This window comes from Parambassis ranga, chromosome 9, assembly GCF_900634625.1.
Source record: "Parambassis ranga chromosome 9, fParRan2.1, whole genome shotgun sequence".
NCBI lineage: Eukaryota > Metazoa > Chordata > Actinopteri > Ambassidae > Parambassis > Parambassis ranga.
This window is the reverse complement of record NC_041030.1, coordinates 11,122,179-11,266,357: the sequence shown is the minus strand read 5'-3', so window position 1 is coordinate 11,266,357 and position 144,179 is coordinate 11,122,179. Positions and strand designations below refer to the sequence as shown.

Sequence of the window (144,179 nt, the reverse complement as noted above, 5' to 3'; positions counted from 1 at the left end):
CACAACACAGACTTGGAGCATGCTTTTAATTGCATTAGTATGTTAAAATCAATATAATGAGTTTATCCACATTTATAAGAAGCAGTTGTAAAACAACAGTTATAAAACAACAACAAAAAAAGAAGATTAACAATGTTCAGGTGTCCAGAGAAAAAAAGTTCTTGGTAATAGAAGTTGCTGTTTCTATCCACAATATTGATTAATCCCCATCAAAGTTTTAACTTGAGTGTTAAAATAACTAAGAGTAAATGTGTCTTGCTTGCCTCAAATAGCAGAAACAGGACATTTAATCAAGTTGCTAACATGGCCCTGGCAGTATCTGACCAGTTTAAATTTCCCCAGACCTCTGCTGTTCGAGCTGAAGGTGTTAGATTGGATGTTGCGGATACTTTTACACAAAAGCCAAGATTTGCAATTCTTTCAACATGTGAGGAGAATGTGTCTTGATCATTGGCAGAGAAGATGAGCAGGGCATGCTGCCACATGGCCAAAGACTGTGAGCCCACTATTGGCAGCCTCGGAGGGAGATGGCTACCTTCCAGTCGACACTGAGGGCTGAGTGGCTCAGAAATCTTAAAGCAATGTGAATTAGGAAATGTGAACGTGAACTTGGTTAAACTGATTTTTAACAATAATTGCATCAAATTTCAAGACACAGCATTTCATTTTATGTGGTGCCATAAAAGGAACACTGTTGTGCTGCACTCTGTGGTTCAGAAACTCACTGAAAATTTGCATAGTTTTGTTGTTACTCATCTTATTTACATTTATACTGAAGAAGACAGTAAAGAAGGGTCATATTTGCTGTGTTGTATTAGTCTTAACAATGTCAAAATGGAAGGCGAAACCATCATTGAACAAAAGGATAAATCATGTTGCATAAAGTATTATAATATAAAGTTTAAAACTTTACATATAATTAAAAGCCAACACAGTTTGTTTTATTCCCTTTGACAAGGCCTCTTATCTAAGCATAACACTTGCTTTGCCCTTCACGTCAAAGTTTAAAAGTAGTGGCTGTGACCCTAAAACTACTACAGTACATGATGAACCACAAGTGTATATAAAAATTATTCAGCTTCCCAATGGAGTTGTTCAGATATTTAACCGTGCAATCTGAAATGGCAAAACAAGACATGGCCCAATCATATTTGTTAAAGGCTGGGAGTTGTTATCCTTACTTCCTAAATATTTGAATTTTCCATTTGGGAAACTCCCTGGACTCTCTGTGACTGGGGAAGATATAGTACATGGTGATTTATTCTTGTCTGGGGTCAGATGTTAACGACTGCACAAACTTCCTGGTTTATGAGTGAACCAGAAAAAAATTAAGAACAACGCTCACAAACCTGTGAATGAAATGAAAGGACTGATAAAAAGTTGATCAACAATATATATATACAATATGGAGCACTGTTTAGTGATAGTCTATATTTATACATGAGCTGTGTTTTTAAAGTCTGTGAGTATGTGTGTGTGTGTGTGTGTGTGTGAGAGAGAGAGAGAGAGAGAGAGAGAGCAGCCGAGCTCTAATGGCTCTGCGTGTGAGATAGGCTTGACTGTACTGCTCTGACAGTGAATAGAGGATAACAGGGAGATGAGGGGCAGAGAGAGAAAAAGAAACAGAGGGAGTGAGAGGGAAAGAGAGAGAGGCACTCAGACACTCATTAGCTACCAGACGCTATCTGGAGTGTGTCAATAGAGTCATGTTAGTGGGGTGTTAAAGCATTGACCAAGATACGCTGAGAGAGGCAGAGAAGACAGGGGTGGGGTGAGGTGGGGGGGGGGAGGAGGCAGGGATAGGGAGAGCTCCCCCACCATTGCAGCACCTGTCACACCTTGAGATAATCATCCATCATGTCTCGCCAGTGACTGGAGAGTGTGTGGTCCTTTTTAATGGTTGCCATTGACATGATTCGTCTTCCCCGCCACCCACAGCCTGTCACCAAATTGCTACTGTTGCAGCGGGGATACATTTTATTGCACCTGTGCTGAGATGAGATGTGTGCGTTCGTGCTTCTAAGAAGTTGGTGTGATTTCTATGCATTGATATGAGTTAAAGAAAGCAGTGATTTTTATTGTCAAAACTGAGGAAACCTGGGCATTCCTCAACCGATCAACTCAAGTATGAATGAAAAAAAAGTCTTTAAAGTTCCATCTACTTTGTAAGAGAAACTGATGGTAGTCCTTAAAACACATTATCTTTGATTTTACAGCCCACACGGAACAAGCTTGTCCTTTTTCCTGAATTATCACTTCACAGTTAAGAACAAGAGATGCATTTGATGACAGAAGCTGGGCAGACAAGTTGTAAACCCATCCAGATAATAATACATAGATGACATACAGACTCCAAAACTGCACACATGGATGATAGGACAAAGCAACATCAAGACAGACAAAGGAGGTGGAGTAGAAAGTTGACATTATGCCAATATAGAATATTAATGAAGAAGACCAAGGTTTGTGCCTGATGTCAGACTATTACTTAAATTTACTTTTTGAATTTGAATTATGTTTAAATGCTGTTTAGTTCACTTTATGACATCTAAACTACTTGGTTAGGTTTTAGGAACGTTAAATAAAAAAGTTCTGGGCTACTATGAATAAAGGTTCATGTGTGGATGTGTGCTGTAAATCTGTAAATTTGTAGCATACATGCAAAGGTATGTAACTCACCAGGATCTCAGCAGGTCTCTTTACCCTGAAATTGTGGTAAGGTGGGCTCAGACATTGGAACAGGCGTTAATAGCGCATCTAACACGACTAGGTGTCCCATGGTGCAGCTGGGCACGCGAACGGAAGGAGCCAAGCTAATGGGAGGACCTCAGTGGGAGGGTGGCATACACCCAGGGCCTCTGGCGGCCCTTTAATAGAGGGCCGCGTAGATGCCTGCCTGCTGTGGTTTCTGGGTTTCAGATGATTCTAGTTTCAGGTGACATGCCTCATGCTCTATTAGCAGACTCTTCCGACCACAGTTTTCTTTGGCAGCCGCACAGGTTCAGCCTGCAGCAGCTCTGAGCGAACTAGTTTTCCACACGCCACCTTTCTCCTCCTCAATCATATATACACATATACATAAATAAACGTATGCTGAAACACATATGTGGGCATTCTGGCACATCCAAATCGAAATCTATATTTTATTCAGATATATACACACATCGAGACGCATAATCAAACATAATCATGGAGAGACACTGACAGACAAGTCCTGCCGTCAGCCTCATTGGTAAATAGTGTCTGTTGATGTACATATGGGGGAGTACAGCACACAGACGTCCATATATTTTGTCTGGACCAATACTGCAGGTCAGTCTTGACATGGTGGCAGTGGAAGATTTAGGCTCCAGCGGTGTTTGTTAAGTACAGAGCTGTGTCCAAACATCCTGCTCATTCCAGTGAAGTGGTCGGATGCTTGGTCCCTCTCTCCCTCTCTGCCCTTTTTCAGCACGCTGGCACACACTCTGGGTGGCATCAGGTCTCAGTCAAAGGGCCGTTCCTTGACTCATGCTAGTCTTTCTGTCCTTTTCGCCCCCTTTGACCATCTCTCTGTCTGCCTTTTAAAGACGTGCAGACTGTGTATAATGTGCAAATGTGTCATCTTCTCCTTCACTTGCATGGAAATCTACAGAGAAATGTAAAATTGAGTTTTCCCTTCTGTTAGAGTGCTGACTTTTGTCTTTTGTCAGCATGACAAGTGTGTTATAGCACCATATTTTACATGCACAAAGGCAGGCTTTGTGCTGTTCAAATCATGGCTCCTAAAGTTATTGTTCAGTGATAGTAGAGTTTTCCACCAGTGATATCTCAGTTATCATCTCGGTTGGATATTGGCAGTGGAGTGACTGTTAAACAACTGTATTGTCTTAAATTATTCAAATCATTCTCAATTTTAATTTGTAAAACACTTTTCCAGTTATTTAAATTCTAAAGAGCAATGTTAAAGAGGAAATCAAAGTCATGGAGTGACATTTGCACAGCATTTGCTTTGTGCTGAGTGCTATGAGTCTTGACCTCGAGATGTTTGGCTGGTACACCTAATTAAACCAAGATGCTGCATCTTGAAATGAATAAAACTTTTCTTTTTTTTAGTAACATAAGTGTAACCTCTTTTTGTATGTTTTCCACTGAAAATGTTGGGTCAGTGAGTAAGACATGTAGTGTCAAAAAGCAATAAATTCTCAAAAAAGCTCAAGAGAAACTCCTCTAATTCTCAGTTTAAATACATTTTATGTTCTAGTGCCAATGTGCCAATGTGCACTTAATTCTGAAGTATGAACATAATTCAGCTTCTATGGACGCATTTTGCCAAAGCAATCAACTCATGTTAAGTTCTCAACCTGTGAATAAAATCCATGTCACTTCTAAAGGCATTCATAATGGATCCTGGCATGCTGCGTATTGAAAACATTGGTGTCAAAATCTGACAAGAGTGTAGGTTTTTCAATGTAAAGAGAGATCATTCTGACAATGATGAGTGTATTCATGAATCACTGCACAGATACGTTTCTGTTTATGTCTGCTTTCTGTATATTTGCAATATAATCCGCATGGAATCAGATTTTCAACAGAGGATATTTTCATGCGGGATGATCTGATTTTAATGAAAGCTTCTGTCACTCACGGGGCTAACCTGCGTAATTTTCTGCATACACTGTGACTTGAGGGAAAATGGCAGGCAAACAAGCCCATAATGTTCAGGTGAGACCAAGCATTGAGACGAAGGACACACACACACAGACACGCACGCCACTTTTACTTCTATCTTTCTGAGGGCCCTCATTGACATAATGCATAGCTTCCCTGCTAAACCTTGAAGGGAAAATTGCCACTTTTTGTGTTTGTCCATGTCCATGTATTCTGTTTTCTTTGACCCCAATGTACTATAATGTTAGAACACTTAAGTGCATCTGGGAAACAACAATGCAATACAGCATATCCAAGCAAAGCCTTCACCAACATCTCCAATATTTGCCCACAGACTGAGTTTATTAACACTTCAGCTCAAGTTAGTACGTTTGAATGCTGCCTTCCTCAGCTGGCTGGTTGGAGTGGAGGCCAGGCCAACCAGCCAGGTCACGTGACCAACATTAGTGATGTTATTTACATTCAGCTCATGGTGAGCTGTTTGCTGAGAGGGATAATTTGACAGTCAGATAAACAGACAGACAGACAGACGGATAAACAGAGTGTTGGCTATGGACAGAGATCTCACTGTCAGTCTCACTGCCACTCTGTTCCTCTCTCAAGCCCAACAGCCATGGGGCAATATTTGAGCAGACAGTCAGCAAGTCTTCCAAATATTGAACAACATGGAGTATCTGTTTTTTTTCCAAGTGATTTTTGGACTGGCTTTCTGTCTTCTTCTCCTTCTACTTCTTCTTCTGTGGTACATCATTGGCTATAGGTAGCTTGACTGAACTTCTTACCTTCTGTCTTCCCTCATTCTAATCTCATGTGTCTAGCCTTGCTTAACTTCTTTGCTTTACATTGAGTGTTTTATAGACAGATTAGACTCTGATTTACACGTTGGAGAAAAATGTACTGTACTGACAGAAGCTATACAGGTTTACTGGTTGAAAAATTGGGAAAGACATATATTTCAGCTTTGATATAGACCAGTTTAGAAGTATTGTTTTTCCAAGTAACTTTAATTAATGTCCATATATATGGGATCACAGATATGTGTCTTGCAGTATTTCTAGCGTCTGTTTTGCGTAGGCGTGACAGTTTTGCAATATCAGATGGTGTCAGTTCTTGTCTTTGTGTCTGCCTTCGAAGTGTGTCTGTACGTGCGCATGAATATGTGCATGTGTATCTATTGTGCGGCCTTGCGCGCACTGTAAGTATCAGTGTGTGTGCACATGCACATGTGTGTTGAGCGTTGTACGTCTGCTGTATCCAGTGACGTTGTCACACCTCTCTCGGTGTCCTGCTGTGTTTCCCGCAGCGTCCTGAGGTCCTGGATGCTGTCTTGGTATCGCTGCTGAGGATGGTGGGCGTCTGGCACAGATAACACTCTGATAGATCAGTGATGGACAGCCGGGAAACTTTTTTTTTTTCCTTTTGCTCTCCTTTCCCCACCCCCCACTGAACACTATGACAACCTGCTGCAAATGGAGCGCAGAGGTGCGCATGTTTGCATTTGCTTTTATTATTGGAACGAACAAAACACTTTCACTGAAACTCAAAGTAGCAGAGAAAAGAAGAAAAAAAGTCACACATTAAACAAAGGAACTTTTACTAGATATGAAAATGAGTTTTAATTCTTCTCTGTTTTCCTTTGAATTAACAGCTTTTCCTCCTTTTGCAATTATATCACAACTTTAAGTGCTGCTGGATAACTTGAAACACAAGTTTCCAGCGCCTGTTTGGTTATACGCAGATGTCATTGGCATTCTTTTATTCTCCCCTCATGGTGGCCTGTGGGGGAAAGGCTAATATCTTGTGTGTCAATTCACAGCATGAAACTTTTAGATCTATATAAGGTTACTCATTGCAGAACTTATTTTCTAAGAGAAAAAAGAAATCCATTATTTATGAACATATTCCCAGTCCATGGCTAATTGTTTATTTTCTTCACAATTGCTTTGATGTAACCAGCTAGACACTTATAGAAGTCTGTCGAAAGCTGAATATTTTCCATTACACTCTTTTAATATATAATTATTGTGTGTCATTTCACTAAAGTTTATTTTAGTTCACAGTTTCCCACATGTGAATTTGAGTAGATTAAATTGAGATTGTCCTTCTCTGAAAGATGTCCTGCTCTGGTTTCCTTTTAAGCATTTTTCAAAAATTTTATTACCCCTGACAAATGCGTTCATATTTCTTTCAACAGCATAAGTGGACAGTTTTTTTTTTTCTTTCTACATAGCACCCATTTACTTCCTTTGGTTGTGCTTGTAAAACAAAAAAAAAACAAAAAAAGAGAAAAATTGGCACAGAGTGAAATAACAGAAACTGCTTTTTGAGTGAGCTGGGCAGAAGGTGCTATGATCTTCGCTGGGGTTTCTGTAATTAAGGAGGCGGAACATTCCTCGGTTAACATTACGCCCCCAAACTGCCTGATCAGCATTCTTTTAGGTGGGAAACGAACGCCCAGGCTGCTGAAGAAATCAAACAGTCATAAAATCAGATTAAACTACTACAAAGAATATGGCAACCTATAATTAGATTAAGGAAACATAAAACATAAAAGGGAAGCTAGGCTGTTTATGCACGCCCTGACACTCTTGAACGTCCATATGATGCCCTGCAGTCGAGCCTTTGGACAGTTGAGGGAACGGTTAGTAGCCATCCCAGAGTGGTTCTTCTATGGCTTGTTTTATTTTGAATCACACTAAACATCTGCTGGATAACTTGCAAAGAGGGCTATTATATATAACCCAGTTGTCTGTTTACATAGTCTCCCCGATGCTATTTTTACTAAATATATGGTGGTGTCTTTTACTTCAGTGTGAATGTGAATTCACTGTGGTGAAAAGGAAGTTTATGTTTTGACTTGAACAAGAAAATGAGCATTCTATGAAAGATTACAACAATTTTGTCAGCGCAAACATTTTTTCTTCTGTGGTTTTGATATTTGTAAACATTCATTACAGGCATTACGCAGCATCGTACACTTATATGTACAGAGCATTTCAGGTGATGCCAACCTCCATGTATGATCGTATGATCAGCTTCATACCAGCAAGCTCCACCTGTCTAGACTTAAAGTTCCCAGCTGGCAGGCTATAGGCGAACGGCCTTCTCACTGAGGCTTTACACAGAGCCATGTCGTTCAAATGCCAGGGTGCCCAGTGGCAGGATCTGTAGCTCTGTTCTGGATATCAGCTTTCATAGGATCAAAGCACTGGCAGCGATATCCTCCCCCTCATCAGCCGAGCAGCAGTGCACATACCCAAGGGATATGATCGGCGGATGGGAGTGAAAAGAGGGAGTGAAGGAGTGAGAGAGAGAGACAGACAGATAGACAGAGGGGGAGGGTTTAAGGAATAGGGAGATGCGAGCTAGGTTAAGGGCCTGCAGGGCTGGGGAGGACGGGAGTGGGTGAGAGAGGGTAGGAGGATGGAGAAAGATGGTTGTTATGTTTGAAGACAGCGGGGGGAAGTGCTGATGGGAGGATGGGTATGAGGGAATGTGTGTGTAAACGAGACAGATACGGCAGTCTCATCAACATATAGGGCCTAAGTCTCTAGATGCAGCCCTAACAGCTGAGTTTCCCCCAGCACAACAGCATCTGTGTAACCCCCCCAACCCCTCAACCCCTTACCCAACCCCTTGCCTCACCTACCTTCACCACTCTTTGCGCCCATGAGTCTATTTACTCACCCGTTTGTTTGCCGAGAGCGACAGCATTCCACCCCTCCTCCACCAACACTGCCAACCCAGACACCCTCAGCTCCAGCTCTCTCTACCCCCCCCCACCACCACCACCACCACCACCCACCCCCACCCCCTTCCTATCCCCTCTATCATCTTCCTTAGAGATATGAGGAGCGAGGTGCAACACTTTCCTCTTCCTGCTCTCCTCCCTCTCTCCAGGCGCTTTTTGATTTCTCCTCTCACCTCCTCTTTTTCTCTCTCCCTCTTTCATATCCCAGAGTGCTTCTTTTCTTCTGTTCATCTCTTCCGATCGCAAGTTCTCCTCAAGGTATCAGTGTGTGGTATAGAGTTGTGGCGGAGTCTTTTCTTAAAAGTGCTAGCTCATTAAGGAGTGAGAGTGTTTGGATATGCGTAGTTTGTATTTTTAGTGTGTTTGTTTGTGCCGCTGTGCCGAGGCTGTGTTCTCAGTTCACCGTGTGTGTGTCTGTGTGTTTGTGTGTGTGTGTGTGGCATGTGTGCGTGTCTGGTGTAAAGCAGAGGTAGGAACAGTGCTGAGTCTGATTCTTTCTGTTCCACTGTGGCATTTGGGAAGCAGAAACTTTATTCCTGTATAACAATAACATCTGTTTACAGTGTTGAACATAGTACATAGCACTAGGCGAGGTGAAACAACAAGATGTTAAAAAATCTTACTGCATAATGTAAGGATGTGATGGTACAGTAGATGGTGTTGATTCAAACTTTGTTGTAAGCCCGCTTTCTTATTATAGACATAGGCAACAGTGTTAGTGCGGACAAACATGGTGTTTTTGACAGAACAATAAGAGACAGCCTAATTATAATTAAAAATAAAAACCTAATATTGATTGTGAACAGTCAGATTTAAGGTTTGAACTACGTCAAAACTTTGTGTGGCATGCAGGTGTTTTTATGCTAAAAAAGTTTTAAAGAATAAAAAATAAACTAAATGACAATGATCCATTGTTATTTTGCAACCTAACCAACACGTCTTGGACTGTAGTACCATGTAATAACACTTTTTTTCACAATATGTAAGAAAAAAAATGAATAAAGATGATGACCTAACCCTCTTACCCTGTTTTTAATGCTTAACCAAGTAGTTTTTATGTCCAGCCATGATTAATGCAGGGGACTCAAATCTTGAACTCCAGAGTGAAAGTCCACCATGTTGCATATGCCACCACCATCCCCAACCTTCTCCACCTCCTAACAAAGACTTTTGCGGCTGTATTGCTTCCATGATTGTATGACATTGGACAATATGATCATTATGTTCAATAAGCATAAATGTAACACAATGCCGTATGTCTAACAACACATTTGCATGTTCCATAAGTCATTATATTTTCGTAAGGATGTGTTGACTATGATCTACATTCCAACATGACAGGCAGTCAGTAGTCCTCCACAGAGGGATATTTAAAGGGATCACACCAGTTAAGATGCTCCCTACCTCAGCCACTGGCATCAGGCAATGCAGATGGTCAGTTACCTGGTCATTGCTGCCAAAATGATATAACCGCTTGTACAGTAATTGGTTGCGGAATGAATCGATGTTTCTCAGAAATGAAAGAAAATGTCACAAGAAAAACATACATGTAGCACAGCAGAAGCCACCGCCGATGCAGAAGTGAGCTTTGTTCATCCTTTGTTCATTAGCATCACATAGTTGCAGTCAGTTTTGGGGGAACAAATACTGTAAAAACTCTAATAATTCTGAAAATTATTTCATAAATTATGGTCTCAGAACAGAACATCTTGGCTGCTGCCATTAAATTATAGATATATATTCTGTATATTGTAATAAGACAGCAGCTTTGACAGTTTAGACAGTAGGCGTCTTCCACATAAATACATTTTAATTACAACTGATTGACATGCTGTAAGAGGGGTTCAAACAGAGGCCGTAAAATGTGTGGGAGAAACAACTGTAGTCTCATTAAAATGTGTTACAGTTACAGCTCATATGTATGTCTTGTGTGTATGAGTATTTCTTGTGAAAGTTACCACTCACTTTAGATACTGCAAAGTTTTTCTTGTTATTACACTCCATGTTATTTTCTCTACATTAAAATTAAATCTTTTTTTTCTTTCATTTTACTTCATCACATTTAACAGTTTACCCATGGCCCTCCTCCCTTCCCACCCTGAAAATTGCTTGCACAGTATACTGTGTGTCTTCAACAAAATAACACACAGTGACAATTGGAAGGTATTTCTGTGTACATGGTGTCTTACTCCAGGCAGGGACTCTGAGACAAGTTGAGCCTACATGCAGAGTTCTCCCTTTTGAAGAGCCATGTTTGCTCTTGCTTAGGAGAGACGCTGTCTAAAATTGGATCCAGATAGAAAGTGAATGTATATGTTTGAATGTTATGGAACATATTATAGGGAGAAGTCTGTAATGCTGGTAATGTTTTTCACTGAGGCCTTCCACAATGTTATTCATATTTTGACATGTATTAACCCTCCCCTTTAATATTTCAAAATACTAAAACCACAGAAGTGACTTAACATCAATAGTAACTTTTGATGTTTAGTAAAAATATTTATGTTTAAGGCTTAAAACTGACCCAGGCCCTGACTATGCACATGAAAATGGACCTGAACTGGCACAGACTTATAAATAGCCTCAGGGTCTGTGGGTTTGGGCCCAGTTTGTAACCATACATTAGCAAGCAGGCTCAAAATGGACACATCTGTGCACCAAGTTGCTGTCACCTAGGTCCTGACAACAAATTACATTGCATATGCGTGCACACACACACGCACACAAGCCAAAAAGCTAAACTGCTGCACAGCTCAATTCAAGCAATATACAGCTCCAAGTACTGTCCCACTATGATTATGTGTGTGTGTGTGTGTGTGTGTGTGTGTGTGTGATTGTGTTTGGTGAGTGTGTGTGTGTGTGATAGTGTCTCCAATATGAATATTTCAGCCTTGACCCAGTTCCCCAATGCTAGGGATGTCCTGTCTTCACCAGAGGAGACGTGGTGTCATATATTCCAGGTGGTTAACTGAGTCACTGTGTGTGCTGCGACATTTCAACCCACTTCCCACTTAATTCAGACACAGGACCAGGATTATACTGTGTGTCAACCAGGCCAGCCAAATGATGGACAGTCATTGTGGACAAGAAATGTGACTTTTGCATACACATAAGATTGTCCATTTGAGATATCAAATGTCCTGACCTGCATTTAGTTTACAGACTGAGGTCAATACAAGATGTTTGCACCTTGGTTTATATGTGATATCATATTTTTACATACATTCTTTAACTTTTCAAAACAACCCCCCCCACCAGCACAAACACACACACCGACAGGGTACAAGGAGATGCCTTAAGGTCTATCCTGTATGTGCAGAGTCTTCCTGGAAAGAGGAAGGTAGCAGTAGCTGGCAGGCTCACTGCTCCAGATCGATACAGGACTGCTTTTACTGCTGTTTGTGGACGCCTCCTCTCCACTGTGTTATTTTATCCTTCACTGAGCTCTGTTCATTTGTTGTTCATTTGCTCTGCTGTGTTGGTTCAATAAATCTTATATCATCTTTGTTTCCCCCATTACAAATAGCCAGCTCCTTCTTTGCCAGGTCCTCCACAGTATGTCGGCTCATCCCGAGCAGTTATTGTCTTTCCAGCATTATCCGGCAGGCCCATCTGTGAGCTGGGAGAACAGATTTGATGAAAGCATGTGATCTACAAAGGAAATCAAATTTACATACACACAATATACATGCAAACATACAGCGGTGCTTTAAAAACAATACATGGCTGCGCAGTAATGTAAAGATGACCCCACCCCCCCATACACCATACTCACAAAGACATTACACCGACTTACATTAATTTCCAGGACAATTACAATAAGAGCTTCTTCCCTGCTGTAAGCCCAACCTAAGCCTTAATCTAAACCTGATAAACCAGATTTATGTCCTCACAACATAAATAATACATTTACACACACACGTGCAAACTGATGGTCCATGAGATCCATTTAGGTCACAGTCTGCCTGGCCATAGGTGGTCTTTCTGTCATGACCAGTGGACCATGACTATGGAGGATTAGTTCAGCAAGGTACAGTCAGCTACCACAACACTCACTTCATATTAGCCATGGAGACAGAGAAGCTTAAGTTTCAATGAAAACATAAGGGGAAGGTTGGTGTGATCTGTGACTGTACTGCAGGAAGAGGGGGGAAGAGACTGAGTTCCTGTGTCCTCCAGACTTCTCCAATAGAGTGTGCCATACATGCCAGGGAAGCTGTCACTGCTCTCACTGCTGTCAACCCTGGTGCCACCCGCCTCTGTTTGTGTTTTAGTCCCTTGCTTCCTCGTCATGGCAACCTGCTAAGTTTCTTCTTCTTCTCACCATCCTTCTTCTCCTTTAGTCTCCTTTTCTCCACCTCATCACCTATTTTTCACCACGTAAAGTGATTCTCCAGGTGGAGGTTGGCCATTTAGAGGCTTGTGGACTGGCAGTTGACTGGTTCGCGGTTTCTCCCTGAACCCATGCTCACCCCAGGGACTGAAGCCCAGGGGGCTCTTGAAGCTCGGCATGGCAGACGTCCAGTGTCTCCTCATCGCGAAGGACTGCCGCCTGGCCACACTTAGTGCTTCCAGATCCAGACAAAGACTGCCATGTCCTATAAATACTGTCAGAAGCAGTTAGGATTTACACTGATGGCTGATTAATTTGTGCAGGTTATTTCCTTCCAAATTTGGGCGCAAACCAGATTTGCCTATGGAAAGAAATAATATGGCTCTTATTCGCTGCCATTCAGCAATTTTGAGTGTTTGGATGTGTGTAGTGTGAACGAAGTAGTGCATGACAATTTGATTTGCCTCATATACATCAGTATGTATGTGACATTTCAATCTTTCTGTATGATGTTATAATATGTCTACACCATTACATTGTCTGTGCATGAGTATGTACCTGTGGAGGTGTGTGTTGGAGAACAGAAGATCACCTTGACTGTGGCCAGTCAGAGAGAGCCGTGGGCACTGAAATTGAGAAGGCGGGGTTGAAGTGGCTCCCAGAAGGCCGTTCTGTTCAGCACAGCGTCTGCAGCTCCCCTTTAGACTCTCACTCCCTCTTTCTTTTTCTCTCTCTCACTCTCACTGATTTTCTCTCACACACACACACTCACACACATACACACTATCACAGCCCTCCAGCTGGGAGGTCCCAGGAGGTAGTGAGGCTCACTGACTGATTAGGTCCCAGGTAAAGCACTGCCCGGGAGCCTGCTATAAAGCCAAAGTCAATGACGATGCTCACAAGCACACGTACAGCTACTGTACTCCTCTCCGCCTTTCTACAGCACATGCACACACACACGCACACAGGCACACAGGGGTGCGCACGCCTACTGTCTCTACCAGACAGCTGCTCATGCAGTCTGCTCACCACTGGGATTTCCCTGCATTGTATGTGATATAATGATATTATTCCCTCTATTTGCTGGGTAGTTAGGCACCATGCCAGGCGGCTCGCTGATAAAATAGGGGTACAAGCATGATATTATTTCAGGATATGAAATTGCTGTGGAGCAGGACGTAGATGAAGAGTGTTATTTGGACTCCCTACATTTTGTTTCTACCCTTCTTTTAATTGTCTCCTTTTCGCAGTGCCCTTTTATCTTGTTTACTTTTCTGTTTTTTCTCGCCTCTTTACAATAGTCTTGCCTTTAACAATAGCTTTCATAGTACTGTACCCACATTTATAAACCATGCACCACAGTGCAAATCAGGAAGTTAGTGGACAATGGCGGCAGGCCCCCTCCAATCCACAGGCAGTAAAACGATAGCAGTCTCGGATTCTATTCTCTGCTCTCTGCCATTTTACAGTCTGTCAGCCTGTTAGTAGCTCTGTAGTTTGAAGCTCAGACCGGAACCCTCCAAAGCTATTTCCAGCCCTTTTCTGAAAACCCGCTATTGTGGAGGTATAATTACAGGCCTATACGCTGTGCTTAATTCTCAAACAATAGGGTATACTTTTACACAAGGACACGAAATTACTCTCCATTCAGAATGTACTTGACTAGACAACAGTGCTCTTCATGTTCAGGGGACATTTATGCTGCCGTAACGATGCTGTGCAAAAGCCAGACTGCAAGTCTCTTCCTGTTGTTCCCTGTCATTACAACGATGTTCCCAACAACATAATGAGGCCAGTGAAAGAAATAATCTATCTATCTATCTATCTATCTATCTATCTATCTATCTATCTATCTATCTATCTATCTATCTATCTATCTATCTATCTATCTATCTATCTATCTATCTATCTCATTTTTTCCTTTCTTGTTTCTCTTCATGCAGAATGGTGCCCAAATAATACTAGCCACTGGTAACTGTCATCCCAGAGATTCATTTTCACTTCTGTTAATTCCCTTCTTTCTTTACTGTTTTTCCTTCCACCGCACCTCTGTTGTTCCTCAGTGGTCAAAGCCACATGTCTGACAGTGATGGTGTTGTTCCGTCATTCTCTGTTGGCCTTCTGCGACAGGCACCCACCTCCTGACTCTTAATTGGTGGAAACGCTAGCAGCATCTGGTTCTGGCGAGCGTCTTCGTCCACCATGGCGCTTATCCAGCTATTTGACAGCTGGGTGCCATAACATCATCACCTTGGCGACAGACTGGACCCCGGCACTGTTCTAGAGTACCTGCCACTCAGCATTACCAGCCGGCCTCACAGAGTAGACAGGGCATTTCATGCATCCAAGAAAATACAGCAGTTTGAGTGTCAAATTTGATAATAAGCTTATTTGAGCTCCCACCAGAAAACACCACAACAAACAGTCCTTCCCGCTCACCATGACTAACCCGGTCTGTGGGAAAGGGACTAATATTTTAGTGGATGAATTATATGGCCTGTGAACTTTAAAAGATGCTGCCAGCAGTGCATGGTGTCAGTGTGCCGTTTTATATAATGTCATTTCAAGTCAACTGCTCACTGTATGCTTCCAACAGCAATAAAATTAGAGAAAGCAGAGCACTGGTTGGTCATGAATAAGTTCTTTAAGGACTTGACCAGGAATGGTCAAGATCAATCATTTCTATACATTTAATGCAAGGTTGACAGTTGATAAAGCCATTGTTATCTGGAAAGACTGAAATAGCAATCAAAGCTAAGCATTCTATATTTGAGTGTTTTTTAATAATGTGTAAGACAAAGAGTCTTACACATTAGCCCTCATTGTTTTAATAATACTCAGTCTTTAATAATAAATCATTTTTTGGACACACATCTTTAAAATCAGAGTTGTCAGGAGTTAGCCAAGGTACCCACATAAGAAACAAACTTCATAAAATAAAGTAAACATGAGAGCCATCCTGGTTCCTGCAGGATGGCTCTCAGTCCACACATCACATCATATTTACTGCTTTTTCTTGTCCACGCATAAGAAAACACAGTGGTGGCCATACAGGAGAGGAGGCAGCAGAGGAGCAAACAGCATCAGGGCACCATTTTCAAACTGTGGTGACCAGTGGCTCCTGTCTGTCCGTGGCCTCACAGCCGTGCCTCAGCCCCACTGGTTCAATGAAGGTATTCACATACTGGATTCCAGTGGCCACAAAAACATCTACCCCTGACGGACACGGTGGCTCTTCTAGGTAAACAATGACCTGTGCCAAAATTTGAGCCATATGAACTGTCTCTGTCTTAGTTTTTGGTTGCTCTCTGGCTTTGTTTCCCTCTGCAGCTTTTACCAGCCTCAAAATGAAAATCAGCATGCAGTTTAACAGACCTCAGAACTCACGTCCTGAAATTAAATGCTCCCAGTCAGTAATAAATGTAAATGCTGCGTCTGCACGATTTTCTTTTTAGAAAAGGAAGTAATGATGATTTGGGGGGAGGTTTACTTAAAATCTACATTTATAAAAAGATTAATGACATTAAGCTGTAAAAAACAAGACACAATGAGCAAGGAGATCTTTTTCCAGCCTTTATTGTTAAATTGTCTAATTATTGTTCAGTTTTTAGTATCTCACCAGAGTAGTTGTGTAAGCTGGGGGGAAACTTGATGAACTCTTGGGTTTACCAAAGAGGCAGTGAACTCGTGGGAGAACAAACCACACCACAGAGAGGAATCAAACCTAAAATCAGATTCACTGGCTATTAGGTTTCGAGCATTCTTAGAGTACTTAGAAGTTTGTTTTAATGCAGCACTAACATGTATTTATTAATCTCAGTAAAGTCGTATTCAGCACTTATTACACTGCAGACAGGCAAACACCTTTATTTACTTTGCAGCTCAGCCAGGTTTGAATGACTCCACTAGTTTGCATATCAGTACCTACAGTAAGCATCAGGCTCGACTCTCTGAGTCAAGAAAGTACAATTGATTCATTGTAGTGTTTACCTCTGATATTGTATTTTATGGTTATAAATGGTGTTAGTGAACGCATGTATAATCAAAGAAGATATTTTGTTGAAAGGCTGAACCATGAAAGAGGTTAAAAACATAATGAGTCTTATTAAACATTCAGGATTGGTATTACAGACGTAGAAATGTGCTGTAATTATCCACATTCTAAGGGTCTACATTCAGAGGTCCCAAACAGTGTGATTTTTGCAAAAGATTTTAAAAACTTAAAAAGTCATCACTTTAAATTTTAGTTCCAGCAATTTTCACAAAAATAACACTGAACTGTGAACTTTATTACAAATTGTAATTAACTGAATAGGTGTTCCCAACATCTATTAAGAATAAATTCATACATTCCTACTTTAAATTTAAGAGCAGATTATGGGATTGTACTTGATATTATGTTTTTTTCTCATTAACCCTTTTTTGCATGATTTATTGGCTATGACATAAGTAGCGAGTGGTGTATTTTTGCAGGAACCTATAGGCACCGTCTGGCTACAGCAAGCAGTGGTCTACAGGCTTTCCACATTTATCAAGCATAATTGCTGCTTAAAGTCTTAAATTATTTATTATTGTGAGATCTGACAGTGCTGCTCAGAAGCAAATTGGGATCATCTTCCATGACCACCAAGGATTTGCAGATTGGAGGCAGAACTAAGTTTATTTCCTCAGCTCTGCTTTTATCCCTGCAAACGAAGCGTTTAAAAGGATCACCCGCGACAGATAACCACGTTACTGTACAGACGAATAACGCCGCTGCTCTTAAGATCCTGATTTTGTCTGTGAATTTTTTTTCTCTCTTTTCCTTCACCCTAGTCTAATTGTGCTGATGCTCTCCCTGTGGGTTTTAATGTTTGACACGGCGAAACGCTCTTAAATCCTCCACACTGCTCCCTCCCTTATGAGGCCCCAGTATCTTAAAAGGAAAAAGGATGTATGTCTAATTCACAAATTTATCACTTTGCAAAATGATGCATTAAATGAGAGGGGACACGCTCTGATTTGAAATGCTGACTTTAGAAAAGAAGTTCTGATTTTCAAAATTAGTTTAGATGGGCTCCCTTTCACCCCTCACCCACCCGCTTGCCTCCCACGTCCTCTTGCTTTCGCAGTTATATCACTCTCCCTCCTTGAGATGAGAGGCCATGCAGCTCTGTCTTTGTCTGCCTCTTTCTTTCACTCATACATGCACATGCAAAAAAACATACGTTTTATAGCTTTGCTATGTATGCACAGTGCATATGTGTGTTTATAGTCTTCTACATTGTTCTCACAGTTTTGTTTTTAAAGATTGCACTTATTGCCTTCATGCAATCATCTTTGCTTTTGAGGACAAGACTGTCGGGATGCTCCTTTTTTTTTTACAAACCATGGCTGATTGTTAGTTTGGCCTTGAGATATTCTGAGTTTCCAGTAGATTCATCTTAAGACCAATTTTATATTTTATATGTTCATAAAGGACTTCCATATAAGTGCTATATGTATTGGCCCTTCCCCATTATTATTATATTTTTCATAGAAAGCATACAATTCAAGTTGATGAAGCAAAAGTACTCAATCTCAAGTGGAAGTAGTAACTCATTTTTAAGGTTATATTTCATACTCTGACCGCCCTTATATTATGGAAATGTTATCAGCATTTTGTTTACTCACATGTATATCTTTCTCAGGGGCATTCAAACTTTTTTTAAAAAACGTTTATTTTTATTACTACACTCTGTATTGGCTGTTCCCAAGAGTATATTGAGCTCCCCAGAAGTTGAAACCAGAGAAGACATTTTTGAACACAGTTCTAACAGCTTTGAACGCAGCTCAACTGGCTGTGAGGCACCTTGGGATTCCTCTCGACAGGTCAACCTGCCAAGAAACAAGTTTAAAGGCAGGGGGGGGGACTCAGTGTAAATGTAAATGTCTGCTCACGAAGCAGTGATTCCTAGAGGTGTGTTAAAACAAGGGCGAGGACTAAACTGATGACAACTCCATCCGCACAGCCTTACACCATGGCGGGGGGAAAAAAAGCAAGACATGCTAAGTTTTAAGAGCTGTTCTCTTGACAGATATGTTCTCAGTTATGTTATGTTCTCAGAGAAGCAGTTGTAATCGGACAAAAAGATAACATTGACTTTTTGTGTTAAGGACTTGTGTTCACACTCATACAATCAAAATTGAAACAGAGGAGCAAAATCGAAACAGAGGAGCTCATACTGTCGTCAGATAAAAGTAACTTAAAATTCATAAATACAAAATGTTTTGAGGAAAAATATCTGAAATATAAGGCTGCTATTTCCACTTAGTTCCACATCATTTGGGAGACACCTGCATGTGTAAAATCCATAAAATACTACATGCACACTACTACTTGTCTGTAGAGGCATCTTTAGTTAGGGAAGTGATCAGGGGCCCAGTCATCTGCAAGAACACTATTCCAGCAGCACATGATCAGAATGACCTTTATAGTAAAGCTGGGGGAGTCAGTCTGTGTGAAAGACAGGTGACAGCTTTCTGAATTCATCAAACTGCCTTTAAAAGCATAAAAATGATTCTCTCATCTGACAAGTCAAAAAACGGAGGTGGTCTGCTCATCACTTGGCTAATACCTGTGAAGCACGGCGGTATGACACCTCAGGGATGCTTCTCAGAGGGCAGGGACAGGGAGTCTAATCAGAACGGAGAACGACCGCAGCCAAATACAAAGAAGTCCTTTAAATTCGGTTCCAGAGTGCAGCGGTCTGAACTCGGGCGACAGTTCCCCCATCAACGCAACATAAAACTAGAGAGAGCCAAGGCAACACTGGAAAGGCTACAGGACTCCAGTAAACCTGAAGATGATGGTTCACCCACAGACCCTTTCTATCCAATCTAAAGGAGTTTGACATGGTCTGCCAAAAATGAGTCAAATATATACAAATACATACTGTTGATATGCATGTGTATATGTAGTGATAGCATTTTGCTGTGTTCCTGTCATTAAATCACACATTCAACAACTTCAACCCAGTCATTGCACAAGCTGTTTGCTGCCATCCTTTTGGTATGCTCTGCAGTGTAGGCGAGCAGGTCTAATAAATAGTGTTCAGTGTAAAGTTACCAGGCAGTCAGAGTTCTTTGGCTACTCACCAGACATAAAGCTGTAAATCAGAGGGAGTCAGCAGATTACTGAAGCATGGCGCGTGGTTAGAGTCTGACTGCAGGTGTGTGTTCTCAACACGAGAGACAGAGGGCGAGAGGAATGGAAGGAAAACCAGAGCAGAACTGAGAATGTATTCGGTTGATAGGGTCACTTTCCTCAGGTCTCCAGGTGCAGGATCATATTGTGCACAAGGTCCTCCAGCTTCCCCGTCTCTGTTTTATTTTCCATAATGCATGTAGAGTATATCCATACACATGCATTGTTCATTAAAAGGTGGCAGCTATTGGTTTGTGTTCCTCCACCCAGTTGAGTATAATGCAAGGATGTACAGTCTACATGTGTGTGTGTGTGTGTTTATGACTAAATCCCTGAGGGTACATCACACTCCGTGTTACTCATTGTGTTATCCTACATTGTGTATGATTCAAAGACTGCTGTTCTCTCCCGCTTGATGGAAACAAACACAGCCTCATTAGGTACACACACATACACATACACACACACACATGGATAGAAACATGTAAACAGCACACATAATGAACACAAGAGCATTAGAGCAGGATGACATCCACTACCCTAGAAGGTGAGGTACAACCTCACTCTGCCACTAGTATTAAAGGCTACATGTAATTAAAAGGAAAAAACAGCCTGAACAACCTAGCTGTTATCTTATGAGCTTATTTGCATTACATGGAGTGTACTTATGAGTGTGCTATTTATTTTACACATATACATAAAAGTACACAGACACATTCATGCATCCATGGGAATTTCACCTGTACCAGGCATTAGCACATCTGCTTGTGTCTTATAGATTTTCAAGTATACAGACAGCTGCTGTTGTCTCAACTTCATCTGAGACAAGATGAAGTGCAATGAAAAAAAAAGAAATAGAAAACTACACCACCACCACCACCACTCACTGTGAACCTACTGGGTATAAAGAACGGGTGGGGGAGAGTTTGAAGAGACTGTAAAGGTGAACAGGTGAAAGAGAAAAGCAGAAGTGTGTAGCTTTGCCTGCCACCTCTCTGCCCTTCATTGCTCCCCCCATCCCTGCATCACCTTGCCTCGGGGGGTTGAACAACTGCTTTTGATGGGGGGGCAAGTGTTCTCTCTGTTCTTTCTCTGTGCCTCTGGGTGTACTACCGACTCTCACTACCCTGGCGATCTCCTGCCGCCTCACTCTCTCAGAGTTTCACAAACACGGAAACACAAACACACGTACGAACACACAAGCACTGTGCAACATCTGAACCCTCTTCACTCTCTGCTCCCTCTCATCTTCCTATGTGGGGCTCTTTGTAGCTGCGATGCCTGAGCTTCGTGAGGAGAACAGGAAGAACAAAGCCAGAAAACAGAAGGATGGAGAAAAGAGAACCGAGGTGGTGTTGGAGAGGAGAAGAAGGGAGGGGATGGATGAGAAAGAGAGGGAAGCAGCTAATGTTCACATCTTATTGAGAGTGTTGCCTGTTGTTTCTTGCAGAACATCGGTCGGAGAGCGTTTGTGCACCACAGCTTGATTTGGGGGTTGTCCCCAGCTGTGCATGGAGACAGCAGTAAGGAGATGTGGCAGAGACTCTAATTAGACGGGCCTAAGTGTGCTGAACTGAGGGAGAACCCTGGAGCGCAAGCAAACGCTGCTCAGCCCCCCTGCAAACAGAGCGGGAGGAGACCCCCAGCAGTAATTACAACGTTTCACAAACCAAGCAAGACATCTCCAGGAAGTTTTCAATCAGAAAAATCCTCTTCCACTCACTGGGGAGCTGGGAAGGAGCTGTATTTCATTAGCCCTCACCATAGGGTCCTCTAGAAGGGGGGGTTTAAGCTTTGACTGGGGGAGGTCATCCTGTTGCTTCTGCTGTAATGTGATTGTGATTCAGCATTGTTAGTGAAATTAAACTTGACACTGCATCTTCAGGGGAAAGTGCAAAATCTCAGTAATGCTCAGATGGATATGAAGTATTTTTATTTAAATTGAACATTTTGAATGAGTGTTTTAGTGGGAGAGTGTTCACCACACGGAATTCTACAACTAAGATCCTTTCATATAGTTGCACTTTAAATGAGAGCGAAAACAATGAGGCTGTTTTCATGTTATATTTTGCATAGGTGTTTGACTCAATGCAGAGTCACTGCATGATGATGTAAAATTCTACACTTTCCAAAAACATGTTATTTGTTTTCTCCCCCGTGTAAACAGGGATAAAATGTAACATAGTGTAAATGCAACAACAGTATATATGCTATAGGAGCGAAAGATGGAGAGCTGAATGTTGCTGTGTGTAGGATCGCTTTTTGTGCGTGTAGTCAGTGAGTTAGTGTGCGTGACAAAAAAAACAACCACAGCAAAGGTGTGAAGGCACTCTCACCTGTCTCAAGCTGGAAGCATGCCAAGCCTGCACACACACACACACACACACACACACACTTACACACACTGTTACATGTGTCACGGAAAACAGATGTGCGAGCAACAACGCTGCATCAATTATCTCACCAACTTTGCTTCAGTAAATTAGAAAGGGATAATTATGTCGTACCTATTTTTCTACCATGTCTATCTTTTTCACTTTTTTTTGTTTTGGCATGGGTAGTGGCAGTTGTCATGGAGTGCATGTAAAATCATCTGCGCAGGTACAAAATGTCTAATCTATGCTTTTCCTGTTGGGATTAGCTAAGGATGCTGTGGTATGGCTGTCACAAAGTATTAGGGAGGGAAAATGAGGAACAGGAGCAATATGGGACACCTACAACTTTCCTGCCAGACCAAAATGAGTATATATATACAGACATATAAAATGCACAACACCAGCAGTGGAAAATACTGAAGAAAACACATCTTGGATTGTGGAATTTGTTTTATATATATATATATACAAGTAACCTTCTTTTCACATATGTTTTTTTTCTGTATATTATTTGCTAACATAAATATGCATTAGCTTTATCTTCTCTTCTTACTAAAATCCACATGCCTTTAGTTCAGTGCAGAGATGGTAATTACAATCACACTAAATAGGCTTGAACCGTATCAAAAATTAATTAATATCAAATTTATTTGGGTTATCCATTGCTAAAACACATGGTTCTTGCATGCTAATGCCACATATTTTGAAACATTCTTGCAATTCAATTACTTGGGAATATCATTAAAGGCAACAAATTTACAGTTTAATTTGTGTAGACTATTTAAGTCGCTCCAGAGCTACAGAATCCCCTTCCTCACTAAGTGGATTAATTAATTTGAATCAATAAAGTCTCTTAGTCTGGTTGTACTACTCCCTCCCCTCCCTCTAAAAAAAATAACTAACTCCACACAAAGCCTTATCAGCTGCAGTGAAGGTCCAAACCCTGGCTTCTGCTGAGACATTACTGGCAGATGATTTCTGCCCTGTTGTCTGCTCTCTTTCTTTCTTTCCTCTTTTCAAAGTTTGTGCAGTCAGTTAATTTGTTGCAGTGTTTGTTGTCTTTTATATCAAAAGTGTAAATAAACACACACATTTTCTATACATTTTGCATAAATATAAATAACTACAGAAACAAATGGAGCCTGTTGCAATTTTAGACACTAAGTCAACGTTTAGCATTGATGAACCCCATCATTCTCAACTATAGAGGTAGCCTACTGTTCAAACATACCCTACAATCTGTACTTGATCATTTTCACAGCTTTTTAAAGGCTGTTCAAAACGTCTTGCAAAATTCAAAAGTTTTGTTTTGACTGAATGTGGAAACAGATCCTCATTTTGCTCTGGAGTAGAAAAGCAAGTTAAGCTTAAGAATCTGTGGATTAAAACAACTCTCCTTTTGACAGGTTTTGTACAAAAACAGCAGGAGACTGAGTTGCTTGATGAGTCACTGTGACTACCCTGCAATGTAAAATTCATGTGAAGAACAATATTCAGCCTCCACATGTCAGTGTTAAACATTGGTTTTGCTGTTTTAGTGTCATTTTACATTATTGGTAAAAAGCATAAAAGTGCCTCGCTATGTGCCTTAACACATAAAACAGCTCTAGTGGATTTACTTCACATTTCTGTGTGCCCCCATAAACTTGTAAAGGAGATCATTCATGGTACATTTGATTCCTACTTTCAATTAAGGATTAAGTACAGCTGTCTTCAGACATAAAGATTATATTGTGTGATAGGTGTCGACTTTCTCTCCTGGTTTCTAAGAGGAAAGACCAGTTTAGTTTTGATACCCAAAGAGGAAGGAGTCTGAAAATAGTGTTGACAGATGACTCTTTATTCATAGCCAGTTGAGTAGGGTGTCTTGTTTTGAAGGGGTTGAGAACAAAATGTTCATCAGTGACAGACAGGTAACAACATCATCTACTCATATTATCTTGTGTTAGTTATATATATACCATGTGTGTGTGTGTGTGCGTCTGTTTTCGTTCCCTCACTCACTTTCACTCGCACGCCTTCCTTCAGCCGTGGTGAGGAATCTGATGCAGAGGTGTTGCATTTCTGTTTGTGTAAGTGTCTGTCAGAAGTCCAGTTTGGAAAGTCTGAACAGCTACACTTGTCCTCTTTAACATGGAAAGCTCAAGCAGTATTTATCAGATAACACAGGTTTGCACGTGTGTAGTGTCAGGATTTCTCTGAGTAGGAGATCACTGAAGTGACTGGATTGTATCCTGAACGTATACACAGTTGTTTACTTCCCTCCTGTGTCAGTGTTTTACTGCTGTGGTTCAAAATCCTTGTTAATAAATTACTGCCTACATTTATTCATTTCTGTTATTTCATTTTTTTTTCTTTTTTTTTGCAATTCTGTTTAGTATTCAGCCAAAAGTATCCTGAGTTGTTTTGTTTATTTTTCACTCAGACCTTGGTAAAATTACACTCATCACTCAGCAATATCAAACTGCCTGTGAGAAACGAGGAACAATGAATGGAACATTGGTTTAAACCACTTTAAGCAGATGGTTACAAAAGAAGGGCTGTTCTCTATTTTTTTATTTATTTTTTTATTTTATTTTTTTTTTTGCCTTATTAAATTGTCACATCTGTGTTGTAAAAGCTGCAACCAACACTGCTCCTTGGAATTTAATCAAACTCACAAAGAAATAGAGATCAGAAGGAAGAAAAAAAACAGATATGAGAATATCAGCGGATGTCCTCTGCTTTCAGAAGAATACACAGACTCCAATGAATACAAAGAAATAAAAAAAACATGTTTACAAGAAGCGGATACTCACTCTAAGATGTCAGTAGCCTGCACTGTGCCTCTCTGATATTAAATACTGAGGAGAACATCAACCAAATGGTGAGAATCATTTCTCACAAACGGATTAAATGTACATAATAAATAATAACCATTTTTTAATATTTCAGTCTGACAAGACAGATGGAATTTGTAAATTTTTACTTAAAAGGCACTCAGTTTTTGCTAAAGTCTTCTCATCAATGCAGAAGAACACAATCATTTTGTCTATTTTTTATATTTGGTGTATTTTATACCAGGTACAGACAGAGCGCAATCAGTCAGCTTAAAGGTAATGTTTTTTCACTTTAACCTTTTTTTTTACTCTAATGCAGAAGACAATTGACAAAACAGGCACATACCCACACCGACTTGTGTTTGTGAAATATTGGCAATACTGCAAGCAGAACTTGCAGACATCTCTTTAACATCCTCCTGCTGTCATATGACTACAATGAGTCTACAGCTAAATGTAAGTCTGAACTGTAGAGACAACCTGTCTTCACAGTAATGGTAGAAATTGAAACAACTGTTTATGAGACCTCATGTGAATAAAATGTGGAATAAAATGTAAATTATCACCGGAGAAAATGTAAACATAAACCTAATCTAAACTTCTGCGAGCAAATATGAAAGTAAAATGAAAAAGGTGTTTTTCTGCCCTATAAATCAACCTTTCGATATGGTTCTCTATGCACACTTTTGAAGCAAATGGATGCGTCTGGATGTGCAGGTCTTGGCTCAGACTCACTCCAAGCTGATGGATTGGTTCAGGTATTTGAGTCAAAACCAAAGACACATGTTCCATTTTAACAGATCTCAGATCTTTGCTAATGAGTCTGAAACCACAAGCCAAAGCTGTTTGATTTGCCAGCAGAGCTGAAGCATCACATTTGTTCCTAGCAAGCTGTATTAACTAATCAGAGTGTGTGTGTGTGTCACTGATATCCTATTTCTGTTCTCCGAGAAGCATTTAAAAATGTTATTTACATTGTCTTTGCCAGGCAATCACACTGATTACATTTTCATTCATCCTAATGACGCTTCTGAAACTTTGCACATACCTGAGGACATATTCCTACAAAAAAAATATATCCTGTATGTTTAAATTTAGATGCTGTTATAGGTGAAAAAGAGTGAGAGAGAAAAACATGGACATAAAGTATCTGGTCATGCGGTATATTTTGCAGTTCCATAATTCCATAATTTCAGTTCAAGAAAGAAAGCAGCGGGTGCCCTGCTCCATTCACTGTCCTTTTAGGTGCTTTTTTCAGTTAGGAGAGTGGTGGGCAGTTGGGCACTTTAACCTAAAACACTGTAATGGGTGACGACTCAGGGTTATACTCGCACTCCACATCCATCTACTCAGAGCAGCACTACCAGAAACTAAGCTCAACCAAGAGCTGCCCTTTCAAAAATGCTTTTACCCCTTAGTGGCTCTACACAAAGGAAGTAAGTTCTGGACTTGTGAAATGACAGAAAATCAATACTGAGTAGAACCAGCGCTACTGAAAGCTCAGATAATAAGTTGGATCAGAATAACTGCCTGTGTGACGCCTAAACCTGGAAACGAATTAGCCGTCATCATTTGCGGTGCATACTGATACTATGCAATTTTCATCCAGAGCTTTGTTTCTGCAGAAATCTGCTTTGCTTTTATTATAAAAGAAAGAAAATACATAGTTGTTAACAACCAGAAACTAAACACTAGTACCTCCCATAATAACAGTGGATGTGGCCGTAATCCACCAGCAGTGCCATGGCATATGGATGATCCAGAGACATGCCTCTCCATCTTGGTGGATCCATCTGTCAGTCTTTGCTGGTGCTTTGCTGCTTTCTCTGGCACATTTGACAGCCCCACGCCTCAGCTAGATTAGAAAATTATACAAATGTGAGGTTGGAAAGGTGTAATTGAAGATGGCAAAAGGGCTGATTGGGAGACATTTAAATGATTATTCTTCAGTGTTCAACACGGAGGGCGTGTGGCAGAGGCCGCAGACAGAAACACTTTGAAATTATTGCTGCTCCTGACAGGTGGATGACAAGTCTCGCTCTCCTTCTCTCCCTCTGCAAACCTGTAGTGTGTCAGTGGTGATTGTGCTCGTGTACGGGTGTCTGTGGTCCGTACGAGCTTGTAAGAGTGTTGTATAAATGTCTTCCTGCGCATTTGCTCGCATGCTCTCGTCAGTATGTGCGGACTTGCATGAGATATATGGCTGACAGGCATGCCTACAAGCCCTGCGGAGTTTCTTACTCAGTGCCACCACAAAGCAGAGAGGATTTACATCAGACACTACAATGACAGTATCTAAGGGAAGAAACAACACACCATTTAATGAAGAGGCTATATTAAGAAATATCACACTGCTCTCTGAAATATAAATCACAAATACAAATATAAATCAGACAAGGAAGGAAGGAAGGACAGTGGGTGCAAAGCATGGCATGACACTGGGATGGTCCACCTTGGTTAGTTGTATTAAAGTTATCATATTTATCCCCCTTTTGGAGCAGCCCTTTGTTTCTGTATGGAAGGAAAACATCCTTAATTCTGTGCAGTAACTTCCACATAAAGCCCACAACTGTATTTTAAATAATGGCCACTTGAGACACCTGAAATAAACACGTTTAGAGCTTGCAAAAAGAAAAGAAAAGAAATAAAAAGAATAAGATTTTTTTCTTGATCAGATCTGGATCTGGTTGCTGCTATGAGTGACAGGTGGATGCAACCTCAGAACAAAAGCTGCTGCTTGCCTCCCTCATCTTGACTGCTTTGCCCATATCTGGACTTAACAGGAGTAAAGTAGAGTTGACTACTTTCAAAACTGCTTAACAAAACATTATGTTTGTCCAACTTTGCTTTCAGATAATTTTGACTTATCACTTGCATTGGTGGGCTTCAACAATGACTTGAACTTCTGTATTTTCTGACCAAGTTACGACTTCCCCTCCTTTGCATGCGTGGCAGACAATCATACATTATACTGCGTGCCACAATGAAACAACTGACATATCACTTTTTCCCCTGACATAGTCAGATGTTTTGTATCTATGCGGTCTGTGTCAGAGTTGTGTTCTGTCATGCTAAATGCAGTTGACAGAAGAGCCAGGCAACACCCTAAACCTCTGGCCTGAGACTTTGTTTTCCCTGGGCACCAAAGCACTGTACTCCCTCAGGGTTTTGGTCTGCAAGCTGCAGACTGTGGCTGTTTAACTGTACTCTCTCATGTTATACATTTGACATGACCTCAAAGGGTGTAGCAAAGTATGGAGCTATACCCCAGCCAGAGGACTGCAATGACTACCAAGACTGACAGCAGTTAAATGAAGTTTACTAAAAGGAGAGCTGTAATTTTAAATAATCGATATTTTAAATAATCATATTTATTTACATCACATTTTATCCCAAGTTTTTGTATTAGCTTCAAGGGACATGTAGACTCATCTGAATCTCTCACATATACAGAAGATTTGCTACTAAGCAGCAAGACAATAATTGGCTGTTGATTGTGGAAAATGCATCTGATGGTGTATTTTTTACTAACTGAACTCATACTTAAACATGAGCTATGAAAGTGATATCAGGCAAATCAGGAAATGACAGGTTGGAGGAGTTGAAGGAATGCAAATTTCTTGAAAGGTGTGTAATGTATAATGATATCTGGTGGAGGAAGTCAATAACTGTGAAGTAATGACTGACACAGTTCAGCGTACACAGATTAGCATCTTCTCACTTACACACATAAAATAAAATAAATAATTAGAAAATATTTAATGTTTTTTTTAATTATCATTGAAAAAAAGGTTTTAGTGTTTTAAAAAATAAATATGTTTTTGGCAGAAAGAGCAAATGATAAGCACTAAATGTTTTTTTTAGATGTTACCGTTTAACTGAGAGTTGACTGGCTGGACTAGAACGTCATTTAATGTGCCCCTTCACCCACCAAATATTGGATGTGAAAGTGTTAATAAAAATGTTAATGAATGATTTTGCATTATATACACAATGTACATTCAGTTCAGTGAATATGTACATTATATGAATGTAACAAACACTAGAAACCTTTCATCATATGACTTTATGAAGTCAAATGCTTTGCAACATATCATAGTAGACTACGTTCTGCTCTGATTTAATAACTAAAGGATCTACTTGTGTGCACTGATGCTAAATATAGCCTATCTTTGAAAAATACACTAATAGGCAATTTCTTGCTTGGCATGTTTTCAAAGCAAGTCTCGATCATATACTGAGTTAATATGGCATTATTAAATGTGGTGCAGTATGTAGTTAAGATGAGTTCAAATGGCATCAGAAGTTCATCACTGTCTCCGTTAATAATGGTTTTCAAGTCAAAACATCTACCACAGAGATTTACTCAGGGGTGAAAACACTCAAAGAGCAACACGAGGAGTAAATGAGACTTAAAGCCTTCAGTTTTAATTGAATGATGTGGCTGCTCAGTATCAATGTCAGTGATTAAAACTTAACGCTTGACTATTAATCAAGTGCTCATTTCTGATACTGTGAGTTTGGTCCAATGTACTTGTGAGAGAAAGAGATGTGGCTAATCAAGAAGTCATCCTATTTTTTTACCCTTTCTTACTCTTTTGCTAATGCCTTTCCTGTGTCTGACTGTTTCCCCCAAATTGCAGATATGGGGCTGATGTTTCAATTGGACAGCACATCACTTTAAAGATGGTGCCTGAGGCTAATTTGACTCACTGTAAAAGAAAAGAGAGAGAGAGAGAGAGAGGAGTGAAGATCGTCTGCTGCCGCTCGCCATCAAGTTGAAGAAGCACCACACTTTACTACATGTGTCATTACATATATATACATATATGTATATACAGTAAATATTCTTTATATTTATATATATATTATATATTTATAAGTCTTTCTTCCCTATTTGGACTCAACCCCCCTGGAAACTGTGTGAGAGAAATGTGAGTGAGATTTATGTGGAAGTTAAGGCAAGTACAGAGCAGTAAGTGCAAGGGAAATTGCTTCGCTTTGTTACCATGGCCACCAGAAAATGCTTTCTGTTTTTCTCCAGCAAGAAAGGCTGAACAGACAAAGGAAGTAGGTGGAAAAGAAGGATCCTAAGGATCTAGATGTTTTACTTTATTTAAGGATACACAGGTTGTACATTCAAATATTCTTGTTACATCTTGAGCATATATATTTGAAATTTGAAATTTTTATTATCTGTATTTATTTCAGTCATTAAATTAAAAATTATGCACAGAGCGTGTGTGATATATATTTCATATTCCCTACAGTAGTAACAGGACTCACATTTATTTCCTGTACATCAAGCCTTTTGGAAAAATGTCAGACTGGATATACAGAAGGAACAGTGTGGGCTAAAGAGTTAGCCATGGCACTAGTCATAATCCACCCTTCAAAAGAGCCAGATGGAAAGGGTAAGGTTTCAGTCAAAATATTGTTTTTGGATTGAGGTGCGCGCTTGCTCTCTCACTCTTGCTCTCTCTCAATCTCTCCACGTCCTTGTCTCTCTCAGACTTTCTCTCTTGTACTCTCCAGGTCTCTTTCAAACCCTCCTGCTGTGCTTTATCAGATCCTGTCATAAGGGGCCTCCTATAAAACTAACAAGCTCATCAGAACAGAGCTCTAGAGGGCCGGTTTGGTCAACCCTTGTTAATCTACCAAGGTCCTGGTTGGGTTAGGTCTTCAGCTGGTATTTATCAAAAATATCAGATCTGGAGAGCTGATTCAAAGTCAGCACTTCAAATCGTTTTCATTGAGAGTGATTTGTGATGAAAACTACGGTGAAAGGCACCTGAGCAGTGGTCCTAAATCAGCGGTTTCACCCTGAGACGCTTGATAAACATACAGCCCATAGGGTTGTGTCTGGGCTGCTGGTGGGGCTGTGGGGCAGAAAGGTATGTGCTTAGTGGTGATTGTGCACTGCGGCCTCCCCTCATTCTCCGAAGCACAGAGCGCACACAGAGCAACCTTGTGTGGAGCAGAGGGGCGGGTGGACACACTAAAGTCAGCTCACGCCATGCAGTGTACTGTTGGTAAAAGACAGACTTACATTGCACACACTTAGATGACATTATATTCTCATGCTGCTTATCTGATACTTAACTTTCCTAATTCATCTCTTCACTGTAATGCTGAATGATTTACAGTTTACATTATGGTGACTTGCTTTTTGTCCCCAAAAAGTGGGTCCCTGCACTATGTGTAAACATTAACAGTATGTCCCAACACTTATACTCACATTAGTTCTACTACGGTGCTTCACATTATTATCATTTAACAAGAAATTTAGAAAACTAACAATCATGTATTCTCATAATCATCACCTCTTAGCCAGACTGTAGGGTTGCCCCAGACGACTGTAGAGTTATTATACAAGCCCTCATAAATCCACCCAGTGTTACATAAACCTGTCACTGGGTTCATTACAATAATTATTTTAATTTTCTGTTGATGATTTAATGATAAAGCAACAGAGAAAATAAAACAGAGTGAAAGCAGTTTTCAGAGGAGACGCTGTGCCATGTTTCCTGTTGAGTGCTTGTCACCTTTTAGCTGACAGAACACTTTGTGTTTCACCACTGGCATAGCCCACAGTGTAGTGAGCCACAGCACAGCTTCACCCTCCGTGACACACACACACTTGTAAGGACAAAAGCACACATATGTACTGTGATGAGCGAATACCACACACATGCACACGCATCAGCACACTTTAATACTCCGGCTGCACAAAATTCCTACACCAAAGGCCAGGATTATCCACCAACAGGCAGCAGGGGAACCGACAGCTGCAGATAACCCTTCCTGCTAGTTGATTCTATACATCAATAGGAATATACAATGTGCATTAAACAGCTCATCTGGCACCAGTCTTTAAGGTGAATAAGACAACAGACATGGTTAACGTCATAACTTCTCTTTTATCATCAAATCCTCACATTCACTACATGTGCAGAAATGTACTTTGAATAGCAAGTTTGCTCTGAAATCACAAATCATTCACATTTCTAAAAGCCTTCAACAACAAGCATCACTTATTATACAACCACTTTTCTACAATTTTGCTTGAATTAATCAGAAAACAACAAAAAATAGCCAAGAATACTTTTGGGTTCCTTATATTTAACTGTATATATTTATATTATTCTGTTTAATTAACAACAAAATGGAACTTATTCCACTTATCTTTAGTATGTAAATAATGTGTATAATGCTGATTGACTAAACTGAACAGTCTGCCGTGTTATTCATCTTAAAATGCGTAGACACTCAAATGCATGAGTTGGCATAGTATATATTTGGGAGTTTAAGGAACCGTGTAGTCGGGACAGGATGTACTCTCATTAACGTATAGTGACTGTACCGCAGCACTGACTGGTCCTTGTGGTCGGCAGACTGTTGCTGTTCTGTTTTGTTCCTCTTTGACCCCAGAACAGACACAGCACAGTCTGCTGTGTCTGTCTACTAGATGATGCGTCCCTGCATCATCTAGTAGGTATGTCACAATTAAATGAACTCTTATCAGCGTCACTTCATCCACTCTCCAAACCTATTCCCACACTAAGACATTACTGAATTCCTGTTTGTGAGGTCATTGCAAAAACCAGACACTGATCCCTGAATGTAAAGGCACAAAGGTAGTCACGGTGGCAGAAATCCCCCCCCCCCCCAAAAAAAAAAAAAAAATAAAATAAAATAAACAGATTAGTTGATTACCTGTGCCCAGAAACATGTAAACAATACAGCCAGATCAATACAAAATATATTTCACTGTCAGAAGTGCAAAACACCTATCATCCAGGGAACACCACTGTTTTATCTCCTCTTGCAGTAGATCCACTCTTTTGGATGTATTCTGGGAAAACAGCAATCTATATTCTACTCATCTTTCCTTTCTATCACCAATCTCCACATTAGCAACTGGGCTGATTTAAGAGGGATATATAAAACACTAATTTGGGTGTATCATTCTGTGTCATTATCTACATTAGATTTTGGCGTCAGGTACAAGAGCGTGACTGGAAAATATTTAATAAAATTACAATTACCTCTGTGCCACCCCCACAAAACAGTCACAGGGGATATTATGATTTAAGCTTGTTGATTCTTACACTCCTCTGAATGTATCATTTAGAAAATGGCTTACAGTCAGCATGCCAGCAGCTCAGCCAAACTCAGAAGTTTTCTTTTGGATGGAGATGTATGATTTTTATCAGGTAATGAAAAAGCGACATTTCCTGAGCATTATGGTTCTTTGAAAAAACAAGACTGTAGGCGTAGTTAGTCATAGATATACTCAGTTAAATGAGCTTATAATTACCAAATTATAGGTGTATACCACTGCACCTGGTATTTTGACATTTGACAAGATGCTATCAATACTGGCTAATTTCTTCCAGTGGCTTAATTTATTTATGATTTACATAGATTACAGTGACTCCTGTTATGAAAGAGGTAGTAAGGCCATTTGTTACAGCAAAGTTTAGAGTTTTATTTTTTGTATTTATCTTAGCTCAAGTTATTATATGTTTGTGTGTCAAATTAGAGAAACAAACACGCTCTCAGACAGGGATCGCCCAGTCCTGCTTAATATCGTAGCATGACACGTCTTCTGTAAAAATGTTTACAGGCCGATTAAAAAACGACACTGGAAGTTTCTGCAAAGTACTGATGTCCAGTTCGGTTTGAACAGGGCACAACTAACAACAGGATGTTGTAGTCTGGAAGTGTGGATGTGTGAAGGGGGCAAAAAGCAGAGGGCAGTCTTTTTTTGCCACCATAAAGATGGCAGAATTCTTTGGGGGCTGGAGTGGTTGTGTATGCCAGTGCTGACAAAGGTCTAGAGTTTGTGCATGTGTGTCTGTGTGTGTGTGTGTGTGTGTGCAAAAAGAGATGGGGGGTGACACTGATCCCTCAGAAGGCTAAATTTACTCATGAGTGATGGGGGCAGGTGGATTCGGGTTGGGACAGAGGGGGTGGGGGTAGTGGTGGTGGCTGGAAAGAACCGGACCTGGTTTCAGTTCAGGCAGAGATCGGGGGGCAAACACACAACCCAAAACGGGGGTTTCTATTCAAAGCCAGCTGGTCTGGCTTTATTACATGCAGGACATTTATTTTAGGCAGTTTGTTGATCTTTTTTTGTTGTTTTCTTCTTATTTTTTCTTTATATATCTCTTTTGTTGTTTTGTCTTTTTAAAACATTTTTCAAGTGATTTTTGATTGAGCTGGGCCTCAGCTGGTGCTGCAGGGTGTAACTTCCTGGGGAAGCAAAAGAAAAAGGCACGGGTGAGTTTTCACAGTACACCTATTCCCTTCCTTTCCCCCCCTTCTCCACCTCCACCTCTTGTTTGAATCTCATTCTGTCAGTGGAAAACCCGTCTCCATCAGGATTTCAAACCATACGCCGCACAGCGGGTCATGACATGTTTAACAGATTAAGCCATAATTTTGATATTTGAGCTGCTCAATTTGAAATGCTCTGAAATTTATTTTGAAGCACCGTCGCCTAATTGTTTCATTATAGCTTTGCGGCATTGGGTGAATGATGTCTTTGTCATGTAGCGCAACACAGTCAGGCTATACCAGTATGAACAAGGCCAAAAGATACACTTAACTGGTGTTTACTTTGAGTATTTCCTGCTCTTGACAAAGCAGAAAGACACCAGAGAAAGTGTAGCAGCGCTGAAGGAGGAGTCAGCTCCCAGCTGTTGCCAATCACCTCTGTGGAACACTTGGGGAATAACCAACTGCGGCTCCTGAAACTGTGTGTGTTTAGTTTTAAGAGTCTACGCTTTTATTTCTCTAAGGCTAGACAAATGGTTTAAGTCACTAAAGTGGAACGTTATATGGTGTTGTTTTTTTCTGTTTCTAATTCTTCACAGTCAGTTTAGGTTACTGGTACTTTTAAGGGTAATTGCTTAGAACATCTCTTTGCACAATCTGGAATTATCAGAGAGAGAAAAGAGCACGGCCTTAGCGTGCTGTTTGCTTTAGAAATGACTCACTCCCTCAAGGTAGCTACCTAAGTGGCAAATGCACACTGCATCACACTGCGTATTACGCATGTCAGTGGAAAAACTTTTAAAACAAAGGCAAAACTTTCCTTTGTTATATTACATGAACAGAGAGCAGCTTATTCTGAACCAGATGTAAAACAAAAAGGTCTCTACTGCAGGGCACATGTCCTAAAACAACTACATGGAATGTCATTCCACAGCAAAGGCCTTATTTTTATTTTAATGAGTGGTAAATTACTCTTTTCCTTCAACATTTGATTTAACTGATTTGTTTGCATAAAATTAGTAGTCCATGTGTTTTCTGATTTGACAGTATCATTGAATCATTTCTCATTCTTTCAGACATTTTTCACTATGTGAACAGATCATACAAATGTATTGAACTGTGCATAGACATGAAAACTGTGCCCGCTGTTTGTACCTATATTATAGGTTATGGATATTTGCTGTTCTTTTGCCATTAACCCTGAAAGGCAGGACCTTAGAAACTTTGACCCAGTTTACAGGAACAGTTCAGTCCTCACTTATTAGCTTTTCTGCCCCTGAATTCCACAGCTTTGATGGTCAGCGGAGTTGAGGAAACTCATTGTTTTCTTTCTCTGTAGGGCGGTGAATGCTCTTACGCAGATGCCTTTCTGCCTTTCATACTCACCTCATCCTGCACCATCCACCTCTGCTATTAGTTTCATTGTTGTTTTCTGTTGATTTTTTTGTAGCTATGAATAGTCAGGGAATAATTGTATAGGTTTGGCGGTAACGTCTGGAACGTGAATATCAAATTTTATTCAAAGTTGGGACAGACAAACAAAATGTAGCTTTTTGAAAAGATCTGAGGTTCTTTCCACTTGTTTGGTGGAGTATAATTCAGTGCAGATATACTGAGGTTTCCACTGGGGTTTTGTTCTGTAAATTAAGTGGAAGGTTAAGACACGGTGTAGAAGTAATTTGCTGATTTGTTGTTATTCTGTCGTGGCTGCTGACAGACAGCATGGTAGCAGTTAGCTTCAATGGTTATTTGGTGGGCACCACTGATCCAGATGCTCTTGATGTACCGAATGTTACTGCAGAAAGTGCATTTCATTTTTTAAACAAATTATAACTGAACCAAGACCAATTACACATATGGGAGCACTTTGAAATGTGATGGCATGGAAAGCACAAGTATCTTTGTTCTGTAATGGGTTACAGTAACTGCATAGTAATTTTGCTCTTAGTTTTCTTTTTCATTCCCCTCTGTTATCTTTATAATTTAATTCTGGAAGATTTCCAGCAGTGGTCCGTCCTCCTGTATGAAAACTCTTTTTCCTTCTTACCCCCCTGAGCACTGTCGAGGCCAGAAAACAGTATGACGCTCCGCCGCCACGATGCAATGCTTGTGCGCCGGGGCCGCCTAAATCTACAAAACACGAGCGCTGGCGCTAGGCAGCTCTTTTGATCTGCAGCTAATCTCAGTTGCCTGCCTCCCCTCTGATCATGTCTGAATAAGAATGAGTCGGGGGGTGATCCTGGAGGCACAAAGAGCTTTAGACGTTGCCGCTCGTCTGCCAAGCTCCACTGTGTGTAGCACGGGCCTGCGCTGATGGTCGCTAGGCCTCGCTATCATACATCTGAGCTGGGGAATCCTCATTTAGACACACATTATATTCCGCTCCACTTGCTTTTCTTCACAGTGAGATGCTATCAGCTGCTTGTTGAGAGTGTGGCAGAAGTTGCACTGCCATGCTGAGTGATCTTTAATTGTCAAGAGAATTGGTTGAGGTCAGCAGCTGCAGGAGGGACTTGTGCTGCACAATGGTTACTATGGGAATGATGACTGTAGACTTTTAATGCTATAGCGAAGTTTGTTGTGGGTTACAAAACTACTTTATCAGTAAGACAGTGAGTGAATAGTAGAATAATAAAACTGTGATCTTGTGTTGTGACATTTTCCTAATTTACACAGATTAAGAGTTATGTATCCTCAGATTAGGGTTTCTAAAGAATCCAATGTTCAAAGGCAAGACTGCAGGTATAACCATCAGCTGCAGTAGCTTTTAGGTATGTAAAATCAATCCCGTCATATTCCTGGTGAATATAACTGTAGGTAACAAATGTGAGTTTGGGGTAATTTGAGCCAGCATTTATTCTCTTACATGTTGATCATGGAACTGGCTCAGATGTGGGACCTCTTCCACAGGCTGCATATTTAACACTAATAATGTTGTTTCAGACACAGCTTTTGCACCACTTCAGGAAACACCGGCTGGCACCCCATGAACTGAGGCTTAAAATGAAAAAAAGTAACACTGGCATCTCCCCTTTATGGCACAATTAGAGAAAGGGCAGTGAGAACAATGAAATAACTGTGCCTGTGCTGGAGCAATTCATAGGGAATTACTTTCCAACCATTCAAAAGGAGGAAAAATCATTAGCAGAAAGCGAGTTTCTTTTTTTTGTCTCTCTCTCATTTTTCTTCTTCTCTTGAAGCAATCAAATGGAGACAAAGAGAACCCTGATAGACACACAGACAAAAAGCATGGCAGTTACACTTGAAAAGACACAGGCGGCCAGTGTCAAGGATTAGAATGACAAAAAAAAAATCATAATTAATTGGTTATTGATATTTAATTATGTTATATTTAGATTTTAAAATGGAGAGAAATGTAAATGTTATATTGCTATCCACCTAATTAAAAGGACATAGGAATAAAAAGAATACCTGTTAATGGGAATACCCCCAGTTAACCAATGTGCTTAACCACCTCACTCTGTGCTGAGAAGGGTGCAGACCTCCCCTGCAGGCAGCGCACTTAATTGCAACAGTGCCTGTGTGCAATATGTTTTTCATATATAGCAGATGGCACACTGATGGCACCTGTCATGGATGAATGTATGATACATGCTACATTTTGGTTATGTCAAGCCTGGATAATCAAATATGTAAGCTCTTACATACTTATATGTATATGTGTGTCTGTGTGTGTGTGTATCTACAAGTGCACATGATAAGTGAAGAAGCAACAAGTCTGATCAACAGCTCGCCCAGCAGCGCTGGGTCTCAGTCAGGCAGTGAAGTCACAGGACCATGGGGCTTTTCCAGTGATGTAACTGGAGCATCACACAGAACAAAGGCAGAGCTTGTTGTTCAGCTTGTGCCTCATTCATAATGCAGAAAAGGTGTACAGACAGAATACTGTTGGTTAAACACAGCACATGCAAATCACCTGTGCTGTCTCTCATTTGACACGTGCTTGGTGTCACGGTGTTTTTGTGCTGCAAATTCAAGGTAGTGAATGATGCCGACCCAGCATTGTTAATGTTTTAACCACATTAAGACAGAATTATCACTAGACTAGAAATATTACAGATGCCTTGATGCATTTAACCTTTAGGTTAAAGAACAGTTTTGTTTGCTAAAATGAGAAACAACACTGATGCATATGTGTTTAAATATTAATATTAGTGCTTCTTTGCTTTGTTTCTGAGGTAATATTATGAGGATTATTGCCTGAATTTAGGAATAATAACACTGTCATATTATAGAAACTCATTTGAATGTACAAATAAATACCTCCCAGAATATGAATTTCTGTGTTTTATACATTTCACAACACAAAGACTATATGATCTGATTCAATTAATTAAAATCAATTCTCTCACCTTTGCTCCTCTAATTACAATGTACAGTGGCACGATTTCTGTGACTGTAATTACTGATGATATTTCCCTCTGAGTTTCATTATAAACTTTATTAATACGGAGCTCCAAATCGTGCCTAATATGAAGCTGTGGATGGCTTACACAAAGACCAAGCGCAGATCAGCGGGGAAATATCTGTCATCTCTCCCACTAAGTGTGAGATGACTTCAAAAAGAAGCAGGTATGAGAACAAAACCCAGATGTTCAGTCTGAGGAAGTCCTGCATGGTGCAGATATCAGCTGTTGATGTAAAAAGGAAAATGGTGAGGTGTAAACGGCCATGACACATGGATTGTTTTTTCCAAGCTACATGTTTTAACTGCTATATATTATTGTCGATATTTGTTCATACGTAAATGTTATTTTTTTTAAGAATTTTGTATTATTTGTATACCTAAGTCAAAAATGCACTGGGACTGCCCTTCAAATAGTATCACACATGTACAAACATACACATGTGCAAAAGAGAAATCGATAAGACTCCCCGCTGAGCCTGTGTGATAAATTGGCCCGCAGGTCTTCCAGTACCCCTCTGGCCGTCAGATCACGTAGCATCAATCTCACGTCAAAACACAAAATGTCTCACAAATTCATTAGGGGACCAATGCGGGAAGAGCGACGGAGAGCGGTAAATACCACATAAAGCTGGAAGCATCTTCAGACATATCTGACATGCAAGAAATACTCCATGTGTCTCGTAGTGCTTCTGTAATGCTAGCTAATTCTCAGGAGCAGTGAGGCAGAGTGCTTGACAACATCATCAACTGTGACAGGCAGATTGTGTTTTCACGTGGAGCATGATCGACAACAGATTGCACTGAGCCCGAGCTGTTCCTGTTTGCCCTGGAAATGTGCTTGTGTTTATCTCTTTCCTTTACAGAGTTGTTCCTTTTCTTTCTCCCTCTGTTACCAAAAACACACAGACACTCATATTCAGATGAACTGCGCTGCATGTGTCACATTCTGTGAAGTGAATGCCAAGAGAGGCTTAAGGAACAATCCGAGCAAGATCAATATCAGTAAAACCGCACTTATGTGTTTGACTTAACATCCAGTCGCAGTTTCCCCCTCTTCTTCTTCTTCTCTCTTTTTATGCTAGGATGATGCCAAACCTCACAAAATTGCATCTACCCAAAAGCCTGAAGTGTGTTTATACAGTGTGACATTTTTTTTTTTTTTTTTTTAAATTACATAATTGTTTTTGGCAAACTAATTTTTTCTCCTCCGGGCTTTGATGAGACTGTCAACCCACACTAGAACACGTCCCACAAATACACTCCATACGAGAACACAAGTTCAGGATCGCATGTTCTAAGAGTAGGAGGGAGGGACAGTGGCTAATGAGTCGGGTTGGAGAAAGTTTCAGAAGGCAAGAAACTAATAATTCAGTTCATTTTGATTAATGAGAGAATAGTTTGTTTTAGGAAAACACAAATGCCACAACATGCTTGTTTACACACGCTGACTCTGTGACAGAATCTGAATTTATTACTTTTAAATCCCATGAAGTGACACACCTTGAACTACATAATCCACTGCAATAATGCTTTGAGGGGTTTCTGCTGTATTTAGTTTAATCTGTAGACCCCTACTCAGTAGTCCCAAGAGCAAAATATACAGTAGGTCTTTCCTATTTTGCATTAAATGTATGAGCATTGAATGAGGCTGTTAGTATGCCTTCACCATAGGTTTATCCCCTTAGACAAGTCAGACAGTTATTTATGAATATGCATGAGCCAGTGTTTGCCTCGTTTAATGATTTTTCACAATTCAAATGTATTCAATCCACATCCCCCATTTATTTCTCTGTGTTTTATGTGACCATCACACACACAAACACACACACAGATTATATCATGGAGCACAGTAACCAGATTCCTCTCCTCATGTCTCCATACGTTACGTTTTCTTTCAGGTGCCAACCGAAGACAACCTCAAGCGTTTAAAGGACCTCTTCGATGACCTGCTGACACACAGCATAGAAAGCTACAAGAGCGAAGAAGACGCAAGACGTCAGGCGATCGAAGGAACAGTGAATGTGGTATGTGCGATCACATAGGATGTCTGGTTTTTAGTGCAGCTGCCAGCTCAGAGGTCGTGTCTTTTGAAGGTGTGAAATCTGTGCACCCGGTGTTTCGTACATGCTGATATATGTAACGCTACTGATTATGTGCCATGTTGCACATATATGAACCCCAGTGTTTCTAACAGACTGTATTGATTATAGTGGAGGCCCATGGAGCAAAGGAAGGAGGAAATGCTATTAAAGATTAAAGGGTCAGGTGATGTGAAGGTGGTATCCAGAGTCATCAGACACCACCGGCTTCAGTTACAGGCAGTAATGTCCGCCCGTCAAGAAGATTAGCCAGCTTGATTTATTTATTAACTGATGTCCCACCATTTCCTACCCTGACTGGCTGACTGACTGACTTACTGAATGGGTGGCTGCCTGCATCCATAGCATATACTTCACAGGTGAAGGAAGGGAAAGATTAAGGAGCTGCTCGGTGTCCACTTACAGTACACTCAAGCCGAATTGCTGCATGTATCATGCAAAACAAAAAGTGTTCAACTAATAGAGTTTAATCAGTTGAGTATTTAAAAACATCAAATGCCCAAACTCTAAATGACACATTGTGTTTTATGAGGGTATGCTGATGGAAAATGAAGGCTTGATGGTGTATTAAAGAATCTAACAGCCTTCATTTGTGGCAGTCATTAAAAATCTGATGCAGCAGCCATATAATGTGACTTTAATAGAACTCTGGTATTACAAGGCCTAATCTGTGATACATCTCTGCGGGGAAAGCCACTGCACCGCCTGTCTGTGTCTTATCTGAAGTGGCAAACTTGCTGTTCTAATTGTTATCTTCACACTAATAGAGTGGATGTTTTGAAATCATTTGGTTGGATGGATAAAGGCTTGGTAATTCCCCCATGCTTACTGTCTGTGTCAGGGCTTATCTGCTGGAGATAGCTGGGTCCTGGAGAATGATTGGCGGCGTGCAGGAGGTGGAAAGTGAAGAGTGTGAGAAAAGAGGCTGCATTCAAGGAATTTTAGAGCCATGAACAAGATACACTGCTTGGAAATCGCATTGTCATTCAGTTCTATAACGAATTTTAAAATCTAATTTGCTTTAATATAAGAGTGGAGTGGGAAGATGTATCCTTGTAGCAAGGTGTTTCATGCTTTTCATTTAATTTACCAGGCAGGAAGATTTGTCTTTTTCTTTCTAAATATTGCCTGAAACAAGTGAACCTGTATAAGGAAATAAGAGATTTTTTTCAACATTTTGACAGCTTTATGGCTCAAGCTGGCTAAAGTTAAAGCATCCCTGATATTTGATGTGACATGCATGAAACGACGGGAAAAAAATCTGAACCTGCCACAACAAAAACTTCAACAGGGATTTGGACTGAGAAGTCGGCAGCAGGCGCGTAAAAGCTGCTCTCTGTTGGTTCATTAGTTTAAGTACACACATCTCTCCCTTCATCTTCCTCTAGTGGTCCTCTCTGAGCAGTTAATTGTGTGTCCACTCTATCGAGGCTGGCGCGATAATAAAGCATTAAGAGCCGTGCCTCGTTCATTAAAGTAGAGTTGGGAAATGTGAGACCGCCCCCTTTCAGGAGTCAAAAAAGGAGAGAGGAAAAAAATCGATTATTTCTCCTCGCACCGGGAGAGTAGAGGTTTAGGGAAAGACTGGATTGTGGGGACTGTGCTGTGGGGGAAAGGAACTGAAACAGCGTCTCAACATCACTATCAAGCTCCAGACGTCCAGCACCGTACGAGCACCAACCTCCACCTTCACCACAGCCGCTCCACCGAGTCCCTCGTCGCTCACGGGCACCTAGTAGAAAGACCAGGCGACGCGTCCTCGCCGCCTCCTGAGCAGCACTGTCCGATCAGAGAGGGAGAGAGAGAGAGAGAGAGAGAGGGAGAGAGAGAGAGAGAGAGAGAGAGAGGGAGAGAGAGAGAGAGAGAGAGAGTAGTTGCTCTGACATTATAGAGACTCCTACCACGTACTGTAGGGTACTTTTTTTCCTCCCGGCGCCGTCCTCTGTTAAGTTGCGCTTCTGGATTTTAAGTGCGTCTCGGCGAACTCCGTCTCCATCAAGCTGCGGCTTCAACCTTCCTGTCAAACGGCCGGGCCAAACAACCGGCGGACCGCTTGTTGTTCCTCTCGCTTCACTCGGACAAGATTTCACGCGAAATAAAGTAAGTACCGCACTCACAGCACTTGCCACTCACTCGCAAACATCCCTGAAGACACATTGCACCATGTGTCCTTCATTTTTAATCTTCCAGAGGGAAACTTTAGGCTCTATTTTGATTCGCGCTGCCTTCTCAACAAAGTACAGTAACTGCGTGTATTGATTTGTTGTGACCTCTTTCGACTTAGGCCGGTGACAGCTGTGTAATATAATTACAGGGTGACATCAAATAGTCGTTTATGGTCTATTAGACGAGTCTCGTGTTTTTAGGTAGTGTTACAGCTGTGACGACCTTGTGCAGCTTTCACATGTCCACATGCAGGCGCACGGTCCCTAAAGCCACAGACACTGAATAGGCTGTCCTGCTTTAACACTATGTCCTGTTTTGCGCCCTGGGATGACACAAAGTTACACCAGTATACTGTCAAATGTTTTTTTTTCTTTTTTCTTATTTGCCAGATTTACAAACATTAGGATAAGACATTTTAAAACACATTTAAAGGCAAGAGAGAAAAAAAAACACATGCAAAGTTTCAAAATTGCAGAAAATGAGTTTCATTAAAACAACAGATTAGGAAATCCAGCATAGGTCTTTAAGGGTAGTTTAATCTGAGGTGCTCTAATAGTCACAATTACCCCCTTCTAATATGAATTAAATGTGTGCATAGGCAGCTTTCATAATTATATTAGACACAATTAGATTGTAATAATCATTTTCAAACTGCAATAAAGCAGCACACAGACTCATTTAAGTGGCTAAACAAACAAGAGACACAGTGTACAATCCTGTAAATCAGAGAAGCTTTCAGGCTCAGCTATAATTTCATCCTTGTGACTTTGTGACTGAGATTAACTTAACACTTAACAACAGTGAGTATGAGACATTCAGAAGGTGAGTTTAGTTCTGGCTCGTGTTGCTCAGTTTGAACCTGTTGCAGTGAGAGGATTAATAATGACACCATAATTAACTTGTGGCAACGTTCACAGGTTGCAGCTTCTGAATTAAAATTGATTGATTAGTTTTGTGCAGATATGAAGGGCCCACCCAAGTAAGGACGGTTATAGAATTAAAAAATTACTACAGCACACTTCATTTTAAATTAGACCGACTGTAGCTGTGGGCATTTAACTCATGCTCATTAATGTGAGCATAAAAGTGTATCTCTGCACTCATATACATGAGAATTTGTTATTAACTTAAATAACTTTTCACTCATTAAATTCAATTTTAAAAGTTTAAAAACAGGCTGTTGATGTAAAGATAGCAGCAGTTTCTGAAAAAGGATTAAAACAAAGACAATGCTCACAGAACATTTGGATATTTATATTAGCTATTAAATTTTAAATACAGATGTGTGAATGAAATATTTTCAAGGGACTCCAGACCTATTATTTTTAATAGGTTGCTGTCTGTTACAGTATATCAACCTAATTTGTGTCTCCGTGTAAAGCGGACTGCACACATTCAGACATGTATTGCTGGAATGGTTTTCTCTTCAATTTGAGAAAATCAACATTGGACAAATAAAAGTAAATACAGCATTTAGTTACAGGTTTTTTTGTTCTTTTACGTGTGAATGAAGTGTCCTGTTCATGGATTCATTTGTCTTCGTGATCATTTTATGCTAAACTGTTGTGTTCATGTAAAACTGTTAGTGTATTAGTCTATAAAAAGATTTTATACATGGCCTTTCCTCACCTGTCCATCGTCAATGAAGTTGTTCTGTGTGGCCTGTCTGGCCTGTTGCTCTCTTGGGATTTAGCGATAGGTTAATCCTCTCAGAGGAAGGTGAGCACTCGCATGTGGACCCACGATTACACACAGACGACTCTGTCAGCCAAGCTCTGTAATCCCAGAGACCCTTCACAAACACACACACACATGCACATGCACATATGCATGTATGCAGGTGTGCACAAATGCACAAGCCTGTCCTGTCTCCTTTCTCTTTCTTTCTCACCGATACACACTTTTATATACATATGTACGCATCAACACCCACACTATCTGGCCTGCGCTGCTTTTGTTTCTCTTATTCTCTTAGGACCTCTCTCCCTCTTGACAAATCATTTGGGATTTTGGGCGCTGATTCACAAAACCAACAGTGACAACACACTCTTACCCTTCTCACAGAGAGGGATTAGAAGGTCACGTGTCCCTGTGATTGGCCAGGGCATTGAGCCGATTGTCAGGGCACTTTGCTGTACACTGGGGGCTCAGTAAGGCTTTAGTTAAGTGAAGGGAAAGGGAAGGAGGACGCATTTCATGGCATGGTGAGGGTTTTTACCATGTGCTCTATAAGCCAAAATAAGTAATGGGCAGACAGTTTTTAATGTTTCATGATGAGATGTCTACATGTGTTATACAATGCATTTAAATTACAGAGATAGGCGAGAGTGCAGTAAGTAATATAGGGTTAACTATACCTCTGTGCTACCTCAGAGCACAGACATTTAATACCGTTCAAAAGGCACATTTTAAGATTCCCTCCTTATGGAAAACCAGATCTATGAAAACATTATTCTTAATAGAAACCTCCAATGTATTTATGTTTAAGCAAATAGTTTAATAGCCCCTTTTTGCGATGCTTTAAAGTTTTTTTTTTCCACTAATGGTTTCAAATATTTTGGAAGGAGTTTGCAGAGTTTGCTCAGTTAAACATCAGTAAAACATTCATTTGCAGATTGTAGGTTGGCAAGATCTGGAGGTAGATATTGAAGAACTGTAATTGGACTTCATGCCCTTTGGCTCAAAACAAGAAGGGTAATATAAGAGTCAACTGTAGACAATTATATTTACCTCAGATATAAGGCTTCACATATAAGGAGAACAATATCTCAGTGAGTTGAGAGACATCCCTGTATATCCTGTATGTATATTTTACTTTACGTGATAGAATAAAGTCTAAATGTTTTGACACAAATCATGTTGAAATATTAATAATTTTAATTAATTTGTCATTTACTCAAAATGATTTTTTTTCTTATATGCAAATGAAAATTTTTAGGTTTTATAATAACTCTAGGGCTTGTTGTGTTCTTGTTTATTGCACAAAGCAGGTGTTCTCTACGTTTTATATACATTTTATAGTGCCAATGAAAAGTGTAGGGCTTAACCTCACCATGTGTATATTTACTCATTTTAAACAGATCTCACTGTGCTAACTGTTGTGCATGTTAGAAATGTTTATCCAAGTGTGTGTGTTTTGTTGTTGCCTCAGGAGCACTCTCTGTGTATCTTCATAAGAGCTGCCATTACTCATAAAACTTAAAAAAATAATAATCTCAAGTAAATACCACAGTCCTTGAGTGGTTTATGGTGGATCGAATGCATATATTTGAATATGTCCTGGTTTTTGCATAATGATGCAAACTATTCTTCTGTCTCTATCTAGTAATTAGCAGTGACGTTCAGCAACTTTCTCAGTATGCTTGTAAGTGGATGGGGGTGTGTGGGGTTTGTTCACTGGGGTGTTAAAGATCACAGAGGAATATATCAGCCTTTGATGTTTAATTGTATTGTAAAACACACTTTAGAATATTTCTGCATAAAGTAGACTTCTGGCTGTGCTGTGCTTTGTGTTTGCTGTTTCTTTGTGTGTTTGTCTGTCAGTATGTGCCGTTTGTCTGGGAGGTGTGTGTGTGCGCGCATGCATGTTCAAGTTTATGTTTTGTCTTTGTGTATCTGTGCGTTGGGATGTTTGTGCTTCTGTATGTGTGTGTTTTTTTTTTGGTCAGAGTTTTGTGAGGTTGTTGCTGGTGTATATTGAAATGAAAATGCATGTTTTTCTTTTTCTCCTTTATTCTCACACTGAAGAGGGTAGGATTTGATGTCTGGGATGATGGAGCAGTCTGGAAAACAGTGTCAGTGTGAAGGCTGAAAAGACAAACTGAGAAGACAGATGCGCACGAAAACAGTGAAAGACACACACGGAGAAAAACGCAGATAGAAATGTATTTGAGCTGAGGTTAGTTAGAGCAGGGTGGGTAAAATAATTCGGCCTCTGATCAGGTAAAGAGTGATGCTTTTTGTGATGTCATGCCTAAACACAGTGATCTAGATGAACAGGATGTCCTGCCTTGTCTTCATCCTGTTTCCTGTTTCCTGCCTGGCCTGTTGGTCATTATTACTGCAGCTGCCTGCTGGGTGGTCTGTGCTCAGCAGTGCTGACCACACAATCATATCGTCAGCTGCAGCCCACCTAAAGAGACACCCAAAACACCTCACCATACTTGAGGCTTGCTCTGTGAAATATTTGGATATGGAGAGAGTCTTGGGAGGCGAGCACACCAGAGTGCAGGGAGAGGAGGACTTTGAATGATAAGACAAAGAGAAACATTTAGAGTAGAACAGAGGTTGGATGCCTTGGTCTAAACACTGGATGGTTCAGATCAGGCTCAGCAGGACTTAAATGTTAAAATGAGAGTTACAAGCTTATAAATTAGTTCATTAACTTCCCCACTTGACACTTATAGCAGCTTCCTTCCATATTTTATTAACATGTGATTGACTGAATATTAGTCAGTGAGATCTGGAGCACCTATAGTGTGTCATTAACTCCTGTTCTATAGGTGAAAAGACATGTTTTCTTTCCATGTAAGGACAGAAGTCAGATTCTCTGATAAAACAATTTAAATGCTGAGAGGTAACTTCTTACACTCTGATATATTTTCAGTGAGAGAGAGAGACACTGCTCCTCCCCTCCCCTCTCCTACCTGCCTTCACCATCTCCCTTTGGTGTGGGACACCATTTGGAATATACCCAATGCCAACAAAAAAAAAAGAAAAAAATGCTGTGGAGAAGGGGGGCGAGTGAGAAAAAAATGTAGAAATGTTTTCCAGTGGCTGTAATTTATCTTTGTCACAACTGCAACATAGCCGAGTCATTCTGCAACAGAGTCCAGTGAGACGCACAGAGGTAGCTCTGTGCCTTGGCCTCACACAAGCTCACATCCATCTGAAACCGCTGCTCGCTCGGCTGCCACAATCTGTGTTGCTGCTGCCGCCGTCACTGCTCCTCATCCACGCCGCTGCTGAGCTTCACTATTGGGTATTTTTAGCAGAGCTTGTGTTCACACAGAATTCAGAAGAATTGAATTTTACTCAGTCAGGCTTTTGTGTGATGTTGCTTTTGTAATGAAACAATATAACACAAAATTTCCAATAATAGGCAGCACGATTGATATCTTTGTTTTTTCCCCTATGCCAAGGAAGAATATTACAGTTTTAAATATGACACTTATTTTTCAGTAGATATTTGGGCTGCGTCTGTAACTGTTCAACTCCAAGGGGAGCGTGCTGTTGAAAATGCTGTTAACACTGTCAAAGTCGTGAAAAAACTATATAAGAATCTATGCTCAGTGCTCTCTGCAGAGCACACAGCTTAACCAGGGGGTGTCCTGCCAAAGTCCACACAACTGTTCCTTTTCCACTGTCATCTGTGCCATTCCCACACCAGAGGCCAGCCTATAAAATAATGTACAGCACGGGACTGACATGACCTGACTATTTCTCCGCTGATAAAAACAAAGAAAAATAATAAGAAGAAAAACAGAAAGAAATGTATTAAAACAAATTTTAAGGAAAAACATGAATTAAGCTAAAACTTTTCAGCTAAAGTGTATTTGAAATCAAACTTAATAACACATACAGGGTGGAGAAGAGTAAAGCAACGCCCACCACACACACCCCTTTTGTCTCTCTGTCATTTTTTTCTTAATTTTTTTTTTTTCATCCCAGCTCCCTTCTGCGCAGTGATGTATGGCTTTTTTCCTACAGTGGCTCTTCCAAAGTGCAGCTCGTGATGTCATTAATTTTATTCATACTTTATGGATGCTCTGTCTGGGAAAAAAAAGGAGAGAAAACGAAGAGGGACGATGTGAGAAGAGAGGGAGGAAGATAGAGAGAAAGAGAGAGAGAGAAGCAGAGTGAGAGAGGAGAAGAGATGGTGTTGCGGAAGGAGATTTTCAGTGCAGTTGCATGTATAATGAATGAGGGGGCACTTTGTTTGAAACTCCAGCCCGGCGCTTCACTTCAAGGTTTGCTGGGCAGAGTGGGGCCTTGTGATCTCACACCAGCCACTCTCTTTATCCTGCCAATAGATGCTTTCACCTGGCACTGTGGTTCGACCCAGTGGAAAAACAAATAACCTTGTGTGTGTGTATAAGAGAAAGAGAGGGAGGAAAGGGGGGGAGGGAGTGACAATGGAATAAGGGATTGGGTGGAAGGGGTGAGGAGTGGGTGAGAGAGAGGAAAGAGGTGAGTTTGTGTAACAGCACCATTGCAATGACGGCCAGACGATACTGAGGAGAATACTGGCACCTAGCCCACACTTCCTAAATAGTGCTCTCTACAGAAATAGCTCAGCCTTGATATTGACTTTTGTCTGCTGTGTGTGTGGATGTGTATGTTTGAGCATGCTCAATAGGAGGATTTAGATGCTTTCATTGTCTAGTAAAGACTTTTTTTCCATTTTGGATATTGTTCTTTTTCTCATAAATGTGTGTGTTAAAGTACGTGAGACAGGGAGTCTTTATTTGTCTTTATTGTTATGGATAAAAATGGCCTCTGTCTTATTTTTGGCCTAGTGCTGGACTCATGGCTTTATAAATAGCTAAGGAAGTGCGGGGGATACCTGTCGTGGCTCAGGCCTCCCTCCAGCAGAGTCCCAGTTCCTCCACGTCACATCCATCCACCGCCGGCCCACTCCAGGCTACGACGGAGCAGCCCCCTTGGGGGCTGAGCAAAACAGGATGGGACTCAGAGTGAGGGTGTGAGAAAAATCAGTCTCTGGAGTGTAACACTAAAGAGCTCGCAGTTTAGCATGAGAAGCCTGAGCCGACACTGTCAGATTTAGTAAAGAACAGATGAAAAACTACAAGCTAATTTCTCTTTACACATACTGAGCAGAGTATGAGGCTTTAATAAGAGAGTCAAGATGGCAACACAGTAGAATGAGAACTGTGTTTTTCAGCATTCAGTCTGAATCTGAGGTCACATGGTTTTCTCTCCTCTCTGACATCTATAAGCAGAGGTGCCTTGTTAATTTCAGTCAGCACTGACTGTTAACTTGCTGTCAGTGTCAGGGCGGCTTTCTTTACTGGCAAAAGGTTTAGATTATCCGGGGTCATTTTTAATGTCTTAATTATGTGGGCAGATAAGACTCATGTTGAGTTAACCCTATTTTCCTTCACTGAACGTCACACTTCTCAATCACACATCTAACTGTTTGGTTTTAAAGCTGCATTTACCACCCTGAGATGCTCTTTGATCATAAATATGAGCACCACCCCTGCTACATAACCCACTCTGTAAATGAATGACACTCTGTATCTTGGCCCTTTCATAATCATATTATGAGTAGAAAAAGAGAGAGGGAGAGAAATCATTGAAAAGCTTTACTGCCCTTGGTGGACTGTCTCCTTATACAGCGAATGAGAAATTCTTTCTCTTTTTTTTTTTTTTTTTTTGCTTTTCCCTCCCCCTCTTTCTGTGAAGGGAATTGTGCTGCCTGTTATTAATGTGCTTTTGACAGCTTAATTTGATAAGCGGGCTACTTGTTAAAGAAACCTTGGATTGTTCTCATAGCAAGAACATGCTTTTTTTTTTCCCTTCCCGTGTTCTTCAAAATGCTGCCGCACAATCTGTCGATGACCCAGTTCTGAGAGATGGTCGAAAACAAGGAAGAGCAATGCAAAATCCACAGGGAGAAGAAAGGAGAGAAGGCAAGAGGGTAGTGGGAGAGAGAAAGATGGAGCGAGAAAGATACTATAAGTAAGAAAGGCACTTGTGGGAAGTTAACTCAAATGATTTTTTTTCTTTCTTCCATCTCCCTCCTGCATCCTTCTCACTCTTCCTCCTCCTGCACTGAACAGCCTACCTTCTTGGGCTCCTTTTCCCTCTAGCCTAATCGGAAGAGAAACGCTGGGAACGATAGCAGGGATTAGCTTCCACTGCTCGCCAGCTCCCCTCGGTTAAGTACACGTGTAATGAGTTGTTTATTTGGGATAATGCACAGTAGGAGAAGCAGAAGCCCAGAGCTGCCCTCACCTCCCTCCTCCTCCTGCTGCTTACATAGATACACCACAGACCTAAAAGTAAATGTATAACAGCCAGTAATGCAGTAATGTACATACAGCATACGTGGTGTGAACACTGACGTGTGCAGGTGTGTGAGCAGATATATACGTTCACACACTCAAACACATCCTCCCATACATTTTTTCCCACACACAGCTGTGATGCAGGTCACTTGCTGTGGTAAGTTGCACAGAGGGAGGAAAACGGGTAGTTTGTGTTTAAAGTATTCAGCGAAGTGTGTGTTTGTGTGTGTGTGTGTGCGTGTACATTCTCAGGCCTTCTTGGGTCATGAGGCTAGGGGATTTTTCTCAGGGTGAACAGAAGGGGAAGAAATTGAATGATATGAGAAAAAATGAAGGGAAGGAACTGAAAGGAGGAAAAAAGGGGATATGTTGTGCCCACTAGTCTGTGCATGTGTCCACTGCTGTCTGCGTCTTGCGTGTGCGCTAAGTTTGTGTGTATGTACATGAAGTGGAAAAAGCTGTTGCCTTGTTGGAGGGGACGTGCTCTGCTATCATTAGCAGAAGGGGGGGTTAGGGTGGGAGGGGGGGCAGGCGAGGTTATGTGAACGGTGCAGCTGTGCTCGCAGCAGAGGGATTTGAGTGGAGGGGTGGGGTGGAGAAGGAGAAGGGTGGTGGTGGTGGTGGTGGGGGGACTCCAGGCAGCCAGGTCCTTCACTGAACCACCAGCTTGCAAAGCAGACGAGAAGGGAGAGAGAGAGAGAGAGAAAACAACCAAGTAGCGAGCCTTGCGAAGAAAACACAACTCACCGCCGCCCCCTCTGTCCGCCACCCCCCCACACACTCCTTCACTCCTCCACTTAAGCCCTTTATTTCCCATAAAAAAAAATAAATAACAACTGATGCTTGATGGAAAGGATAAGAGTGCAATAGAGAGAAAGAGTAGGGGAAAAAAGAAACTTCATGTATATACAGTTCAACATCAGCTCTTGCAGACATTTGTCATCGTATCTTCCATTTGCCTCTTTTAATGATAAAACTAACCACAATTATCTTTAGGTAACTGTAACACAAAACTGTTCGCTGCCTTTTTTCATTCAGGGGGATTTCCCAACGACTTGACTTACTGAAATCATTCAAATTTGTTTAAAGCTTCCTCCTCGCCTCTCTATTTTCCTTCCGCTGAAAAAGTTGGAGCCCACGTAGAGAAAGGATGGCAGACGGAGACCCAAACTCGCTTGTCAACCCGTGTGATCTGTCGCTGTAGAGAGACAAGGCAGAGGTGGCTGAGAGACGACACAACACAGAATGGTAACGGCGTGCACTGCTAATGCATTCAGCCTGCCACCGTATCCAACAACAAGGCAAAATATCACACAACTCACTTCACAAGATGTTCCTACAACAACATCAACAATAACAGACGTATAAATGCACGAGGCTCGCGCAGACAGGCATTCAGTCATACAGTCGCGCACACACATGCATAAATAACTATACGCAGCATGTTAAAAACCAACCATGAGGAACAAGAATTTGAAAGCAAACAAACAAGTAAGAATGTAAGCAACTTGTCTGAGACTTTGTGACAGAAAAAATAAATGAAAAATGAAATAAAGCACCTTTTTGTTTTAGGAGAAAGAAGCTAAAATGCTGTGGTGAACCATGCGTTTATATTTTAGAATATGAAAAAAGTTGATAGAAAAAAAAAACGAGGCTTCCTGGCAGTCTTTAGCATAAGTGTGAGCTACGTCAAAAGCACAATGGTGAGCGCTGAGCTAAAAATAGAGTGTGGTCAAACAGCAGTGGTGCTTTGGCAGGAGGGTCATCTCTGTGTGATACAGCGGCCTTCGCTGTAGTCACATATTGAGAGCAGAGGCACACCGCCAAAGCTTGTAGATTCTCAGCAGTAATTCAATATTTGTTTGTCTCTATTATTTCATTCTTCCCCTTTCTCCTTTCCCCCTCTCTCTCCCTCTCTCTTGCTTATGGGGGTTAAGTAACAGTACGCTTTATCAGATTACTGGGTCTGAGGTCTCTTTCAAACCTCTCTTTGCCATCTTGATGTTATGCAGCTGTGCAGACTCTTTAATCACACGCTATCTTTTTTCACTCACCCTCTCCTCCTCTCCTCCCTTCTTCTCGTCCTCCCTCCTCCCTTAACATATGTTAATTGGCTGCTTTCTGTGACAAATTACGAGCGCTCACTTTGATGAGGTCGGGTTGTGATGGTGCTGGGAGTGGAGTACAGTGGAACTGCCAGACCCTCACCAGTTCCCCCCTTAACCACTCCAAAAAAGAGCGCGGCACCCAGCCGATGACTAATGAGAGGCTTGGGCTCGGTCTGGCCTTACTTGAGCCTTGGTGGGGCCACTCCCCTAAACAGAGGCTGATCTGTAGGTACCGTATGCTGCCGCACGCCCTACACACTCCATACAACCTTTCGCCTCATGCACCCCACCACCTCTTGCTCTGGGAACTGTAACACACTGTGAGAGTAGAAGAGTTCAGGCTCTGTACTGGAAAAGACTTCTATTTTTTTATTTTGATTTAATCCCTTTCTTTATGTTTTAAGGCACGTAAATTGGACTTGAAACAAAGCACAGGAATAACATAAATTATAAATGCAGCGCATGCAACTTGTGTCTCAAGTTACAGTGAGTGTGTGTCTGTGTGTGTGTGTTTGTGTGTGTGTGTGTGTGCGTGTGTGCCTGTGGCAAAGAGACAGTGCCTGGAAACATTAAACCAGCCTTGCTTAAACAAACACTAACAGTGGAACAATTTCTGTTTAATGATGCTCAGCGTCAACAGGGAAACAATGCACACCAATAATCAGCACAATCAGCTTGTGGTCACAAAAAAAAGAGCAAAACCTGACATCATCCGAGTAGATTTTTTTTTTGTCTGTAAGTGTTAGTGTTGGCGTTGAGGTGTCAAAATGTGACTCTGTCTTGCTTAAATCTGTCCTGCTGTATCTTTTGCTTCATCTCTTTTTATCTGCCACCATCTCTCTCTCTCTCTCTCTCTCTCTCTCTCTCTCTCTCTGTCACCATCTTTCTCTCTCTTCCTACTCTATGATCTAGGTTACTTGGTTTCCTAGCAGAGCACAGGGACCGGAGAAAGAAAAAAAAAAAGAAAAAAACAGAAGGTCGAATCTATGAAGGACATCCTTGTTGAAGTGTGCAACCTTCTACTTCTCTGCAAATTACCCACACACTGTGCATAGGCTCAAAGCAGAGCATTGGCTCTAATGTCAGCCAAGCAAGGCTGCGACCATGACATGTAACGCTGTTTGGATGTCACAGCAACAGGGAGAGGTACCAAGTAGTTGCCTATATAAAAAAAAATCATCACTTCACGTAATAGTATCATTGTGGTATCCAAATTTGCTGATGAAGCGAGATGAGGAAAAATAGTAAATTCCACAACTTCCTCGTTGTTATATGCTGACTTAAGTTACAACAAACAAACCCGAAATGGGAAATCAGTCTATTTACCTCTTCCCATCAGCAAGTATGTAAAACAGATGACAGCCCATAAGCAAGTACACGACCCCATAGCTGCAAGGCTGACACACACACACACATGCGTGTAGATGCACACGGGTGAAAAATGTAGCTGGTGAAATAACAAGTGCACCAAGCACCTTTGTGGTTGTGTGAGGGTTAGCCATGTTAGCATTAGCCTGCAGGCCTTAATTGAGGCCAGGAGGGAACATTTAATAATTGCTGTCACAAGATCAAATTTAATTCTCCTCTCTTCCCAGCCACCACTGCTGTAGGGTAGAGTGAAACAAATTGTCATCAGAGATTTCTAAATGAACAAAGCTTTTAATTAGGGTGATTAGAATACTGTGGTAAAGAGAACGAGTATAGGGCTGGTTGTAGGGGGGGGGGGGGGGGTGATGAAATCATCAGTGGATTGTCTTTGTGATGTTTATGGTGGTGATACAGTCAGGGGTGAGGGTTACTGGGTGGTTGCACCTCTACATAAGTAAGCAATTTTGTCCCCTAGAAATTACATCACATATTACACCAATGATAACATGTACAAGTCTACATAAATTCACTAACGCCACTATAATGTTGCCATAGGCAACAGCAGCATTCTTTATGTTTATCATGCTAATTTAGCAACCTGCAATAATTACTGTAAAATTTGGTATTTAGCGTGTAGCTTGGATCAGTCAGTTTTTAGACACTTTAGAGTGTACTACATTGGAAGTCATGTTTTTTTCAAATAGCACAGAATAGCTATCACACATTTTCCAGTAATTGGTTGTTGCATTTTGCAACCTCACCAGTAGATGCCAGTAATTTCAGAACACTGGTCCTTTAAAGTTTGTGAAATATTATATATATGGCCTATATTCATCCAGGCCAGGATGTTTAAATAAAAGAGTTGCCTAAAAATATTCATAAAAAGACATAATATCATAGTCACTATTTGTGCATATTGTGCTTCTAGTCAAGATCGTACTGATATTTTGGCAACAAATTAACAGTATTATGTATTTGCTGTTCTAAATTATCAAAACTCTGACACAAACACACACACATACACACTCTTTCTGCCCTCCTCCCCTCCCTGGAGAACATTGCTAACATCCTGAGACATTGTCATACTCGGCAGAGAACATAATTGGGTGAATATGTCAGTGCTTTGTGTTCTTAGTGACATGACTCCCGGCTGTTCCTGTGGGGGCTGGGTACACTCATCGAAGGGTTTATACTGTGGTTCCAGGGCATTGGCATATTGTTCATTACGGCGTCGCTTGTTTGATGATAAGCAGAAAACAACATTTTCACTGCACCTAGTGTTGTGAGAGTGTGATGATTTATGCGCATGTGTGCGCTGATTTTCTGTTCCTGTACATTCAGTCTGCAGCTGGTTACACCTGTGTCCTTCGGCTTACAGTGCAACATGTGAATAGGGACAGTGGTTTACACTGAGTGGAGGGAGACAGACAGAGATGGAGACAGAGAGAGAGAGAGAGAGAGGAAGAAGTGAAAGAAAACTGTGGCTCTTTTGGTAAAGTGAAACTTAGTGAAGTTATTTGTGTTTAAACATCAGATGTGTGTATCACCACAATCGGCACCACTTCCATGTTAAAAACCATTTTCAAACCTCTTATTTTAATCCTTTGTGTGTACTCTGCTCTGTTTGCCCTTTGTACTGTGTCACTCCTATTAAATTCTTTTTTTTTCTCAATCATCTTTTCTATCTCGGCTTTATACGTGAATACCTCCATTGCCCCTCCTTATGCTCATGCCATGGAAAGACTGAATGTACTAAATGGTGATTCATTCCAGCCTTTCCGGGGCCTCTCCAAATTGTGGCTTGCCTTTACTTCTGCTTTTTCTTCTCTTCTCCTTTTTTCTGATACCATTTTTCCACCTTAGAGGATGTGTGTGTGTGTGGTGGGTTGTGGTCCACTAGGTTTATTTGCTTATCACTCATGGCTATAAACCTCTATCACAATAAAAAGCTGCTGACTATTGACAGGGAATGTCTTTTTTTTTTTTTTTTAACCACGACGGCTAGTTTCTCCCCATCTCTGTTTGTCTGGCTCCACGTTGCTTTCACGTGTGGCCTGCTCATCTGCCTTTGGCCTCGCAGCTGCAGCTTTACAGCTCTTGGCCTCCTTTCAAAGGTAGGGAGGGGGGGAGTGGTTTGACGCATTGTGTCAAGTCATTTTGTCCTTGGGGAAGTCAGCATTGGGTTATGGAAAGATGGCTCTCACCTGTCTCCATACTGGCTCTGACGGATGGCTACCTGTCTCCGTTGCTGCTCTGATGGCCCAAGGCCTGTGTTTCCCGGTGCTGAGTGAGATGCACAGCTGCCCAAACGGAGGACAGTCCTCTGTGCTCCTCTACCTACATTTCTATCCACTCATTATGTTTACCTAATACTACAAAGCTGTAGGCAAAGCTCTTCATGCATAATTAAGTATCTATATGCAAAAAAAGAGTGATTTATATTGTTTAAATATGAAGTTGTAGATTTTGAATACTGTTGAGTTCTCTTCCAATACAAATTAGGAAACACTCAACCTACTTTCATTGGTTTCATGAGGTGGTGTGAATTGGAAGTTAAAATATTTTGATCAAATTTTTAGCTACCACTAAACATGCATACATTAAAATAAGAAATCCTTTACACTGTAAATGGGGTTTTTTTTGTACCAAAAATGTTCAGACCAGTCGATGTTTTCTCAATATATGTGTTACATCATGGGAAAAGTTAAGAGTTCTTTGTTCCTTTCAAATGATTTATTAGTTCCCTTATAAATCTGAGGATATGGCCTCATAGCCATATAAAACCAAGCGACCTGTTTTAAGGCACTCCAAGTAAGGCTTGAAGTATTTCATATTCAGAAAGCCCATTGCTACTGTTTATTAGTCCACCATCATCTGCAAATGAAGGGGGAGAATGGTTTTGATTCCCCGTGAATGCTCTGTAAAGATGTGCGATTGAGGGAAGGAAACACGTTCAAGCACCTTTGATTGTCTGTGTCTGCTAATGTCACATCCTTCCCCCATGAGCTGTGTGCCTCTGTAAGTGTGTTTCCTGCCTTTCTATCCCCCTAAGACCACAGGGCAGAGCTGTTGGATTGAAGAATAAGAGGGGAAACAGTGCTGACAGGATTACATTAGTATAGAAATCAATTAAATTAGAAGTTGACGTATGTAAGTTTTAAGTTGGGAAATTGGTTGAACCTGGGTTGATGAGCTCATCTCGTGGCGCTTGTGCTGCTACTTATAACACCATACTTTATCCCATAATGTCAATCATGCTTACGAGTGCCTGGCACAGTGAATAAAACTTGTGCCAACCACAGGCTATTGGCTTGCTTTTCTCCTCATCAATAGACAGGTGTCTCAGTTCTAAGGCACATGCAGATTGAAAATAGAATACATGTGAAACCATCTCTGTCTCGCTAATGATCCAACTAAACCATGATCTAATAGAGAGAGACAGGTGAAGACATATCCTCCAACACACGCAGACACACACACACACAGACACAGCAGCCTCTCAAATTCAAGTTTAGCTAGAAATGCTCACTGGGAAAAAAAAAGAGGAATGAACACATTATAAGATGATCCACCACTATCACTCTAATCCCCAGATGTACATGTGGCTAATCTCTTTAGCTGCTAACATGTTAAATTAGCCCTAATATCTGCTGAGATTCAGAGCTATAGAGGCCCACCTACGTGTGGGCTACCGCCCAGGTTTAGGTCACTCTTCTCCCCTAGCGCTCAAAAAAAAGAAGATACAGACATTGGAGTGGAGGGGGGTGGGGGCGGTGGGGGTTGAGGGAAGTAGCAGTGATAGCCATTCGTCACCCTGCCTATCTCGCTCTGACAGATGGGGAGTGCAGCGTGCCACATAGAGGAGTCACTGCCTGTAATGACATTAGAGGCACAATGAGACCTGATACACATTTTTCTGTTCCCATCCTGCCTGGCCATCGACTCGCTCCTTTGCTTGATCCTTCCCCTCCTCTCATTTCTGCTGCTATATCTCCATCCACCCTTACAAGAGATAAAGTGCTGTGCACCACTGTTTCCAAATCAAAAGCACGCACACACACACACGCACATGAATGCACTGAAAAACACATACACGTTTATACAAGCAAACAGGCACAGAGCTAGAGCGAAAAACACAAAGAAACCTCCAAAAATCTACAAATCTGAAAAAAATGTTCCTGAGCAAAAAAAAGAAAAAAAGGAAAAAAAAATCTACGTGACAGAAATGCTTTAAAAAAATGGAGCACTGTGAGTGTGTACTGACGTTCAGATTGTATTTGGAAAACTATATTAAAGCACTTTTTTTCGTCCTCCTCTTCAAGGAAATGGGAGTTTATTTAAAAAGAGTGAACGTTTATTTAACGTACCATACACCTCCTAAAAGGTTTACTTACTGCAGCGTAATATGTTATTTCAAATCCTCACAACCACATTTCCTAGGAGGATACAGCACACTAGCATTATATATGTGAGGATACTGGGATTTGTATATATATGTCAGGAAGCTGCCCTATGTATATAGGTCTATCTGCATTATAATGGCAATATATATATATATGTATCTGTGCTGCCGAGGTGGAGTTTCTTAGAAAAAATATCGCCAATCCTGTCATGATAAATCACCCTCCCCAATTTGCTATAACATGTAGAATTAGGATTTGATAATATCAGCATCAGCAGAATCCCCTGCACAGTACATTCACAGGAGTGCTGCTTTCATTCTTAACGTCTTTGCCCCACAATTCTCTGAATGGCGAAATAATCGAAGCGATGATCGTGCGCAACTTTTTTTTCTTGGAAACAAAAGTTCATGTGCGTTTCTCCTTATTTTGTTGTCACTGCCCTTCTTCTCCTTCACAAACAAAACTGTAGATGTCTTTCAAGCTGATAAATGAGTCCTGAACATGAGTCAAACTAAAGTTCCGCTTTTTGTCTTTTTTTGGTTGTCCCCTTTGATTCAAGGGAGTCGTCTTCGGTCTATGTCCTCAATAACAAAGCCACATTAACAAGCACCCTACAGACGTCTATTAGAATGTGAAAAAGCGCCATGTGCTGTATATTAGTTTTTAGTGACTAAACACTTGGGAGAGAGGCGACCTAGAATCAAGCCTTGTGGTGCACTGAGTGTATATGTTCTCATTGTCCTCTCAGCTACACTTCTGAGACACAGAGAGAAAATGCTCATTAGATCTATGTGCTGAATCGCTGCTCCCTCTCCATCTCTCCCATCCTCCCCCAACCTTCATCTCTCTCTCTCTGTCTCTCCCTCTCTCTCTCTCTCTCTCTCTCTCTCTCCATCCGTCTGCTTAACAGATGGGAGGGTCGTGGGTACAGCTCTTCCCCTCCCCCTGGAGAGGCCTGGTGCCTGTTCAAAAGATTTCTCTTTATGCTTCACTCCATTTCCCTCTCTTCACTCCATTTCTGTTTTCTTCTCACCCACTCGTTCTTCTCTTTCATTGTCACCTGTCCAACTCAAAGCTCGAAGATATAAAACAAGCAGAGGAGCAACCGTTGTCCTTCTGTCTGGTTGATGCCAGCGTGATCTCTGACCTTAGCAAGTGGCTGCTCGCCCTCCCTCCAGTCACCAGGCTAGTGTGAATGCAGGCATACCATTAGAGTGGTAGAGCACAGCGAATATAAAGGTTGTTTTTTTGTGCATTCTTTATTATACATTATCTCTTTACCCCTTTCCCTACTTCTGGATTAGTAAATTGGCTTAAAGTGCACAAGCCTGTTAGTTCTTTCCCTGTCTGTCACTGTGTGTCATCTTTTTCCTCTTATGACTGTCTCACCTCTTTTGCCCTCTCAAGGTCAGGTGTCAGTGTCAGTGTCCTGCAAAACATTCCTGCTGAGGATGACTGTGGTGCGTCGTTTGACCGTGTTCACTAAGCAGTGCCGTCTTCCCTGTGTTTCTCGCCATTTCTCTGTCTTGGCGTCATGAGGCTAAATTGGATTTAGTGATTCAGTGGTAATCTGTTAAGTTAACTGATGCTCTATCCACCACAAGGGAAGGAGAGGGAATGGAGCCCAATGAGGAGGTGGGCACTCAGTTCTTATCCAGGAGCCTGGCACTCATATGGGACGGGGGCGGGTGTGAGGAAAAGTGGGGGGTAGTGGCGGGAGGGCGGGGGGGTGGGAAGAGAGGGGATGGAGGAAAGGCAACTTGTGTGTAGGAGGAGGTAGAGGAAACAGGAATGAAAAGGGATGGGGAAGGGAGGGGGGGTGGCTGAGGTGGGGAGGCACCGACACGGGGCTAAGCGGCAGCAGAACCTTACCTCAGGGAGTGTTGGCTGATGCTGGGAGCCAAAAGCAGGGATTAAATGTTCAGGACACAGGCTTAATCTTAGTGTTAATGTTACGTAAGGCCTAAGGTGTTGCCCCAGCGGGTGTTGACATTGAGAGGTTCAGCTCTGCTCAGTGGGCTGTGGGAGGAACAAGGCGGAGGTGGAGGCCAGGAGGCAGGGATCATGGAGGTAACGCCTCCTTGTTTGGAGCGATGCCCGGGCTGGGTAGTGTTGAGTACAAAGACTGGGAGGGGATGATGCTGTCAGCCTGTGATTGAGGTACGCCGGCTTGATTGATATCCTTGTCTGGCTGTCTTGTGCCAAGCGCCTTAGTGTTGGCTTGTAATCCTAGTTTGTCTGACAACATCCTCTTTTGTTTTCTTCCAGAGGGCAGCTCTTTGTTTTTCTGTCTGTGGATGGGTGTGTTTGCGCAGAGCAATGCTAAAATGTTTTGGATAGCCTCTTCAGAGAGCTGCCACAGAGTTATTTTAGATCTTGTTATTATTATGATGGTGCAGTTTGGCTGTTGTCCTAACTGCCAAATGATGCATTTATGTCCCTATCTCAATTCTTCCATAAGTGGGTGTATTCCAAACCATCATCTCAGGAAGTTTCTTGTCATGCATTTCATCATTGTTTAGACTGCATTGTCTCACTTTGTTTGCACTTTTTGTGTGATGAAAACTCTTGGCAGACAATCTCAAAAAATGTGATGTTAGTTCTTAAATAGGATTTACATTTACTGGATCTATATTTTGCATAATGGACTCTGAAGGCCCACATTATTGTATTGTCTTATTGTATTGACTGAGCTGAACGCTTCTCTAAATGTTGAAAACATGCGTGCATTTTCTGTTGCACATAGGAAGACCTATGGTCGTCTGCTGCTGCCACAAGCCTGGGTTTGTCACTGAGAGCCACAGTGACAAACCCAGGAAGATGTCTTTATTATGAGCCTTTATTATCAGTGTTCTCCTCTCTCACAAAAAGGTCAAGCGAATATGTGCTGAGCTCAACTTCAAATCTTTCTTGTGCTTCCTCATGCATGTTACTCAATAAACACATGGATTCAGGTTAGGTGAGGGTGGTGGTGGGGAGGGGGGGGCAGTGCATTACAATGTGCAGGTATGTGTGCGGTAGTGTGCAAAGGAGAGAATATGAAAGAGTGAGGAAAAGAGCAAGGGGTGTTTGAGAAAAGAGAGAGAGAGAGAGAGTGATAGAGAGAGAGACTGAGACTGACATGTCTTTTGGTGAAGCGGTGTCGTCTTCCACATCAATGTCTGATGCTTGTGCTGCCAGGTGCCGGAAATCTGGTTCAGAAAGGAGAGAAGAGAGAAGAAGGGGAAAGTAGAGAAAAAAAGGCAGGGTAGATGGAGGATTTTTTTTTTTTATGTGACGGCGCTGACAGCTCCCCTGCATTGCACTGAGCTTAAATAATGGGATGCTCATTTGCATAACGAGGGACGTTATCACCTCTACTGTCAAAAGAAAACACAACAACAGTTCTTCTGCTCCTCCCTGAGATAGATTGGGTTGGCCTACTTTAGCACTCTGGAGAGATGCACTGGAGCTCTGGCTTAGCCAAGCTCACACAAGAGCATGCACACATGTATACACACACACACATGCGTGCACACACGGACACACAGTCACTCACTCATGCAAACTTTTTGGAGCGCAGCTTTCTTTTTGCAGTCCAGCACATCAGCTGCTTGACTCCACCAATGATACACAGGTACACACACTCAACTGTGCAACACAAACAAGTGCTGGATAAAGATCATGGTTTGGAATTTTGCTTGATTTCTATCTCTCACCCTTTTAAGATCGCATCATGGCTCTTATTCTTTTGGCTTTGTTTTTCCAGAACATGGGAAGACTGAGCTTAATTTTACATCTGTATTCCATCCTGCAGCTCACATCTGCCATTTTGGAGATGAGCTGCAGATTAGAAAAAAAAAAAGTTGCGTCTGGCACTTCCACTGTCAATACAGTGCAGTTTCATGGGAAGAAACAAAATGTATTTCTCAGTCTGGAGGTAATGTTACAGTGTTGGTGATTAGAGCGTTTAAGTTAGCGGCACTTCCAAAACACTGTCAAACTCTCTGTGAACGAGGCGAGATCCTGACAGCGCTGTCTCCTCTCATAGTCGGTGCCTGGGAAAAAAAAAATGCAAAAACTGATTTGCATGATATCGACAGTGAAAAACACAGCGGTTCTCACAACATTGTTGACAGATTCTTTGTCTTTCTTCACCCTCCCTTGTGGCTGCCATGATGCCACTTTTATTATTTTTTTCTCTCAGTATTTTGCCATATTTCATTTCATTTAATGCTGATTCTCTGCCACCCCTCCCTTTTCTGTCTTGCAGGTACAGATGCTGGAATCTTTGAGTTGATTGGAACAAATAGAAAGCAGAAAAAGACAGATAAAGGAAGAGCCGAAGAGTGAAGAGAAAGAGGAGAGAAGAAGAAGAAGAAAGAGGAGAGAAGAAAGCTTAAAGTTCTTTAGAAAGAGGAGAGAAAGAAAGAGACGGGGACGATGGGGAGGAAAAAGATTCAGATCACGCGGATTATGGATGAACGCAACAGACAGGTAAGTCCCTGGGGGATGGGAGGATGGATGAGTATGAGGATGGGGGAGAGAAGGGGTGGAGGAGGGAGGAAGGAGAAACACCCTACACCCCACATAGCCCTCAACAATGAAGGTCTTCTGGGAGTCTGGGCAATATGTGAACTGGGGGGGGGCAGATGCAGGGAAGGCAGTTATTACTTTGGGTGGAGGAGTTCCATTGGTTTATGATGCTGTGTTGGTTCCTCCGGTGAGGTCACTATGAAGATATTTCCTAAAATGGATTTACATGAAAACATTTGTTATTAAAAAAATAAACAAACAAAACAAAAAAAAAACCCTCCACCAGCCCACACACAACTGAAGCACCCTTCACACAGCCAGGCCCTCACACCATGCCACCCAGTTTAGCTCTCTGCCAGTGGAATATTACCGGGCAGAGGGTGGTAGCACGGGAGAGGCAGGGCGGGAGAAAATATAAACAAACATCCAAACAGAGATGGGATGGTCTAAGGTGACACACTGAGAAACAAACAGTGAAACAGTCATTTTCTTTAGGCTGAATCAGAAACTGTTGACCTGCTGTAGCTTTCCTCTGTTTAACTCTAAAGAAATCTAACAACAAATCTAACAACAATGAACTCTTTGCAAGACACTTCTATAACAACAGCTGGCATTACTTGAGTGAGAGATAATAAATTGTGAACAGCCTGATTCAAGCAGACACTACCGTCTGTGGCAGGAAATAGATAGAGACAGGGCTCCCTCACTGCCCTTGAGGCCTACAATCGATCACTTCCTGTGGCACAGCTGACCACTGACACTTTGTCAGCTTCCTGGCAGCCCAATTGGATCCATACGCTGCTAACGTGGCCCCTGGATCACAGGTCAAACGCATACACCGGCACACACAGTCTTGAACACAGAGTCGTTTCATTGCTTCGGAGACATCTTTATCGTCTGACATCCACAATAATGCTCCACAACTGTTTCACAGCGCACTTCATCAAACAGGCATTTGTGGCCAGAGTGAGGGGACATAAAAACCCTAAAAGACTGGAGGAGTAACTTGAGCACATTTTGACCCCTGTCATTTCTGCTCTCAAGAGAGATTACAAGTAACAAGAAGTTACAGAGAAGGAAGCAAATGATATAGTAAAGAAAGGAGAAAGTAACTAAATATGGAGGATGTGTGACACAAGTGACATTCAAACTCATGTATTTGTTATTGAAAGAGACAAAGAGACAGATCAAGAGCAAGGAGGAGGTCACAGAGTTTTAGATGAGGACTAAAACTATCGTGTTGCAGCAGTACCCACACTTCCCCCTTACTGTTATCTCAGCCCTTCTCTCTCATCCCACCTTAGACTGGGCCGGCAAGTAGCACCAGGCTCTCCGACTCCTGAGGATAAGGAGGGAAAGAGGGAGACAGGAAGGACACCTGAGGGGAATCGATGCCTGAGATATCCGGGCTTTACTTACAGGGAGATGAGGAGGCATGAGAGAAGACAGGAGAGCGAGAGAAAAAAAAGAGAGAGAAAGGGTTTACAGAAAGGAAAATCAATATATCACTGGGTTTTAGATGTTTTAATCTCTAAAAATGATTATTTATTTAGTTATTTAGTGTTTTAGAGAAGTAACAATTGCCACTGACATGATATCATCATGTCATGTGGAAAGCACCACATGCGCTGTGGAGCAAATGGTATTCAGTGTCATTCAACCTGCAGCCGAAATAAATGACATCATCATAGTTTGAGTGGGCGGAGATCACATGACAGAGACAGACACAGAAACTTAAATTTTCTTCTTTAAAGAAAAGAAAAAAAAACAGAAGCTTTGGCTTTGCATATTTTCACTTCCTTTTTGAGGAAGACAAACAAACACCAGAGGACTTTGGATAATGTTTTCTTTTTCAACCTTACATTCTTTACATACTTTTGCTCTTTTATGTCTTAAAATGTCCACTGCATCTTAGCAGATTTCTAATGTTTCTATATTTTCCATAATCCTAAAATGATTGTAAAATTGTTTTTAGATTATTTAAATATGGAATAATTTGTACTGTTATAATTGAAACAACAAAACAACCCTTTTTCAATCAGCTACATTTCCCTGATGGGAACACACTTCATAATGCAGCCCTCTTTGGAGTGGCGCCACTCTGTGTAGCTGTCAGCGCTACCTTGCCACCTACAGGGCTACACTGCCTCCCTGCCCCTGCCCTCCTCGCAGCAGTAGCATCACATTGGGCACAGGGCCTGGCTCTCTCTGGGCGGCCACTTTGGGCTGCCACCCCCAGGCCCCGAAACACTTCCCCAGAGCGGTGGCAGAAGGGCCAGGCCTCCCTGGCGTTGACTGGCTGCCCGGAGCTCCGGACAGTGGGCAGCAGTGTGTGAGCCCTGGCTCCAAGCCGCCCGACCACTCAGACCCTCTCCCAGCCTCGGGCACATGAAAGAGCCCCCTGTGCCATAAACTCATGGGCTGTACACAGAGAGCAGACTCTCTTGATCCAGCTCACACACAGATAGGCAGGCACACACACTTACACTACAAGATGCATGCACAGGTGTGTGTTTGTGTGTGTACAAAATGCTGGCAGAGACTTGAGACATAGCACATTATACCCTTGTAGATGGTGCATTTATAATCTTTGTTCATGCAAGCATAGACAAATGCATGCTTGTATTCATGTGTACACATCTAAAACACATCTATCTCTCCGGAGTCTGTCTTGGGGATCGACTAATTTACTGCAATTGGCTCTAATTAGTGTTACCTCTCCAGCCAGTATGTGCTCGGTGGGCTTAATTTAGGATGACTTGTTTGTGTGGACCGTTTTGTGTGTGTGTTTGTGAGAGAGAATCTTTGTGTGGGTTCCAAGGGGGAAGGGACCCAGGGTCAAAGGTTAAACATGGATCAGGTCATCAGTGACAGGAAGTAAAACAACACGATCTCCCAACTCCCACAAACAACAGTCGCTCCAGCAGGCAGGAAAAAAAAAAGTTAAAAAAAAAGGATAAGAAGAATACATGTTATTTTTTACGTCCCCGCATATGCTGCCTCTCTACCCTCGCCACGATAACTGCAGCACTGCAGCTGAAATAAGGGGTCTTTTTGTTTCTACGACAAAGCATTCTTTCCTCCAATCAACAGCACTGGGGTGAGAAAATGTGTGAGTGAAATTAACAGCAGGAAAATAATGAGGCCCACAGGGTAGCTCCTCACCCCTGCACCCCTCCTCTAATTCCCTGTTTCCCACCTTCCACCATCTCCTTTTACCACAGCGAGTGGCACTCTTCTCTGTCATATGTTCAGCGCTGCGAGACCTCACCTGAAAAGGACTCACTAAGCTCTCACCTTCTCTCGGCTGTTTTTTTTTTTTTTATTCTTTTGTTTTTTTTTCATTTCTCGACTTTTTTTGCATTTCGTTTCTCGTTTGCATGTTCTTCACATGGTTCATTGTGCTCTCTCACTTCACTCTAATTGTTTCCTCCTTACTATAAAGTCTTAATGGTGTGTCTAGCCTTCACACTTTTCTTTCCTTTGTTCACTATAAGACTCGTTTTGTCAGGGTTTTAATCTTTAAAGCTGTAGTCTGTTTATTATTTTTTTAATCCTGTGAAATAAAATTTTTTATGAACATATTCCGATTTTTTTACATTTATGTGTAAAAATACAATTATAAAAATAAGCCTGTTGCTCATACAGATGCTATTTTTTCCCTTTAACAACAAAACAGTAAAAATACTCAGTGGTACCTGCTCATAATCTGCAGGTCATTTACATCTTCCTTTAGATTTCTCGTTTCTTAATAAAAATTGGGATTTATAGTTTTTTTCTGCATAAATCATCTTCTGTAAAAATCAGTTTAGAAGAAAAAAGTTTTTGTTTTAGTTAAAAAAGTGAAAACGATGTGTCTTATGTATACAGCAAGATCCAGAGCGCCACACCAAAAAAGTATCCACCTCAAATGAATGAAACAACAAAGTTATTTTTGTCATTCTGACCACTAAATTGGGCCTTGCAATGTAACATCTACTTTTTTTAGCCAGTGGGTATATCCTTTTCCAGTTGCGGTTTTGCTGCATAAACAGGAACATACAGAGGAGCATAGCTGTTTCAGTGCCATACTGAAATGTTATTAGTAGCTCTGGTCAGTCAGAAGAACAATCTGAACTGACTGTGCTTTTTAAGACATCTATAACTAAAATTGGCATAATTAAGACACTGCTCTATTAGTTTTATGGGTTAGCTTTTAGCTAAAGTGGACACTTTTAATTCAAACACTGAATAAGGAAATGTTTGGAGGCTGCTGCCTCCTGTACTGTACAATGAAAGTGCCCTGGAAAAGGATGATAAGTAGGGTTTTGAGAGAGAAGAGCATAGCATATATTAGAGGTGGGACAAAGCCTCTTTTGTCATAATGCCTTTCTTAACAGCTTCTTTGGCTGTGAGGCAGAGTTCAGGCCAAGGTCTTGGGCTCCTCTTATTCCTTTTGCGTAAGCCCATGTCTTCCTGCTTGGCTCCTGACAATGGGATAAGTGTTTGTCTCAAGACAAATTGTGCTTCTCCATAGGTGACTGACATCTATGAGTGTGAGTGTGAATGTGTGTGTGTGTGTGTGTGTGTGTGTGTCCACACGGCCATGTTTGGTTTGCTAACCAGCATTTTTTTTTGGTGCCTGTCTCTCCACTCCTCCTCTTCCTTCAACTCCTCCTCCCCCCAGGGAAGAAGGCAGGAGGTGGGAAGCAGAAGCGAAGCCATTGTGAAGGGGAAGCCACTGGCCTCTTCCTGTTATGAGAGGAAATGCATACAAATGTGCTTCCTGTGCGTCCGCCCCCTCTTTTTTTTTTCCCTCCTCTTCCCTCCCGTCTTTCTCTCACCCATGTGGCAGCGACTCAGCTTCTGTCCCTCCTTTCTGTGTGTCTCTCTGTTTGTCCTGGGTGTATTTTTTCCCCTTGTTTGCCAGAAGAAATGTGACAGGTCAATTATGGAGAGCAGAATGTATTTATTTTTTCATCTTTTAGTCATAGCACACATGCAGTTAAATAAATATAAACATAGAAAGAAGAAAGAAAACTAAAAGTGCTGAATAAAAGATTTGAGGGAGAGACTGAAAGGGGAGGTGAAGGTACCTTGGTTAAGTGTTTACAGGGGCGTGTGTCTCCTGGGATGAGGTTATGTGGAGGAGGATAGGGGTGAGCGAATAACACGTGGGTTGCTGTGAGTTTATATTGTTCATTGACCATGCTTGTGCTTAGATGACTGTAAATTTCAATTAGATGAGGTTATAAAAGTTCTCAAACTTTGAAGGAAAATTGCGCACTGTTTCATAATTGAGTAATTTTTGAGAAGGTTAAGCTGCTGCTGTTCTGAAATGTCAGTTAAGAGGTTCAAGCACAACCATTCACAGAAAATATTTGTATTTGTATTTGTAATATATATTTTTTTATTGTAAATAGAAGACCAGAATTATTAAACATTGTTGAGATTGCTGAGAGAAATCTTGATAAGCATCTATTAGTTCAGCTGATGGCCAAAATATGATACTTTGTGTGTGTTTGTGTGTGTGTGTGTTTTCTTTGCATGTGCGAAATTAAGTTTCACACCCTGGTTACCAATATACTGTGAGAAGACACAGTTGGGTTCACACTCACACACACACGTTGGTCCTTTTTACCAGTACACACAGTGCTGTAATGTCATGATCTCTGCTATTAACATAGTGGTGTGTCTAACAGCACCCACTGACCAACGAAACAAAGATTACACCCACACTGACATATGGGGGGTTTACCTTTTTAATTTTTCTTGCAGGGCCCATTCAAGAAAGAACATGTATATTTTTCACTTTAGTCAGAAGGGAATTAAAAATAACATTTAGTAAGTACCACAAATTTCAGTACAGTGGTATTAAATCGCAAATGTTTAGAAATGATAGCACATGGTTAAGTAAAATTTAGATCCTCAAAAACACTTCTGTGTGTAAAAAAAAAGGCTTTTTTGAGTTTGCACGGAAGAGGCCAGTGGTGACATAATCAACTGGGATGTGAGGCCATAAAATAACAAGAGTTACCTCAAAAACAGCTGAGCAAAAAAACTGTAAAGGCGAGCTACAGTACAAATTATCACATCCCCATCATGTTTCTACCGTTCTACCATTATTTACCATCATGGCCGCTTTCATGTACAGGCTAACTGTCTTTTAAAATGTGTGTGTGTACTTGTCAAGCATGCACCCGTGGTATAAATCCCTGCGTATTTATGGATGTACACAGCGAGTGTATTTGTACCATGGAGGTAGCAGGTTGTACGTGTCAGGTTGAGATATGGGGGTGTGGTGTGATATTTATGTAGGTGTTATTGTTTGGTCAGTTAAGGCTTTTCATAATCACACTCATTCTCTTCCTGTGGTGTTGTTAAAGTCAGTCTATGTGTGAACTATAATATGTGGCAAATGCATGTGCACGATTTCTCATTTAAAGTGTGAGGCTTAAAGCTTATTATTAAGACTTTGATTGGACTCAACTCTACTTTTTTAACATAGAAGAAGTGGAGAATGAATGTCTTGCAAATAATTTGTTACTGTTAATGCATCATTATGCTGATGATGCCTATGTGTGGTCCACTAATATGCAAATGAACGGATCTCCTAGTATATAGCATTTACCCTTGACATCTGAGACTCACACCCAGTCCGCTGTTTGTGCCACGTGCCACTTTTTGAAACATTAATGACCCCAGCAGAGTGAGTCCCTGACTGAGTGGGTGATAACAGAGCTGGGCATGCAGCAAGCTCTGTCCCGCATGTGCCCTCAGTGCCCCTTGCATCAAAACACCACTGGAAGACAACACTCTACATGTCCTGTTCCCGAATAGTCTGCCCTGACCTTATGTTCTACAGGCCTCGTCTTATTGTATTGCATGTAGCCCCACTGCTGTTAGGCAGGCAGAGCCCCTTTAGGCAGCTCACGTTTCAGTTTTGGACGATACATCTGAGAGTGAGTTGAATATTACAATTAATCTTATTGTCACAAGATGCCTTTTGATCTCACACTCTACGAATGAAGCCTGTTTTTTCACATTTCGGCTTGACTGTGTAAATGTCAGCATGGTATTTAGAGCCCAGGGGAGCGTTTTCTCCTTATGTCGTCCGTGAATCAGATGAGTGTGTGTGCTGAGGAGGTACAGAACCTGACTTTGCACACACACACCACCGTGTGAGAAGTTAGAACACTGTCCAAGTCTCCGGTTTCAGCCTCTGTTGTCTGATTGATAGGATCGGCGTGACGCGGTGACATCACTGGAAATTTTTCAGTGGGAGGAGCAGGAGTGGTGGTGGTGGTGGTGATGGGGAGGGGGTCAGGATATGGCAGTTCATGCAAGGTTTCACCCACTCTCAGAAGAGAGTGATACAGAAAGAAAGACAGGATGGAGGTGAGGAATAGTTTGATATTCAGTTTCCCTGGTGCATCCTGGGAGATATGATTTCAGGAAATTCAAAACTATCTATCAATATCTATTCAGCTCTCTCCCCTCTTGCAGTTGTAAAGAGAAAATCTGAAGGGCAATGTGTAATAGATAAATGGCGAAAATCTATTCATGGATTACTCAGATCTACCACACACAGAGAGATCTCTTCTTTGATGGCTTTCTCGTGCTCATTGCTATCGTCTTTATCATATTCAGAGCATGTATTCATCCTGCTTTTCATACTGTATTTTTTTCTGGCCCACTTAAATGTCAGAAGAGAATAGGCAAACATGCAGTTAATCAACAAACTGAGATCATTAGCTACCAGCTGGGCACAGTTCTGGCACTGTTACTTGTGTAAAAAGCTCTGTCAATACAGATCTCTAATGTAAATAATACACAGTCGCAGAAGAAAGAAAAAGAAATTTTAAGAAAACTTTGCAGTCTTGTTTAGAGAGCGAAGCTGGCAGCGGCACATTTTTTTCCCCATACAGGCAAAGAGCTTGCACACATGGCTTAGAAAAGAAAGCAGGTGCAGCTCACTGGAATTAACTCACTTTCACTGCTCTAGTTTTGAGCCAAACAATAGAGGAATAGAGGCTGTTCTATTTTGACATTGTGGGCACTTGTAAGCCTCTATTACTAAAGGTACTGGTCTTGGGCCTCACACACATATGCATACACACACAAACAAAAAGGGAGAGAGAGAAAAAGACCCCATTAAAGAGACAATTGTTGTGGTTTAAGCTGAGTGCATTTTATCAGTATTTAAGCATCACAAACAGCTCAAGGAACCCATCCGTTATTTATATCAATAGCTTGTTATTCACTTTGAGAGCTGGTAAATTGGGCAAAACAACCACTGAACAATATGCGCTACCATCACTGTGTGCGTTTGTTTTTTTGTTTTTTTGCAGGAGTGAGACAGTGACTTTACATATGTTCCATGATGAGTCTCTCTTGTGTTTTATTGTACATGCAATAACTGATCTTCTTTACCGTTATCTGACTGAGACAGAGTATTTTCAGTTCCCTAAATGCTAGCCCAGCTTCTTTTTTTCCCTTTTTTCCTGGTATGGTGGATAGACTGTTACAGTCAGGGGGGTGATTGAACCTTAAGCAGAACTCACTTTCCTTTAATTCGATTTCCATGAGCAATAATAAATTTAAAGAGGAAAAGTTATGATGTCACATTCCTGTTAATCCCTTACTAATCTAGAATGAGTCCAAAGGGTTTGGGGGTGGCGATTTTTTATTTTTTTTTTGCTGATTTGTGTTTCCCACATATTAGTCTATAGTTAAAAGTTTTGAGTGAGTTATTAAGTGTTTAACTTTGGATCTCTTCCTGTAAAGATTTGTTCTAATCCCAGCTTTTATTTATCCTTTTTTCTTTCATCCAGGTGACATTTACAAAGCGAAAGTTTGGCCTGATGAAGAAGGCGTATGAGCTGAGTGTGCTGTGTGACTGTGAGATTGCCCTCATCATCTTCAACAGCACCAACAAGCTGTTCCAGTACGCCAGCACAGACATGGACAAGGTCCTGCTTAAATACACTGAGTACAATGAGCCCCACGAGAGCAGGACCAACTCTGATATCGTGGAGGTAAGTTACAAGAGAACACAGATGCACAGTTAGCACACACGACACATGCACACCCAGGCACGCACGCTCATGCAAACGCACAAGCAGACAGATGGTTACAGCATTTGTGACTCATTCAGCAACCCTTACTTCTCTTTTTTTTGTCTTCACACCTAACATAGTGTAAGAAATAATTGCTCCCATAGTTTGTCAGTTGTCCCCAATGGGACCAATATCAATCAGTGTAAAATAAATAAATAAAACAAAACAAAACAAAAAAAAAAGTTATATTTTTAGATGCACAATGTGTCACTGATTTTTAGAAAATCTGTTTATTTAAATTGCCTCCATGTGTTGTTTGTACACCTGCAACATAGAAGAGGAGGCGTATCATTGATCTGGGCCTTTCAGCCTGTCCCCTGTGGTGTGTATAATCGCCACCCCCTGCCCTTGGTGTCTTGTCACCATTGATGTGCTTCTAAGAGGAGGATGTTGATCTGACTTGCTTTGGACACATGTCGCTAGAGTAGCTCAAGGCGGTGTTAAACAGCGCTGTCCGCCTGGCCAGTAGGCAGGTAGATAGAGCAGGAAATGACGCTTGCACCCTCCTGGATCCTTAAGCTCTCAACGTGAACCTGTTATGCAACATTCACACTGGAGCTCTGACAGACCTGGTGGGCCACACACACACACTCACAGGCATGAATGCATTCATGCAGAGTTTATCCTTTTCTCCCCTTTCCCCTCTCTCTCCCTCTATTTCTCATTTACACTTACACATGCTGCTTTTCAGGCTGCATCAATACTATAATGCAATATAACATAATATATTTGAAAATGTCCCAAACCATATTGAGCACTCTTAATCTTTATTTTGTTGTTTACTTACATAAAACGCTTCAAGCAATTTGGTTCTTTTATTATGTTATTTATATAATCCAGATTACATTAAATCATATTTATTAAATTGTTTATGATTCAGACACCACCTATTGTTCCACACATTGGATGAATACCACAAACACAACAATATGCAATTCAAATATTCAAACTAAAGCTTAGATTTTTTTTTGCAATACATAAAACATGAGTAAAGTTAGAGGCTTAGAGGTCACACAGAGTCTCAACCGTGTGTGTATTACATGTTTTTTTAATGTATTATGCATGCTCAGTTTGAAATTCAGACACCTGACTGGAGCATAATGTTAAGTTGTTTAGTCAACCTGCTCATAATTCATGTACAACAAAAAAAATCTGTCATTTTTGGCACAGCTTTAAAAAAAAAAAAACAAAAAAAAAACATCAAATGGACTAAAAGAAACAGTCCACACACTGTCCCCAGCCTGGCCGGTCTAACACAGGATCAAACAGCATGGGGCATATTTTTGATCTTTAATAAAGGTGATTGCTAGTCTTTTATTCCAGGTATAACTCTGACATCTGACTACAAAACTTTTGGATTTACAAACAAATATTAAACATTTTTGGCTATGAGGCATTTGCCTCCCTTTAATGTTTGGTGGCTAACAACCTCATAAATAAATGCATGGCAACATGTTGCAAACGTATGAATGGTTTGCTGCTGTCAGTACCGCTTTGGTTCCACCACCACTTCCATTTGGTGCAGTCACATTTGTATGAACTTCCCTTCCTATCACTGAGATTTCTGAATTATTTCAAATGATTATTAATATTGATATGGCCAGACACTCATTTTATTTTTTAAAATATGGTTAATAATAATAATTAATAGGAGGTAAATATCACTATATGATTTAGAATAACTCATTTCATTCCTAGTCTATAAGGCCTGATAGCTGTTATACACCGAGCACTTCCATCACTGTATAGTCAGTGTGCCCCAGCTAAATCCATGAAGAGAGCTGTCACATGTTACAGCAAGTGCTTGTGACGAGAGCTCCCTGCTTTGAAGCTCTTTTCTTTAGCTGTGTCTCCATTAGAGAGCAGAGGATGGCTAACGTGTAAACAACTGTGTCAGGAAAAGATGCTAAAGAGCCTAGTGGGGGAGAGTGCTGTGGAGCACTACCTACAATGTGATCCCTGGAGAACTCAGGTTCTGTGCTCTCTGAGCAACTCGCAGCGGGAGGAATCGATCTGAAGAGGCCTTCAGCCTGAGCTGAAGGGATTGGCCACAGGGCTGACACTAGCACGTTTAGCATGGGCAGGAGGGGGGGGGTGTGGGGGGGGTGGGGGAACAGGAGGGTCGGATCTTTCTTTCCCAGCCTTGTATGCCGCTGTTAACCGACGTCACAGGTGCAGGAACGTAGGCGGGTTGTTGAGTTTGGGGGGGAGGCAGGAGCAAAGCGGACTTCTTGTTGAGATGACAGCAGGAGGAGGAGGAGGAGGTCAAGAAAAAGATGGAGGGCTGGATTTAGGGTTGAGGATGAAATCTACCCCCCACAGAGGAACAAAAGAGATCCTAAATATGACATCTGATATGTGTCATGTCTGCTATCAAATGTGTCGAAAGCTCTTTACCAGTACACTGAAATGTATGCATCTCTCTCTCCCTCTGTTGCTGCTGTGCCTGAAGGTGTAGTGGGAGGAGAGGCAGAGGTAGGGGAGCGGAGCTCAGAGTGTGGGCGGCTGGCATAGAGGCCTGCTACATTAGCAATAAAGCTCTATGTAATTAGCATGTCTTTGGTTGATAATTAGCGTTGTTGAGAGAGTGGCACTGAGAGCGTTGCACAGCCTCTCTAGCAACAGCATGTTTACAAGAGGCTGGAGGGCTTTTCTCTCTACCTCTCTCACTCTGTATTTCTCTTTTGTAGCTTTTTTTTCATTGAACATAAGTTTTTTTATACATATTGTATAGTTCAGTGGGTATTGTATGTTAAAGACAGAAAAAAGGGAGAAACAAAAAGAGAGGGAGAGAAAGAAGGAGGTAAAGAAGGTCTGGATGACTCACTTGAAAACGATCTTATCTGGGAAGGGCACTTTCACAAATATATGTGAAAGCGTAAGACCAATAAACCGAAGCTAACCCTCTGCAGAGCAGACGCAGTGAAACAAAAGATTAATCATATGAATACTGTGGCAATTTGGAACCAACTGAGGACATGTCTTTTTTATGTTTTAAATGCTTTCATATAATCCTACTCCATGTAGGACAGTGATATCTGAACTTGCTCAGACTCCCCCAGTGACTGTGATAAAGAATGTAATACACAGTGTTATCATCTCTTACATAAACAAACACGGAAGTCCACTTAATTAATGCTTAAGTGTTCAAAGAGACATCTAAGCTCATCTACGCACTCGTAGCTTGATAAAAGCAAACACAAAGGCAAGTCATCGTTGGATGTCCATGCGGGGTCCAAGTGTGTCGTCCTGGCAGCTCTACAGCACACTCTGAGTCTGGCTCCAGATAAAACAGTCAAACATGCAGATAGATTTCCTATACTCGCTGTCTGCCAGGCCAGTTTCCTGGACATGTGAACAGCATTAGAGGAGAAATAGTAGGCTGTGTTGGGAAATGACAAGAGAAAAGATCCATCTCTCCTTTTTCCTCTCGTCCCTTCTTAAGAACAATCACTCTGAGCTGTTATTGGTGATATATTATTCCAATATGGGGGTTGTTAATTGCAGTGGCACATGAAAGACTCCTTTCTTTCCCCTCCCGATGATTGCAGATCTAGCCCAAACCTAAGCGCCGTTGGCTGGCTCTTGCTGTGATCGAACGGCCCCAAATCCAACAACACACTTGGGCTTTGCCAAATCCCTGTTCCACAATGTGCTTGTTTTCCCCACTGTTGAAACAAAGAACACAGGTTTGTGAAACAACTGAGGGGATTGTGAGTGTGTTGTTATAGGGAGATATATCCCCACAATGCCTGGAGAAAAACCTGAGTAGAAGGATTGTACGTGTGTACTGTATTTACATATTTAGAATAAGGTATTGTGCTTATGCACACATAATGTTTGGCCTGTGTTCTCACAATGGCCGTGCTGAGTGGGTGCCTGTGTGTATACATATACAGCTGACAACTGGCTCGAACCCTGCAGAGCTGACGGCATTGTAATGACCTCAGCCGGCACTGCACGCTCCCATGCCATTGGTTCAAGTATCACATGTATCGGCACATGGCTCTTAGTACTGACCTGCCTGCTTGCCTACCTGCCAGAGGAGGGCCGTTGGCCAATCCCATTTCCAGCAGATTAACCTAATCTGAAAGTTCAGCTCACCCTGTAATCTTAAACAGCAGCAGCAGGAACCTGACTCTCCACCTATCCTCAACTCATTTCAGTCGCTTCTCCCTCTCTCTCTCTCTGTCTGTCCTCACCTAGAAGCAACTATTGAATGAGAGGGGGACGGGAGGGACAGAGGGATGGATGAGTGTGAGAGGAGAAGGAGGGAGGGAAAGAGGGATGGAGGGAGGAAGGCTGGTAATTATTTCCAAAGGTCATTCTGTTAATGACTACCTGCTTGGCTAATGAGATTCAGCAAAGCTCCCTCACCATGTTTCACCCTGCGTATGTTTCACCCGTGTGCCGAGATGTGTGAGAAGCACAGGTGTGATTTCAGCCCAGTGACAGTCCACTGGAGGGAGGGAAAGTGCGAGGGAGGGGGAGGTGGTGGAGGGGTGTAAATGAAGAATCATAAAGAGAAAGTACATTGGGCAGGTATGCCTGGGAGATAACATATCCACACTAGGTGCAATCACAGTGTTTAATTCGGCAATATAACACGATTTTCTGCATCTTCATACTACAGAGCCTACTCTGCTGTCACTTTAAAAAAAAGCATTCTTTATAAGGTTTAAATGCCCTTTCCGTACTTTCTCACAATATTCTTGCAAGTCAATGGGACATGTGATGTGCCTCTCTGAAGTGCCAGTGTGCTCGTGTTCCGCCTCGCTCTTGTGAAAATATTTTCCAGCATGTGTGCTATTCTATGTGCTTATTTGGTTTCTAAACAGCCTGGAGAACATTACCCTTGAGGAGTTTTCCGTGTTGATCAGCTAACTGAATAACTTCTTCTCATGTCTTCTGACGACTGTGTAATTACATTGACTTGTATGTAATGTTATTTATCTTCTGCAATGTATGTCACCATCCACAAACAATAATGGGGTCATATTATATTTTCTGTACAGTTGTCCTCAGTAATTTAGTGTTTTCAGGCTTTAGGTGCATGTGGTATAACATGTAGTGGAGTTAAAGGCTAGAGTTGTCGCCGCGTTCTCAGGGCCTCGGTGTTTACTAGTTACTAAGGGATTGACAAGATGGCTTGTTTTTCCTGATGAGCTGAGGATTAAGGTCTGAAGCTGCTTTGACTGACTAAGTAAATTAACCTTGTGACATTGGCAAGCTAATAGCATAGCAGTTTGTTAAAACAAAGACTGATGAGAGTCGGTGTGCAATAGCACATCGTAAAAGAGAAAAAAAACACATGTTGAGGGGTGAGTGTATCATAGCATGTCATAGCATAACTTCTTTTACTTAGCTCTGTTTTTACTGTATTTACAAGTTTAACAGCAATTTATTTAGTGGGCATTAATACACATTTCTGTAAATGTGCTATAGTTAGCCAGTGTTTATTTTTCTGTATCTTTGCTTCCCTTAAAGGCAAAATAACACAGACATCTCTGTAAAGACCTGTGTTGGCCTTATGATCAAGAAATATCACAGGCGCTGGGTGAATCATTGCGTAATTGTAGGTGCATTAAAATATAACACGTAGAAGAGGGTGCCAAAATGCTAAGTGTTAAATTATCTCCACAGGGTGTACACTTCTCGATCACCCCTTATACATATAATGATGGATGATGTGTACATACATATGTTGTGTGCAATACTCTCTGTCCTTTTCAGTTTGAACGTGAAGCTTCAGATGTAAAACTGCTTTCTCCTCTAAATGTGGCCAGCATGTTCAGTTACTACAGTACCATGTGACTGGCAGCCTGTATTGAACTCACCACATAAAGGCACCACCTCCAAAACAACCACCATTTTATTTAATAGACTCATTTTCTAATAAATGCCTCAAAAAAAGGGTTGTGGTTCTAAAAATAGTGCATGGTGGAGCTAAATATAGCCAGCTGTTCTTGCTGGGAAAGGATAGAAGAAAAGAACTGGGATCGCTCTCCCTCCCTCTCTCTCTCTCTCTCTCTCTCTCTCTCACTCATCCTCTCATTCCCCTCTCCTTATATTTCAAACCGGGTGGGTGGGGGTTGTTTTTTTAAACAGAGAAGTGAGTAAGCAAAGTGTTGGGAGTATTCATTCAGCCTTTGTGTGAGTCTCTCTTTCTCTCTCTCGACCAAGTTGCCCTCAGCGACCACATGCATAAGACCATCGGTGTGAGACCCCGCAGCGCCTATAAACATTTGATACTCTGAATAAAGAAGTCTATTATTTCATTTCCTTGTTGATTTCCATCCACACTTCAGCAAACAGAACCTTCCTGTCTGCTTGTTTACAAGAATGTTTTTTTATTACAGAAAAAATACTTTTTCTGGAAAGTTATATTACACATGTCAGTAGAATTAGCCATGTTTTAATCAGATACAAGTGACAAACCCACAAGTTGTCTATGGCGCCAGGCTCAGACATTAAGAGCACAACTTCTTAGCGGACTTCTTATTTTAACGACTAAAAGCCATTTCCTACTTTTTAAAGAGAGATTAAAGACAAGATGGTAGATAATTTATATTATCTACAGGCCCAGCACTTTATTCCCCATCAACTGCCCGCTGACCAGAAAAAAAAAGCAGAAACTCAGACAAGAAACCGTACCACTTGGATCTGCGTCAGAGGTGTTTTTTAAGGTCAATACTGAAGCGGAAGTCTGAGGTACTCACACAACAACAAAAGAGGAGGTTTTAAAAATAGACTGTTTGAAATGTGCCAATATGTGGTCCCTGTGGTGAGGAGCAGTGAAAAAGGCAGGCCACTTCTGAGGCCACGCTGCCAAAAGGCAAGGCTTTTCCACTACACAGCCCAAAACAATTCACGCCAGCCATTAAGATGAAATGATGCCTTGTTCTTTGAAACTATTTGTGGAAAATTCAGAATAATGAAGATCTATTTTTATAGATGGCATTCCCTGGCCTGCCGAGATCCCCCCCCCACTCCCGCCACCACTTGGTCTCAGCCCCACCCTCCTCGCCATGATTGCTGCTTTGGGCAGGGTGTGGAAACTCAAGGTCACAGTATAGAGGTCAACCGGCTGGTCATTGTTACTCAAGGCCTCCCTCAGGCTCCCTTTTCCTGCTGTGGCACCGCACGATAAGAGACAGAGAGACAAAAGACGCTAAGTGACGATTAGTAGTAGTGGTGGTGGAGGGTTGATTCAAGAAGAAGGAACAGAGTGTAGCTAGAGCGCAACTTGAAGTTTTGTTGGAGAGGGCTGAGGTCATCTGCCTGAAGCTAAACGGTTACTATCTGATGTTAGCTGAGCTGTTAGCTGAGCTTTGATTTTACAGTGCAGTGTCACATATGATTATATCTATGATATAAAAAAGTCCATATTCCGCTGCAGTGTATGAAGGGAAATTGTATGGGGGAAAACACACACAATTTAACCTTGGCGAATTGATTTTTATGTTGCATCAGAAACACATATACACATTCTCATGTCTCTCATTTGAATAGAGATGTATTATTCACAACTGGAGAGTAGATGGGATGAAAGATGGGTAGGTTAAGGGCGCAGACATGAGTGCCCTCTTTATCCAGTTTCACTGAGCTGGCATTGTGTCTCATAATGTCTATCTGGCTAATTATACAGTGTAGTGACGAGTCTGAATGACCACTTTGTTCCCAGGGTTGGGATGCTGCTGTAGCAAACAGTGTTGGATTCTGACATGTGCTTAGTGTGTGTCTCTTCCATATGGGAAACACTGCACCATCTGGTCTTCTGCTGTGTACTGGCTAAGACTGTGTCTGTGAGTGGGCTCTCGTCTGCAGTGGGCTCTTCTTAATAGTGATTTTAGCACATGCATCATCACAATGGCACAGTTTGGAGAAATGTGCAGGAACCTTGTTGCGCTCAGTACCCTTTCTTCTCCATCTTACTTTCTGTCAGTCTCACTTACTCCAACACTTATTTTTTTTGCTGTACTGTTCACTCCCTTTGTTAATGTTTAGTCAATCTAAAAGTCCCTAGACAGCTAGTAATCACACAGTTAGCCAGCGTTATTACTGAACACACGACCACTTTGCCCAGGGATGATGGATTCCAGGCGCCAGCTTCTGATTCCTGATTATAGTGCAGCAGGGCACCAGGAGTAAGGGGCTTCAAAGCCACTAAATCACTGAAAAGTCATTGATGCGATAGTCGTCTCAACTAGTGCATAGGGATGCGTAGATGATGACTGAAAAAGAGGCAGGGACACACTGTGATTAGGGGTCCCATTCCTCAGATTGGTAACCTACAAAATCAGCCATCACGCACCCCCTCCTCCAAATCATTCACACACACGTACACACACACACACACCATGTAGCCATCATCCATGGGCATGCCCCTCGACATGGTCCTGGCATGTTCAAACCACGCTTCATGAAACTGTGGCCCTCTTGCCTTTGGTCTGCCATCTGCTTCCAATAAACTAAGCCAGCCTGATCCCTCTGATGTTCCCTCCACTCTGAATAGCAGAGAGAAAGAAAGAGTGAGCCAGAGAGACAGAGAGAGTGAGCGAGAGAGACAAAAAATGAGAGCAAGTACGAATAAGCCAGACAGGCCCGAAAAGAAATAGAAATAAGGAGAATAGGAGCACATCTCAAACATACTATTACCCCTGCTGCCAGCAAGGCCACCCTGATTGTGCTTATTGTGCAGTGGTGCTGGGAGGTCTTAATCCACAGCGGGTCCACTTCATGACCACCTCCATCTTGGTTGTGATGGGAAAAGATGATTTTTCTCTTTCTCGTCTCACCTCCACTGACACAAAACCACACTGCTGCTTACCAGTCTCTGACAAAGTTACATTTGTCAAATGGTAAAAACAAGAATGCTCCCTGTGGTGTTTCCAAACTTCTATCACCTTTTCCCTACAAATTTGAATCAAAAAATGCAATCGCTGTAGTGTTTTTGGAATCCAGCCCACATAAAGTCTCCAACAATGTAAAGAAATATCTATACAATTTACACACCTTCCTGTCTTTGAGGAGTTTGTCTGATAATTATAGTAAATCAGACTATTTCTCTGACATTTTTCGCAATTCAGCAAACAGAGGCTGAGACCCTGCCAGACAAAGGAGTTAATTCTAGTGCCATTTTATTATAGTTTAACAACACAGCAATCATGATTAACTATAAGTGGCTCAGTTATTGATGCTTTTATATTGTGCTTCTCTGTCAGGGGCTTGTTTTCCACCCACTGCTGAAATATGCTGCAAAACCAAAAAACTGGTCCATTTATAGGGGGAAACTCCTGCTACTATAGGATCTTTTGTCTTGCTTTCGCTAACAATAGCGTCTGTATGTTGAAGATCAAACAGTGTTGACGAAGATATAAAAGGCTTATTATAAACTGGCTGTTTTTGTAACAGGGCCTTTGCACTGATGCTGTCAGTCACTGGGTTGAAGACATTGAGAAACATTCACTGGCCTGGCTGTCGCCAATAGCCATAAACACAATATTGAATGTGTCGTACCCTTCAGCCACTGCCAAGATAACTGCAGAGGGGAATGGTCAGCAACGGAGCTCTTTCCAAACACAACCCATCAAGTAGCCAGAATCTATCAGAAATAAAGATGTTTTGATGCAGCTTCTGTTGAGATGCCATAGTATTGTGAAAAATGAAGGGAATAGGACAGAAGTAGTGAGACAGACAGACTGAGAAGCAGACTGAGACAGAAAGATGGGGGCAGAAAGACGGAGAGAGGGATAGAAAGGGTGAGCAGGGTGGCAGAATGCCGAGCAGACGGATCCTGGTATGGCAGCAGCTCTGGGCAGGCGTCAGCTGTCCCTAGCAGACCCCCTGGGGCCACCCAGAATTCACACCCAAATACCCTCCACTGTTTTTCTCAAGAGCTACATGAAGTTATCACCCACCCCAAAACTACAAAATGAATTAAAGGCTGCATTTTTTTTTCTTAACATGATTAAAAAACCTTGAAGCATATGGCAATTTGAATTAATTCCCCTGTAGCTCCTATCTGCCTCTGATTATCTAGCTCAAGTTAGGTTTTACTCAATGTGGGCCTATAGTTCCTTTTAGACCAGCCCAGTCTAGGCCAGCTTAGCTGAGGATGCAAAGCTGAAGAGACGAGTGTCTCAAGTATGTAGGACACCTTGTCTATGCTGTGCCTGCTTCACACAGGCCCTGAGAGTCGAGTCATGAGGGAGCGTCATGAAGAAGGAGTTTAATTAGGAGCAAGCCTCCAAAGGGGCCACAGAGTGAGAGAAAGACACACAGAGCCAAGCAAGAAGACACCACTTTTTTGCTGTCTTTCCTCTCTGTCACACTTTTTCTCTCTTTTCTCTTTTACATTTACTGTACTCACTCTCTGAACATGCCAGGTGACTGCTCACATACCAGTTTGTGTAGCTTTTCATCTCTCTCTCCCTCTCTTCACAATCGCGTTGGATAATTTTAATGTAATTTTGTGCATAAAATTTTTGGCACAAGTGAACAAGTGTTTTTGTTTAATCCTCATCCTATTACTGTAGTCCCCCAAGACTCTATTTTCATGCCAGGTCTTCATACCCATACTCCTGGTTTAATTTTAGGGAAGCCATGATCATTATTCTCCAACTTATTTTGAAATAAGGATGTGCCTGGTTTAATTATAATGTCACAGAGAAACTTAAAGGTTCTATGGAGCAGAGCCATGAAATACTATTTCAAGGAACAGATGAAGCAACGGGCTATCAGAAACAGGCAAATGCATATAGGGTGTAAGTAGGGCAGTATGGTTGTGAGGTGGGAAACACACAAGTGAGAGGTCCTTGTAAGGCTCTATGAGCGCTCCAACGGATCTGATTGGTTGTTGAGTCGTGTGTCAGCCTTTGGCAACAGGTGTGATGTCTTTAAACAGGTGTGCATAACTGGGATAAGTGCCGTAGTGTCTTTGTACCGCACCCAAAATATGCTGAGGCCTGCTGGAAAGCTAAGCCAAGGCCACATGCTTCATAGTCATATAACACTCATGCCCTGGCTGCCTGCACCCCATCAACACCCAATGCAACTCTGCCCAACCCCCTGTCAGACCACCAGCTCAGTTACCCCATATGGGTGTCACCTTTAGCCCAGCCCTCCTCCTCTTCCTCCTCCTCCTCCTCTTCTTCCTGGCTATTCTTCCTAGAAAGGAAGTGAATCTCTCCTGCACTCTGTGCTGGTGGCAGTAGGTGGAAATCTGTGCAAGTTGTTGGAAGAAAAGTTGTTTTTTCTTCAATCCATTCTCATGTGAACAGAAAAAGGCCAGCGGTTCAGCTGTTGTCAGTTCGATATGATGCATCGCCGGGGCCAGAATGAAACTACGCAAAAGAAACAGCAAAAGTTTTACATCTCACGCCTTTGCCAAAAAAGACAGCATGATAAACCTCTGCAACCCCTTTGTTCTTTTGACTCATCCTCCTCACACAGAGCAAGAGTGCCTGATTCACTGTAGGTCTGTTGGAAGTCAGATCTCCTGCATCGCCTTGCTTGATTTGTTTGGTGTGATTTCCTGAAGACTGTCAAAGATATAAGAGATGCTTTCAAATTCAGAATTCCAGATTTCCACTCTAGGGGCCAAGTGAGGATTCAGAGAAAGAAAAGGAGAGCCAGCAAATGTTGACACACTTACAGTAGCTGCCTCGCCACGAGACGCCTCAGGAATCAAACAGCTATCACACACACAAAAGAAGCCCTCTAAGTTCACTAAAACCACACTCAAAACAGGCCTTTGTTGTGCTGACATGAGAGATGACTGGATTTTTATTTGTTTTCTAAGCAGTCAGATCACTCCCTGTCACTTCTGCTGCTGGTTGTGATGGAGTAGCTAGCAATCGTATCTCTTCTGTGAGTGAGCACTGACTGAGACAAACAAATGAGAGAAAGAAGTTCACTGAGATTAACTTATCTTAGCATCTATCTTCCTCCTTTCTCCTGCTCAGTCTTTCTTTTTTCTTGACTCTAACACCCACTCTCACACACCCACACGTGCACACACAAACACAGACTCATTCCCCTCTTTTCCCTCCCACACACAGACTCACACTACATCATATACAGAGAGAGAAAGAGACACACACACGCACACGCACACTTGATCAGCATCAAATACAGGGTGTGCTAAAGTAAATTTAATTACGTCTGTCTGATATGGAGCTTCAGATGAAAGTAGGAGAGCGAGGTGTGAAGCGACGACTGCACAGACAGGAGCAGGCCCGTGATATTCCTCCTGTAGACTAATCTCCCTTTATTAAAGCCAGGAGGAGAGAGGGAGGGGTGGGGGGTGGTTGGTGGAGAGGAGAGGAGAGGAGAGGAGGAAGAGGAGGAGGAGTGGAGGGGGTCTTTGATGAGATCTCTAACTGTCAGCTACTGTACTTTTCTTCTCTCCCGCTCTGTCTTTGTCTCTCACTTTACGAGGCAAATGAACACAGCACCTATCGTTACATGCCTACTTGCTCAAGCAAACATACTCTCATGCTATCACACACGGTAATGTGCTCTGAAACTTATCCCTGTTGTTAAGGTTGTCAACAATATCTAAAAAAGGACAGAGGCAGCTCTCCCTCTCTTGCTTTCTCTCTCCCTCTCAAATGCTCTCTTTGTCTGTGTCTCTCCTCCACTTACAGAGGGAGTGGTGAGCGAGTGTGGTTTTCTGCCCGTCTACTATTTTCTGGCCACTCTAATGGGGGCAGGTGGCCATCAGGTGGCCAAAACAGAAACTGCCACATTTAATAGCACATATAGCCAGTCATGAACTCATGCAAGTCTACTGTATTTTAATTCTATTTCATGGCCCACTGATAATTATGGTTATAAAATGTGTTTTGCTTTTACGACTGTTCTCTTTGCTGTGCAATTACGGGGTTTCAAGGTCCCATGATTTGTCATTTGGTTGAGTTTGTGATCATTTGTTATGTCTTGTTATTGTAAGTCATTTGTGCCATCTTGAATTTTTATCTGCATGCTCAAAAAAGTGTATCCACGTTTCACCCCACACTGACAGAAGCCAGTCAAAATTATTATTTTTTTTTAATAAATCAAGGTACAATTCTATAAAATTGCTTTCCCAATGTCCTCTGATTGGGCTTATCTTTGGTTCAGATTCAAACCTCCTCACACTTCATTACCTTTTGTCCCTCCCAAGCTGTTCACCTGGGTTGCTGTTCCCTACCCAAAAACCCTTCAACCATGTTGTGCAACTGCTCTGTTTGCAGACATTGAGAAAGAAGGGCCTAAACGGCTGTGACAGCCCAGACCCGGACGCAGACGACTCGGTTGGCCACAGCCCCGAGTCCGAGGACAAGTACAGGAAAATAAACGAGGACATTGATCTGATGATCAGCAGACAGAGACTGTGTGTAAGTACTTTCCGTTGAACCCAGAGCTTTCCTCTCACCTTTCTTTCCTCTCTTTCCTTTTTTTGTCCCCTGTGCACTCTGTTGCTTCGTCCTTGTCTCCTTGTCGTCGTCATCTGTTCCTACCACCCGTCTCCCTTGTTCCTTCATGTGTCTCTACCTTCGTCCTTCTCTGTGGTTGTGGGACCTGGCAGGCTTTGAGCAAGAAGGAAAACAAAGGTGGCGAGAGCCCGGAGCTCGAGTCTTCCCTCATCCTCACCCCACGCACTGAGGAGAAATACAAACAGATAAACGAAGAGTTTGATCACATGATTAAAACTCATAAGATACCTGTAAGTACTTGGTGGACACTGTGCTGCATCCTCAGCAAGCTAACAGAATGCCAACTGGGAAGTTCCTGTTGAGCTAACCCAGCTAACCACCATTGTTTGGCACTACTAGACTAATTACACAACGTGAGAGTGAGAGTAAGACCAGAGTGAGATTATACTGTGTACTTACAGTAAAGAAATTACAGCTCTGTGATTTTGCTTGCTTACAGTTGTGGAACGGTCCTCTAATTTCATGTAACTGTGATCAAAACAAGCAGGCATGTTTGCTATATTAATTGCAGACCTTTCCATATATGACAAATTTTAACCTTACTCAGTTCCCACCTTGAACCCATGTTACCCATAATGCCTTGCCTGTCTCTCAGGGGAGGTGTGGTCTGCATGTGCTTTTCCTTTTCCTGCACCAAAATGCAGCGCTCAGTCACCCACAGCAACGAGGACAGACATTCACAAGCACGTCTCCATACTTCAATAAACTCTATTATCTCTCCTCCTGTCTGAAATAACTGAAGAAAAAGTCTTCAGTGGCCTTTTTATGGATATATATTTCAAGAAATGCAAGAAAGAAATGCATTTATATTATACAGTGTTCAATTTACAGTAGAATCTAATCTATAACCAGTCACTAGAAACCACAAAATAAAGGCCTCTCTCTATGTAAACCGCGTGTCTACCCCTCATTCAGAAAGCCCCATACTGTAGTGGTTAGTGCTCTGGCCTTACAGAGAACGAGATAATTCCATGATAATTCAGAGAAGAACAGCAGTGTCTGAGCCGCGTGGAGCAGGAGGAGATGTGGTTAGAAATAAGGCCGGGGTTGGTGAGCTGGAGTGGGGTGGGTTTGGGATTGGAGAGGGGTGGGGATAAGGGGTGGAGCAGGGTGTCTTGTGGGGTGAGGTGGGGTGGGGTGGGGGGGATTCTGCACACAACAAGTGGCAGTTCAGTGTGTGGTCAGGGTGGCTGCCAAGCACTGGGCCTCTGGATTGCAGGGGACTGTTAAAGGGGAGAGGCAGAGGAGGAAGATGAATGAAAACAGGAAGGATGGCACCAGTTAAAGGACAGCTCACAGACGGGGCCCTTACACACAGCAATTGTATGTGTGTGTGTGTGTGTCTACACGCGAATGTGTGCACAGAGACAGCTCCTGCACTTTTAGAAAACAGAGGATCATTAGTTATAAAAACTCCAACAAGGATACCGTGATGGAAGAAATTACAGGGTGGGTGGGGATAAATAAAGCAGAACCAGAGACAGCCCTTCACTGGATATATGGTATAAGAACGCCTGCATAGGTTTTGGCGAGCCCACTCTTGTGTAAAGTTGCAGTTAAAGGGAAACGTGCAGTGAAATATGGCCAAAGGACTCGTCTTTGTTCATTGAAATAATATTTGGCCTGTGAAAAGAACATCAGAGAGAAGATGGAAGAAGCTGTAGCAGTGCTACGGCACATAGCCCACTTCCACGTAAGCCAGGCTGATGAGCTCCCTGATGCACTCCCTCCACAGCTCATGAGACACATGGCAGTAATTTAGGGCCCTATTTTCTACTTCCTAAAGCTAACACGCAGGATCAACCACTTCCAGGGCACTCCCAAGGTTAAGCCTTTCTGCCAAGTGACACAATAAACATGACAAACTAGATGCCCGGGGCTGTCAGGCTACCTCTACTCATGTTCCTGATGAGACTGCTGACTGATCTGAGTCTACCACTTAAAACACTTTGCATTAGCTCCATGTGACAGAAAAATAAATTATTCCTAATTGCATTCAGTAGTTCGGTCTTAAAGCAAGAAATACTGCAGGCTTTAGTGAGGTGAAGACAGGCTAAGATGGGATGCTCTTGGCTTTACTCCCAGTGAACCATAGTCTTCTTATTTCTTTAATGTAATAAACCAGGAATGTCTTTCAGGAATAGAAATGCACTTACACTGAGCACAATATTTCCTTCAGTCAACCTATTGACTTCAAAACCGCAAATGTCCCAACATGTCAGGGCTAACACCCGATACATATTAACAGCTTCCAAAGTGACATACACAGGATCAAGTTGGAGTAATAAAGTATTTACAGCCCATATATCATCTGAGTATCTCTGGAAGGAGTTTCCATTTTGTTTTTTTGTGCAGTGCTCCCTTTCATATTCTCTGTACTGTTTGGTGTTTTCTGTTCCTTACATGTCATCTATACATGAACTGCCTGTTGTTTGCTGTCCACTTGTCCTTTTGAGCTCCACTCTCTTTGTTTTTGATTGATTCTAAAGATGTCAAAGGGCGGCATATTTCTTTGTATTCCTGTTGTTGCCACATCTTTTTCTTCTCTCTGTCCATTTCTATGCTCAATTGCCCTGTTTTTAGTATGTTCACTCTTTTGGAATTATCATCTAATCACACTCATGTCTGTCCCTCTCTTGTTTTCCCTCCTATCTCTTTCTCAGCAGGCTGTGCCCCCATCGAACTATGACATGCCCGTGTCCATTCCCGTTAGCAACCAGAACAATCTCATCTACAGCCATCCCGGTGGATCACTCGGCAACCACAATCTGTTGCCACTGGCACACCATGGCCTACAGAGAAACAGCATGTCTCCTGGAGTTACACACAGACCCCCCAGTGCAGGTAACACAGGTAGGGCCTCACATGCACTCATGCACCCATGTACATGCTGTTATCCCATCTGTCTATACTCAGAACTGTGTGTGTACCTGCCGTACCAATACACACACACACACACACACAAATGTGTGATTTATTTGATGACAGCTCCTCACAATGTACCACCTAAAGGCAGAGAATAAGTCTAAAGACTCCCCCGCCCACATATATAGTCCCTGCTCAGTATTTTGTTAAAAGTAGATTGATGATTTAATACAGTATTAAATCCCAGCCCACAGTCTCACTGATTTAGTGTGAGGTTCTACACATGGGATGTCTGGCTCTATGTATAGGCACCAAGTTGATGGTGACATAAGCAAATTGGTCCTGTTGGTTTGTTATTGTTGTCCAAAGTCCTTTTTCTGTCCCTCTGGTCTGAAAACTGCTGCCCACACCCTCACCCTGTCATTACAACTGGATGCTAGAAACGCCAGCACAAACTAAATATGAGTTTTGGCGCATGCAGCATCCACACCAAACCGCAGAGACCCTCCCACTCTTCCACCTCACATGCCTTAAAAATAATAATGTGTCATTTTTCTTGGACGGCAGCTTCATGTATCCACTCACACTGTCCGGTTGCTAAGCATGTTAAGGTCTGGAGTGGGGAGCAAGCATTACTCGTGATATCATTACACAAATACTGACACACACACACGGGGCATTGTGATTAAACTGTGTAAGAGATGGGAGGAACAGTGGATGTTAGGTGGGTGTCTGTCCTCTAATGGTTTTCTCTCTTTGGCTCTGCTCTCTATTTCATCTTACAGGTGGTCTCATGGGTGCTGACCTCACCACTGGCGCAGGCACCAGTGCTGGTAAGAACGGCCTCCTCTTCTCACGCAGACACACATGCACACATACTACATACACCCACACGGACACATACATGGCACCCACTCACCCACTTGGGGCCATAAAATGCATGACTAACACTAACCCAAATCTTAAGTGGAGATTTTGTCCATGATGTGTTGAAGTTAGTGGTCGCGGAGATCATCTGGGAATGTTTGCTCAGTGCCTGGGCTGTGACACATCCTGTCTGTGTTCGGCTATTAAATGCTAGAACAAGTGGGGGATAACAGGAAAAAAATTATAGTTCTGAACACAGAAATCTTCTTGACAGCAGTTAGAAAATATTGACTTCTGATTTTGGTGTGAAACCGTTGGCATCCTGTGAGGAGGCCATCAACTCATATTTGAAAAACACATTTAAGGACTTTTATATGTTGGCTTCTGTTTGTCCATGAATTTGTCCCCGAGGACATGTCAGACTAGAGTTTATGGCAGAGTGACCCCCTTTTAAAGGGTTAAATTTTACAGCCTCGGCATACAGTCCAGGGTGTAAAAATGGAGATTTGGGGGGCGTCAGCGGGGCACAGCTGGGCAGCCTTGTCTGGCCCCTAAGGCTCCATCACAAGGGGTCAATGCCTGGTTTCACTGTCTGGTCAGTCGTCACACACACAAACACATAACGCACACACAACAGGATCATTTGTTGTGGCGTGTGTTCTATTGACGGCGTTTGGCAGTGCACGCTTCAAATGTAGCCTTTGTGTCACCACGCTTGGAGGAACAGAGGCGCTCTGTGAGAGCTGTGCGTCGCTCAGCAGCAGCAGCGAAAAACACAAACGTGGAGAGAGAGTCATGTGGGAGCTGAAAGATTCCATTCAATACTCTCTTAAATCTCATCTAGGGGGTGAGGGAAAGAGAGAGAGAGAAAGAGTGTGTTGGGGTACGTAGGGAGGGGTTGGGGGACCAAAGTGATGAATATCCACTGATGGTGGAAGCATGTGTGCAAAAGGAGAAACAGTGGGGGAACACAGATGGAAGTGTTCTGCGAATTTGGTCAGCCATTTTAATGATGTTCCTCTAACATCATCAGTGTGAGGTGGCCCAGCCACTGTGGCACCACAAAGAATGTTTTAATGTTCCTCTTCTCTCCACTCTGAGTTTTGATAAGCTGATTGTACAAGTAGCTGTCTGGCCTGTGCATGTATCTCAAGTGCTGTGACTTAAGTAACACAGGCAGGGGGTCCTGTGTGCTGTGTGTGTGTTTTACACATGCAGATAAATGCACAGCACATTAATCAATGGACCTTTAGCATAAAGATTTTTTTAGTCAATTTGTCCAGTGCAAAAAAGCCACACGAAACCCAGATGTGTGGGTATATTCAAAATCACAAAAGGTCCCTTGGTAATTCTAGTCCGGTGTAAATAGGGCATGTCACCAAAAGGCTGACTCATCATGTCTTTTCTATGGAAATATTGTGGGAAGTGTGTGCATGCATGCGTGTGTTTGTTCATTTATCTACAGTATGTGTTCAATCTGTCAATTCCTTTGCTGGCTAGCAGGAGAGCACGAGGTGAGGAAAGCGATAGAATGTAAGTGAAAGAAAAACTGATGAAGGAAGCTCCAGACCAGAAGGCTGTGAAAACTCTCTACCTCCATTTGTTCAATTAAGTAGCTGTCATATGTGCTCCGATTAGCACTCTTCTCACCAAAGCTCAGCAAGGAATTAACAAGAGTCTCCTGTCACCTCTCACCTTGATCACACACCAATTACTCCCTTAAATGAGTCACATATAGTACAAGGTACCTCTTAAGGACCTCTTCTGGTCAAAATTATGCAGAAGCACACAGATGGTAACTGACAAAAAGTCTGATCAAACAAGGTCTGCCTCGATCCTGGCAGCACCTCACACCAACTGTGCTGTAAGTTGTAAACGTGAGTGTGACACTTAAGTTCAGTTGGAGAATTCGGGGTTGAATGCACATTTGGCCAAACCGCAACGGAAGAGTGTGTGTGTATGGGGAATAGAATGGAGCACGCCTGTTAGACCACAACAGGACATCAGAAATTTGTTCAGTAACAGTAAAATGTACATGAGTTTAACCACACCTCTCCTTGTGTGTGTGTGTAAGACAGAGGGGGAGGTGCCCTGTCTAACACGTGCATCTCGACGTGCCCTAGCCAACCGTACAACAGACTGTGACCTTAGCTCACACCTCAAGAATAGCAAAAAAAGCTGTTTATCTGAGTCTCAGATCAGATGTTGTTTTCTACGTGTGACTTTTATGCTGTGTTTAATTTTGGTAACTTCCTCTAAACAGTTGTCGACTTCAGAAGAGGAGAGTGGAAGTGAACTCAGGGTATCATATCTTTACGTGATAGGGTGGTGGAGACAGGGAGTCTCGGTGAACGCTGAAATCAGGGTGATCATGGTGCAGAATAGAAAGATTCGAGTCAGTTCTTGCTTCATTAGCCTAATTGGCTTGTGATTTAACTTTTGAAGTGCTTAAGGACTGGCCTGTGCCACTCATGATTATAGTCATCTAGCATATAATTGACTGGACTGCAGCCATCTCCACAGGGTGGCAATACACAGATGTCTGATTAACTGTCACCAAGATGAAGTCCATGTCATCCTGACTAAAGTGTGTATTAAAGACCCTCTATACTCAGTGTCTTTTTTTAATTCATCTGTACAGAAACACTGATGTACTTCCTGCTGGGTTATTTACCAAAGTATGTGTATGTGCGGCGTGTGTGTGTGTTTTATGCGTGTGTGAGGTCTCATTCATCTGTCTCCACATGCACCCACTCGATCTCACAAAGGGCCTGCCACGAGAATGAGAGAGAGCGGGAAAACTGAAGAGGCAGCTGCCTCTTTGCTTAATGTGAGATTGACATTGGAACTAAGAGGGTCCAATACAAAACACACATGTGCATCCATATGCATGGCTCGTACGGAGTCTCGAGTCGCACAGTGCTTATGTACACTCAATCTGACGGATAAACGATGCTTATGTACATTCACACACGTGCTAAATTGCATACAGCAACAACATACAATGACACACACAAGTTCGTGTTAGCATCAGCTTAGACATGCCAGCACACAGCAACAGTTACACACGCTGTTTCTTCTCTGTCAGACAGCCTCATTTTCTCTCACCGCTAGCGGTCGTTTACTCTTCAGATTGTTCAAATTGAGCTTTTGAGACTTTTCATTTCCAAACAACAAAAACCTCGCTCTCAAATTAAACAAAGATCAGCAAGGGAAATTGCCCAGGAAGACATCTGCGACTCATTTTCCCCTGGAGTATATGATTAGGAAATTCATTTATGTCTAACGTATAATTCCTGCCCGTCTTTCAAGTGGGAACGTCCACACTGTGCCCTGTGTTCTACCCCTTGGAAGAAGGAAGGAGAAGTAAGGGGAAAAACAGCCTGCGGGATTGGGTTAGAAACAAAGAGTGTGCTGCTTGCAAGAATGCTCTACTTTCAGTTTTTTTTTTTAATGATGTTGCTAGGATTTCACCCCACCGGTTTTTGAGGGAGAAATGGGTGCTGTAGTCAGACCTCCATGCTTAAGGGAATGCAGATCTGGTGACAACACCGAGGCAGGGTCTTTGTCTGGAAGAACCACAGGGCCGTGTTTAGCTCTGAGGGCCAAACGATCTGGCCCATCCCTCTGTGGCTTTGCTACCCATAATTAGATGTTTTTACAAGATTCACTGGCTGTTGCAGCACACATGTAGCCTTCATTGACAGTGACAGAGGTACAGGGTGAGGTCCTCTCATGTGGACGCCTCCTTTGTGTAACAAACAGTGGAGACCATAAAAGCAAAAACAGTGTGTCTGTTTGAGTATGTCACAGCCGGAGTGCACTGCGCTGTCTTGAAGCTCCATTTACAAGTCTCTAATAAAATTCCACAGGAAGTGGAGAAGAGACAGAAACACTGCAAAGGAGCACAAGGTGAAATGGATTCCTGTAGTTCTTAATTAGGCTACACTATCATGGACAGCAGGAGTTTCAACATTCATTAAACTTTTTTTGAAACAGGTTTAATAACATGTGGTCTTAAATTCAAATAGCACTGAAGAGCACTGGTATATGTAATGTTCCTCTGCCTCCTTCTTTTTGCTCTCTCAGGAAATGGATATGGGAATCACCGTAACTCGCCTGGTCTGCTGGTCTCTCCGGGTGGCATGAACAAGAACATGCAGGCAAAGTCGCCCCCACCCATGAACTTAGGCATGAACAACCGAAAACCTGACCTACGTGTGCTCATCCCCCCTGGCGCCAAGAACAACATGCCCTCCATTGTGAGTAATCGTTGTCTCCCTTTTCCTGTGTCGCCATTTGTCCTCTCCTCATCCCCAGTGTAGTATACTGTATCTTCCTTCTTTTTTCCTTCATGCCCTGCTTTCAACTCTTAATATCAGACTTGGGTCGATGAGGTTATGTATACTTTAAAATGCACTTCTGACCTAAGGCTGATATACGTTCAATAAGTTCCTCCTGCTATGTCTGTGTGCGTATGCTGGCGCTTATTCTACAGGCCCTGGTGATTCTTTCTCATTTCTTTATACTTAAGTGTAATAATTAAGTTAGTGTATTTACAATAGATCTTAGCATCCTCTTTCTGTTTCCGTTGGCTCAATCCTACAGCAGCTCCATCCCTAGAACCACACCTAGCCACCACCTCAATATGCTCACTCACACTCACTAATTTGAATTTATTACCCTCCCCTTTCAATGCCATCAGTCTGAGGATGTCGATCTACTATTGGTAAGTCAGACTGCCACTCAAATTTTAGAAATAAAACAACCCTAAAAGACTCTTAATAATCAGAAACATTTAGGTTTTCCAATCAGGATCTGGTTAGGATAATACTCGAGAGCATAATGTGCCTTGCAGAACCGAGAGCATTGCAATCACCCGAGTCTGACCTCTTCATTTGCATCCAATTTTTGCTTTCACTACAGAGATTATTACAGCTACATACAGCGTTTTTTAAGAAAATCTTGACTCTAGAGTAACTTTCACCCTTATTGTTGCTGACTTTGCTGTCTCCAATGTCGCCTCACATGACATTTTCTGAGGGCACATAGTGCCATCCAGTGGTGCATCAGAGTAAAGGCAACCTGGCCTCTTTTCTGCCACAGCCCTTGTGTATCTTTTCTTCCTTTTCTTTCTTATATCTCGTCGTCTCTTCAATAAATCTTGCATTTCACACATAAACCTTACAGCTGTTATTAGTCGGAATGTAAAAATGAAGGGTAACAAAAGAGGACACTTTTCATTTTGCATCAAACCTCCATTATTTCTGACAAACCCTCCCCTCTGTCTCTGTAAAGTGCCTTCCCCTTGCCTTTGCTACCCTGTGTTGCCGTGGAAACCGATGGTGTTACTATAGCGACAGTGGGCCCTCGGTAAAAAAAAAAGGGTGGTAAATGATAGGGTTGGCAGGGTTCAGCCGTGCCGCATGTCAAGTGATTAATTTCCCCAGAAGTTGGCATCACATTTATTCTCTCAGCATCTGTTGAGTGAACAAAAGAAATGAAAGAAAAAAATAGATAAATTCTTTCTTGGTTTATTGCAGTTTGTGTTTGTTTTGTCTGGGAGTTGATTTCATGTTCTCAAGCCTTTCCCATCTCTGTTTTTTTCCCCCTTCTATGTGTTCGTTTCTTTGTCACAGAACCAGAGAATAAACAACTCTCAGTCTGCCCAGTCACTGGCCACCCCTGTGGTATCAGTAGCAACTCCCACTCTACCAGGACAAGGCATGGGTGGTTACCCATCTGCCATCTCTACTTCCTATGGTACTGGTGGGTATCACAGTTTATGCTCAGTGTCTTGTCATTTATTCTCTGTGATTGCATATTGTACATTATATCTTTATTTGTTTGATTGTACAATATTCTATCCCCGAGTACATTAAAAAAGTCTAAATTTATTATCATCAGTGAAAATGATCTAGTCTGTCTAGTGTAGCTTTAAATGCTGCTCTCTCACATTTTCAGTGCTATATAACCATCCGACACCAGAGGGCGCAATTGTGCCATTGACTCAGAACACTTACACTTAGCAGCTCATTCTGCAACTTTGTCTGAACTTCTTTGGACAATCTATAATCTAAGCCTCCTTCTCTCTGCTTCTCCCGTATGTTTGCATACAGAATACTCTCTGAATAGTGCAGACCTGTCCTCCCTGTCTGGCTTCAACAGTGGCAGCTCCCTACACCTTGGCTCAATGAGTGGGTGGCAGCAGCAACACCTTCAGAACATGCAGCATTCGGCCCTCGGCCAGCTAGGGTGAGTACGCTGAACTGAATGTGAGGTGTTGGTTTAAGAAGTGCATGATGTAACAGATGAATTATCATTATCGTTATGAGTTTTTATAGATGCCACACTCTGTTCTCAATCTTCACTTGCAATATCCACACAAATGACACCTCCCTGTTTTCACACGTGTGTGTGTGTGTGTGCTTGCATGCATGTTTGCATATGATAAACTGACTTTAAAATCACTTTGTTTCTTGCTCTGTAACTCTGTAACCCCTTGCGTTTCCTTTCCTTCCAACAGAAATTGCTCTAGCTCTCACTTATGTCAGGGTTCAAATCTCTCCCTGCCCTCTGCTCAAAGCCTGCACATCAAGTCCGAACCTGTTTCTCCTCCTAGAGATCGCACCAGCAACACACCGGGGGGCTACGGTGGTGGGGTACCACCTCCCCAGAACCCATCGTCCCGTCAGGATTCGGGGCGCTCCCCAGTTGACAGCCTGAGCAGTTGTAGCAGCTCCCACGAGGGCAGCGACCGTGATGAGCACAGGAATGAGTTTCACTCCCCGCTTGGACTGGCCCGGCCCGCCCTGGATGAGCGCGAGAGCCCCTCCATCAAACGGGTGCGCCTGTCAGAAGGATGGGCGACATGATAGCTCTGTCCTCTCCACCCGGCAGTGCCCCAAGTTGTCCGAGCCCTCCTCCCTCCTCTCTCTCCCCCCAACCAAATGCAGCTTCACGATGCCCCCAAAAGTCAGCTCCCATACTTTTCCTCCTCACACTCGATATCACGAGTCACTCACCACCCAACCCCATGGCCTCTCTCCCTGTTCTCTTTAATGCTGAAGGAAAGAAAAGGGACAACCCTTTTCGAAAATCAGTTTATAATTTCTTTTCCTTTTTTTTATTTTATTTTTTTGTTTTTGCTGAGTGTGTGTGTGTGCTATACATATTGACATTATATAAACCAGTGGGGTGTTGTAACAGGGCTTTTGGGAAGGGTGGGTGTTGGTCGGGTTGGGATCTGGGGGTATATTTTGTTGGGGAACTATGCATAAATTGTATCGTGTGTGGATAAAAAAAATCACGTATGCATATATCTTTACACGTATGTATGTATGTGTACATATATGCATATCAACAAATTAAAAAAAAAATAGTCAGGTACTCTGTTTCATAAAACGTACTTACAATTTGCCTCAGCGATATATCAGTGAATAAAGACAAAAAAAAGCAAAAAAACAAACAATAAAAAAAAACATTAACATGGGAGTGAGTGTGTCCAGTGGAAAACACCTTAGCACTTGAGTTGGACAAACAATACATGTGTACAGTATCAGTTTCATTGCTTATATAACTTCTCTGCAGTTCTCCCTTGCAAAAACGTGTGTTAACATTAGATGATGTCATGTTGCAGGTTCAACGTATTTATGTAAATAGTGGGTCAAGGGGGGAGGGAAGGGCAGGGGTCCAAAAGTTGCCAGACATTACAAGATTTATTTACTCACTAAATGAAAAAGCTATTATGCAACATTTGAAGGATTGTACAGGTAAACAGGCAAACCCGATGCTAGACGCGTGGAACCTTTTATTTTAAAGCTCCCCTTAAAGAACGGAGTGAGGACCACCCTTTTTTGATCTAAGAGCTTCGTTGGTGTAATCAAGAGAAGAAGAAAAAACAACTCTGGATCTAGTATTAACTATTCAGTATTGATAAACAAAAAGAAAAAAAAAGAAAAAAAAACAATTGTACGATACACTTGCTTATATTTTCATATGAAAGGAATACAATGCAAAGCATTTTTGTGGCTTTTTGTAGTTTCTATAAGCCAGAATGTGTTTTTTGATAGCTTTGCTAATAAGAGATGGATAGTTCACCCAGAAGGGGAGGGGGGGGGGGGGGGGGTGACAGGGCTCCAAAGCCCTAAGCCATGAAAAACAGACTGAGATCCAATGCTTTGCTGAACTGTTTTATCTTTGTAGAGGTTTGTTTTTAAACGTGTATTTCTAATTATATATAATAATGGTAATATTAAGAATCTTTAAAAAAAATCTGTGAAATTAACATGCTTGTGTATAGCTTTCTAATATATAAATATATATAATAATGATTTTCGTTGGTTTTCTTAGTGGAGTTTTTATGTGCAGTTGCACATGTTGTCTGGTTTGTTTAATTTGAACTCTGAACAGTACTGTTCAGGGCTGTATTTAGACTAACCTTAAAAACCAGCTGGAAAGCATTGCCAGGGTTTGCATTGCTGAAAAAAAAACACACACATACACATGATGTCACAAGACTGGAACTGGGGACAAGTGCACAAACACACATTGACACATGGTCGCTGTCACACTGATGAGGAAATATGACTGACCCTCGGCTTCTGGATGCATTTTAATGCATCAGATATTTCATTATGAATCAAAATGATCCCATTTTAGGCGGGTTAATCTCATAAAATATATTTTTTTGACATTATACAATTTTTCTATTTCACCTCAAATTTCAACTTGTGTTCAAGCCCAAAGCCAAACTGCTTGTTTGTTTTATTTTGATTTTCTGTAACGTAATTTTAGGAAGTGCATGGCGATTAATTATCCCTGAAGATTTGTAAAAACTAATTTGATTGCGCAGCGTGCACTCTCTCCTCATGTTCCAGTCTTCAAAACAGGGTTCCGCATCATTTTACTACATCACTGACAGTTCAGCTCAAGACACAAAAAGGACAAATTGATCAATGCTGGTATGGGAGAAGCACAACTGTTTATTTTAGATAAATAGCTGTTTTGATTTTTTCCTCTTTTTTAAAACAATGAAACTAGCCACATATCTCTCTGCCTCCCACTCCCGTATCTGCTGTCACTTAAGTGTTATGATATTTCTATGTGCATATTTCATGCAGGTTCACTATGTTGTTACTGTATACAGTCTGTGTAGTCAAACGGGGCAGAGCCTCTATAATGGTGTTCTTCTCTTCTTCTTTTTTCTTTATTTTTTTTTAAACTTCAATACAAAAAGGTTGAGAAAAAAGTGATGTTTCAGGCAGCATAAGTGTGGAGAAACCAAAGCCAGTGGCATTTCTGTGTTGTAAACTCAACTTTTATTTTCACATTCATTTATGGTTTTTGCAAGCATTGAAACAATAAAAGAATTTGCTCAAATGTACAATTGTTTTCACATTTCAATTTCAGTCAGTCAGATGGAGCTTTAGCTATGAAGCTGCAAATAGCTGTCCATATATACCAGACATAGATGCCCTGTTCTGAGGCTCTTTTGTCTCCCTGTGCATTGCATTGCATTTACAACCTGTATTCACAGTTTGTTCAAATCGAGCCTAATGCATGTTGTCCACGTCATCAAACCACATGGCTCAGTGATTATCCTGCTCTTTGCTCACTGAATTAATTAATGCCAACGTGTTAATTAGAGTGTTGGTTTTGACAATAATTTTAACCAAAGACATGGAGGAAAACTTGTCTTTATATCTTTGTTTTTTTTCTTCTTCTTCTGTTTGTGTTTGTTAAATTTGAAGCTTTTTTCCATCATCTGTTGATCAGTTGTTCTTTGTCATTACTCTAATAGACTAAATGTTGGTACCTCAAAATTGACTCAAGCAGTACCTCAGCTGATCTTTTTTCTTTTCTTTTTTTTGATAAGTCACTTGCAGTGCAAAGGGGAGACCATACACCTGTACAGCCATGTGTAATAACATACAATTGCTTAAGATCCCATTCATTCACAAGGGATTCTTTGTTGCTCCACTGTGTTTGTGGTTTATTTAAGTTGTCCTCAAAAGCTGAAAAGGAATTTAAAATAAAAAAAAACAAGGTAATTGTTAAAATACTTAAAAAGTCAGTCTGTAGTATCAATGTAGCTTGTATAAACCTGAAAACGAGGAAAGTTTTGGTTTTCTGGAACGCAAGAGCGGCTTTCAGCGGCATAAGCTGGCCTTTGTCGCCACTTGAGACTAAGATGGTATTGAATTAAATCACATCTCTGTAACTCAAGGGACTTGATTCAGCTGTATGTAGTGAAAACGTATGGGGATGGAATAAAAGTCTCCTCTGCTGGAGGGAAAGGCTATTTGTATTTTGCAGAGATTTCAGTAAAGTTACTGGCTTTCTTAGTTATCCTGATGTGACTTGGTGTGATTTCATTGTGTTTGACTTGTTTCTGCATGCATCCTAAAGACCAAGTGATTACTTCCATAACATGCAGGCTCAGAAAATAACAACAACAACACATCAGCCTGAGAATACAATAGAAACTTTAAGACAATGACACTGAAATAATGAATCTGCTACAATATTCATGCTACAGACATTTATTTGACATTTAAAGCTGACTTAAAGTTACAGTAAACTCATCTTTCATGGTGATATATTGTAACCGCAGACAGTGGATCTTAAATTCATAGTGGATACATGTGTTCATAAACAAACGAATCAGAGAAGAGTGAAGTGTCTGACACACACACACACACAGACAGACACACACACAGAGAGAGAGAGAGAGAGAGAGAGAGAGAGAAGGCCTACTGCAGGACAGACGTTCCTCGATTAAAAAAAAGCACAGAGGGAAGAAAAGCTCTTCCTGAGTGAAATCTATCAGTTTATTTTTTCATGTTTTTGTAACAATCACGTTGAAGCGACCGCCCGTGCAGCTTCGCTGTAGGAATAATAATTGCATATTAAATTAGCCGCTGTGGATGACGCATTTCCGCGCGCTGAAAACGTGATCACCGGTAACATCATTTGCGCATTTATTAGGTGACGACGACTCCATAAATGCGAATGAAAAAAACTAAAAACTAAACATATCGCCGATGCTTCGCTGCATCTGAGTGCAGGCCTTTGCGTCTCTCTTGTTAAATGTCTAATTTTCTGCAGTATGTCATGCTGTGATTTATTACTTTATTTAGTTTTTACCTAAAATAAATGTTTTTTGTGCACCTTCTATTACCTGAAAAAGTCAGAACAAGGAAGAAAACATTGACTTCTTTTCACTTTGCTTTTGGAAAGCGAGCTCTCAAACCTGTTTTATTTTCCTAACGATTCCCGATTGCAACTTTAAAGATAAAAACATCAGTCACAGCTTAAACGGACAGTTTCAAATCTAAAAAATAAAACTAACGAGTTTTATTTACTTGAGGCTGAAAATTCATTACAAGCTGAAGGTACTCAACACAAATTTAATACATCCCATCGATTCATTGTTTTCCAAAACGTGTTACAAGGCTTATTTAACCATTGCCTTAAATGTAATTGTCTCTTAAATCATCAGTAATTTTTTTGTTTTATTGTTTGTTTGTTTAGACCTCTAGACCTAGACCTAGATTCTGTTACACAGCAGTTGAATTGTATTCTGAAAAACTCATTTTTATTTAATTTATTCTCTTTAATGCGTAAAAAACATTTATAAAAGCCACTTTAACGTTTCTGCTCAGTTTTAAATGATGGATCAAAGAAGACTAAACACATTTTAGACCGTTTTGAAACTTGACCTCACAGGAAATTAGGCCTGTACAGGCACAACGGAGCGCACCATTGTGACTGAAAGATAACAACCCCACAATTCACGCGTTAATCCCTAAAACACCACATTCTGAAATAATCTGTTACAGTCCCCCTACAAACCTCATCACTACCAATTAGTGTAACAGAGGCTGCGCTATTACCGTAACTGTATATTTTTCTTTATTGCTTTATTACGGATACATAGGTCTGTGTGTCTACCCACCCAGATGGTTTATGTTTGTTTCCACAATATTCCAGTAGTAGTAGTTAATCTGAACTCTCTCCTCTTCTACATTTACATGAATCATTCAGCCCATTGTAAGAAATTTAAAGGGTTAATTTCAGTAGCCTGTGGGGAAGAAATCTTATAAGGTCACAGCAGACAAAATACAATTTATTATTTGTCAGAAATAATCTATTTTGACGACAGTTTTCACAGTTTCTCAAAAGGTCAACCTGATGCAAAACACGTCACCGTTTCAATCTGCAAACAGGCTGCCAAAATCCGATCAATCTGTTGTTCGAAACTTCAGACACGAGGGAAGAAGAACAGGGAACCGGGTAGGATAAATCTACAAATTAATGTGCGAGTTTACGTCTGACCTAATTAAAAAAATAAATATATATATAGTCACGACTGTCAGCAGTAAACGTTGGTATTTTGTTAACAGGCCTATAGGCTCATCTTAAATGAAGTTCAGGCTAAACGTGCAGCATTTTTAGAATCTATAGACACCAATCAATTGATTGTATAATTAAGGCTTTCAACAAAGGAACGTTATTTAACTATTGGGTTTTACGTATGAATGTAGTGCATTAATGGTGAATGTGGTGAGCAGGTATTCGCGTCATTGACCGTGGAGGCTGGCTGGACATTTTCTTTTCTCTCCATCACGAACAATTCTCCAAATTCACCACTAGATGTCACCGTTTAGTCGTCTAGTTGACACCCTTCCAACCTTCATCTTCATCATCCTCCCTGACCACCAAAGAAACTGCAGATCGGCTGGAGCTAAATAATCCTGAGTGCTCCACAAACTGGATGACTATTAATTCTGTTTAAGGTAAGTGTCAGTGCAAAACAGACTGTTTCTTTTCTCTGATATTTTTCTATTACTGTCTAAAATCTGACTTCACGAACAGTGATAGTACTGTATTGAAAATAATAATATTAATAATGATAATACTAATAATTTCGCAAAGAGGCTTATTACATTAAATCACGAGGCACCTCGCACCTTTACACCCTCAGGTGTGCATAGCAGGAACACTCTGCTAGTTGTTTCACTTGGAGGTGTTTCATTACACCAATTTCAGAACACTGTTTCCATGTGGCAGACATGGCTCCTTCCTTCTTATTTCAACTGCAGCGTGGGACGCTACTGCTCTAAAACAAAAACTAAAAAACTTATAATTTATTACATGATGTTTGAATCCTGTCGATGATGAAAATAAATCTACGTTTTCCTCGTTTATAAAATTAAGACTTTCCTTTAATCGTTGCTGCCTATCGCATCCCGCCTCTTTACAGTAGAAATATAAAAACTACATGTTTAATTTTTTTCCCTCCTTTTTCCAAACACAGATTATTTTAGAATCAGAATTAGTTTTACGCACAGGGCCTGACAGCTGTATTATTCTTGTAAAATGATCTTACCAGGAACAGAGGGAATCCATGAATGAGACTCTTTTATGCATGATTCAAATGAGGATGACTGCTTTCCGCATCAACTCTCACAATCTGGACATAAAGCCTTCAGACGGTCGGTCTTATGTTATAAAAATATGATGGCCTCACGTCATTTATCCTGTAAAGATGTACATTCAAATAATTACAAAACCTTGATTCTTCAGGCGAACACCTGAAATAACTCTGTATCCGTTTTGGTCTCTTTTACGCAGATTTTTGTAGTAAAAACATATCGACCTATGAAACATAGTGTGACACAGCAAAGGGCTGAAATAGGTGATACAACGTTACTTATATTTGAGGATGAGCTCAGGCCTATCCTTTACATTTTGTCAAGTGTAAAGAAACAGAGGACTATTCAAACTCCCATTCAGGGTACGTCCTATATGAGCCTGTTAATATTTATAAGTGATAAACAAATATGACTTTTATATAGTGAGAAGCCCAGCATAGGTGGGACTCCTGTGGCTTTGAATATCCTTACGTGAGCCAGCCTGACCACTGGTGTTGAGCCACGAGCAGTTTAAGAGCAAGGTTCAATGACGAGGGGAGTAGCCTATTGGGATGTGCTGCATCTGCTTCTGCCGCTGGAGGAAAGTTTGTTCTCCTGGTGGGGGGAAATAAAACGTCCCACCAAACTTGATCCAAAAGTATCAAGAAATCAAAACACTGCAGCACGGGTGGATTTTGTTCTAGCTGGAGGTAAGTTACAACGTTTTTAATGTAAGATTGTTTATTTATTTTCCAACAAGAGATTTTGTTTTTATATAAAAAAAAATCAGGACTCAAGTAGGTAGATAGTCCATTTTCAGTATTTTCTGTTATTTTATGTGAGAGCGCTTGCATCCCGTGCTCGTCCCTGGCATCTCGGGTGCGCGTGCACGGAAACCAAGGAGACAGTCTGAGCAATTGCAGCCTAAATGTCAGTGCTGCGTCACTGGATTTCTTACAAACTGGGCAGGAGACTTTTTGGTTTTTAGTTTTTTGCTCAGACTGTGTCATTGTCTTGTTATGATCCAGCCACATCGGTCTAACTGTAGCATCGCCTCCTCGGCAGAGGTCTACCTCTGAATGTCCTCTATTGTTTGCGCACCACAGAGCTCTTTGTTCATGCATGCTGCATATAAGTATTCAAAGGATCGCCGATTTACATCATTCAGATTAGGAACATTCTAATTATCGACACCACAGTACCATCGATGACGTGTCACTATAGTCAATAAAACAGACTACAATTTGAATATGAAATTTAAAGGGATTTTAAATGTCATCGCGAGGAGAGGATAGTCTACACAGGAGCTCTGCGTCTAAACGCTACATCACGTACAAAACGTTCGAAATAAACAGAATAACTCCCTAATGCAAATCTATCCACTGAATATGCATCAATATTAAAAATAATACGCACACCACAGCCAACAGCGTCGGAGAATTGAGAATGGCGGAGCGGGTCGTCTCATTACGCATGGGCGGTTTTCCATGCAGGAGCCACGGTTCCCCTTCTCTTCATGTCTCCCTTCTGTCCTGCTCACATTAAGGAAGCTTCTTGGGGAAAAAAAACAAACAACGTTACGTTGGCTTTTCAAAACGGCAATCAAACACCCAAGAGCAGGCTGGGGGGAAATTACTCCGACTGCGGCCGGGCGGACTATGTAGTAAGAGGGATTTGCATATTTTGATGCGCTAATTGCCTTGATGTATTTAAATATGGCTGCACGTAGCTGATATGCTTGTCTACGTCATTGAACGTGCCCTCGCTGTTAAACTAAAACGTGAATCCGGTTGAATCTAATGGATACGCCTGCAATTAGGCAAAGGGTGGGGTGGGGGGGAGTAAAAGGAGAGAGGGTTCGTGGTGCTGCCTGTGTTTCTTCATATTTCTCTTTCTTTTTTAGTCACATGATAATTTTCTTTGAGAAAGAAAAACAAAATCTGAAAATTCTGGCCCGGGCAAATAATTGAACAGGTATCCTGATGCTTATGCGCAACAAAAAAGGAGAAGTGTCTTTCTTGCAGAGTGGAACCTTTCACTATGTTTTTTTTTCCAGAAACATATTCACAAAAACAAAAAGTATGTCATCACCAAGAGAAATATTCAAAGACACGGGTTACTTGTAGGCTACTGACAAGTAGGTCACCTCATTCTAACTTTTTTTGTGTGAAAATGTCTGTGATCTTACCAGCGTGTGTGTGTCGTATAAGATTAGCCCTTATTAGGCTTGTGGGACCAAAGTGATTTCATAAGTCTAGTATAGGCCTACACAGACTGTACACACTGATCCAATCAAAACATTTTCAGTGAAGCTGAAAGTGTGTTTCTCACCTTTTTTTTCTTTTCTTTTTATTATTGACTTCATTCGAGACTTAGTTTGGGAATTGCATGTAGCAAATCATTTCCCCTCTGTCTGGAAACCGGTAAATGCGTTCCGTTTGTCAAAGCGTGTTAGCGAAGCGCCTGCAGCAAATTCATTACCACCCAACTGCGAGGCTCACTTCGCAACCTGGTCAGGGGAAGAGGAGGGGAGAGGTCCACGCCAAACTGCGAACAATGCTGCCTTAGTTCGTGCGTGCAACAAAAGAACCGAGGGAACTTGTTTGAATTTCAGAGCACGTCCTCTCCTCACACAGAAGGATGGACTTTATACCCCCCCCCCCCCCCGACCACCCCTCCTCATCATCATCATCATCACCCCCTCCCTCCTCATCCGACCCCACCATCAACAGGGGAAAAAAACTTGCACACTGAGAGCTCAACTGTGCACTTTTCTATTTGGTGCTTGTAGACGTTATGGGAAAGTTGCCTCTCTCCCTCTCCCCATCCATCCCTCCCTCTTTCTCCTTCTCTTCGTCTGTCATGTGCTTGGGATGTGCTCATGCTTCGCACAGAGCAGCTCTAGCACGCCAAAATGCAGACTGCAGAGTGTTAGCGGCAATTTTAAAGTCTCCCCCCACCAAATATTACGGCTGGGATATTTTGAGGGGAACATATACCACACCACGGTGCACGCGGAGCCCGCTGATCTTCTCCAGCTTTGGGACGCTTTCTGATCGCTTGCAGTGATTTGACTCACCATTAGGAAGTAAGTGCAACTTCTGTGGCTGCTTTAAAACGCTTTCCCTGTGCGCAAGAAAGTTAGCTACAGGCGCATCGCTGGGAATAGATAGTGAATGTTGATGTTTTGCTACAATTTGACACAGAATAGTAATTTCTTCTTTTACTTATTTAGAGATAAAAGCGAAGTTTGTGACTGCTAAGGTTTGCTCACACACTTTGGAAAGGGGCGCACTGATTACATCTATTTGACATCGTCTGGAAGCAACTGCTTCCGACATCCTTCTATATTTTAATAAGGATTACGTTAACATTTTACAATATAACCACCTTCACTCACTGTATCCAGCCTCCTGCTATTAGGTCCTCTATCAGAGTTTTAAAATAGTCTCTCTCAACAAGCAGGTGCGTATGTGATTATCTGCTTTGTTGCCAAAATGAGCGTCTTGTTAAAACTGAGGATGCCTGAAATTATTATTATCATTACCAAAATTGTATACCTATATGAGGCACATTTAAAGCCAGCGAAGCCAGTGTGTGTAGCTTTAGTTCGTATGAACTATAGATAAAGAGTAAAAAGTGTGATCTGGAGAGCGATGTGTTTGAGGTCATTTAAAAAAAGGAAAAATAGCTGTCATTCAGGTACAGAATCATGAAAATCCATATGCAATGCCCGAGCTTATTTTTCCTCAATAACCAAGCTGAAATGTTGGAAAGAAAGGAAAAAGTTCCACTTCACATTGAATAAGGTCAGAAAAGTGGTCACAGTGCCTTAAAAACAAAGCCTTGGTTGTACAGTATATGGGTTATTACGCACGAATGAACCATCTGTTCAAACAATAAAGCTAATATAGATGGAGATTCTTATCTGATATTTTTTCTCGGCACTGTATTATGGACTTTTACGGAAAACGCTGCCTTGCACAATTTCAAAAACACCAGCAGGTTGCAGGTTTTAAAAAGTGGCGTGCTGTAATTAAACCATGGCCTCTGTGTGGGAGGCCTGAGCCTCCTGTACGCTAATCAGGTGCGCTTTATAACGCTGATCTGAATGATATGAAGTTGGCCTTCACTTGGTGCCACTCATTTGACACACATCAGGGACGGAGTGATTGTGGATTTGGAAAAGAGGGAAAGGAAGAGTTTGAGAATGTGTGCGTAAATTAGTGAACATTTTGAGTGCTTTACATTTGATTACATTTAGAGATATTTATAGAATGTCGTGTGTAGCAGGTGAAATATGATATGTAGAAATGGATGGTCCAAAGATGGGGATGTGAATGCACTGGCTGTGTTTGTGAGGGTTTAAGGAACCAAGTAGTGTGCGTAGTAATCCCTAATTGAAATGCAAAGGCCTCGTGACTCATATTCGCTCATTAAAACACCTCTGCTTTGCCCCTCCCACTTACTAAACGAGAGTGAACTTGAGAGTCAGGGTTTAAAACTGTAGCGAGTGAATGGAACACCTGAAGAAGAAGAAAAAAAAAGCTGATGATGCCATTGACAAATAATACGGTGTTAATTTGGCACCACCTCATCAAAGGTTCACCTTTTCCTGTCATGCGCCCATCCACGTACACACGCACGAACTGAATGGTCGACTGTGTGAGGCTTTAACTTTCTCTCCTGCATTGGGAGGGTTTTATTGGTCCGAACAGAATCAAAGTTGTGCACAAGGTAGCTTAAACCTGCAGCTGCACGCTCCTGCGCATGATCCATCACATGTTCCTCTGCTTGTTATTGTTGACTCAGTTGCAAAGATCCTGTATTTTTGACCCATTTGTGGTGAGCTGTTGGTTAACTACTTACATTTCTGTGGGAAAGTGAGCGGGTTAACATCCGCACGCTACAGCGCTGGGGCTTTATTTCGTGTGAGGCGACATCGCCAGCCTACCTGAACACCACTGTAGTCTACCCATCGGATGCGACGATGGCAAAACACACACACACACACACAGACACACACACACAAGAAGCTATAAAGGATTTCGACGCATAATCGAGAACGTGAGAGCAATTTAACTCCTACAGTTGTGCCTCATCTGAGAAGGAGAGCAATAAGCAAACGGATAATATGTTGTCGCGAAGAGAAAGCGTAGCCTTATAGACAGAAGACGCTGGCGCTCAGGCAGCTCAGGCAGCTCCAGGATGCTCTCCTCACTGAGTTATTTCGTTTGTGTTGTTTTGAGAGGTGATTTTTTTTTCTGCTCGCGTCTTCCCTTAAAAGCAGCTGAATCGCTCTCATTCTGTGTAAAAACAAACATATGGTTTCCCTGCCATCCATTTCCATCCCTGTGTGAGAGAGAGAGAAGGCGTGCGGGCTGCTCGCTGCAAGGCGGACTTATTCCAGCGCGCTCTGTGTAATGGATGAAGATTGTGCATTGATAGGAGGGTGCATTTGCGATTTTTTTTCATGACATCACCGTAGTTACATTGTCGTGGTCCGAGGCCTTTGACCTCACCAGGGTTGGTCCATATTTTGGCCACCCCCAGCCCCCTTCCCTTTGGGGATGGCCCTTATTCCCCCACTCTTTTCAGACTGATCGACCATGCAGCCTGCAGAACGGACCCTTTGGCTCAGAGTCATCGGTTTCATCTCTTCTTAAGTACACGCTGGATTCGAACGGACAACTTGACACTCTATGGCCAAAAAGCAGGCTCCTGCTTTCATAATCCGAAACATTTGCGTCGTAATTCCCTGTGCCGTTATTGCACTTTCCACAGGAAACCGGATTTCCCCCCTTCTCTACCGTGTTTCTTCTCCGCCGGCCTCACAGGATATCTATTGCTACTGCCACAACGACTTAATAGAGGCGAAAGAGCCTTTTGTGGGATTGAATCCATTTGCATTGCAAATTAGGGCCCCTGTGCAAGGATGACTGCACCTTACCGCGATTTTCAAGGCCTACTTCAACTCAGTAATACTGGTTAATGTCAACTGAATATGACATTAACATTGGGAATATATATCATTTTTTTTCGAAGAAGTGTCGCATTTGTCGGGTGTTAAACAGCTCTGGTTGTGCCATAGTGGCCCTCAACGGCAAATAACATGGAATATAAGGGATACAATGCACACTGAGACTTGAAAAAGCTCACTGATGACTTTTTGCTAACTATATGTGAGAGATGGAAACTTGGAGACCAGAAGAAATGTACATGTGGATTATTGCTGCAGATTGGGAAGTGGGTTGTTATCTTTGGTTATCTAGCTGTATGAGTGTTCTGCTCGTCATAAAGCTAGATAACCGAAAGTAAAAACTACTTCCAGACTCATCGAGGACTTTTGGACGACACACTCCTGCTCAGTTATCCTGTGGACCTGAGATTGTAGATGTGATTTATCTAATTAGTTATATTTTTAGTTTATTTTATTTTCATGATTATTATTTATTCTCCACCTGGTAGATATTTGTTTGATTTGGGGGGAAAGATAGCTGAGTTATTTAACTAATAGTGTTTTCAGGGTTAGGGAGTTTTATACGATTACATGTGTGCGCGCTCATCCACATTTAAAATTCACACACACTAAACTTTTTATCGGGCCTGATATCGCATGTTAAAAGCTTCTATAACATATATAATATTCTACTAAATAAAAATGTATTTCATCTGTATAAAGTGTCTGCTTAGGCTCATCCGGAGGATGCGATGGAAATGAAAGAGTGACATTTAGAGCTTTGTAGAAATCCACGTGTGCGCCGCATGCTTCTTATTTCAGCATGATCGAGTCCGGCCAGGAAACGGCGCTGGCATCCCAAACAGTAATAATTAGGACGTATACTGAACTGACAAAAAATGGAGAGAGAGAGAGAGAGAGAGAGAGAGACCGCGTGTGTGTGTGTGTGTGTGAGAGAGAGGTGGGGAATAGGGTTAGGAGAAGGAGGGAGGTGGCAGAAGAGGGAGGAGAGGAGGGAGGGAGTGAGGGGATTGGGGAGATGTTGGGGTGGGTGGGTGTGGGGGGGTCGGGCCTGCTTAATTGATTCCGTTAACCGCAGTGCAGGAGATGTGAACGACTGGACGATCCCATTCCCACGCTCGGTGGGGCAAGTGGCAATGCCATGCCCAGGCCCAATATGACAGACAGCGCCGTGAGGGCCTGGAGGGGACTGGGTGGGGGGATGGGGGTTGACGACAGGGGTCATGAAAAGACGTCAAGTGCACCAGACTCATCTGCATCCCCAAAGAAAGAGGCGACGTTTCCCAGCCCCAGCCGACGCGCGCTCCTAAACCTGGAGTAGTAACGGTCTTGAATGCGTTAATGTCTCGCCAATTGTACTGATAATGAGGACTTGGGGTCATTATCTTAAAACTATGCGGGTTTATGGATGTGAAAGGGATGTGCTGCAAGTCTGTAATCCTGCATGGCCCCTACTTGAGCGTGCAGATTCAGCCGTTGTAGAGAGAATTAGTAATAGTGCAGATAATGTTGCATAAAGAAGTCTGGCGCATTTGAATAATGACATCTTTGCATTTGAACTTGACCATGAATGCGATTACAGACCAAGAAAAGACATTAGGAGCATATGGCACAGTGAGACTTGTGTGGGGACACCTTTATGGATCCTCATATAACATGTAATGACACATTTTAAAATAGGCTAAATGACATATGGCCTGTGTCAAACATAACAAAGGACGTTCAAAAAGTGATAAGCCTATATAAACTGTTGTTCTTAGGGTGTTTTTATTCTCTCCTATTTCATCCCACACACACATGTAAGTGGCCATTATTTGACATTTTGTGGATCTGTCAGGGGAAAGATTGTTTTTCCTCTGTACACCATGTGTTGCAAACATTTTAGACACAATTTGGGATTCAATTTTATTTTAAGTCTTTGTGCTCTGAGTAAAAGTGTGTCTTTTTTACACTTTGAAACATGTGATTAAGTCAAAGCTCAGGTTCAGCATAATGTTTAGAGATCTGCTATTTGACAACAGGGGACTATTCACGTGCAGTCTCAAACAGAGGCACAGTGGCTGAATTCAGCACTGCCTTCAGTGAAAAGGTCTCTTGCAGACTTTCTCACACCGTCAGACAAAACTAGTGTCTCTTGTTCCTGACCCCTGTCAAAGACAGCATACAATACCAGGTCGTTTGCCCGAAAGAAATTTGAGAACACAATTTGGGCCAAGCAGCAGTGAATAAAACAAGTCTTATTGTCCTTGGTTAAGTCGATTGAAATAGTCGTCTAGGCTTTATGAAAGAGAACACTGTTTTTAAGGCTGGGGGTGACACTAAATGTCAAAGCCAGGCTATATAAAAATAGAGTCTGTAACTAAGCCGCCATCAAATATCATTAACCAAAATCAAGTCCATCAAGTGCGATGTAATGTCATTTCTCAGAACTCAGAAGTGGCTCATTTTATAGACCCCCCCCCATTCAAACAAGTAACTGACACAAAATCTGTTCTTTTAATACATCTTCAGCTTAATGTCTGTGTTGCCTTTTTTATCCTTTTGTCCATCCTTCCATGGTATAAACAAGGAACGTGCCTACTCAACAGGATTTGCAATGCAATGCTGAGATGTGTTATTACCAGAAGAGAGCAGCATCACATGTCTCAGACATTTTTGGAAATCATACTTGCATGCATTTCCCTTCTTTCAGAATTTCTAGGCTGCATGGAGGAGAGATGCAGCGTGATTGGCAATGATTTCCTCAGCTTGTAAATGTTAGTTAGGTCACTGTAGTGTTTTTTATGAACCCTGTGCCACAAGTCCTAAAAATAACAAACTCTACTCTCCGTCTGTCTGTGATGATGACATTGCCTCCCTCCTAAAAATTCACATTTATCTGATATTGTAAAGATGCATCACATTTTTTCACTGTGTCTCTAAAATGAGGCTGAATAGTGTCTTCTAGTGATGTGACCATAAGTATGCTTTTATATTATTTATGGAAGTGTGCCTGCCATACGGGCACGTTGCTGCTGAAAGAAAAAGGCCTGGGCATTCACTTCAAAGAACCCTATATATATATATATGTGTGTGTGTGTGTGTGTGTATGTACCATATATATGTTTGTAATTTGACTTGGAATGTAGAAATGGGTGTTGACAGTCCACCTACGTTCTTCCCAGTTAATGAAGGCTCTGAGCGTAGCTGTGCCCCTTAAACACACACAGCAGTCTGCAGTCATTGTTGTCACGTGATTTGTTGAGTAACAAAACCATGCCAACCATGCAAGAGTGTGTCTGGGTTTTTTTATTCTGTGCCTCCGTGCTGTGTATGGCATATGCAGTAGCAGATTTATAATATGCATCGGCTGCAGGGTAATTTCTCTGCCAGACAAAGGGTGTGAATATAGTCGTCATACAGGTGCTATTTGTTAATATATGCATTGCATGTTTGTGTTTTTGCTTTTCTTTTTGTTATTCATAGTGGCTTGCTGCCATATTGTTTTGCAGTCACACACTGCTTAGATGTATGGCGTCTTGTGCAGAAAAAGCTGTCATATTAAGAGCTGACATGAAATTCTATCTGGGTTGAAAGAGGAAGGTTTTATTATTATTTTGCTGAGGCCTATGATGGAGCAAAACACTTCATGTGCATCTGCATATGTCTATGTTTGCATGTGTGTATGTTTTCCTGTGTGTTTGTCCTTGTGATTAACTGACCGTTTGGATAGCCTGTGAGGCTACTACAACCATGTTGATGAAAGGGAACAATAGCTGTGTCTCAGTCAACAACGTCTGTCTGTCTGGCTTGGGCCATGTCTCTCTCTTTTTTGTGTGTGTGTGTGCGTCTCCTGGACATGAACTTGAACTTGAGACAGGCAGCCAGACACCATCTGTGCACCAGGGGTAATGAATTCAGTGCATTCATGGCTGTGGAGCAAGCCTAGGCCACCACCACCCATTGATGAGCAGATGACCCCTATAGTCTGAGTTAGCTCTTCATCACTAATAGAATTCAACAATACCAGCTGGTAGTAGCTGGGAGTTTATATTGGCTGTTTTTCCTAAAGACAAATGCAAGTGGTTGTAGTTACATGTACGCATGCTTTTATTCGTCAGTGGGCATGTACACATGAAACCCGCCATGTTTTGCTGCTTGTCTTCATATGCAAATGAACTGACATGCACCCTCTACCTTCCCATACTGATCCTCTCTCTAATAAAGCGCCACCCTGCTATTTTAACAACACGGCCATGCTGAATTTATTGCCCTGATAATTGAATGGGCCAGTTCAGTATTTCCCTTGATATAGGTAGTAAGTGAATGAGGCATAAACCTTAAACAAGCCAGGCACAACATGAATTCCTGCAGGCCCTCCTTCTCCTATACTCCTCCTTCTCTTCCTCCAGCTCAAGCTTCTGTCACAATCACAACCACACACACACACACACACACACACATATACAGACGCATGCGCACACACAGTAAGGCTTTTCCCTCTGGTTGGTGTCGCCACGGCAACGGTAGGTGAGATCACCTTGCGCATGGCAGTATCAGTCCCTGCCAATGCAGGACAGGTTCCTGGTTGTTGTGCGAGCGTGTTTGTGTGCATATGTATGTAGAACGCTTATATGCAACAAACTAAAATGTCACGCAGTAAGCAGAAAGCAACTGTTTTCTCTCGTTTTTCCTATAAACTGATATTGATGATGATATCTAAAAATGTAAGATTCTGGGGCTGTAATGTCTAAATGTGACAGTGTGTTTTCCACTCATACACTCACACACACACACTTAAAAGGTGTCACCGCCTTCAATAATGGTGTCATTGCCAATTAATAGGGATCTGATCGACCTCCCTTCATAACAGACCAGCCAGCCATAACTTGCCAATAATCCACTGAGGAATGTCATGGCTCGGCCCTTTTTAATGACATCATGCATGGCCACTTGAGCGTCTTGTGGGGAGCAGCGGGCATGCTGTGCTCTGCCACACTGTATGGCCCTCCCCTTCAGCTATAACCATGAGGAAATACATGCCCGACATGTTAATCAGGAACCTTTACTTCTATACGCTGTCACATACATCCGTTCCATATAAAACATAACATAATGTTGATAAATCTGTGCTGTCTGCACGGTGCAGATTTGCTTTTGTCAAGATAGTTTACTTTTTATGGAATTAAAATAATCTCTTAGAATGACATGCACAATCACACACATCTAAGGAAAACATTGTCAAAGTTCTGCACTTCAACCACTGAATGATATTTCTAATATGTTTTTATACATATGCTCCAAATCGTAAGATTTTCTGTAACTGTCAGTAGTGTTAAAACTTTATTGATCTATAATGTTGAAGTTTTAAAATGCTTTATTTTCATCACAATTTCACTAAAAGGTTTAAAATGAGGAAATAAAAAAAAAGAATTTGAGTAAAATTTAAACCTCTCTACAGATTTTGTTACTTCCTTTTCATTTATATAAACACACTGATTTATCTCGGTCTCTTCTTATATGCATAATTCCATAACTCACAACATGTAATGCAGGCACTGTGTATGAACCGATAACAATGATTGTAATATCCCCTCCCCCAAATTTAAGATAACAACAACTAACTAAGCATCATAGCTGTGTTATTAGATATCAGTGTTGTGGCAGCAGCAGTACTATTCACTATGAGGCCGCCTGCACAGATGCTATTTTTGCTCTACAAGTCCAAAGCTGGCTGTCAGCCTGTCTTCCAGGATATCTTTTGATTATGCAAATACTATGCACTATAAATGAATTAGTATACTTGCATGTGAAATGTGCTTCCACCAAGTTGAAAGGGTGTAAATAATATATTTTGTGTCACTGCATTATTCATTGTTTATTAATTACAAACACCATTTCTCAGTCTCTGCATGCGATATGCCATACTCCACATTTAAGCAGTCTGGGTGTTGCTGTTTATATATAGACACACACACAGTTTGATCTGATCCATGATCTGTCACAATCACAGTATCCCAATAATGCCAATAATAATTATGATGCTGATTGTCATCAGCTTAATTCAACAACTCAACAGGTTTTGTTGATGAATTTGTAATTTCTGTTTGAACAAGCTCTAAATCTTTACAACACAACACCTTTGCATTCACCACGAATTGAATTCGAACTTGACTCTTCCTTTTTTTTTCCTTTTTCATACCATGCATGATATGTAGCTACCATTTGACATGAGGGGAGGGGCGTCAGACAAACATTAAATAAGCATAAATATTGTAGACGCACTTCCAGTACAATTAAAATGTGGCCGCGTTTCTGCTCTTTGTCAAGCATGTGGTATTAAGGCCTGGATACAAATTTGAATACAGCGAATCGGTTTTTAAAATATATGCTGTTCGGCAATTAAATTATATGGGCCCTCAGATGAGAGAGCCAGAACCAGTGCATATATAGAATAGTGAGCAGTAGTTGCTACGCTCGCATTAGCATCTGGCCCTTTTATGTAAATTTGATGAGAAAGGACTCATGCATATACGCCAGGGCTGGGGTGTACTTGCCTAATATCCTTATTAGAGAGGGGTGAATTAAATATTTATTAGGGGGGCTAAGGGTTAGGAAGGTGGGGAAGGGGGGGGGGGTCTGTCCTGTGTTGTCGTGAGGACCTGAGGTAGAAGAAGGGGGGAAAACGGAAGGAGGAGGAGGAGGAGATTGGCTTTCTGTACGAGTGTCTCTCTCTGCCTCAAGGTGCCACCATCTTAAGGCGTTTGGCAGTAGTGAGTGTGGGGAGGGTAGACCTAAAATGTCCGCTGGCATAGACACGCGCACGCATACACATTAACGCATACAAATTTCTGTGCAGTATGCGGACAGGACTGAGATCTGAAAGTCAATTATTCAATTACCGTTATCGTCTGCTATGCATGCTGAGCATTTCATTTGCATGCATTAATCCCTTCGATTACTGTCACTTATAAGAGCGAGCTGTGTTCGGCTTTCTTTTGCCCGCCATTTACTGTGTGCGAGCGCTAATATTAGCACAACGGCTATAATAAGTAAACGGCTAATTGCTATTTTCTTGAGAATTTCACTTTGCCATGTGTATGCCAGGCTGGTCATCACTGAGCCTTCTTTTTTGGCTGAGAAGCATACAGTACTGCCACATGCATTCATGTGCTTATTTACAGTATCAAACAGTCATTAAATTACCACCTTAATTTGCCACTTTAAAGTGCTAGACAGAAATTAAAGTTCTTGATATACATGCAGTTTGTCCAAACCTAACAAGATAAAGATGACAAATTTTACCTTTTTGTGAATAATAAATAATATTTCCTCATTTCAATATCTTTCTTAAAGAGAATAAAACACCACAGAGGCGAGAGCTGAAGTCGGTGACAATATTATAGTTTATGTAAATCACTGCTATACTGTCTCGCCATCATTTTCTGTCTCCTCTCTTACTCACTCTCGCTGTCATACACACACACTGTAGCTGACCTCTTCTATCTGTTAATTATCATAAATGTGCTTAGTGAGGTGGCATACACACGGGCAGACACACACACACACGCACACAATTACAGCACAACATTGTTCGGTGAGATACACACACTGCATTAGCATTCCCTTTCATCGTGAAGTGCTCCTGAGCATGAAAAAGAATGTGCAGGAAATTATTCAAGATGAATTATACCACACATCATCTCCAGTTTTCAGGCATTGACACACACAAACACACACACAATACACGCATATATGCGGTTCACCAGTTTAGGAGGGTGTGTAATCAGACGTGTTTGACCCTTGTTTCTGATTTAGAGTTTTAGATTTAAATTGAAGGTTGACAGGTAAATTAGTTTCAGTACTTCCATATGTATTGTTGGGTGTGTGTTATCTTAAAGTTGTCCTGTTATGGTACCGTGTGAGTATGTGAAAACATGTTTATATGAATGGTGTGTCCTTGCATTGTCAGCCTGTTGTCCTTTTTTATATGCATAAAGTATATACACAATATCAGCTGTTCCCCTTCCCTACCTCCCTGTTTCCACTGATGAGTGGTACGCCCCGGCGTGCTGCCAAAGAAGTGAGAATAATTAAACGGCTGTGAGTTTGAGCCTGGCGTTGGCTAATGGATTGTTACTGAGAGGAAATGAGACAGGCAGCATGGGGGAGCTGGGTGACAAAGCAGACCTCGACTTTGGATAATGAAACACTGTAAGCCACCGGGGTGGAGAGAAGACACACCTCTCATAAAGGAAATGCTTTTGTTCTTTGACTACTTCCTTTTATCATATACTATAGGTAGGTGCAATTGGTAAGGAGTCACACACATTGAGAAAAAGACACACTCAGTACTGTGTCACATACTGTAAGTCAAGAGACGTGTATTTTTCCTGTGTGAAATTACATTTCGTTTCAAATCAGTGCAGCTCACTTAATACATATTTTTTATTTTTCCTCCTACAATAATCCCTGTATATGGCTCATATACTGTATGTTCTGCTTTATGTTATCTTATATTGCCTCTGTGTGTGTGTGTGTGAGTGTGTGATATGCATACGCATGCAATTTGCATTACATTTTGCATCCTGTGCATCACCACAACGCTGCTTTAGAGAAAGCAAGGGGTTGATTCTTGGCACCGTTGTTGCCAGTGTGTATCCCCCCCATCCCCCCACCCACCCTACACACACACACACACACACACACACACACGTAGGCTAGAAGCGGGGTGATGGTGGTGGAGGGGAGCAGAGGAGGGAGATAGAGGAGCAGGAGGGAGATGGGATGAGACAAGCCACACAAGCCGCAAAGGGAAAGGGGTGAAGATGGAGAGGGTGGGGGGGGGGGTGTTGTATAGTTACCCTAAAGTCTGCCGTAGGGCTAGAAACACACACACACACTGGTTTGCCACACAACCACAAGACACACTCAGAAATGTGTAGAACATTGCAATAGGGAGTTTGAGAACATGCCCCTGTATTAAGAGAGGCTCCTATTTGTTTTCATTGGTTAGTGTTAATTAAATGTAAAAGTAAAAAGGTGTATGATAGTTGTGTGTTGATTTCACTCCCTCCTCATGGTGTGTATTTGATGTAATAAAAGCATAAATAAAATTGAGAACCAAATCATAACAGACATGTGTGGTTGTATTATTAATTATGGCCTCATTGGCCCCTGACTGTGTGTGTGTGGGTGTGTGTGTGTCAGCACATGTGCAATGGTGTGGTAACAGTACGTGTGTGTGTGTGTGTTAGAGAGAGCTTTGATATGAGCTCTAATAAAACGTGGCATCTGTCAGTTTGATACTGACAAGCCAGAAGAGTCTCACAATCACTTGGGAACACAGCAGGGAAGAAAGCACCAAGACACACTCGCAGTACATTTCTCTATATATTCTCCTCATGATTCACAGGCAGTAAAAACATCTTATTCTAGAATAAATCCAACAAAATGATGATCTTTGTCATGTCAAAAGTGCAGGTTTTGCCATTCATGTTCAAATACAGTATTTTTGACATGTGACCAGATTTTGACTGCATTTTTTCTTCATAGTCATATGAAGAGAATGTCAGAGGTCACATCTGTTTACAAGGTTAAAGATAAAATCAAAAGACAAACTAAAAAGATACAAAAAAAATCCCAATTGTTTCAAGTTCATTGCCATGTTGCCATGTGAGGTGTGACTCTATCAAACAGGCTGCTACAGTCTTTAACTTTGACCTCAAATGGACTTGTCCTTTAGTTTTGACCTTACTGGGTGAAGCAGAGGTCAAGGGCAGCTGAGGCAGAAGTGGGCTAAAAAAAATTTGACTGCAAGAACAAGAATTAACTATGTTTATAAAATCTGATAGATTTCAAAATAAACCTTAAGCTTTCTAACGTAACATTTAAACAACATTTCATTTTGATATTTTGATGTATGAAAAAAAAAAACCCTCCCATGACCTTCAAATGATCTGTAACTCATCTGCTCATGTTCAGTAAAGGTCCCGGGTTTGACTTGCTATTTGTGGCAAAGTGTAAAGGTTGAGGAGACATTTGCACAAAGTTATTGCCAATTTGAATTCCTTCAAGTAAACTTAGCTATGGTAAATGCTACCTCTGTTTCCTTCCTTCCTCCTCTGTGTGTTTGCCATCATTCTTTTTTTCTTTTTAGCAGAAACATGTTAATTGTGATTTGCTCAAGAGGAGCTGTTCAATGTGTAAAGGTTAGCTCTTGGTATACGTATTCACCCTATGTCTGTGTGTGTGTGTGTGTCTTTGATTGCTGCAGTGATGGAGGAAGGGAGCTGTGAAGAAGAACTGCAGGCGGCAGGAAGTAGAGGTCAACGCGAGATTTTGCTCTACACTGGACCCACATGAGGTGAGCTTCCTTTAATCATCTGTGTGTGTTTGTGTGTAAACTGCATAAGCCTAAACTGTACATTTTGAATGTGCAGTCATGTGCAAAAAGAATTTAGCTTTTAGTGTAAATGTGTGTGTGTGTGTGTAGGCTGTATAACTCAACATCCAAACAATAAAAACAACTTTTTTTGTGGTCTGGGTTGTGACCTTTCAAGAATAAACATTTTGAATTAAATCAGTATATTTATTTATTTTTTTCAAAATACTTCCATGTTAAATTATTCAGCCTTCCACACACACACATTCACACTCACACTCGTCAAATACAAAATATTGAACATTTTCAACAAAAACTGACACATTTCTTTGTTAGCATGGGTTTTGAGTGTTGTTTCCCCTTTGTGCCCATCTCTGCTGAAGTGTGTGAGTCTATGCCTGTGTGTGTGTGTGTGTGTCTATTTGCCTGCAGCAAAGTTAGCCTGTGTGTGCTGGATAAAGGCATAGATGTTAGTAGTGGTCCAGAGGACACAGTAAACAGCGGTTTGAAGGCAGCTCAGGCGATGTGATCATGGGCAATATCAAATCCCATGACCCATCCTCTGCCCTGTGGTCCATACCGAAGAAAACGAGCACAGGATAAACAGAGGTTGCTGTTCACTATTCATCATCACACAAAACGACACGCACAAAGAGTAGCCACGTGTAACCAGGAAGTGATTTCAAAAAAATCCAGGCAGTAACAGTAATTGGCCTCCACCCTGGCAGCTACCGCTTTGCGTACATCTTGTCCTATCAATTAGGCCTCCTACCATTATCGCTCGTGACATTTTATGTGTCGGACAAACATTTTAATTAGCTCTCATAAGAAGGTAGTGTATATTATTATATTATATATATATTATATATATTTTTATTATTATATTAGCACAGCTGCTTTTCATATGTGCTATTTTTATTTCAACATATATTCTGACACATATCGATGACCTCTTGAGAGTGCACCACCTCAGCAGTGGTTGGAAGTGCCAGGATATTAGGTGAACACTCTGCGCACAACTAGCAGAGATGACTGACATCTGTCTGGGTCAGCAATAAAAATATACAGTTGCACTTAAGGCATGCTTGTCCTCTGAATGGCAGAGAACAATGTAACCCAGTGGCACTTTTTGTATGAAAACCCCAGTGTTCAGTGCTCTCAGACTTAAAAGTTTATTTCTTACTGATGCTAAAAAATTAAGGGGCTGAAGAAGAAAAAGGTGGTATGTCAGCACCCTTGGGCGTCAGTGTACTGCAGTATCACTGGTCTTAATTACTCCCAGTACTCACACATGTTTGGTGAACTTCTCTGAAGGGCCAATTAGAAGGGCAGGGCAAGTCACTCGGTAGGAAGGTCAGTGCTCAGAGAGGCTGCGTCTTATAGTGAACTCTGCCGTACACTTCCACAAAATTTCCTTTATGTATAGAATTGATGATTCTACTGGCAGCACTGCTTCAAATCAAACACTTTGATTTTGTGTATTGTTATTCCATCTTAAACACTGTGAAATAGGGATGTTGTTATCATCATGACTGTGTCACTGAATTATAGTGGTGGGTCATATAGATGGTTGGGAATGATACACACTTTGCTTTGCATTACATAAAAACATAACAGTTTTATGTATTAAAGATTACATGGATGATCCCGTGAGGCACAGTAATCAGTGCAGAATTTTACAACTATCACCTCAATCAAGCGTTCACTCCGAGCCAAAACCTCAGCCCTGTGAGTGTGTGCCGGGATCATTAGACAGCTATGTAACATTTTGCATTATTTAGTTAGAAAGGTAGGCTTTTTTTGTTTTACAAGTTACATCTAACCTCTCCATCAGCTATTTCTGTACACACAGAGCATGGCAGGGTCACAGGGCTCAGGGCTGAAACAGGAAACCAGGACAGCTTTCCCTCTTTGCAGATAGAGATGCACTTTGACAATATCAGGAAATGTTTTCACATGAAGTGAGGTCGTGGATTTATTTATTTAATTTAAGTAGATTACATTGCTTTCCCCCCCTCACCTTCGCTTCTTTCCCCTTTCTCCAGCCTTCACCTATATACAGTATAATATTGCATAGTAGATTTCACAGCTCAGACGATGCACACAGATTTACACTGTAAATTGTGCTTTAGTCCCCTTTGCTGAATATTAAAATAAGAAACAGTTGAAAACGTGGAATGTTTACTACACAGTATGGTTTGTTTATATTGCCCCGCCTCATTTGCTATGCTGTAGTCATAATCATCTATCAGACATGCAGATTTGCAGTACAGCTGCTTACTATTAGGGTGCCAGCGGGAGTAAGTATTTATAATGTGGCACCCGCATTCACAAGAATATAAACCCTCCAGTGTTGTAGGCCGGCTTCTGTATCATCAGTGCTAGCCCACAGCGATTAATGAAGTCATCTGCATGTGTCTGTATGATTAAGGAGTGCTAAAGTGTCGGTGTGTATGCGTGTGCGGGTGTGAATGTTTGTCTGGTGTGCATAGATAAAACAACAGAGAACAAAAGATGCCAGCATACAGGACTGCATTGCAAACAACAATATGGTAAATTCTGTACACCGTACAGACAGCATGCAGGCTTAATTCTACACGATCAGGATAAAGAGCAAACAATTATAATGATGAGTGAAACCAGGAAGGCTTCTCAGGAAGAAAATAATGAAATATTTAGAAAAAAGTGTACTTTTTTCTATTTTCAATGATTTAGTTTCCATCTATAATTTTCCTATTCCCTATTTGTCACGTAATTCCATATTTCATGCTTGGATGCAATCCTTTCCCTCATGCTATATATCGCAGATGCTCATGCCTCTTAGCGATAGCACAATATGTCTTTTCCATGGTTGTTCAAAAATTCCACAAAACTAGAACATCTTTTTTTTTCTTCCTCCCCCTTCCTCATTCTGATGCACTACATTATCACGAGTGTACCATGGGATGACTTTGGTATTCGTGGAAATCTCATCTCAATTCATAATTAAAATATATAAAGCTACCCTTTTTCCCTTCCCTGCTTTCATCTAATATCCAAGTAGCTTTCAGCGGGCTGTGTAATAGCGCTGTGTAGGGAGGGTTTCTTCTGCATCATCATACAGTCAGAACAAAGGATATGCACATCGTAAAAAATCATGCAAATAAATGCAAATTGCTGGCAGCAAGAAATAGTGTGGTGAAAGGAAGGGGGGGTTGTATAAGCAGCAAGGGATGCCAAGACTACAACACTTGCTGGACAATGTTCCTAACAAAAATGTACTGCTTGCTTTTCAATCTGATTCGCATCTCTTCTCAATACTTTCCTCTTCTTCCTATAAACACTGGTTAGGTCTGTTTACCCACAATGCCTTAAGAGTAGTGTTCCTTTTTCAGCAAAGAATGATACAACAAAATGCACGTCGGCCATTGAAGATGCCTTTCAAAAATGCAGTGAATGCAAATTCAGCTGCAAAAAAAGCGCCGTAGTTTTAATGTGTGTCTGTGTGTGTGTGTGTTGGGATGATGCAATAGTTTGGCGGTACCGAAATGCAGAGCAGATATTAGTGACACCATCATTAATGAAAGTCACACCCTCTCCACCTCTGCTTCTTAGTAAAAACTTCAACTTTATCATACATGACATTTTCATGAGTGTGCCCAGTAACTGTGGGGATTAGGTAATGACTGAATGAAGTGCTAACAAAGAAAAGTATATTTGTATATTATAGTCATTGATTTGGTTCATGCCTATTCTTGTTCGGTTACAGTGCCATTACAGATCCAACAGCAAATGTGCAAAAATGATGCACATTGTTCAAATTATGTCACTATTTTTCAGAATGTTTTCCCAGTACGTGTGTCATCACAAATTAAATCAAAACCTCCGTTTGATTTGAGAATTAATCCTAAAATTACAAAATGATGTGTTAATCTTTCAATTTTACAAAAACAGAATATATTTTTTAAATCCGAGGGCATCGCTCTCTCATTGATATACAACAATCAGTCATTTGTTTAGCCTTGCATACAAAAAAATCATATTTAAATAATGCCACTCTGTTTTAGAAACCACACACACACACACACACACTCAGACAAACCGGCAGACACAATATGGTAAGGGAGAAAAGGGGGAGGGCACACACACAGACAGATATTCACAATTGTGCATAATGATGTTAACATTCCTGCATGTCTAATGCAGGATATATTGAGACAGACACTAGCCGGGCTGCAGTATCACTGTGTGTGTGTTCACGGGTATAAACTCTAGCACATAATAATGATGTATTAATTGCGGCCTGCTCAAGCTCATGGTGTTCGGGCTCCTTGCTGAGGTTACTACGAGGCCTTGGACGTAATCATTAATCTTATGCAAGATCGGAGAGCGCTTTATTTTTAAGCCTGCTTGGATGAAATGATCAGCTATTGCTGCTGTTGCTCTGTACTAAATTGATTGGTAATTTTGAAGCGATTACCCAGATTTAGAAATCTATCTAATTATTAAAACCCAACAAATTGATATTAGTATGTATGAGTGTCCAGGATGTTCAGACATAAATTGAAAGCAATGGTACGGCATCAACAATTTAAAACTACATCATGAATTTATGTATTAACAAGGAATGGCTCTAAAGGTGTGGCTTAATTTCAAATGCCTGCACCATCAACAGACCCTCAATAGTGTTATTTTTTGTGTCCAAGTTCCTTTCAAATAGAAAGGCACAAATAGGGGAAGTGGATATGAAAATGGAGTGCCCGCATCATAAAAGATGGAAACAAAGAGGGACAGACAGCATATACTGACAAGGACAGCCAAAAGATGAAGCTCATTTTTTCGTGGGCACCCAGTGGCGTCTGCATTGCAGATCGCTGAAATCCCCCTCGAATGCATCCCTGGGCTTAAGGGGGGTGGAGTGGGGAAGGGTGAACAAGGGATGGGTTTATGCTATCTCTGCTTTGGTACACTTTGTTTTTTTTTTCCTCCTCTCCTTCCCCCACCAAAATATATTTTTTCTGTCTGCATCAAATGTCAAGTTAATTTCCTGGGTGCTATGAGGGATGTGTCCTCCCCTTCAGTATGTGTGGCAGGGTGGTGGATTGTGGCAGGATGCTGTGCGTGCCGGTGTTCTTATGTGTGTGTGTGCGCCTGAGCTTGAGCCTGTATGGGTGAATGGGGAAAGGGAAAGGGGGCATGGCAAGGCAAAGAGAGAGACGAGAGGTGGTGGTGGGGGGGTCGGTACAGTATGTATAAATTGGTTCTCTCTGAAGAGCTAGAGAGGTGTGTTGAATTTGTGCATGCTTATGTGTGTGTGTGTGTGTGTGTGTGTGTGTGCCTGCTAGTGTAAGTATATGATCCAATTATTAATAGATGCTTTTGGCAGTGTACCCATGGCCATGTACCTGTCCCTATTTGTGAATTCATATGTTCAGGTCTTTTGAAGGTTTATCTGAATTGGATAGAAATGCTAAAAAAAGAAAGAAAAAAAGGGGAGAACAAAACACAACTATTGTGAAAAAATATTTCACAATAGTATAGTTAACTGTGTCATTTGTCTAGCATGTCCTGGTTTCTAACATCTGAAATGCATTACTAACTTATAGTATTATGATGAACATACCTGTGCGCCTGCTCTCTGTTAACCTTGCACTCTTTGTATTCTTATGCCTTTCTGCCATTATTATCAAGTTACATGACTTTATCCACTAATTTTACACACAAATAAATCTTTATTTTCTTTTTCATCTAACCACAAATGTAGTCTGCTGCCCCTCTGTTGTTACACAGCTGTTTATATTTGTGTTGAAATGCACAGGTGGAGCTCATTTTTAGTGTATATGTATCCAGCTGTGCACATCTATGGCAGAATGACTGTATGGATGTGTGCATATGTTTGTCAGCATGCAGCTGTTATGTGTATGAAACCAAACACTATATTTTGTATTGCAAAGTGTAAAATGCCTTATTGCAGAGAAAGGGATTTGCATTTGTCAGTCGTGCTTACACTGATGTATGCTCCTGCCCCACAAATGTCACATCCCATAACCCAGAAAAATTACACCAGTCCCACCTAATTACGCATATTCATGATGCTGTTTTGCATATAGTGCTGGTAGCATGCTTCTGTTACAAGCCACAGAGCTGAGGGATGTGGTTGAGTGAAAAGGCTTTCAATCCACTGATTTAGCACGTCTCTCGCCACTAGCATCAGCTTGATAACAGTACCTCCATGCCATTTTTTTATGATCTGAGACCATTATGAAAAGAGAGCTTTCTCTTATTTCTTGTAGTCCGTCATATTGCCACTGCCTGCAGCTTGTTCAAACCCTGTGGGATTTTTTAATAAAGAAATTAGCTTTGTCCTAGATTATGAAGGTCATTTTGAAAATAGATCAGATTCAGCTAATGATTTTTTTGAAATACTTTGTCATTTATGCTCCATCTCATCTCTGTTTCTTTTTGCTTTCTACTTTTTTTAATCTCTCTCTTATCCATGTGATTCTCTTGGTCATTTGTAACAAATATGCAAATCAGAGATGGACTGAGGCTAGCAACTGGAAGCAGCTAAAGTCATGACTGTGAGAAGACTCTCATTGTGGCTTATTGTAGCACTTGCGGAAAACACTTAATCAGACATGGCCCAACTGTAATGAAGGAGAGAGTCCAAGCTGTGCCACCGCTTGGGTAAACAGCGATTGTTTCAGTCCAAGGTTTCAAACATGTATGGTACTATTGTCCCGCCAGCTCTCATTAAGAGGCGAACCAGAGATGGGGTGAGGAGCAGAAGTAGGGGTAGGGAGGTGGGTGAAAAAGGGGCAAGAGGAGAGAAAGGAGGGGGGCTAGAAAGAAAAAGGTTTCAGGGAGAGCAGGAGCAGGTGGGAACCTGGCAGGAACAGAAGATGAGGAGGGGGGGAGGAAGTGGAGAAATAGAGACGGCCTTTTTTCACACCATTGTGTCTTTTTTGCCATCTTCCTCTTGTTTTCATATCATTCTGTCTTCCAACACTTCCCTTCTCCTGTTCTTTCCTCTCATCTATCCTTGCTTCATCATCCAACAGCCATCTACTCCAATCCCTCCTCTTTGTCCCTCTTCTTTTTTTTTGCATTTGGGATGTTTTGCCTGTCATACCACCTTTCCCATCCAGCACCATAGAAAGAGAATGGCAGAGAGAAGAGGAAAGAGAAAGAAAGAGAAGGATCGGGAGGGGGATGAGAGGAGCAGGAGAGAGAAAAGGGGGCAGCAGCGACACAAAGAGAAAAGATCACGCTGCTTCCTGGCTTAATGAACATGGGCAAAGGATGATCACAATAGAATACATTATGCTCTTGTTAGTAGAAGCAATCAATTAGCAGAGAGCACACCACTGGCACACCATCTTTCCTGCTTGGGCACTGGTTCATTCACAGCCCAAAATGAGTGACCGAAGGAACCCCCTCGCCTCGCTGTTTTTCCCACCCTCAATGCTCAGTGGCCACAAAAGATTTGATTTCATTCCTCAATGTTAAGGGGACTGCGTTCAATTTGCATTTCCGCTGTATTCACTGCACATCAGTTGAAATATAACTCAGGTTTTGCTACTGTAAAGGGAGCCTGCCAATCAATGTGCACGTTTGAATGAATATTGAATATTTGATTGAATACACACAAAAGTATAATAATTGAAGCTAATCCACAAACCCCATTTAATCCTCCTCAGTAATACCAATAAACAGTGTGATCAGACAATTGAAAACTGTCCACTGACAACACGTTGTACCCACTAAAGCTTGGCTCCACAGGATGGGAATCAGGCATGACAATGTATCGGTGAGTGACAGTGACAATTGCATACCAAATTGTCACTCAGGTTCCATCAGCAATTCATACAGCGGTTGGGTGAAATTCCTTCATCCTCTTCCCCCCCTCCGTGTTTTCTTCTTCTTTTTTGTGTCATCTAGAGGAATAGCTCCAGATAATGGCAGCAATCTTTATTGTGGAAAAAGGCAAGGAGTAGTTCTGCCTTAACACAGGCGCAAATCACCACTGTCTGGCTGAGGATCTGTAGAAGTGTCTGTGATGAGTAGAACAGACTGCTTTCACTGAGGAACTTTGCTGTGATTCCAGGCAGAGGCTGGAAATGGAGGGAGGAAACAAAAGGAAATGACGGAATAGGGGAGAAAGGATAGATTGTATTAAGAGTCGAGATGCAGGACTTTTTTTTTTTGTTACGGAGCACACTGAGAGTAGGATGGCCTCAGGTTTGGGTTCAGGAAATCTGCTGCTGCTGTTTTTTGCCAGAACATTCACATGCTTCAGTATGGCCATCAGGAGATTGTGTGGATATATGTGTTTTTCAGTTAGGCCTTCCTTTTCTATTATACCATTATGGAACATAATAATACTTTGGATTGTGTGTACACATTTGCTATTTATAATCTGTATTGCTATTTCTGTCCCTAAAAATAGAAAGGCTGTTATTAATATGCTACATTGCATCGGAAAAGAAGGTATCTTGCAATTTAGTGAAACAGCTAAAGCTGCAAGAAGATATTTTCCAGTAATGATGCACAATTGATACACTGCAAGCTGCTCCTTGATTACTAAAGTGTAGATATATGCATTCACGATTGTGAGTCCACACATGAAATACATCAAATAATCCCTAAAGATGTTCCTATATGTTTATGTTTCTATACTCTATAGTAACACAAACTATATATGCACAATAGCACAATATTTGGAGAATTTGTAACAATTTATTGCCATCTGTGTATTCTTGTACAATAAAATATTAACTTGTGAACAGTGGCAAACTCCTCTCAACAGCCCATCCTCAAAGCAAATAGTTTTTCAACCACAAGTGCAATGGTTACAGTTTGTGCGGTCACAATTATGGGCTGCAGAAAAGTACAAACGTGTTTGTATGGACCCTCGTGGACTACAGGAAACCTATACAATGTGTTGAAGGCCTTTGCAGACTTTGTTAGCATAAACTACTTTGGAAAAAGTGCAGTTGTAGGACAAAAGAGAAGTGAAAAAGTTTGTGCTTACCTTGACCTAATGCAAACTCTCTTAACTGTGGTATTTGGAATACAACAATTCTATAAAATGACAGGGTCTTATTTGCCCCTCATCAACTTGGCTTCATATAATTTATATGTATATGTACTGTTGAGCTAAGGGCACCACTACAATGAATTCACATCTCTTTCTCCATTGCACAAAGTACAGCTAAAGTGAATGTGGATTTTTTTTGTCATATATGTACCGTTATTGTCCTTTAGGATCTATAGCTTGTATTGTGCCTGTCAAAAATCCTTTGTATCGGTGTTTGTGTGTTTTTATTTCTTATATTCAAATACACTACACTACACTACACTACACTCATCAGGTGTGCACCTATACAATCAAACTAAACACATAAAAATATTAGTTAACACTCTGCATGACAAGCAGGGGCTCCTGGTTTAACAATCCCAGTGTACTGCATTACAATGTACACACATGTAAAGAACTATGAAGTGTTTTTTTTTCAATCACTTAACACTGAATGCAAGTGTTTTGTTGGTCTTCAGAGTGCTTCAGAAGGATGCAGTGTTGTGTTTGACCTTTCAAAGAGGAAAAAGGATCTCAGTGTGTATGGAACGGGCATGTATATGTTCCCATCTGTTGGAATATTCAAGTGCAAAATATGTATTGTATAATGTATTCAGTGTTTTTTTAAAGCTGCAGAGGGCATTGTGTTCTCTCTCCATTTTTGATATGTTGAACACTGAATGTTGAGCAGGAATGCACATAGTATTCCATCTGTTTCATGGATCTTGGTGGGGATTGTGAAAAAGTGTACTGATGCTTAGTTGCATGTTGCTTTAATAAGTAAGTTTATATCAAGTGTTTGAACAGTAAGTGTTGTTCTACAAAAAGAGCAGTGTGATTATCGTGCATTCATATCTTAAAACCTGGTCTTAAAATATGTGTTCATTGTTAAACAGTTTGCTGTACTGTCTGTTTAGGGCTGTTATGCCAGTTCCTCTCCTCTTTATCCCTCCTTCCTTGATCATCTCCTGTGCTCTCTTCCTGCTGGGTTTCTGTGTACAGGTAGTCATACTGCTGACATTTGTGTCCAAGCAGGGCCCAGTGGCATGGCCTTTACTACCCCTCGCTGGTTCTCCCTTCGCCATCAGTACCCCCTACCACCATCCTTAACCCACCAAGTCCTCTTCATCTGCGTGCACACCGATATGTGTCTGTTTGTGTGTGCACATGTGTGTGCTTGTGTGCTTCGGGGCCATTCTGTGTGTACAGTGTCTGTATGTTTAAGCCATGTCCAGATCAACCACGTTCATGCTTGCCTTTAGCCTGTGTGCACAGTAGGAGACTCTGTGTGGAGCAAGCCTCTTTCTCTGCTGGATGCTGCAGGGTGAACAAATACAGTCACTACAGGCTGGGGGGGATAGTGGGGCACACATGCACACATGTGGCTGTGGATAGCCCAATCTGATGTGATAAGATGTGATAAGATCAACGGACTGAATATTTTTTTTATCGATTATTTAGAAATATTTCAACTGCAAACATTTGTTGTTCTTACTCTCAAACACACAAATACACACAAAAATATACAGACGTGCTCACCGTCCCTGCAGCCATGGGAATGGAGAATACAGAGGTTCAAGGTCATTTCAAGTATTCTGCACCCTGGGGCTCTCTATTGTCAGTGCACCACATCCTTTTGCTAACACATGTGCTCAAAATCATGTAGGCTGGCATTCATTCAAAACACAGCAGCACAAAAACACACACATCTAATACAGAAAGAGTGTCTTTTAGGTGAGAATATGACATTTTGTAAGTCCACTCACATGTACAAACAGCTACATCTGTAAATATTCAGTGAAGTCACTAATATCTAGGCTTGGTTCTTAAAAAACTGCAGCTATTGGACAATTACTGCTCATTGTCAGCTATAGGTAACAAGTTGGCAAAGGGAAATGATAGAGTTTTTAGGAACAGGGTGAAGGTAAGGAATAGAGATAGGGAGCAAGGGAGCAGCAGTGGGTGTGATTAGCTCCTTTGTTGGAGGTCTGTTGAGCTTCATTGGTTCCAGAGAATAGGTTCCTAATGAACCCAGCCAAGCTTGGACCAAACTTTGTGCTGAAGACAAACTAAGTTATGGTGGTCTGGCAGAGCGCTGGGGGCGAGCCGACTGATATACAACGCCTGGACATATGGTCCCCCCCTTCAGGGCCTCTCCCAGCCACTTTCTCATGTCCTGGCTCCTGTGTGTGTGTTCTTTTGTTTGTGTGTGTGCATGTCAGTGGGAATACACACAGAATATTTATAGCGTACATTTTTGTATTGTTTGATAACTCATTGGAACAGGAATCCTGGAGAAAATATGGAGAAGAAACAGAGGGATTGGGGGAGCAGGGGGAGAGAGAAAGAGAGGCTAGTTGATGCTTACTGAAAGCGACAGAGGAGAGAGGGCTGCAGGCTTTGTCTTTCCAGCTGACCCCAATACAGAATCCTTTCTGACACATCCTACAAGACATGGAGTAACTGAGTAAATCAGGCCAACCTGGCTTCTGTGTAGCAGCGACGGCAGCATAACAGATGCAAAAGAATATGAGCTCAGAACACAAAGGATACTGAGGAAAATAGTTTGAGGACTTTCTGCATTCTTGAATTTTGTTGGAAAGGTTGTTTGTATTGAACATTGGATAGTAAGTAGCGTTTTGTGTGCATTTGAACTAGTGTGTGAAACCAGGAGGTGCAGGTGAGCCTCACTGTGGTTTAAGGCTAATTGTTTGGGTCAGGGCGGGAGTGTGGGGACGGATGTCTTCCGTGTCCCACCAACAAGACTCTCGGTAACTGAGCCGGCGAGGGGGAGAATGGGCCCACTACAGGGCCACACAGCAGGCTCAAACAACACTTATTCTACTGGCCAAACTGTCAGCCAGAACAACTTCATTGTGCCCAAAATTGGAGTTGAAAGCAAGGCAGAGACTTGGGAGAGGAGGGGGCTTGAGAAGGTAGGGGAGGATGCAGAGAGAGAGAGATGAGTGCGGGGGTCTGTGGGAAACCGGGGGACTGGAAAAGGGGGAGTCCCAGAGAAAGTGCAGCCTTGGGGATGAATAGGGTCAGACGGTGTGAGTTCATTTCAGTGAGAAGAATTCCCATAGATCCAACATAAGGGGCAGGCAGCAAGGCAGCAGCCTTGAATGGAAATGTATTAAAATGTATTCTGGGATAAGGGAGAAACTGTACTGATTTTGCTCTAGTATCAGTATTGTCGCCACATTTAATCATACTATTCAGCTTTAGTAAATGAACAAGTTTTTAGACATGTGCTATGCAATTTGCATATGTGCACCTGTGTATATTGTGCATTGTATTGGTTGTTATTGTTCTCTTGTGTTTGGACTCCCTCTGCCCCATTAAGTAATGCCAAGGGAATGTCTCAATTCTATGTAATAAACAGCTGTGCCACACACAGTTACCCACAAGTAGGGATTGTGCACATCCTTGCTAAATTTCCCTGCCTTGGACCCCATGGGGGAGTCCAGCCACAAGCTTTGAACTGTGATTTATATATAGTACAACAGAAAGCCCCTTTTTGGACTGACACTAAACCAGTTTAAATCAGTCCAGCTCTGATTTACTTCACCATTCTCCTCTTTGTCTCTTCTCTCTTCTCCTGCTGGCTATTTCGAATTCATCTTCCTGCCCTCTGTAACTACTGCAAAAGGGTGAAGAAGTTTACTTAGTCACACTGAGTTTAGGGAGACGAGGAAAGTCTGTGATTCTCTGTGTGTGTGTGTGTGGGCAAAGGTGTGCATGTCTTACTGCAGTTGTTTGCGCATATGTGTGTCAGTGTGTGTGAGTGTGTGCATGCCCAAAAAGCAGACACACACACAACCCCTGTTTGATCCAAAGCTAGCCCTGCAGCTCCCAGAGACTCAACAAAAGGCCTCCTCTATCCATTGTATGAGCTGTGTGTTTCCCAGGAGAGCTCGGGCTCAGTGAGAGAAGGGCCCCAGATCGCTTTCTCCTGACATGGATGTTTATTCGCTCTATGGTCCAGCAGAACACCCTCAAAAGGACTGGCCTTAGCATTTTGACGTGCATGACACATAGTTTTCGAAACGAGAAGAGGGGCTAGAGGGTGTGAGAAAGAAAAAGGAAGAGTGAGTGTCTTGACAGATGAACAGACATACTAGACAGACAGATAGAGAACAGGCCTGCCTGTGAAAGGTGTTCTCAGTGCACTCATATGAAAAAGAATATTCAGGGTGTTCTCCGCCATTTTATTTGCTCCTTGTCTTTACACTAGTCAGCTTTCTTGTCAGCCTTGTTCATGAATGTAGATCCACCCAGTGGGTGGGTAGAGATTTCTTCCTGATCTTGACAAGCCCTCCCATCCCTGACTGCATACTAATTTCCCCAGAACTACTGAGCCAATGCAAAACAAATACAAACTGCCAGGGGTACTGTTCAGTCCTTGAGTAGCAGGATCTGAGCAGTTTAGCAGATAGTAGCTGTCTATTGTCGGTATGTGATTAGTCTGCTGTGGACAGAGAAGCTTACAGGGACGGGTTTAGTATTTGTTTATGTGGTCTTAGGATTTTCTTTAACATGTCTTCATTTTAAATCCTTAGCCAATGTCATCATTATCAAATGTTTAAATGGTCAGTTTATGAGATTGACATTCAAGAATTACTAAATGGAATGAGAAAACATAAGCTAGCACTGGCTCATGATAGCATCTAATACCACTTGATGGGCTACTGAATCGATGTAGCATCTAGTCAGCCGTCAGCCTAACTTGAAAAGAGGCAGATAGGCAGATACGGTACGCAGATATCAATTTAACATACATATCGCAACAATGAGTGTTTGTATCTAGAAACAAACCGACAACAAACAACACAATCTCAACTTTTAAGGAGTGTGCTAGGAAGCTCAGAAACAAGCTAAAACAAACACATGCTGGCTCTTCAGTCTAACCCTCTCTAGTATCTTTAATATCTGCTCGCTGGACAATAATTCGGACTACTTCCAGGTCTAGTCAGTAAACAAAAGGAAGGAGATCATGATGTGAGTGGCTTCACCACCTCTGATCTTTTTAACAAAAAACACCTGCAGTTTCCTCCAGAGAAAGGAACTACACCTTTATTTGGCCACGTTTTTACAAATTAAACCTTTGACAGTTTGAGGTTTTCAGGTTCCCACTTCATATATATTGATCTGTCCTCAGCTCTTTTCATTTCATGACTTGTCTTTATCTGAGAGTTTCAAATAATATCCATCAGCGTACTTCACTTTCTTTGACAATTTCTAAAGGTTTCCTTGAGATTGAGAGCGCCTGCAGGGTTGACCATAGATCTCATAGAACTGCAGAAACCGACAGCTGAAAACAAACATAGTAGGCTGATACCATCTAATCTGTTCAACACCATTATCGTCTAAGATATCGCTATACTCCCTTCCATATACTCGCACGAACCCACCCTCCAAACCAGACTTACTCTCCCTCTCTCTACTCTCTTTGAGGGAAAAGCTTGTGTGTTGAAGCTGAGAGTGAATGTAAGCTATTGTTGTGGTGTAACCGGACTCTACAGCAGGTTGTTTGATCCTGTTTTGGGCCTGAAAAGCCTTTTTCTTACTTGAACTGCCACATCAGCTGAGAGGGTCAGACAACAGAGTCTATTTGTAGAGTCCTCTGTCCGTCTGCCTCACTTTCTTTTTCACCCTCACTTTGTCTGTCTTTGTCAGTGTAAAATTCTCATCCAGATCCATCCATAGCTTTAATTACAATCAAGAAGAGCATGGACTCGTTTACATTCTGTGTGTGGACTTTTAGACCTGCTGCCGGTCTCCTTTCAATCCTCCGCCTTTTTTTCTTTAAACAGGATCTTCTTGTACTTCCCCCTCTGTTCAGATACTGGGATTATATTGCTTGCTCGCACACCTCTGGTATGGCAACAACAATGCAAGTGTTTAGATGACAAAAGCTTTAGTAAATTGTTTTGTTCACCCACAATACTTCCCATGACACATCCACCGCCCCCGTTGTGTTCCCGTTTACCCAACATCTTTTCATTATTTACATTACAACATAGAACCATGCTGCTGTATTGTCGAATGTTTTGGGAGCCGACTATGCTTTGTTATTGTTTTGACATTGTACTCTCAATTTATGATCTGTTTGGTGCTCAGTGTGGACAATGTGCATGCAGATATATCCTTGTCCCATTATACCGGTTCTCTTTGTATGTCAGCTTTTTTTTCTCCCACTAAGAGGTATAGATGAAGACTTGGAGGAGGGAGGGATGGGTGGAGTGTTGCTGTATGTTTTTTGGAGGGAGATTTGTGCATACACACACACACACACACACATCTGTGCCCTTCAACCCATTTCAGATGTGAGAAACTGTACCTTAATTTGCATAAGAATAATTGACACTTCAAATTAGCCTTCCAATCAAAGAGGATTATTTTTTCCCCCGCATATGTGCAGGCAGTGAGCACTGCCATACTGGAGAATATGAAAGGGAGGGCAAAGAGAGAAGGAACGGGAGGAGGCATGTCATAAAAGATTAACCCTTTCATTTCCTCATCTCAGAGAAGGTTTGATGTGCCTTTTTTATTGCAAATATAACTTGATATACAGTAAAACTGACTTTTGTAGAGAAATAATAAATGATTTCTTTCTTCAAATCAAGGCATCCTGGAACTCCCTAGTAGGAAAAAATGGTGTTACTGATTGATAGGTATTTTACCTTTTAACGCTTTAGGTGCGCTGACTGTTATGTACACGTTTAAACATCTATATTCACCTCAGTGGCATTGGGTGCAGGCCAAGAGAGTGAGTGCTATTAAGGAGAGTGTATTAGTGTGTGTGTGTGTGTGTGTGTGTGTGTCTGTGTGGATGTGTGCAGGGTTTGCCCACATTAAACCATTAAAGCAAGTGCAATGTTGAATTATTGATAATGGCTAATGAAAAGGATCAGTTCAGGATGAACTACAGGCTTAACCACAGCCCCGAGGCTAGTGCACACACACACACTTTTTCACACATTTTCCTATTCGACATCTATTTTAGCTTTTCTTTGACAAGAGCTCAGCTGACACCAATGTGCTTTTGTCTGTTTATAGCTCAGTCTTCATTGTTTCATCGTGTTCCAGTTATATTACAATCCATTCAGGTTAACAATGAGGAAGGCGGCAACACTGCAAAAAGACACACACATACAGAAAGAGCTTCCAGGCCTACGCAGTTGACAAGCAGAGAGCCTTTTTAAGGTTGAGCTGGTTTTCATGGAGAATAAGGGACACGGATTCATTCTGGGGGAAGGGGTAGAGAATGGGGGCTGAGAGTTTGGAGAGGAGGAGGAGGAGGAGGGGAGAGCCTCGGCGCCAGCCCCTCTGAAGCGCTCAGCATCCCCCCGCTTATGGGATGGCGGATGTGTCTGGGTGTATCCATGACAACCTTGCTGTATGCAGGGATATACCACAACAACATGGCCATGGAAAGTTGGAGTAGGTGTGTGTGTGTGTGTGCAGCTCTATTAAAGCCCACATACCTCTGTGACATTAATATTCACTCAGTCAGACAGGGATGCTGCTGAAGCCTCTGCTGATAGACAGGCATGTATCTGAGACACCTTTATTTTAGCCTTTGACTCAGAAGCTCATCCATGAATGTGTCTGCCTGTACACAGACTCTCTGAGTGAATGTAAGTCAGGTTTTGTAGTTTGACACAGTTGTCAGTGAAAACGCCTCCATGCTAATGGTTCGGCATGGCACAGTTATATGCTACGTATTTCATGCTTTCACAGACCCAGAGAGGTGCACCCTCACATTCACTCAGGTCAGAACTCACTTACTGTCTAACAAACACACACACAAACACAATGTCACACTCAGACTTCCAAAATCACACACAGCTCTTGCACGGATCAAGCTGTGTTATAATAATCCCATCTGGGATGGCCTGGATTCTCACTCAGAAAGTATCCATATAATGATGCTCTGATGAGTTCTTGTGTGTGTGTGTGTGTCTGGGAGAGAGAGAGAGAGAAAAAGTGAGAGAGGAAGTTGCTTTATGTGACATGGGTTATATACTGTTTTATTTTTTAAAATCCACCTCACACATACACAAGCATGGAAGTAGAGTCAAACTCAGATCCTGTGGGAGTGTATTTTTAACCCTGACTGCCTGTGCATTTGCTGAGGGGTTAAAGGGCCGAATGGTGAACCAAGTAAATAATTCACAATAGCTGAAACTCTTTCGATGTAACCTCAGAATGAACGGGGGAGGGAGACCAAAGAGACTTAGTTATATAGTAGTACACTATAGTCTTGCCTAATCTTAGGGTTATGATTTAACTGTACAAAGATGGAGAAACAAGTAGGAAAAAAAGTAATTAGGCTGACAGGCCGCTCATTTAAGACTAAAACCGAGCAGTAAATGTACACAGCAATGTGCTTACCTGCATGTGCAGCACTAAACACTCTATCTATCTTGTGTTTTTAGATTGGATGGAGACATCGTTGACTGTGATCCGTAAACAAATGGCCTGATGACTGGCACACCGAAGGCATCAAGGATATTCAGCTGATTTCAAAGGTGACTGAGCTCTCTCTCATTTCAAACATAACTGTTTCTTCCCTCCTCTTATATAGGCTATATTTCACAAATTCCCTGCTATGGATCGGCAGTCTCTGCAAGAAACTCTGCAAATTCTATATGAAAGTGTCTGTAAGACATTTTGAGTGACATTGCTTCTGTCAAACGGTTGATTGAAGGAGACACAGAGAGAAATGCTGTGCTAATGAAATCGTCTGACCCACATCCTTTAGTGCTATCCGTTTCTCCAAAGACACAGAAAGGGCATTTATACAGGTAAACCATGACTGGTCCCTGAAGTGAAAGAGGGGTTTTTTCAGAAGGAAGAGGAGCATCCATTATTTACTATACTGGGGTTGCTAGACACTTAGGAGATAATGCAGTGCTTCAAGCATACAAAACATAGAGGCTCCTTGGTGCTGGCGAGGCCATTGTTGTGTGTTTTGAACATGTCTGTTTCCATCCATACTGACAGATGAAAAAGAATATGTCTCCCTAAGGTTCAGAAGCATGGACAGAGATAGATAGAGAAAGAAGGAGAGGCAAAGAATAGGAGTGTGTGTGTGTGTGTGTGTGTGTGTCACATTTATGTGCATGCTTGGTGTTCATTTCTGTGCATTAGTGTACATGCATGTCTATTTATTAGCCCTTATCTGTTTATTGGCATGTGTAAAAACAGCTCTAGATCATATAAGATAAATAAAAGTAGTCATGCTTAGTTGTGCACCTGTAAATATGTGCATCCTGTATCTCAGGCACTGAGTCTGTGGAAGTAGGCGCTTTCATTTCTGATTCAGTCAAGTCTTATTCTCTGCAGATCAGCAGTGTCAGTGTTCCCCTCACGGGGAATGGAGGAATCTTGCCAGTGCCTACTGGGAGTAGTTAGCAGAAGGAGACAAAGGCATACAACTCCTCCACCCAGTTATCAGACTTTGGACAACATCAGACTCTAATTTCTGAATTTTTCGATCTCTTGAGGGACACTTTGACATGAAATCCCCCTTTTTTGTGAATGAGAGGAGAGCACTCCCAAAAAACTCTGGGAACTTTTCCCCATAAATGCGCATTGTGATGAAGAACATGACAACTTTCAATGTTTGCAAATCCTGTCAAGGAAAATCTGGCACAGCAGAATACTCACAACTAGTGACAAATACATTTTTTATTACACTTTACATTTCTAGATACTGTCTTCATCAGGAAAATGGCAGAAGTGGTTGAGTTTTTATGTAGTTCTTAGTGCAATGGCCAAGAAAATACATAGAGTGTATCCTACAAACGGACAAGTATAAGTGTAATAAAAACAACTAGGTGTCGAACTCTCTGTCTCCATCTGCAATGGAGTATAATCAAGGCCTTCTGTCTTGTCTCAAAATATCTGCTTCTGCAGTTAAAGTAAGCAATGAGATGTTATTATGTAAAATAACAGACTGAAGGGCACAAATATAATAAAACATTTTTACACCCATTATCTTGTATTGACACCATGGCTTGTGGAAGCCATCTTATTTATACCAATATGTTGAAATATACAGTAGCAGCGTGTTTCATTTCATTATATGTCTTAATTAGTTTTGTCAAAGCCATGTTAAAGATTTCACATCATGTTTTTTAAAACCACATTTTGGTTCTGACTGGAAGAGTTCATACACATGCACACACTGTGGATCCTTCTATAGAGGCATTAAAGTGCAGCGTCAGCAGAGAGGATGCAGGAGAATGCATAGAGAGGCACATGTAGTTTTGACTACGATCAGCTGCCATAGACAGACAGGCAGGCAGCGTGTGCCCTTGAGGTGCTGTGAGCAGACAGGGTGGTGTGCTTGAGTTGTCTGAATCCACCTCCCTTCATCTTTTGGAGTTGGGCTGTTGATGGCCCAGGGACCCCCTGCCAACCCTGAACTGTTCTGTACTGTCAGCCAAACATCAGAGAAATTTGTTGAAGGAGACAGCCTGGCCAAAACAGTACTTTTGTATATTGTGAATTCCTTGAAAAAAACTTAGAAGACTTACTGACTTGCAGCAGTTTTTCCAAAGGACTCATCCACTTTTTAGACTCTTGAAGTCTCTGACAAGATAAATCAGCAAATAGAGGCAGAGTAAACCTCTGCTAAAGTCATGGGATCCTAAAATGACGTGCTGCTCACGACTTTGGGGTCTGATGCAGACATCACGTATTGAAAATTAAACTGAGCCAGTCACTCGTCCGTATGGTCTCAAATGACCCCAGCTGTTATTTACAGCCTATACATTCATATTGGGCCCCAGAATACCTCCCATGCTTGTCAACGAGCTCTATAGTTTCGGGGAAATGTAATACCATAATGTCTTGTTGGAGGAAGGGAGTGTCAGGTATGGCAGGAGTAATGGAGGAAGGGCTGGAGGTGCAGGTAACTCAGGTTAGGCTGTGAGTGTACAGGGGATCCGATAAGGCGTTCCCCAGACCCTACAGTCTTCCAGTCTCCTCTATGAGAGAATAATAACCAGCTGTAACCCTGAGACACTCCCAGGCCTGTGTCCTCAGCTACAAAAACCTTCACTGGGCGTCTTATCAGGTTCTAAGGATATCATGTAAGACAATACATGTGAGAAGTGCAGAGGGAACAATAGGAGGAAAGTGCAGTGTGATATGAGGGGGACTAATGTCAGCGGATATTGCTGAGGCCTTTGTCGCCTTCAAGTACACTGGGAACACACAGCTCACTGAGCTCCTTTCATTCAAAGATCTTGCATTGGGATGTGATGAAACTTTACAACAAGCGTTGCCCCTCCTGCTTCAACCATGACATGCATTGAGTCTATGTATAGACAAAGTATCTATGGTCCATCCATGTGAGAATTCTCATACAATATTCTGTTTACTGCAAGCCAAACAAACATCTTGTCTTGGTAAATTAAAATGAATGAGAAGCTGAGATTAATGTGAAATTATTCCTTCTCTTTTCAGGTCTGATCAAACAGAAAGGAGCTGTGGACTTTAGCAAGAAACACTTCAAGACATCCACTTACTCGACAAGCTGTGATGACAACTGCACCACTTAAACCTGCCCTGTGCTATTTGTGTTATTTCTGCTAGCTATTGCCCAAATGGACAAATACTGGCCTCAAAACACTACCTACTGTACTGTAACTGTGCTCCAGTAGACATCAGTGTATTTATTTTGGGATGTTTTTTTAATGGGAGAACACTTCCCAATGTGGGATAAAAAAAAATATTTTGCATTAAAATCTATTTATTTCATGTCATTGATTGAGTCTAACAAGTATATGCTTTGACAGCTTAATAAAGCCTTTTTTTCCCTTTAACTGACGCTTAAGTGTGAGTTATTTCCTCCTCTGTGCAGTGCTGTGGCACTCAGTTAAAGAACAATGTGCTTGACATAATTGGGTCCTATTTGGTTATGAAAAAGCATGCATGCTGATAAAAGCTGGCAGCGTGATCAAAGCACCATGCGTCCTGATCAAAATCATACACCTGACACAGTTGTAGTTTATACAAACTCAGGAAATGTGAGGAAACAAATTTTAGACAGCTCCGAGAAGTCCTCCAGATTCAAAATCATTTCTAGGCCACAACATTTTGGTGAAATACTCTACTGTCAAATGAAATGTAACTTTTTAGGTACCTCCTTGATGTTTTTGAAAACAATATAGTCTAAAAATTCTATTCACACATAACAAGAAGGATAGAAACTGAGGTCATAACTTCTCCTTTTTTAAATTGTTTCTTATGGGGAAAAGTCTAATATTTCTCCCTTTTCCATCTTTTATTACTCTTCATTCATCTTTATGTGCCTCCATTTTTCCTCTGCTTCCTCATCATACTAATTCCCTCTGCCCCTCCCTGCTTTATTCATTCTCACTATTTTTCCTCATGCTTACACCATCTTCATTTCCTTTCCTAGCATCAGTCTTCCCTTCTTTCCTACAACTGTCTTTCATTCTCACCCCGCACTCCTGTCCACCCCCACCCTTACCCATTCTTCTGCTACCTCCATCACCCTTTCACTCTCTCTCTCTCTCCCTTGTATTTCGCTCCTTCTCAGATGTCAGATCACAGTCTAGTCTTCCGCTTGCCCTGTCATCACATTTTTCACACAGCCCCATCCCTTAATTGGGCCTGTATCATCATATCATATCATGTAGAATAACTGATCACAGCAAGAGATGAAAGATGGCCTCCACCTATCCCCCTCACAGACAGACAGAGAGATGCGCACAAACATACGTATATGTGCACAGGCACGCACACCTCAGTGGTCATATGGGACATGGATCTAAGCTGATGGCTGTGTCTGTGTACATTTTTGCACTTCATGTTTGCAGCACATTGTCGTTGTGTGATTGTTACAGTGTGACAGGTGAGATGGTGTGTATTCCAGGAGTGTCCAATGATGTTTGTATCAACTGCTAGTGGCTTTTGTGATGAGACAAAGGATGCCCTGGAGCCAGCAGTGTCACATCTACAGGTAACTAGCAAAATAAAGGAAACATCAACAAAAAGTGTCTTGGGAGTGTTAAAATAGCTCAAACTTGTCTTGGCATCAGCTTGAAGGATGCAACACGAAATCTTGTGCAAGCGTTCCAGTCGGTCCAGTTACTGGCAGACAATGCTTAGCTACACAAGCACACTGTAGCAATAAGGCATTTTAATGAAAGTGTGCAGTAGTAATCCAGGAAAAAGGACATGTCAAACTTACAAAATGTATCGAACAGTATAGCACACAGCGATATACATTTGGTGAGATCAGTTACACTTTTGTAAAATAACAAAAACACCTGAAAAATTAGTCAAACGTGTTAGCACGATGTCTGTACACATTTATTTAGTACCCCCAGGAGAATGTTCACCACATATCATGCTGTATTATATTAGTAGGTGGATGAGAAATCACAATCAAACATGTGAAGCGTTGCTGCCTATATGAACTGAACCACACAGACATCCTTAGGATTTAACCCCTTAAAAAACTAAAGTGTAAGGATTCTAAAATTGATTCAGAGCTTCAGAGCAGAGTCTTTTTACATTAACGCATTTTTATTTGGCCTGTGAACATGACCTTGGTAACTGCTGGCAAGGAAAAGTAAAGAACAGAACTTCTAAACTCCATTATGTGATAGAACTTTTTTGCTCCTTTCTTTGTCTCCCTCCTCTTTTTTTTCCATAGACGGCACAGTATTTCACTTTTATCTACAGATAGCAGGACTTTGTGTTATCTTATTTTGTTTGGAAAAAGATTCACAAGTACTATGATCCCACCAGACGACAAGATACAGAACTCCAAGTCTAGAAACTTCACAGCGAGAAAAATGAGGTCTTACTGAATCTACCTTTGGTGTGTGTTTAACTCTGTGGTTATTCCCTCAGAAGATCTGGAAACTGCAGAAGCTGTTGGCTGCAGAGTGCTTCAGCACTACAAAGAGCAGTGTGTGTGCATTATAAACAATGGTTTGTTTAAGATTACAACACAAATTTGGAAGCTGGAAACAGGAGTTTGATTATTCAAGGTTAAAAGGAAGGTTTTACAATAGAATCTAGACATTTAACTTTGGCATTTCAGCCTTTGACAAAACAACCAAAATTATTTATGGTTGTAGATCAGTCATGGATCTCATGTAGCTCAACATGCATCATGTTTTAAATGTGTTCAGTTGTTTAATTAGTTGCTAGCAGCTATTCAGTGCTATAAGGCTTTATTCCAACTTAACAATTTCCAAAGAAATGTGGGATATGCAGATATTCATCAGTTTTTAGGAACATTGTTAGGATAACACGCAACCTTTTGTCTGTTTATGATCTGCTCTGCGCTGTGCACAAACCAACTAGCTAACAGTTTGTGAGCATGAAAACAATACATATCAACCAAGCAGCAACCTCCAGGGATGGGAAATGAAGCCTATCCGCAAGTGTCAAGAACTGCAGTTCCCCTTGCAGCCCCTAGGGGCTGGCTCTAAAAGTAAGTCAACCCCACAGTCTTCCATGTTAAAATATCCTATATACAACAGAAATGTTTACAGCCAGCTCCCCTCATAAAGTTCCTCTTTTATGACAACTGTATCAGGTGAATTTTAATTTAACTAATTTAATTAAATTTGTATTGAATTTTGCACAATTAGGGGCATGACCACTTGGAGTAACAGGCCTCCTGCTTCTGTGACTGCCCACCCACGTGCCTCAGCTTCTCTCAAACTCTACCTCTCTGCCTGCATTTGGCTAAACTGTGAGTTTAGTCAGAGCTATGCACATCCAGTGTTATCACAGTTGGATCCTCCATGAGGACTTGAAAGGGCTCATCAGACACTCACAAATGGATCAATAGTTATATACAGTGGTTGATATCAACAAGTTTTGGGCATGCACAAATATTAAAACAGTTGTGCAATTACAGAAAATGTTTGGAAGGAGTAAAAGTTGAGCTGTATTCACAGTCGAACATGTCCACCACCAGCAGAAAAAAAATCTACTATTGTCTTGTTGTGTATAAAAATGTAGTGACTGTAAATGTAGTTTGTGAATGTTGATGATGTAATGTCCATCACATCACAGTGGCCTGCTATCACACAGGCAGAGGCTGCCTTGTTGAAGCTGTACGGACAGGAGACATTGCTTGTAACATGTTGTGTGTACGTGTTAGCGTTAGTTTTCCTGCACACATGTATGTGTCTTTCTCCTTTTTGTCCAGTTGAGAGTGATTGATTTTGAAGTGCAGAATGTTGACAGAGTGTTCGACTATCCCAGGAGGCACGAGACCACAGGGCTGAAACAGCAGAGCAGCCTTCACTTTCTTCTTCTTCTTCTCTCCTTTTTTCTTCTCACTCACAGTCTCTCTTTCTCTCTTCATTCTCCCACCTCACCCCCACATCTATCCCCCATGTTCAATCTCACCTCTTTTCCTGCCTGCTATTTTTACTCTCCCCTATGATGGGTTTATTGATATGTAACATTGATATTTATTGCTGGCTAAAATGAGCTGCCGTCTTGCAAGTGGTAGGTGGGGATTCCTTATGTGGGT

At 41.6% G+C, this 144,179-nt stretch overlaps 1 protein-coding gene and 1 long non-coding RNA gene across 13 annotated transcripts; both read left to right on the top strand.

The window, feature by feature from the left end:
• The first annotated feature begins 34,124 nt into the window (after positions 1–34,124).
• mef2cb (myocyte enhancer factor 2cb) lies at positions 34,125–99,195 on the top strand. Of its 12 annotated transcripts, none has more exons than XM_028415064.1 (12): positions 34,125–34,381; positions 40,706–40,831; positions 63,237–63,460; positions 72,313–72,516; positions 85,836–85,979; positions 86,171–86,308; positions 88,745–88,922; positions 89,729–89,776; positions 93,900–94,072; positions 95,450–95,579; positions 95,930–96,065; positions 96,337–99,195. In XM_028415064.1, exons 3-12 carry the CDS (start codon positions 63,407–63,409, stop codon positions 96,683–96,685), a joined length of 1,554 nt encoding a protein of 517 aa, XP_028270865.1. In that variant the 5' UTR covers positions 34,125–34,381; positions 40,706–40,831; positions 63,237–63,406; the 3' UTR covers positions 96,686–99,195. The 12 variants fall into 12 exon arrangements, with proteins under 12 accessions (XP_028270865.1, XP_028270863.1, XP_028270864.1 ...); XM_028415062.1 differs by having other exon boundaries at positions 88,745–88,931; XM_028415063.1 differs by having other exon boundaries at positions 88,742–88,922.
• A 6,828-nt stretch (positions 99,196–106,023) lies between these two features.
• LOC114441847 (uncharacterized) lies at positions 106,024–140,244 on the top strand. The gene is made up of 4 exons (XR_003671288.1): positions 106,024–106,316; positions 119,464–119,553; positions 137,074–137,166; positions 140,114–140,244. It is a non-coding gene; the product is annotated as an uncharacterized LOC114441847 (long non-coding RNA).
• Positions 140,245–144,179: the final 3,935 nt, after the last annotated feature.

Excerpts from the sequence above, each read along its gene's own strand:
- mef2cb (XM_028415060.1), top strand. The coding sequence starts at position 63,407 with ATGGGGAGGAAAAAGATTCAGATCACGCGGATTATGGATGAACGCAAC. Across the intron at positions 85,980-86,170 it reads TCAGCAGACAGAGACTGTGT|GCTTTGAGCAAGAAGGAAAA; the intron begins GTAAGTACTTTC and ends GGGACCTGGCAG. Across the intron at positions 86,309-88,741 it reads TTAAAACTCATAAGATACCT|CAGGCTGTGCCCCCATCGAA; the intron begins GTAAGTACTTGG and ends TCTCTTTCTCAG.